The sequence below is a fragment of the Micropterus salmoides genome, unplaced genomic scaffold (assembly GCF_014851395.1).
Source record: "Micropterus salmoides isolate LMB-PRFRI ecotype aquatic unplaced genomic scaffold, ASM1485139v1 Ms_hic_scaffold_8, whole genome shotgun sequence".
Lineage (NCBI taxonomy): Eukaryota > Metazoa > Chordata > Actinopteri > Centrarchiformes > Centrarchidae > Micropterus > Micropterus salmoides.
The window spans coordinates 30,768,138-30,884,512 of NW_024044570.1; the positions used below are offsets into that span (position 1 = coordinate 30,768,138).

Below are 116,375 nucleotides of genomic sequence, written 5' to 3' on the forward strand. Positions count from 1 at the left end.
GATTTCACACGTCATCCTCTGGAGCCACACAAGACTTTATCCAACTTGATATGTGAAATCGGCAGAGTCACTGATGCTGCAACACCTCTGATGACAAATTATTCTTGGTGCTTTCCCTCAGATAGCCTCTTTTCCAAAGACAGTCCAAAAGTTACAAAATGTTAGAGGCTGATGGGAATGTTATTGGTTTGGTAGGCATTGGGTTGTAAACCGCAGTGCTGAATACATTAGAATGATGGCCTGATGATGGCACTAAATGAAAAGGCAGAGGATCATCTCAGTTATTTCAGTTTATCCTAAAATACATTACTGGATTCTCAGAACTGAATAATCTAATTTGTCCTAAAGTAAGAAGTCAAAATAATGTAATATCCTACAGCTCAGACCAAAATATGAAACTGTTATAGCGCCACTGTCTTGGGGATCTGTGCCACTTTGCTTCCAGCGCATAGAAGGAGAAGGAAAAAATTAAGAAGCCCAGCGCAGTACTGAGGTACAAAATACATCAGACAAAACCTTTCTTTAAAAGTTTTTTGAACAGCTGTGAAAGATAAAGAAGATGAGTACTCGGTACTGAAAAAAAACAACAACTTGCTTTTGCTTTGACTTCGTGAAGACCTGGGTGGCCACAGTTTGTTTGGTGTGTAGAAAAGCTGACATGTAGCTTGGAACCAGACCTATAGGGGCCATACTTAAAAAAACAAACAAAACATTTTATTGGTGTATTTCACATACATTTTAACCTCAACATTGAATTGTCTTACAATTGTGCATGTAGCATTGGAGTCATTAGGGAGTTAAGGTAATAGACACAGATTTGATATCTAAATAAAATAATAAATAGAAGAAAGAACTGTCTTAATAACTAAAACATAAAAAGACATAAGAAACTAAATAAAAATCCTGAGTTGACCAAAGGACCCCGCTAGTATCCAATACTTATGCATTTGTCTCATAACAGTTCAAAATAGCACTGTAGCAGCAAGAGAGAGGGTCAGTGACCTTTGGGGAGGTGTTCTATGGGAGAGCGGTGATTGGTGGTTATGTAGGTTGAAGGGACTGAACCCTTCTATAGAATTTGACCTCTAACCCCTTGTTTTGTTACCTCAAGATAGTACCGTACCCTTATATGGGTTTGAGCTTTTACTTTGCAGACTCAAACCCTTCTATGGTACCTAACAGATACCTAAGCTGTGTTTGATGTACAGAGAGACAGAGGGGTCATCGGGCTGGGTCACTCTCCAAGCTGCTGCAGAGCTTGTAATTGATGCTGAACTGTTTGATTTAATAAACTTTTATGATCAAGAACAGTGTCAAGCGGGTTTCCTCTCAACACATCATCGCAGCATTATTGTTCAGACACCACACCCCCTCCCCTTAAAACCTCTTGTCTTTATCTTCCCCCATTACTCTGACACTTACCTCTTATTCTCCCACCCTGCTCAAACTCTTTTGTTCAATTGGAGTATCCACAACCCCAGACCTGAGGCTACAGATGTCAGTCCAGAAAGATTGGACCTTGGGGCATAGAACAAAACTACGAATGAGGTTTGCCACTGAAGTTTGACATTTATCACACATAGGTGACACCTCTGGGTACATGTCATGCATCTTCTCCTCAGAGTAATGGACCCTATGTCTTAATTTTAAATTGGATGAGAAAATGTCTTGCATTATTCGAACAGGTATGTATATTTTTAAGCCTCTCTTCCTCTAGGTCATCTGGAATTGAATCCCCTAATTCATCTTCCTACTTGAACCTGCAAGTTTCCAAGGAACAGGAACTTGATTGAAATTGAATTGAAAATAGAGTATTGTAGATGTGGGATATGAACTTATTTTCCTGTGGTGACACTTTCAGACAGAATGTGCTTCTGTCTTAAACTCTTAAATGTCTCCTTATGTAATCCTTAATTTGAACATAGCAGAAGAAGTTGTTATTCTCCAGTCTATATTTCCCCTGTAGGTGTGTGAAGGAAGCTCTATATACACACAGTGGGTACGGAAAGTATTCAGACCCCTTTAAAGTTTTCACTCTTTGTTTCATTGCAGCCATTTTCCAAAAATCAAAAAAGTTCATTTTATTTCTCAGTAATGTACACTCAGCACCCCATCTTGACAGAAAAAAACAGAAATGTAGAAATTTTTGCAAATTTATTAAAAAAGAAAAACTGAAATATCACATGGTCATAAGTATTCAGACCCTTTGCTCAGTATTTAGTAGAAGCACCCTTTTGATCTAATACAGCCATGAGTCGTTTTGGGAAAGATGCAACAAGTTTTTCACATCTGGATTTGGGTATCCTCTGCCATTCCTCCTTGCAGATCCTCTCCAGTTCTGTCAGGTTGGATGGTAAACGTTGGTGGACAGCCATTTTCAGGTCTCTCCAGAGATGCTCAATTGGGTTTAAGTCAGGGCTCTGGCTGGGCCATTCAAGAACAGCCACGGAGTTGTTGTAAAGCCACTCCTTCGTTATTTTAGCGGTGTGCTTAGGGTCATTGTCTTGTTGGAAGGTAAACCTTCGGCCCAGTCTGAGGTCCAGAGCACTCTGGAAAAGGTTTTCGTCCAGGATATCCCTGTACTTGGCCGCATTCATCTTTCCCTCGATTGCAACCAGTCGTCCTGTCCCTGCAGCTGAAAAACACCCCCACAGCATGATGCTGCCACCACCATGCTTCACTGTTGAGACTGTATTGGACAGGTGATGAGCAGTGCCTGGTTTTCTCCACACATACCGCTTAGAATTAAGGCCAAAAAGTTCTATCTTGGTCTCATCAGACCAGAGGATCTTATTTATCACCATCTTGGAGTCCTTCAGGTGTTTTTTAGCAAACTCCATGCGGGCTTTCGTGTGTCTTGCACTGAGGAGAGGCTTCCGTCGGGCCACTCTGCCATAAAGCCCCGACTGGTGGATTGCTGCAGTGATGGTTGACTTACTACAACTTTCTCCCATCTCCCGACTGCATCTCTGGAGCTCAGCCACAGTGACCTTTGGGTTCTTCTTTACCTCTCTCACCAAGGCTCTTCTCCCCCGATAGCTCAGTTTGGCCGGACGGCCAGCTCTAGGAAGGGTTCTGGTCGTCCCAAACGTCTTCCATTTGAGGATTATGGAGGCCACTGTGCTCTTAGGAACCTTAAGTGCAGCAGAATTTTTTTGTAACCTTGGCCAGATCTGTGCCTTGCCACAATTCTGTCTCTGAGCTCTTCAGGCAGTTCCTTTGACCTCATGATTCTCATTTGCTCTGACATGCACTGTGAGCTGTAAGGTCTTATATAGACAGGTGTGTGGCTTTCCTAATCAAGTCCAATCAGTATAATCAAACACAGCTGGACTCAAATGAAGGTGTAGAACCATCTCAAGGATGATCAGAAGAAATAGACAGCACCTGAGTTAAATATGAGTGTCACGGCAAAGGGTCTGAATACTTATGACCATGTGATATTTCAGTTTTTCTTTTTTAATAAATTTGCAAAAATTTCTACATTTCTGTTTTTTTCTGTCAAGATGGGGTGCTGAGTGTACATTACTGAGAAATAAAATGAACTTTTTTGATTTTTGGAAAATGGCTGCAATGAAACAAAGAGTGAAAAATTTAAAGGGGTCTGAATACTTTCCGTACCCACTGTAAGTCTTCAATTCAATGCATGCTGCTCCACATAGACAAGACTCCATCCATGTAAGTGGGGGTAACGGTGTGTTTCTTGGTAATGGGTAGTACAAGGAATATGGGTTTAGGTTTAAAATGAGACTTGATTTGTTTCCCAGATTGAATCAGGCCACAGAAGAAGGTTGTTATTTTATAACAGCTGATTAGTCTTAGTAGGGGCTAGTAGGGTTGCACCTGTGGAGTATGGGTAACCGTTCTCCTGCTCCATCTTTAGCCAGTTAGGTGATGGTGCTGAGGTCACAGGCCATAAAATGAGTGTGTGAAATTGGACTAGATCACAACTAATTTGGGTAATTGGATTCTGGGATGTGTATTCAGTTCTCATTAAAACCTTGGCAGGAAAGTTACAAGCAGTGCAGTGTTTGTAATTCTCTTTAGTGGATAACTTGTCTGTGTAAGAGTGCTCAAGGTACGGCAGTGACTCAAAGCCTTTGTAAACAGAGTCATGATGAGAATGAAGGATAATTTTATCTTGTCTTCATGGCCGGTAACAAGCATTTCGGTTAGTCTGGGGCCAGTTCGCTGACATCCTCAAGGCAGCCATGGGTTTCTCTGTGTAACCGACAGATAAGGCTCAGTGATGTGGCTGTGAAGAGTTACCATGACAACAAATAATATAAACCAACATACTGCCCAAAAAGGTTGAAGGATGGAAGTGTGATGTGAAATCTGAACAGATTTTTAATGAACCATTTCTTTTTCTTCGCCACCTTTAAGAGTTTTGGGATGCCACATATTGTGTAAGCTCAATTGACGCCATTGCAGCAGGCTGTAATTCGTTATCTCTTCAGTCCGAGCAAAAACAACAAAAAAATCTAAGCTGTCATGTGGAGTAAAACCTAAATCTGGTTACGTTTCTCTTTTGCATCTCCTTATAGTCATTTTGTAGTTGTTTTGCGTCTCTTTGTAGTCAGTTTACGTCTCTTAATAGTTGTTTTACGTCTCTATGTTGTCGTTTTGCATTACTTTGTGCTGCTCTTATATTCACAGAGAAAGAAGACATGATATTTCCTTCAGTTTATTAACCTGAGTGTGGACATAGACACAATTTTATAAAATCAATAACACATTTAGTACAAAGATGCACAGCAATACACATAGTAGTAGTTTAAGTACACAATTCAGCACTGCATAAAAAGTACATTAAAAACATGTCAGAAACATGGGCTCATCAGAACATAAACAGTTTCATATAAATATACATTCGATATATATGCATATCAGAAACTCTTCTGCTTCCACTTGTTAACACTTAACCGCCTTCTCTGACACTTTCTGTGCCACGCAGCTTCCTTATATTTCCTCAGAATCTCTTTAAAATATTTACAAAATCTGATAAAGACATAATTTAAGAAAAAAAAAATCATGCATTTGTGATCACGGGCATCAGTTTGTAAACAGTGAGTAGATATAGGCAACATGCAGGATGAACCGATGTCATAAGAAATCAAAGCATTTTGCGAAAGCCAGCAAAATGGCCCCAGATATAACCCAATGAGTTCACACAGTATCCCACATCTATCCTGTGTTAGTGCTACAGCTGCCACTTTGGCCTCATCCTACTCAGATTCTGTCCTCTAGAATCAAATAAGCATAGCGGAACATTAAAACCTGCCTTGCAGATGACTGGCGATCAAACCTTCGAAATTAAATCCGCCCCCCGACGTCAGAGTTGATGCAATTGTGCTCTGTCCTGTCCACTACATGTGAGCACGCATTCAAAAACAGTCTTCATCTGATCTGCTACCTGAAAAGGATCCATACAACAACCGGAGGGGATTCAACCACTGATATACTTCAGCATAGAAAGGACTTTACACCAAGGAGTTGTACGTATCACACGGTATCAATCACAAGACACACACATGCAAAAAGCAAAAATACCTATATCCTAATGAATCAAGATATTTTTCATTTCTCTAAAAAAGAGGGGGGCAGTGTTTTACCTGCATATTCATATCATTTGGAGACACCCGCCATCACTGTAGACATGGAAGGTCCTTTACACATTATCAACACAGTTCTGTGAGCTGGAAAGCTTAGAGAATACCACTTCTGTTGGATTCATCCTGGATATTGACCAAACATTCATTAACCAGTAAAAGCATTGCAGATATAATGGCAGGAATGTCTTCAATGTTAAGATTTTTTTTGTCCACAAGTAGGTTTTTTTCACAGCTGATAGACACTTTCATTCTGTATTGTTTGCCGTTAACAAGAGAGAGGTTCTGTTGAGCTATTGTACAGCATGTTGGCTCTTCGGGGGTGTCTCACTCCGGTGCCTGGTTGCTGGGCGGTAGATTCCGCTGTTTAAAGTACTGGGTGACCTGCTGAGGCAGCTCGGCCAGGACTGACTTGGCGAGGGTCTCCTTGGGTGCCTGAGAGAAAAAGGAGCAAGAGAGCACATTAACAAAAGAAAAACACTGAAGAAAATGAAAGCTAAAAACGTTAGTACTGTAATACCAGTGAAAGTGGTCTCTTTGTTGTTTGTGTACTGTTGGTCTTTTTTTCTGGCCCCTAATATCCATTGAAGGGAACACATAAAGATGTACCATGATGATGTCTTGTACCAAAACAAAGATGCACCGCAAATATTAGTCAAAATAGTTCATTTTGATGCAATTAAGATTTGGGCATTTTATTTGGTATTATTTTAAAATACAGTTTTGATGAATTTTTGCCCATCCCTGCCTCGGGTGATAGGAACACATGTAGTGACATCATTGGTTGTTGATTCCAGTCGCAAATAATTAGAAAATATAAAATCAAATACAAATAAATAAAATCTAAAGACTTAACATTAGAACTGTTACATATCACACACTACATGACCGTGTCTGCTGACTGTAAGTGTCAATCGACCTAGCCCGGTTCAGCTTGGTCTGATCAGTCGCGCCCTATAGTGTACTTCCAACCCTGTGGCAGCAGTTTGTGTTTCCTTTTTCAACATGACAATGCTCCCGTGCACAAAGGCAAAGCCAGGTCCATTAAGATTTAGGTTTTCCCAATTTGGTGCGGAAGAATTTGACTGAGCTACACAGAGCCCTGACCCCAACCTCATCCAACTATTTTGGGATGAATTGTAATATAAACTGTGGCCAGCTCACTGGTCGACCTCAGCCTGCAGCCAGGACTCAGCCAGAAATCGGGTGTGAAGTTTGAAACCTGAGGAGCAGCATATTAATGCCCATGGCTTTGGAATGAGATGTTCAACAGTCACATAGGGGTGTAACGTTCAAGTGTCTACCTACTTTTGGCCATTCAGTGGCTTTCCCACATGCCAAGGCTAACACTGAACAAATCAAAACCAGGCAGAGTCTAGTTCATGAAAGAAAATATATCCTCATTTTCCACACTGCTACATCCTCTAAAGTGTCGACAGCATTGAATATTGACAACCTAGTAAATTGTTTCTGTGCAGCAGTGGTCTGGTTCTATTGTTTGACATGGATTTTATGGCCAGTCTGACAGTTTCCATTTTTTCACTAAAAAAAGTTGCAAACTCAATAGACTTTTTGAGAGATCGGAGGTCCAGGGCTAATTATGTTGGAGGACTTGTTAGCTTCTCACGAGTGGTAAATAAGGCATGAGAATTGTTGATATTCCTGTTGATGATGTTGGCTTTTCTGCCCTTACTTCTCTCAAAACTGTAAATACAAAACGTCTCGGGTTACGTATGTAACCCTGGTTCCCCGAGAAGGGGAACGAGAGACTGCGTCGGCCCGCCGCACCTCTCTCCCCGCCTGAAGCGCCTGCTTCATAGTTTAAGCTAATGATGAGTGTGTACAGGTGTGCTTTATACTCCTCCGGTTATTCCGTCACACCTTACCGTTCTAGCAACAAGCCAATAGGATTGGAGTGATTTCATTCACGTTCAGACCTGCTTCGCCTAGAGGCGTTCCCATAGTGTCGTAACCGACGCAGTCTCTCGTTCCCCTTCTCGGGGAACCAGGGTTACATACGTAACCCGAGACGTTCCCCTTCGAGGGAACTCGAACTGCGTCGGTTACGACACTATGGGAACGAGATACCCAGTAAACCGTGCCGAAAACCCCGCCTGCCCCTGTGTGCAATAAAGTGGCAAGACTAAGAGGAGAGCGCACGAGTGCCCGGTGCCGAAGGAAGGTCAAGACTGTAAAACCGAATGAATGTGTGCGGAGTGGCCCAGCCAGCCGCTAAACAACATCCTGCAAGAGGCCCCGGAAAGGAGGGCTCGAGAGGCCGCCTTGCCTCTGGTAGAATGAGCCCTCACAGCCACAGGTGAAGGCAAACCGCGCACCTGATAGGCCAGGGAAATAGTCTGAACAATCCAGTTGCTAATAGTATGTTTGGATGCAGGGAGCCCGGCCCTGGGAGACCCAAAACACACTAGCAGCTGGTCAGCCTTCCTCCAACGGGAGGACCTCAGAGTGTAAATACTCAGTGCTCTGACAGGGCAGAGCAGATGAAGTCTCCCGTCCTCCGCCGTCACATGAGGTGGAGGATGAAATGCCTGCAGCACTGTGGACCCTGCCGCACAAGAAGGCACTTTAGGGATGTATCCTGAACGAGGGTGCAGGATAGCCCTAATATTCCCCGGGGCAAACTCCAGGCTTTGCAGGGAACAGAAAGCGCTTGGAGATCCCCCACCCTCCTCAGAGAGGTGATATCAAGGAGAAAGGCCATCTTGAGGGTCAAGTGCTTAGCCTCAGCTGACTCCAGGGGTTTGAAGGGGGCCTCAGCCAACGCCCCAAGAACCACTGCCAGATCCCAAGTGGGAACCTTGGACCGAGTCGCAGGTCTCATCCTCCGGGCACCACGGAGGAAACGTACAACCAAGGGAAGTTTCCCCAAGGACCCCTCCCTCAGAGGGGTGTGGAAAATAGCTGCCACGTACACCTTGAGGGTGGAAGGGGAAAGACCAGCAGAGAACCGGTCCTGGAGGAACTCAAGTACCTGAACCACCGGGCAGGTAACAGGGTCCACCGACCGCTCCCTACACCAAGTGGAGAAAACACTCCACTTCAGGCCGTACATCCTCCGTGTGGATGGGGCCCTGGAGCTCAGGAGGGTCTCGACTGCTCCGGCTGTTAGACCCGCCTCTAGGTACTGTGCCCCCTCAGGGGCCAGACCCACAGTCGCCATATGGCGGGGCAAGGGTGAAGAACCCGGCCCTGCGCCTGGGACAGCAGGTCTCTCCTCAGAGGGGCCCGCCACGGCGGGCCGTCCAGGAGCGACATGATGTCCGAGAACCACACCCGGGTTGGCCAGAACGGGGCTACGAGCAGTAGGCCGACATTGTCCTGGCGGACCGCTCCAGAACCCCGGGAGCAGAGCGACTGGGGGAAAAGCGTACAGACGTAGTCTATGGGGCCGAACTCTTCGCACAAGAGCTCCACCACTTCGGGGTGAAGTCTCCATTCCCCGGGCCTCAGCCCCTGCCTCAACAGCAGGTCTGCTCCCTGATTCTGCGTCCCGGGGAGATACATCGTCCTGAGCGATAGTAACCTCTGCTGGGACCACAGGAGGATCTGACGCGCCAGTCTGTCCAGAGGGCGCGAGCGCAGACCGCCCTGGTGAATCAGATAGGCCACCACCGCTGTGTTGTTCTCCTCAGAACGAACCAGGACGTGGTGGCCTTGGAGATCGGGCAGGAAACTCCTTAGAGCCTGGAACACCGCCAACATCTCGAGACAGTTGATATGCCACTCGGATCGATGCACCTGCCAGGATCCCCTTGCAAAGCGGCCGTCCATGACCGCGCCCCAGCCCGTGAGGGAGGCGTCTGTCGAAATAACCAGCCGGCGACAAGACCCTCCCAGCACGGGCCCCTGGGACAGGAACCAAGTTTCCTTCCAAACTGATAGGGAACGAAGACACTTGCGCGTAACCCAAATCAGACGGAGAGGATTTCCCCTCGGGGAAAAACCCTTGTTCCTTAGCCACCACTGCAGGGGTCTCATGTGCAGCAGTCCAGATGGTATTACGCTGGACGCAGCCGCCAGGAGACCCAACACTCGTTGAAAGTGTTTCATAGTGATGGCGTGGCCTAACTTCACCCCTTTCACGGCAGCCAATATGGTGTCGACACGTGCCGGAGACAATTGTGCCCGCATCGTTGTCGAATCCCATGCAACCCCTAGGAACGTAGCCCGTTGGGTGGGCGCCAGCACGCTCTTCTTTGCGTTGAGCCTCAGCCCTAAACGCCGCAGACGAGCCAGAACGACATCTCAGTGCTGCATCCATACACTTGGTGAATGTGCAAGGGGAAAGTGCCAGGCCGAATGGAAGAACCCGATACTGGTAAGCCACACCCCCGAAGGCAAACCTCAGGAACTTCCTGTGAGAAGGACGGATGGAGACCTGGAAATAGGCGTCCTTTAGATCTATCGTGACGAACCAATCCTCAGATTGGATGTGCGTCACGATGGCGGGGATGATGAGCATCTTGAACCTGAATCTCCTCAGAGACCGGTTAGAACCCGCAGATCCAAAATAGGGCACGCAGCCCTCCGTCCTTCTTGGAGACTATGAAGTACCGGCTGTAGAACCGGTGTCTCTGTCTGGGGGGGAGACACGTTCCACGGCCCCTTTCCTCAGCAGAGTACGAACTTCCTGTCCCAACACCGGACCTTGCTCCGGGCGGACCACAGTCCAAACAACCCCCTCTCTTCTGTTGAATTTGGAGGGCGGGTTTTGAACTGTAGTCGATACCCATCTATGGCAGTGCGCAGGACCCACGGAGAAATGTTCGTCAGGCTCCGCCAAGCCTCTGCAAAGTCTGCCAACGGAACCAGCCCCTCGGGGCTGGTGGTCGGTGTCTCGTGTGATCTTCTGGTGGACCCCTGAAGCCCCAGAACGGCAGGGGAGAGCCGCCGAAGATCCACGGTGAGTGAGTCGGGATGCCGTCCGCCTGCAGACCCTCGGGGCAGGCAGTACGGCGCGGACTCGATGGTGGCAGGTGCGTCCTGAACGTGTAAACGGCGGGATAACATCACCTGTTGCCACGGCGGAGGGGACCTCGGTCGGCCTCCGGGGGGGGTGGGGGGGGTGCGGGAGGGGAGAAAGACTCCCCTACCCCGGTCTTCCCTGAGCTCCGTCGGGACTGGATGACGGTCCTCAGATCGCGTCTCTCAGACGGCTGAGGGTGAGAGCGCCGTCTCGCTGCCCCAGCTCCTCGGGGGGCCCCCGAGAAGCGACACTCTGCTTCCTCTCCTTTCCGTAGGAGCTCGTAGAGGGAAGGGACCTACGCCTGGCAGCCTCAGCTGCCTTGGGTCCAGACCGGCGAGGGAGGTACTGGTGGAACGCTTCGCACTGTGTCTAACGCTTCGTGGTTCTGCGAAGCTCCGCCAGATCTTCCTCGGAGGGACCCCCCCTCTGAACCATCTCCTGTAGCAGGTTGGCTTGGTAGGCTTGAAGCACCGTGGTGTGCATGCTCGCACCTGCCTGGCTCGCTGCCATGTACCCCTTCCCCACAAGCGTGGATGTGGTGCGACATGGTTTGGATGGTAACGCCGGCTTCTCCAGGGAGGACGCAAGTCGAGGGGAGAGATAGCTCGCAAGCTCATCCTCCACCCGAGGCATCCTCCCATAACCACGGTCCCTAACCCCCATCACATTACTGTAGTTCAGTGATCGGGGTGTGGAAAGCCATGTAGAGAAGGGTCTGCCCCATGATTTACTCAGTTCATCATGTAAATCAGGAAAGAATGGCAGAGACCGGCGTGGAGGTGGCGTGTGGTGCTTAAGAAACCTTTCATCAAGCTACCACTAGCCTTTGGTGTCTGCTCCTCCTGTGGCCAGTTGATGTTGAGCTTAGCCACGGCTCTAGTCACCACCTCCAGCAGCACGTCATAGTCGGGCGTTGCTAGATGACGCCGCCCCGACACCCGGAAGTCATGGTCCACTGCGCTGAGCACGTCCGCCTCCTCGGAGTCGGATTGCTGCAGCGTCTCCGGATCCAAACCGCGAGCGGGAGAAGCCGAGAACGGGCTCCCGAACGAGGAAAGGAAGCGTCGGAGCCAGCGGATGAAGGTCGGGAAAAAGCCTCAGCCGTCCCGAAATCCTCCGACAGATCACGCTGTGAACCCCATGAGTGAAGCCGCCGGGCCGCCTCAGCGGCCGCAGGGCCCGCACCACAGGGAGAACACATCCGGCCATCCTCGGAAAAGAGAGCCATGCTGTACCTCAGTACCCGCACGGAAAGGGCTTCCCAACGGGCGCAGGCAGCCCCCTCGAGAGCTGCCCGGGCGTGCTCCATCCCCAAACATGAGACACACATCTCATGAGAATCTCCATCCGTGATGTACCGAGGGCAAGAAAAAACACACCTTCTGTACATCTGGTTGCCGGACATGCTGGTAGACTTCTTCTTCAGGTAAGACACGCTGCTTGTAGGACTGGAGCTTTCTTCAAACAACATACAGAGCGCCTGCTGAATAAAAAAAAGCTAATGATGAGTGTGTACAGGTGTGCTTTATACTCCTCCGGTTATTCAGTCACACCTTACCGTTCTAGCAACAAGCCAATAGGATTGGAGTGATTTCATTCACGTTCAGACCTGCTTCGCCTAGAGGCGTTCCCATAGTGTCGTAACCGACGCAGTTCGAGTTCCCTCGAAGGGGAACCTCTCTTTAAAGATGTCGTAGTGAAACTGATTAGTTTTCCTCCATTTGCTCTCAGCTGAGATGTTCTCCATTCTGTTTTCTGCTTGCCAGAGATGCTTTTCTATCTTCTCGGGTGCAATAGCATCAATACCTTTCAGAGGTTCACAGTCGAAATGATCAAAAAGCAATTAAACATCTGACATCTGATGTTAAGCTTATTTACATAGACCTAGCTTCCTGGAAAAGACAGCTAGTATGCTCATTTAGATACTTTTTCTGACAGAAACTGATCTAGTTACGGTCTCAGGAGAAACTGACATCAAAAGAAAAACAGACATGGTCAGAAAGGCCTAAGTTTCTGTTGTGCAAATAAAAAATACAAATTAAACTTTGCCCAAAGTGCTTTTACACTGAAAAGACACAGCAGTGTCTCACTAATTTAATAATAAACCTGAGAGGAAGATAGTCTTCTTCATATTTTGTTTTTGACTGACATGTTTGCTCGACCCTCACAGTTCTTCTCTTCTTCCCTGTCAACAATCTGTCCATCGTGTACATTACATGGCATTTTGCTTTCTGATTAAAACATGGATCTAGATAGCCTTGCATTACAGCACTTTTGCTTTTTGTTTCATCGTGAATCAGATTAATTCAATTTTAGATGCATTCCATCACCTTGCAGTGTACATAATAATTAATTATGTACACTGCATGTTTTCAGTGTACATAATAATTAATTATTTACACTGCAGGGTTGTAACTTTTTTATTTATTTATTTTTCTACACGTGAGAAATGTTGTCAGTGCTGTCACTATATTGGCAGTATTTACATGTTCATATGTTGAAAACCCAAAATGTTATTGATGATTGAAATGGATTGTAATGGACTTTTAAGACGGTCCCTAACTCTGCCTATATAGTGGCAGGCGAGTTGGACAGACCTTCTGTTCTTTGCGCTCTCAACTGCATTATCATCTTTAGTGATTTTGAGTTGATCAAAACTGTGAAACGTCTGCCTAAAAAATCTTTGACATGGAGCTATTGAAGGTATCAGCCGCGAAAAAACGATGAATGTTAAATATTAACTGCACTAAGCTGCACTTCTCACTATCTTCCACATGTTCGATCCCCTGTACTTATGGTACTGTAGAAAAACGAGTACAGTCATGTTTTCAGAATTTTGGCATCACCACCGAAGTATCAGTTCTCGTGACATCCCTACTGTATACACAGATACTGATACTGTATATCTGGCATAAACTAATATCTGCTAATGTATTAGCCCAGCCAATTAATCAGTCGAGCTCTATTCTCTACTAAATATCTATTACCTTGGGGAAGACTCAACTCGCTGACCTGTGGAGTTCCTCACGGCTAAATCCTGGGACCTTTTTAATTCTTTACATTTGTGGAACCAGGTAAACCTTCAAATCTGGCAATTTTATTTAACTGTCTTAATTACATTAATGCCTTGATGTCTTTTGTAGGTGGATTCGACTAGGCACAGCTGTGTCGTGTTGCAGCTGCGATGCAGATATGTTCTGCCCTATGAGTAGCTTTATTTCCCACTGGAAGCGTTTCAGGAGTGGAGCGTTTAGCCTGCCTGACGTTGCTGACTTGCTGGGATTTAGCTGATTTGGTCATTTGTCCCTGATTGTTGTGCCTTTACTAAGGGTATGTATAGTTCAATTGTTTCTTTTTTTATCTGTTTACTACTGATTTACGATCAAGTGTTTTATATTGAAAATTGATAGATTCTCTATACTCCTGTGTCTTACTTCCTGCCCTGTTCTGCTCTGTGCAGCCTGACGCGGCTTCCGACAAAAATAGACTTGCTGCATTTTGGAATTGTGGAATCCAGCCTTTAGTTTCTTGCAGTTAAAAAGTCACAAAAGTTCTGGTCTTAGTACTAAATCAGATCTTCCAACAGTATTTCCCTGGTGCCTAACCCAAAGTTGTTCCAGAAAACTAGGGGTAATTTTTGATTCCCAGTATAACTTTGAGAAACATTTTAACATTTTACGTCAACTTTGCCAAATTTACCTTTCCAGCAGCTTGAAGCAAAGCTTCCATTGTTTTGTTTCCTCACATCTCGATTATTGTAAGGCATTATATTCGTGTTTAAGTAAATGCACTTTAGCACAATTACAATATGTTCAAAATTCTGAAGGCACTATTACTAAGAATTCACCTATATCAACCCAGTGCTCGCTTCATTATACTGCCTTCTTTAACAATTTTTTAAAAAGCTAATATATTCTATTACAACAATAGCTACCAACTTTCTAAGAGTATCTAATCTCCACCAACTATACCAACCTCAAGACAATAATTTGTAGTGAGCGTTAGCCTGCCAAACCTATCATTTGAAGTCACACTCATTGTTACTTTTCCTCTCTATCTCAGCTTCATTTCTCCCTCTTCCTCTTTATTATGTCTGTTGCTGTCTCTCACCCTCCCACTTAAAACTGTAATGAAACCAGCAAACATTGTGTTCCTCCCACTACAGAGGAAGTCAGTTCGCCCACCACCAGCCCACACACACACACAAAATATACAAAAAATACCAAAAATGCCTCCTGTGCACGGCATTCAAATGTGCACACACAAATTAGTCCATGTGGTCACTTACTTACAGCACACTTACATGCACAGTGACACTTATACAGTAGCCTACTGTGCAAATGTTGCATACATTTACAAAATGCTCAGTAAATGAACAAAAGAAAACTCAATCAACTCATTTGGTGAGACCCCTCTTTGCCTACAAAACAGCATCAATTCTTCTGGGTTCAGTTCCACAAAGTCAGGGGTTTTGTAGGCATATTGTCAGGATGGAAGACTTGCAGCCAAGAAGCCATACCTCCGAATTGGAAACAAGGCCAAGCAACTCAACTACGCCTGCATAGAGAAAGGAAACTGGGCTGCAGAAAAATGGCAGCAAGTGCACTGGACTAAGTCAAAATTTGAAATATTTGGCCACAGCAGAAGCCAGGTTGTTCGCCAAAGGGCTGGAGAGCAATGCAAGAATACGTGTCTGCAGGCAACAGTGAAGGTGGAGGTTCCTTGCAAGTTTGGGGCTGCATTTCTGCAAACAGAGTTGGGGATTAGGTCAGATTAATGGTCTCCCCAAAGCTGAAAAGTTCAGGGAGAACCTTATCCATCATGCAATACCAACGGGGATGCATCTGATTGGCAAGAACTACTGTATCTTCAGCGTGAAGAATAACAAGGAATCCTGGAAGTGATGGTGTGGCCCCCGACAGAGCCCTGACATCAACATCACAGAGTGTATCTGGGATTACATGAAGACAGAGAAGCAACTGGCTGCCTAGTGTACCTAGAATAATTGATGCTGTTTTGAAGGCAAAAGGTGGTCTCACCAAAAAATTATTTGATTTAGATTTTTCTTTTGTTCATTCACTTTGCATTTTGTTAATTGATATAATATAAAATATAATCTATTAACATGTCTATGTTTGAAGGCATTCTTACTTTACAGCATTTTTACACACCTGCCTAAAACTTTTGCACAGTACTGTATGCTGATCAACACAGCACATCACACACATCACATAGTGTCTGAAATAGTGTCTCACAGTGTGTCAGATGTCTGAGTAACCAGGCAGCGCTGCTCATTAGGCAGACCCTGTGTGTGTGAGCAGCTACAATCTGAGTAGCAACAGGCTGCCATTTGGTAACACACTCACACTCATACAGCATGACATCATGTCATTAGGTAAAGCCTCTACTGCTGAACTAAGATGGAGTCAAAGTGGCTGCAAATCACATCAGCAGGTCGAAACATTATCTTAAGCTGAAGGCATTTAGGCAAGCGGTGACTAAAAGACCTCAAACTTCACAGAGACCTGTTTAGTCAGTAAACTCTGTGGATGATTCACCTCTCTTCTATTTAAAGAGACGATTGTGTATTGTATTGTGAATATTTGTGTTTCTACACAGTTCCACTGAGTACATTTCACAACTATAAAGTAACAAAGTCCATTTACTCAAGAATTTTACAGAAGTCAGAGTTTTAAAGGGGCTATATGTCGTTCTTTCAATGAAATGAATCACTTTTTTGCCTGTGTGAAGGGGTTGTAACCTTACATAAAAACAATCCACTCTTTGTGTTTTTCTATTACCTCTGATGGCCAGTGTGCCTAATCCTACGTGAAGACTCCGGGTTGGATTTTCTGGGAAATCTATTGGCTGTGACTGCATGCAGCGCTCCAGAGCCTCTAGCCTTCTGAATCTGTACCATACACACAGCAACAACACCACAGTCTGCTAAAACCATAAAACAACCAGCTCCCAACACAACACAAACTCTAGTATGGATAAAAACCAATAACAAAGTTTTATCTGCTGGAGCCCGTCAGGACAAACAAGAATCAGATTGATGTCAGGTGAAAACACAATCAACAAGGCTTGAGTTACGGCGAGACGTCCATTTGTTTTGGGGCCGACAAAACTGACACAGAGTTGGCTTTCATCCTATTGGACAGGTAAACTAACATTACTGGAAAGCATGAGAAACATATTGTGATTTTATGCTTTAGTTGGCGTTAGTTATATGATTAGATAACGTTAGTGACGCTAATGTCGACCAGTTGCTAACGGTATCCGGTGCAAAATACTATATGTTAGTTGTATGGCTTTCCACATCATTTGTTTATACTAGCCTATGGTTATGTAAGGCAGGAGCAGCCAGCTAACTTTACCACTGATCTGCTTCTGTTTACTTTGTAGATTTCAATTTAGATTTATCGTCGTTTTACTGATACTCGGGTACATAGCTTCTCCACCTCTCAGTCGCTGTAACTAACATGACCCACATAATAAACAATTCTGCAACATAACGGTGCAGGACAACAACACAGAGGAAGACCCATCCACTACAGTAACATTACTTACTACAGTCTAACTGTTATAAAGTGTGGCAACAATCTCATAATAATAACAATATTCAGTCTAGCTCACTAACTGTTTTGTTATTATTCAATCCAGTTTTGCTGTGCTGACAGTGCTGTGCCTCTGGCGAAAGACAAATAGTTACTGGAAAGGTGCAGGGGAAAAATATTAGTTTAACTTTGCAGTGGGAGTTTCCAGCATGTTGTGTGAAGCTGTCTCCTGTATTTCGGTCTCTGTGTGTCCGATTTTGTTTGCTTGTGAGATCGAGCACGCATACGAGCACAGAACACGTTGTAATCTGAAAACCGCACTGCTAGTGACCACGAAGCAAAAAAGCTACAATGCTTTTATACACATCCAGCAGATATGGGCCATCATTATTTAGATATTAGATATTTAGAGTTGTGTATGTTCACTCTCTTTTATCTCTGTGTTGGTCTCCACCAACTCCTCAAAATCTGACTCTTTAGATGTTAAATGATACGTTCACCAGCTAGTCTCTATCTGTGTCTGTGGCTGAGTGCTGTGCAGGTAGCCTAAAGTGGGTTGTAGGGAGCGAACGGGAGTGCATGTACCAAGCAGTCAACCAAACAGAATCTGATAACATCTGTGTGGTTGTTTGCCAGGCTACTGTCAATTAAGTCTGATCAAATCACACAGGACTGGGTGGGTGTAGTAGCTTAAATATTAAACTTTCAGAGAAATGCAGTGCTGATCACCCATCGCACTGCAATATCTGAATGATGCAGACAGCTACAGCGACACCCATTTAAGATTTCAGGATAGCAACAAGGATACCTCTGACTAGAGTTTTTTATAATGTGTCTGTAGATGTATAGTACCGTATAGTATTTATGTTTTTGCTAAACTGGACTTTGCTATAGAGCACAGTGCAAGAAGTATTCAGAAGTCAAAGATCAACCAAATCTAAATTGTTTCTTGTCCTGTTATAGTAAACCACAACCATTTAGTACTGGAAGTAGTTCTATTTCTTTTTTTCTTTAGTTCAGGTTCCATGTCACCCTCCCGATCTTCACAGTCTGAGACCAATACTCACATTACGGAAATCCCTAAAAGGGACGAACTGCACAATGTCCCGAACAGCCTCCTCTCCTGTGTTGGACCTCAAAACGCTGGCGTCTCCATCTAAGAACTCCATGGCAGCAAAGTCTGCATTGCCCACGCCAATGATAATGATGGACATGGGTAACTTAGACGCCTGTACGATGGCGTGACGCGTCTCGTCCATATCGCTGATGACACCGTCTGTTATAATAAGGAGAGTGAAGTACTGCTGCAGTGGGGAAGAGGGATGGTGGAAGGGAAGAGATGGAGAGAGAAATTAGGCAAAGGAGAGCGAGGGGATACAAGGGGAAATTGGAAAATCCCATTTTCATGTAATGTCACTGCTAAATCTCAAATCTCTTCTAAAGTCAAAATGCATCAAGAGAAAAAGATAGGAAAAATCAGTTACAGTGAGTGAGAGTGACCTAGTGTTGCGGAGGCGAAGAAGGAAGGCTAGGACAAAGGCCAAGACATAGGAGAAATGAAAAAAGCAATTAAGGATATTTCAGAGAGCGTTAGGAGTGACAGTGCAGAGGAGACAGGAGCTGGACAACACTGCATGAGGGGGAGAAAAATAGAAAGCAGAATGAAAGCTTTTCTGCATTACAGCAAGTTAGGCTCCATTCATATGACAGAGCACACCATCTGTTCCTGGAAAAAAATTACGGACGAAAAAAAAAGTACACAAATGAATCCGGAGATGAAGAGGGCACGATGAAAAAAGAAAGGAACAATCTGAAGTGAACCAGGAGGAATAAGGACCAGGCTGCGGTATAAGACTCAAATATCCTGTAAACATGTTGTAATCATGATTTTTTTTTCTGTCTATATCTATATCTATCTATATTGTGATTATGAAAGTTTGTATAAACTGAAATAATATCACTATTTGATTGTATTCTGAAATAAATTAATTAAAAAATATATTTTCTTATCACAGAAAGGTAGCACCAAACTTGTTTAAAGGGGCAGCCAACCAACTAAACTAATACTGACTATGATCTTTTACAAGTGGGGAGTAGCAATGCTACTTCAGGTGAATCTTCATGGGTAGAATACCCCCCCCCCCCCACCACCACCACCAAAAATACTGTGTCTAATCCTTTTATAACACACCAGAGTGTTACTGGATTTTTTTTACATTCATGAACTTTTTTTGCAACGCAAGAAGCTATAAACACAACTTTGACATCACTTTAACACTTCTTAAGGTATCTAGAGCAGCATTATCATTAGTCCAGAGTCATGTTTCTGGCCACCTGAAAGTCCAGTATTCACTTTCCTGATTTGGCCTCCAACAGCCTGAGGTAAACATCAGACTCTTTAGCAGCTCCACTATGTTAACCAGCTAGTCGCTAACTGTGTCTATGTACAGACTGGTGTTGGACAGGTAGCATACAGTGAGTTTATCAGAGCAGTTTTGCTGGAAACAGGGTTGTTGACAGTGAACTAAATAGTAATGTTATGGGCTGTAAAATCAACAACAAACTGAAAGACACTAAAATCCTCTGTAGAGCTGAGGGAAGTTGCAGAGGCGGTTGATCACCTTTCACATTTCATGTAGTCTTTTGACATATTGTTAATAACAACATATTGATTAGTGCAGCTTTAAACCCCAGCACTGCACCTTTCGTGACAGAGTTTAGAACAGAAATTTCAAGCAGTATTCTCAAATGCAATGTTACAGTATGTTATAACTGTATTTAAGCAAAAATGCTGAAATGCAGTTACAAAGGGTATTAACATACCATTAGAGGTAAAGATGTAAACCACAACATCTCTGCCTTAGAAATATGTAAAAGACAATGTGTAGCCAGCTAGGCTGGATCACCCTAAAGGTGAAATTTGCAAATCATGGGCTAACTGTACATTCATGTTCATACAGAAGTGACACCCAAAATCAAACACCTACAGAACCGTCTCAAACAGCTGCTGTGAAGGACAATTTAGATCATTGGACATAAAAGATTTTAAATGAGGTTACATTTTGGTAAGCTAAAATAAATCAAATATTTTGTAATGTGTATAATAAACTTTTCTTTACCATCTTACTGCACACACCCATTAATTGATTAATTGTAAACACACACAGGTACAACAAGGATACAATGTGCGTCTAATGTGGAGTGGTACAGAGACTCCAGCAGAAACTACATCATTTCATGCCTGTCCTTTATTACTGGTATAATAAACCAAGATCAGAATCAGAATCAGAATCGGGTTTATTGCCAGGTACATTTTTACATACGAGGAATTTGCCTTGGTACAAATTGGTACTTACAGTACACATGAACATAAATAGAAATATAAATATATAGAAAAATTAAAAAGTAAGGAGATCCAAAAATGTACAAGGATACAAAAAATACAATAATACTATAGTATAATACTGACAAGTATGTGCAAAAGTTCACAACATGAGCATAAAGCACAGTTGAGCGTTGTAAAGTGTGGGGTCAGGAGTGTGTATGAGTGTGTGTGTGTGTTTGGGGAGGGGGGCATGAGAGTCAGTGACTGTGGGGACCTGGGCCATGTTGAGGTAGCCCACTGCCATCGGAAAAGAAACTGTTCTTGTGGCGAGAGGTTTTGGTCCTGATGGACCGCAGCCTCCTGCTAGAGGGGAGAGTCTGAAACAGTTTGTGTCCAGGGTGGGAGGGGTCAGCTGCAATCTTTCCTGCACGCCTCAGAGTCCTGGAGGCGTACAGGTCCTGAAGAGATGGAAGGAGACAACCAATCATCTTCTTTGAGCGCCTTGTGTTGTCCCACCTAAAATCCATCACTGACCCACTCCTGGACCCCTACAGTTTGCCTACAGAGCCAACAGATCTGTAGATGACACAGTAAACATGGCCTTTCATTACATCCTCCAGCACCTGGACTCCCCAGGATCCTGTTTGTGGATTTCAGCTCTGCTTTTAACACCATCATCCCGGCCCTGCTGCAGGACAAGCTCTCCCAGCTGAACGTGCCTGACTGCAGGTGGATCACAGACTTCCTGACGGACAGGAAGTGGCACGTGAAGCTGGGAAAACATCTCTCTGACTCCAGGACCCTCAGCACCAGTTCCCCTCAAGGCTGCGTTCTTTCCCCTCTGCTCTTCTCCTTTTATACCAACAGCTGCACCTCCAGTCACCAGTCCGTCAAGCTTGTGAAGTTTGCGGACGACACCACCCATCATTGGGCTCATCTCTGGTGGGGACGAGTCCGCCTACAGGTGGGAGATCGACCATCTGGTGACCTGGTGCGGCCAGAACAGTCTGGAGCTCAACGCTCTGAAGACAGTGGAGATGGTCGTGGACTAAAGAAAGAGCCCAGCCCCACCCTCTCCCATCATCCTACGTGACTCCCCAGTCGCCACTGTGGACTCCCTCCGCTTCCTGGGCACCATCATCTCCCAGGACCTCAAGTGGGAGCTAAAGCCCTGGATATACTTACTTTTTAACAAAGCGTAGGCATAGACAGACGTCGGCGACGCAAACAGCATTGTTCACATACTTGCCTACGTACTTTGCATGTACCTGGAGGATTAAACCTGAATACACTAGGGGGCAGGCCAGGACCGGATCTTCCCTCGCCGACACCGGATTATCTTCTTTGACAACCTCTGAATTTGCACATCGTAAACAAATCAAACATAGCAACACTCGAGGAGGTTGTGATTTTAATGACACATCATAACAATCTCGATAATTGCTATAGCTAATAGCTCCAGGAGTTTTATTGTAAACATCCCGCCATAAATGTAATTTTTGTAAAAGTCTTCTTCTTCTTTTGGGTTTAATGGTGGTTGGCAAACCAACTGCATACTGCCACCACCTGGGCTGGTGTGTGGAACAGTAGAGTGCTGCTGACCTGCCGGTCAGATCGACATGCTGCCCCCACATTCATGTGCTGAATTGCATCTCGCGGACACGTAGCGTTAATTCCTTGAGACGTGCACCACCTACGCTCCAAAGGAACACAGGATACGCGTGGCAGCCATCTTTCATACGCGAACGCATAGTTAAAAGCAAGTATATCCTTGGCTTAATCATCACCTCCCTCACCTAAAAGGCCCAGCAGAGGATGTACTTCCTGCCGCAGCTGAAGAAGTTCAACCTGCTAAAGACAATGATGGTGCACTTCTACTCCGTCATCATCGAGTCCATCCTCACCTCCTCCATCACCATCTGGTACGCTGCTGCCACTGCCAGGGACAAGGGCAGGCTGCAGCGCATCATTCGCTCTGTAGAGAAGGTGATTGGCAGCAATCTTCACTTAAGGAACTGTACGCCTCCAGGACTCTGAAGCAGGCAGGAAAGTTTGCCGCTGACTCCTCCCACCCTGGACACACTGTTTCAGACTCTACCCTCTGGCAAGAGGCAGCGGCCAATCAGGACCAAAACCTCTTGCCACAAAAACAGCTTCTTATCTGCAGCTAGCCTCATTAACAAGGCCCGGGTCCCTCGCTGACACTCCCCCCTTTCAAATAATACAAATGTCTCTGCACGTGTAAATATTATTTCATTTCATATCATGCACAAACCTGGCACATTGCACATATTTGCTGTCAATTGTTAATCATTGTTGTTTTATTTTAATTTTTTTATATTGTCAATTTATATATTTATGAACACAATATCCTCTTCCGTTGCAATACATCCGCACAACACAAACCGGAGTAATGCACATGAAAATATCTGCCACATTGTTCTTTCTCTGCAAATAGTTTTAAAAGTATTATTTTCTCTATTCTTTTATTATTCTTAGATAACTTACATCTGTTTATTCCATATTTTATATTTCTGCATTTATTTATGTCAACTGTATGTTTGTCTACGTGTAGCACCTTATCACCAAAGCAAATTCCTTGTATGTGTAAAACACTACTTGGCAATTCATAGTTTTCAGTCTTGTGACATGCGCAGTTACCTGGAGGACAAAATAACTGAGCAAAATAGCGGCTCACACTGGACTCCCCTGTAGAGACGCGGCAAAAGGCATTAAATTTTATTTGAATCACCTCTCAACTCAAGAAGACGACACAAACTGCAAGTGTTGGGCACTTGCGATCCATATACAGCATCCGCTGCCATATTTTCGCCGTTAAAAACCGCCAAGGTCCCTGCCAGCGCTTGACTGTGGTAATAATTACGTTTACCTTTTAGGGAATCCCTTACCTAACACAGCCCAGGCTTGTCTTTTCATCAATTTGTGCATCTGCAAGCACAACAACCATCCAGCATTTTGGCAATGCAAAAGTAACAAACAAAGTAACCGTGTATCACTTGCTTATTAGTTGGCGGGCAGCGGAAAATAACGTCTTTTTTCCCTCCAAGGGAGCATTTTCCTTGGAATGTGACGTCACATGAAACCTATGAATAAAGCTCCTTCTGATTCAGATTCTGGTATTAAACCTCAGTTACACACATGATACATCTATTTCTCTCAAGGTACACGATTTTTATTACCTGATGCCAGTACCAGAAAGTAAGATTAGGTATTTTGGGTTTAGCTCAGGTTTTCTGCTATCATGAAACAATGTGTTTTAACCAGGGTAAATCACCATGGTTACCCATGCTACACGGCATCAGAGGATCAGATCAGAACGTGTCAAAAGCCTGCAGTCATTTCTCAGGCAGGATTCTGACAGGAACAAAAGCATTGATTTTACAACAAAACCACAATTTAAAATGGCAGTAAAATTGCTTTTCAGTTAATTTACATAATATTTATAGAACACAAGTGTTGACTCTGGGTTTAAAATGTAACAGACAGAGATAGTTTACTACATTAGACAAGTTTGTATCCGAAATTAGTGCTTAGAGGTGATTAGGTAAACCAAATGGCAACCTCTGAAAAATTAAGCCCAAGTGGAAGTGCCTTAAACCTGCATTAAACCTTATTATTTCACCAGGGGACAACTCCACACAAAACAGAAGTCAGATTGCATTGCAGTCTAGCCTGAAATGATCCTTCTACTCACTTGATTTACTACCTCAGTATTGGGACCACGGGGCTTTGACAGATGAATTTGTGTCTCCTAAACCTTTGAGTAGGGATGAAACGATTACCATTAAAATTCTGGACAGTTATTATTACCGTACACATTTTAATCACCATGATACCCGGGTTCGTTTACCGTGCTATTATAAACTCATGGCAAATACTGTCCAGCATCAACCAAAGTTAGCGACAGTCTCCCAGAAGTATGCAACTTGGGTTTGTTTGGGTCAATGACAACACGGCGGAAGACAGTGCTGCGGAGATTTGTCAGTCACTCTGAAGTCTGGTTATATTCTAGTTTTTATGAGAGCGCTGAGGGAAACGTGATTGAAGAAAATTACCTTATATTGAACGCAGGGTGAGTTAACTTTTAGCTTTGGTTTGTCTGTCTGACTTGCTAACAGCTTGTAAACTGAAGCTCTCAGTGTTAGCTGCTCTTGTAAAAACGCTACATGTTTTTCTACTGCTATGTGCGTTGTGTGTCTGCAGACTCTAGTCATCCACTGCACATGATAACACGTTACGCAGTTTAGTCAACCAACCAGCATATCTTGTTCATTTTAAATCCAGCAGCTATCAAATTAGTTGTGTCAGAACAGGAGAAACTCTACAGTCTGCTCTGTATTTAAGTCAGTTGTTGGGCTCTCTGGAGTCGACCACTGAAGCTGGCGATAGCAGTAGCTGTTTTCTAGCATGCAGCAGAACTCTCTGATCTTACGGCAGTGATGCGAGTGCCTGCCTCAGCTCTTGCCTGCCTCAGCTCCTGCAACCAGGCTTAGTCCCTCAGTGGCTATGACACAACGTCTGCCAGCTAGCTTCACAAGCCAACAGAAACAACGAAGTAGCTTAGCGCCAAGCAGCTTAAATCTGAGGTGAACAGACAGAGTGGCCGTTTCCTCCATCTACACAATTGGAACATGACACAGCAAAAGCCTGCAACAGAAACACAATTCTTCCTCGTCTGGCCGATCCACAATGGACTTGCTAGCTAACAACTAGCCTACTAGCTATTGATGGCGATTCTGGTTATAGTTATTAATTTTATTATTATTATTAATCAGAGTTTCAATGTTCTCTTCTTTAAGAGTAGTGCCCCAAGGTGATTAGTAATTATTAAATAAAAGTAATAATAATAATTATTATATTATTAAATATAACTATTGATGCCATTTAAACCCTAAATCCCATCATAGAAATAAGCTCTGCTGTTTGAGGGAGCTCTCAATGAATGTAAATAGTGACGAAGAATCTGCTGAGAGAGCCAATCCATAAACACACAGGAACTTTAAATCTTAGTTAAATCAACAACATGAAATACTGATGAGCATAATCAGCAGTGTAAACAGTAATGCTGTCAGGTTATAATGCCTGCGTAATACACCTGCATGAATATGACTGGATGTTACTAGCTATGAGCCAGTCATTACAAAGCATTTATATAAAGCATTTATTAGATTATATATTATAAAACAAACAGCAGATGCCGATCAGCCAATCTAAGCACGACTTCAGAGTTCTGCCTGAACTAAGACTATGCTTAATTTCAGTAAGAGACCAAGAAATTGACCATTTATAGCAAATAGTTATACAGCATAAGGCACACACACACACAGAACATGCAAAATGTAGCGTATTAGAATGAAAATGTGTTATCCTATGATAAGTAGTATAATAACATGAAGACACACACTGACACAGAACAAAATCACACAGACACATACACACACAGGGTGGGCTCTGAAGCCTGTCTCTTTAATGTGCTAACAGCAGCGCTCATTAGAGAATCATTATCACACAGGCAGACAGGGTTGCTCACACACTGGGACACGCACAAACTGCACTGGCCTGCAGCCTTTGTGTGTGTGTGTTTGTGTGTCAGTGTCAGTGTGTTCATCTATAGTCACACGGTCTGCACTCGCAGGTTCTCTCATTATCTGAGAACCAGGAAGACTGAGGCAAAGCAGCAGCCGATTTGTGCAGCCTACAACTTTCCCGCCCACTTACCCCAACACACACACACACACACACACCAGTCTAACTACTACCCCAGTATGTGGTCCACACACACACTGTGGATGTCACATCTTATTGTCTGTTACTCCTTCCTATGTTCCACCCCTGTTTGAACTCACTGTAATATAACACAAGAAAAGGTTCTGCAATCATTCCTTACAGAAACAAAAGGATTCTGGCACACAACACACAGACGAGAACAATCCTTTGTGTATTTTGTATTTGTTCTACACAGGGTGACAGGGTACAATTAGGGACAAAAAGCACCGTGGGAGCATAATGATACCCAGCCACTGCACTCTTTTCAGATTTAGGCAGGAGACATGTCATTGGATACATACAAGAGGGGAAAATGTGCTATTTGTTGAAAGTTTGTAGCTAAAGCACACCTCAAGTCTTACACCAGCTTGATGTGATGTGTGTAGTGCAGGCACGGCCGAAATGAGGCTATGTTAAGACATGCAAAAGAGACCATTAATATAGAAAATACTGTCTCACAAATTGGAAAATTGAATGGTTCTTCAAGGAACCTTAAGGCTGAATTCAGAACAGCAATAACAGTGAATGAAAAAACACAGGCTCCTCGTTCATTTCAATGAGACCAGTGCGTTTGAACAGTTAAGGGTGCTGTGCAGAGGGCTATGGTAAAAAACAAAGTGGGGTTCTCCAGCAATTAATTTGATCCTGGGTTAACATTTGTCACAGCACAGTGCAATGTCACTTTGCCTAAAATACATAGTAGGAGAATGTAACATGTAGCATTGCATTAATTAATTCATTGAGTCAGATGAGCAAATAATTGCTTTCACATGTCAGTGTGAGTTCCAGCCTCAAAGAAGAATAAACTGATTTGGCATCTGATGAGCTTTCAAACTAGACTCATCGCTCTGTCTGGCAACACAACCACAACAGTTTTTGTTTATTGACATGGTGTCACTGTTAATCTAAACGCTGCCTAAAAGGAAGTTCCTATGAGCTCTACCTGAATGAGTCTCTACTGCAGCTCGATGAATAGATAACCTTCTTGGGTGTGAGAGAGAGCCTTAGGCTTGTTGTTAATTTTGATTTTATGTGCCTCAGATTCATATGTCGGAAATACTTTCTTGCTTATCATCATTGCCCTATAATATATAATAAGTTTAATAACCAGGTATATTGTTGGAAACCAGTTTGTTAGTCAAGCTGTGGACTTCATGGTGTCAATGGTATAGTCTAGACCAGTGGTTCCCAAACTTTTTCAGCTCAAGACCTAAAAGAGAAATCTGTAGAAAGCCACTAGGGCTTTGTGAGGTTGTAGTTAGGCAATGCTTTGAGCAAAATGCTAATGTCAACATGCTAACAGGCTCACAATTACAATGTTCACATGCTGATGTTAAGCAGATAATGTAGCCTAGCTGATCACCATCTTAGTTTAGCTGTTAGCTTGGTACAGTTGAGGCTAATGGGAATTTTCATTAGTTTTGCAGGTTTTTGGTCAGAACCCATGGTAGGCAGAAATAGCTTTATTGGCATTGATATATAATAATAATAATCTTTATTTATAGAGCACTTTTCAAAAACCTGTTACAAAGTGCTTTCACAAGTGTAAAAACAATAAAACACATAAAATTAATTACATGCTAAAAACAAGAAAACACTAGAATACACATTTAAAATAAATATAAAATATATTTAAAAATAAATAAAATAAATAAAATGGGGAAAGGCTCTCCTATAAAAGTATGTTTTAAGAAGGGACTTAAAAGAGTTCACTGACTCAGCCGACCTGATTTCCTCGGGCAGGCTGTTCCAGAGCCTCGGGGCCCTGACAGCAAACACTCTGTCCCCTTTAGTTTTCAGTCGAGACTCTGGAACAGACAACAGACCTCTGCCCGAGGACCTCAAGGTACGTGCTGGTGCGTATGGGACTAAAAGGTCAGAAATATAACAAGTTGAGAGGCCATGAGAGGCCATGAAGAGCTTTAAAAGTGATCAATAAAATTTTAAAGTCAATTCTAAAACATACTGTGAGCCAGTGTAATGAACTCAGACAAAACAGAAATCCTGGTCATCGGGTCCCAGCAGATGGCAAAAAAAATACTGCCATCTGCCATCTGCTGGTTCCCTAGTAAATCACATTAAGCCTGTTGCAAAGAACCTTGGTGTCTGGTTTGATAATAATTAAAATTTGCTGCCAGGCTTTTAACCAGAACAAAGAAATATGACCACATTACTTCTATTTTAGCTTCATTACACTGGCTCCCAGTATGTTTTAGAAATCAGGTCGGCTGAGTCAGTGAACTCTTTTAAGTCCCTTCTAAAAACATACTTTTATAGGAGAGCCTTTCCCGATCTTATTTGACTTTATTTTATCCTTTTTATTTTATTCTGTTTTACTTATTTATCTTAAACGTGTCTTTTCAATGTTTTCTTGCTTTTATCTTGTATTGTTTTTGTATTAGTGTCTTTACACTTTGTAACTTATTTTTGAAAAGTGCTCTACAAATATAGATTATAATTATTATTTGTGCATTACTCCCATGTTGTGCACACAAATTGCAACAGAAGAGGATATTGTGTACATGAATATATAAATTGACAAAATATAAAAATATAGAATACAGAACGATTAACAATTAACAAAAAATATGTGCAATATGCCAGGTTTGTGCATGATATGAAATGAAATAATATTTACACATGTAGACACAAAAGGCCAAAGATCATCAAAGTTATTAAAATTAATCCATGTGTCCCAAAAATTATGCCAATACAAAAGTTGTTGAGACATTTCTCTAAAAACCACAAGTGGTGACAGAGGTAAAGCCATCAAAAGTGGTGGCCTGATTGACTGATCTGTAGAGTTATGCTGCTAGCATGAAAGAGGGTGGAGAGGAGAGGAGGAAAACTACTGATAAAGTGACAGAAAAAGGAGAAAATTAGATGGAGGACGCTTCCCTATTATGCTGTTAAGCCCAAAAATGTGTGAAATGCCTGGCCAGTGTCTCTGAAAAGAGGTGTGAGATGGACAGAAGTTGTCACTCCAGTCTGTCACCCTCCTTCCTGACACTCTGGTCAACGTGCCAGGACACCGTGCCAACAGATGCACACACTTGTTTGTCCCGTCAGCTCTCAAGCTGTTAAACAGAGTAGAATTACAAACTGCCCTGACAGCCATTCACTACGGGCTACTCTTTTTTTTACTGGTGAGTAAATAATATTAGTTAGTGGTATGTTCCCTTTAGAAGGATAATGATAAGCAATTTGATCAAACATTTGTCCCAGTGGGAATGTGCACTAAACAGTGGCATATTACAGAGACAGTGAAAGGACATCTACAAAGGCAGGGAGGAAGAGGGGGTGGTGTCGAGTGGCTCAGAGGAAAAAGTATGAACATACAGTAGCTTTTACTTCATAACTGGTCATAACACAGAAACACAGGAGTCTGGACAGGATACTGCCATAGAGATAAGGAATGAAGAAACAAACCTTAAGGGAAAACCTAGAGCAGTTTGGAAGCACTGAGAGGGGTTAGGGAGTCTTGTGAAGAGATGAAATGAAAGAGGGTTGAGACACATTATAAGCTGTCATTGTTCACCAAGGAGAAGAGCAGTCGAACAGCAGGAAGTACAATATAACTTTGAAAAGAAACAGCAGCTAAGAGTTACTGTCATAAAATGTGAAAAGAATTTGGGGAATCATACAATTTTTATACTTATTTATAGTTAGCTAAACATCTTTCTTATACATCTGTGTGCACTTAAAAGTTGCATTAATTCATTTGGTTAGCGCCATTGCCCTGTGTCTCATCATTCTTATCTACATTATACAGGTTCAACTGGAGAATAATTATAAGACAGAAATAAAGATAAATAGGTAAGTTGTTGTCACTTACCGCTGCTTTCTCTTGTTGAAGTGCCTGGGCAGCAAAACGCGCTACGTGGTTGATGATTGGAGCAAAGTTTGTCGGGCCGTAGAAACGAATGTGAGGGAGACAGGCGGAGTAGGCCTGGGCAATACCCTCCACGCCTACACACAGAGAAAGACAGAGAGAAAGTATTCAAACACCAACACACCTTAAAGGTGGGTGATGGAGGAAGAGAGGTGTATGATATGGAGGCGGGGGGAGAGGGGGCGGTGGCAGAATATGAAAAAAAAGGACTTTTACTCAAATCTCCCAACTCAAATGAGACATTTTCAACTGAGAGCCAGAAGCTCATAAAACATATTATTTTTTTCCTAATGAGTATTGTTATTTTATACTCCAATCCAGCTTAAACAGGCAGACAATTGAACGTGTGCCCAAACTGGGTTCATTTGCCCAACACTAGCCTCCTATCTCAGCAACCTGCTTGTCTTTTTGTTTCTTTAAGGGAACTGGGAAGTCAACAATGCAACAAACATACATTGCTTACTTACTTACTTCATGTACAAATAAAGATTTAAAAATTCTACACAAATGTTATACATTATAAGATACAGTGGAAACCGTAGATGAGAAAAAACAACAATTTGGTAGATAGAATGCTAACCCCTTTTTAGGATGGTTACATTATTACACTTTATATAAAAAGGTTTTATATAGCAGTTACAGCAGCACTTTTTGACAGTCCTTCAAATGAGGTTTTTATTGTATGGCCTGAAACTTTTCATTTTAGAGTGCACTGGAGGCTGTATTGGCGGTTCCAAGAAAAGATGAGCTGCAATGCTCTCTTACGTAGTTTGTAGAGAAGCTACCTCTGCTAACCTTAAAAAGAAAGGGCATTTGTGGAGGCAGATGTTTTAATAACAGCAAGCTGTACTAATCTATTTTGAAGAAGCACACAAAACTCAATGTTTTGACACAGGTCTTCTTCAGCAGAGGGCTGCGTATAAATTCTCACCAGTTCAAAAGTTCTGATTTAGCATAATGTCCTGCTTCTGTCAAGCTAAAACATGTGTCACACAATTTCCTTCTAGGTCTCACAGTTGTGCTCTCAGCAGTTGGTGCTCAAGTCGTTTGCATTTGTCAATAAACACATTTGCATCCTACACATTTCAAATGCTAATGGTGCGTTGACAGAATGCACCATATTAAAAAGGAGTGCAGACTTTCTGGATCATTAAAACAAGGTGCAAGACACTGATGATTTACAAATATGTTTTTACTTTACTAAATATGAGATGAGGAAATGTGAGTTACAGCTTGTATATGCAAAAGTAACCTCTTCATCATGTTTAAACAAAAGTAAGAGTCTACAGCCATGCTAGTGACTCTGTGAGGCTGTACTTTGAGCTTAATGCAAACGCCAACATGCTTAACATCATCACAACAAGAAAGGAGGCATGCTGATGTTTAGCAGGTTTGATGTTTAGCATATTCACCATCTCAGTTTAGTGTGCCAACATTTGCTTATTAACTCTAAACACAAAACGCAGCTGAGCCTGATGGGAATGTCTTTACTTTTGCAGGTATTTGGTGATAAATCAAAGTATTGGACAAAGTACTGCACCTGATGACAGTGCTAGATGAAAAGTCAGGGGATCACCAAAATGTGTGAATGTGTGTGCCAAATTTCATAGCATTCAACAGTTGTTGAGTTATTTTAGTCCAAAGGCGGTGGATAGACCAACCAACTGACTGCTAGCATGGTTAAAAATACTTACTAAAAATAGCAATCTAATCAGTAGTGCATTGCTTGCATGCAGTATATTGAGCTAGCTTTATATTAGCCTGATACTACTTTAACTATTTAACTTTACAGTTTAAAATCTTGAACTCTTCATCTTCAACAGCCAAAATGTGCTAAATGCTCCGAGAGGGGGGCAATATCACCGTATCTTTGTAAAGATCAAGCTATCTGAAAAGGCTAAAACAAAGTAAATGATACTTGCTGTAGAATCTTAACGACATCGCCTAACATCCAAAAAGCATCTTCCCAATCAGTATATAAATGTGAATGCACTTATCTGGATCTTTGCCTGGTCTGAACTGTCAGGAGAAACTGCTTGGTGTCAGTGACATAGTGAGCACTGGCATTCATGCTGCCAGTTTAGACAAACGTCCTAAGTAGAAAGTGTAGGTGAAGTGTGAAGGTGTTATTTACTCAGACTCAGCAAGACGCTCAGAGAGGAGTGCAGCACCTGCTGCTGTCACGTGATTTGTAGATGGTATGTCTTTTTTTTTAGTGTATCCTGCATTCTTATTAAACTTAAGAATACTCCAGTTTCTATTGCAGTGATGTTGTGTTTTTTACCCTGTCACAGTGGCATTTCAGCCTCATGCCCGAATGCTTACAGAGAAAATGGGATTATATTCTACTGTCCTTTTAATTTAACTTTACTTCAGACTCTCAAGCAGTGGTGGAAACCCTTTGCTGTTGTAACACTATTTATTTTTAATACAGTAATAAGTGTAGACTTATATATAGTATAAGCGACAGTGTTTTCAGCGGATGCAATTATAAATAGAAGAGAGTTGTAAACAGAAAACAAGTCTGTATGGTTGTGAGGCAGGCAGAGCAAAGGTTCAGCGGGTTCTTGTTACTGGATATGTCATTTCTTTCAATATCACATAGAATTTCACAATGGGCTTTACAGGATCATGTTATCCAGAGTTTCCGCCCAAGCCCAAGTTGCTTTAAAGACAGATATACTGGACAGTAATAGCTTTTCTGTATCACATCGGCCAATGAATGAAAAGATATTCAGAAATGTTTGACGTAATTTATGATAAGAGACACCATTACATGTAAAATGTCCTGCTCACAACATTTTTTAGTCAAATGTGTGTTTGTTTATGTTATATGATTATATAAGAAAATTCTCTATTCTCATCAGATTTAGTTTTGTATTTGCCTCAAAAACCCACCATCGGTCAGGCCTCAAGAGGTCAGTCTGATAAAACAGAAACAAAATTGAAGAATGATGTAAAAAAAATCTGAGTTTGCAGCAGGGTCATGGATGGCGTCTGTAACTACTACACAGGAACTCACCTGAACAGAAGGGGTTGGTGGGGTTGAAGTTTATGGCAAATTCGTGCGACACCTGAGGAGACAAGAAACCCAGATAATAAACTTGAAATTCATCCTTCACTACACTGTAAAATATTGTTAAGAAATACTGTCCATTTCTCCCACACTCTCTCCCTCCCACCCTCTCTCTCTCTCTCTGTACCGCTCTCTCTCCTTTGTCCTTTTCATCAGCTCAGTGCCATGGCAACACAGATGGGTTGACAGTTGCGTAATCATGTGAATATGCATGTGTAATGCTTACAGTTTTATCTGTGTAAAATGCATGTATAAATTAGGCTTGCTTTAACTATAAATTGCATGTGACAACAACCCCCCTCTCTCTGTCACTCTCACACACACACACAACAATAACAACAACAACAATAACAAACACACACATACCTTCCAGTCTGGTGGGAGTTGGGCTCCAAATCCCAGAGCAGGAAACATTTTGTCGCTGAGGAGGAAACCATGACAACAGATTGGAACGTTAGTTAAACCTTTTTTTTTCATCCAAATTCAACAAGCTGGATTTAGACAGCAGTGGAAATCCTGTTACCTTTTTTACTAAGAAAAACATTCAAAGACATTTACAGAGAAACAAGGAGAGAGCTGCTAGAAAAATGAAGCAATATTGTAAGATGGCTTCCTACAAAGAGAAGAAACACCTCTTGTCTTCTTGACCTAGTGTTTAATTGTTGAGATTGAAGAATTATCATAAAATGCCACATAAATCTATGTATAATTGGCGGTCTTCAGTATGTTTCAGTATTACACAGGCCTTTACTCTAAAGAAGGAACACTATCAGCCCCCCAACCTCACTCAACTCTTAATATTATGTATAATCACCCCCTGTCCCCAAAAATGCAGATAATACTATTTGACATTTAAGAAGTCAACTATCTTTAAGATATCTTCAGTTCTAATTGATTAAAAACAATGCAACAACCAGGAAGGCTGCATTAGACACTCACGTATCATAGTCCTGTATGATTTGTCCCACAGCTAAAATGGCAGCGAGATACTCGTTGCTGCCCAGGGGGTTAATGTAGTGGAGGGAGGACGGCTCACGAGGGCTCCCGTTAGATGCTGTGAAGTCTATGCCGACCTGCGGACATACAGAGAAGTGACAGATTAGAGATCGTCTTAGAAATCTGCAGTGTTGATGATGATCTGTTTCCTTTATTTCATTCTATACTATTAAGTATTACAAAGCAGTATAACCTACAATAATGGAATGACAGGTGAAAACAGGCGACAGCAGCTTAAATATTCAGGAATGTTGGAATCTCTTTTGAAATAAAATTAAAATGTGGCAGGAGGAGACCAGTTGTGTTGTTTTCCTTCTGTGCAACAGTTTGCTTCGATAGGAATCCATAAGGCAAAATGATCAATCTGGCAACTTCACAAGCTGTGAGTTTTAATATGTTATTCAGTTCGAATCTATTGTGTATCATCTTAATTTAAGCACTCAATGTGACACATTCTGCTCTCATTAATGCCTCAGTCACTTAGCTGGAACCACTAATGATATAGGTTTGTTCCTCTGTTTAAATGTGCAGTAAAACTGTAGTAACCAGGATTATGTAAAACTACACAACTACATCTAACCGTCTCTTAGCATTAGGATTCACAAAGTGAGGCTGCAACAGAAGACCATACAGGTTTTCTGCATGTCAGGCAATTTGGTTGAAACAGTTGCTGCGTACTGGTTATATGGTCAATGTTCACAATTTCCATGGTAATTTAGAAAACATGGGGATCAGTATGAAACACAAACAAACCAACTGACTGAAAACTATTCATATTCCTATTCACTCCTGCAATTCAGTGGAGTTATACAATATGAAGTGAAGGTCTGAAGGAAAAAAAGATAAACTGCAGATGCTGGCAAGTTCTGAAAACATTGTCTGAGCATCTTTAAGTAAGAGAACATTGACAGTCCGATTTATTTTGAAAGAAAAGGCACCATTCACATACCTGATTTGAGAGCCAATTAATATGATTAAGTTCACAGAGCAAAGGAATTAATCTGTTTTTCTACATTCTCAGACACGTGAGGTTTTCATCTGAGGACAGACAAAATACAACACTGTAGCACAGCCGTGTCTAAAAAAGAAAGAACAGCCCTGAAACCACACAGAGGCATATTTTTAACACAGATGACCACAGGGCGACACTGCAGTGACATACAGTATACACAAATATGAACACACCGAAGCTTTGAATACATGTATCTAAAGTACAAAGGCAAAAATACACACACAGAGACACACAGTCTAACATATGAGATTAAGAGTGACAAGCTTTTCCTCAGGCGGTGAATAGCGGTTTGTGTGCTTACAAGAGCCAGACCCAGAAACTCCGCCTCCCTCCTATCAGCTTAAAGATAGTCTAAACCATTTCCTTCTTTGTCTCTTTGTTTGGAGTGTTATAAAACATCAATGTTCTGGTTCAATAGGGACTACGACCGAGGAAAGAGAAAACAGAGAAGCGGAAAGAGAAGCAAAGGTGGTAGATGTGTGAGTAAAAGAGAAAATTGGGAAAATGAGGTAAAGAAGGGGAGGAGAGAGAGAGAAAGGACAGAGCATAAAGAGCAGCAGGAGCAGCAGGAGTGACGGACACATAGATGCAGGGTGACAGAATTAGGATGCTGTTGTGTATTCTGTATCCGTGTGAGCATGTGTGTTGGCTGGAAAGACATATGTGTGAAAAAAGACCCATATAGTACACCACTCTTGGTTCAGGGTGAACAAATCATTTCACATGTAATGACATGTTAGTTTCTGGAAATGAAACAGATTAATAGCTGAAAGGGGTGATGAATATTTTGTGAGTTTATCAACTTCTATTGTAAACTCAAAAATTGCAATAACACACTGAAGTACAGCTTACAGAAATCTAGAAAGAAAGAAAATGAATCAGCATCTATTTTGATAATCAATAAATCATTTAACTCAGGTTCTCAAATGTGAGAATTTGCTGCTTTTCTAAGTCTTAAATTATCGTCAATTTCAGATTTTGGGGGTTTGGAATGCATTTAATGACGCCACCTTGTGCTCTATAATATTGTAATGTACTTCAGCTAAGGGAGACCATCCTTCTTTGAGCTCAGTGACACCAGAACAGAGACATTACAGACTGAAATCGTTTCAATTCAATGTAAACACTCCAAGTAAATTTGTGCAGTGCTCTTGCATTCAACTTGAGCAAATTTTGGCATGCAAATTCCAAAGCTGAGTAAAACCAGGCCGACACTGTGCACATTAAACTTGACTATAGCCCAAAATCGGTCACCCCCAACTACAATTAAGCAACAACTGCAGTCGGAGGGTCAGTCATGATGCCAGATTAATTGCCTGAACGAGCAACAATCTGGCTCTCGGATGATCGGTCAGACTTTTGGCAGGTCCCACATTTTTTTGCAGTCTGAGCAGTCCCTGTTCCCCTCATGGCTGCATTCAAAATATCCGTTATAAACTGCAGTGAGCTTGTATTAATATTACTGGACTAGCATTTCACATGTTGTGGCTAAAACTGTAGTCTTTAGGCTGCTGAGGTATAAATCTGCACAACAGACAGACCTGACTGCTTCTTCGAGACATCTTTCCGTTCATAGTAGAATGCACAAAGTAACACGGTCTTTCTCTCTCTCCTTCTGTCAACACTGTTGAGGACAAAGTTGTCTTAATTAAATAACCCATGTTGTGGCCAATCAAACTATCTTTACAGTGTGAGAAAAGTACGTCTCCAAACTTGATGGGTGAGCAGATGACCCTCGCTGTGCCAGTCTCTTGTGTGACCAGACAATTAACTCCAGGAGGACCCCAGAAGGGGTACAAGGGCCAAAGCCTGCTTCTGCATCCTATGCACCTTCTCCTAGAACGGTAGGGAGTACTCCAAACTGCCACAGTGTGTTCCTATCAAGATGCTTAGTACCATAGCTGTGACTATGTATCCTCTGAAGCTTCCTTTATGCAGAGACAGGTCATGTTGAATGAGACCCAGAATGCATTTTCAGATTTACTTTAATCACCCAGCCAACCGGCTCTCTGCTTTGAACAGCGCTCCCAGGCCTGAATTCAGAAGCAGGCTCTAGCACCCCTGTTCCACATATACATGTTTGTCATGGAGGTTACTGTATTAAACATTGCTGTTTACAATCCTGTCTTTACTATTTTGTCTGCTAAAGATGACACTGACGTTTTATAGTGTTTTATCAAAATTAAATGGGTTATTGCTTTTACCAAAGTAGTTAATGATTTTCTCATAAATGTCCACAGGTGACTCCTAAGCATGCTAAAAATCACTTGTCATACCTCTATGGAACGGAAGTAAATTTGTAGCTCTCTAAAGGCTTATATCTATATAAATATCCATCTATTTAAAAATGAATAGCTGCATAGCTCTGTATTTGGATTTAATTTGAATTTCCAAATGAACCACAAAACAAATTATACTAATGTTTTTATCCCTAAACCCTTGATCCATAACAGTGAACTGTGTGCATGCCTGCTAAAGGGGGGATAGAGTGGGAGATGGGGAAGTATGGCGTTAAATAAGCAAATTTTTATGTTTAAACTTTTATGTTTAATGTAAAGCACTTTGAATTACCTTGTTGTTGAAATGTGCAATAAAAATAAACTTGCATTGCTTATGTGCTAGCACACATGCATGGTTGTATACCCTGCTAAGGAGGAAAGGAGTGCAATTTTCATTTGTCGCTGTTGTGCATACGAGTGATATTCATTTTTCAGCCCAGGTATCTATTCATTTGGTCTACTATGAAAGTGAAAATACGTTTTCCTAAACTGACAGTCGATGGCACAAGATCATCGACAAAACTATTAGGCATTTTCCCTCCAGTGACATTTTTAGTTTGATGACAGTAGGAGATGACACCATTCTGTTTCCAACTTATTCCTCGCCCCAGGCTATTAGTAATTGCTAACACACAAGTAGACTAAACACAACATGACAAACACAGCTTCAACAAGCAAGTGCAGCATCTCATTACTGTATATTTCAGAGCAGCGATGTGGCAGAAAACGTCTGTGACAGCAATAAATTAGAGGGATTCCACTACTGCCAAATTACTGTCAAATAATTGACATACTGACATTCTCATTGGAGATTTCTCAGCTGTGCCTTGTTGAGTATCAGCCAGTTCTCACGCCAGGACCTCTCACACTCATTTGCAGTTAAACAAAGTTATTCAGTGTCTCACTCGGAGGTGTTCCCAGTGACAACCATGAGACTTTTATTGTGGGCACGTCTGTTTTTGGTCGATATTTGTTCCTGTGCATTAATATGTATTGTCTCCTTCATGACCACTTTCATGAAACACATAACAGCTGCTGTGTGTTTTTAAAACAAAACAATAAAATCCCATTTGTTAGTTCCGATCATTCATTGGTAGATGGCTCACAGTAGCTGTAGGGATGTGATATAAGGTATAACAATGAGAACATTGTTTATGCCGCCTTCAATGATATATCATAAATCCTCAAAAAGGGGTTTTTAATTACCTCAACTAGAGATGGAAAATTTATCTGAAACTGGGTTATACTGGAATCAAGCCTTTATTCCTAATTAAAGTAATTTTCAGAGCTGTGCCATTAGAAATCTTCAGCTTGTTCAGAACACAGCAGCTAGTAGTGTGACAAAAAGCAAAATATTTGACCATATAACACCCGTCCTGGCCTCTCTTCACTGGTTACCAGTGCAAGCTTGAGCTGATTTTAAGGTTTTCAACTTATACGGCCTTACCTATCTGAGATTTTTACACCATATCCATTCATTTAACAAAAAATCAGCTGGCTTCAGAGCATTTGCCTGCCGTGCTCCTTATCTCTGAAATGGCCTTCCATATGTCAAAGAAGCGCACTTAGTTGAAATCTTTAAATCTAGATTGAAAACCTACCTGTATTCACTTCATGCCGGCCTCTTCTAGAACTCTGTCGGGTCCAGCACCTTTTAATGGATGTTTTTAAATGTGATTGTATGATTTTATTTTTTTTTATCATTTCATCTGCTTGCTGTATGTATGTTTTGCCCTATATAGCCTACCCCAGGACTTAGTCAGGGCCATCGCATTTTTATTTTAACACTGAAATTTTAAGTATGACTGTTTCCTTCTAAATTGCATTAGTTTATTTGCTTACTGTATGTTTTGTCTTGTGTATTCTTTTTAATAGTTATATTGGCCCCAATAAAGTGTATTGGGGGCATGCTGCATGGTGATTATGCCCTTTAGATAAAACTGTTTGACTGATTGATCAAAATGTTACAGTATGTGCTTATATAAGAAAACCCATACTGGTTGATATATGTTTGTAAAATTTTCTTCTACTTTCCTGTTTTCCTTTATGTTTGTAATCTTCATGTTACAGATTTACATCTAAAGCCTAAACCAAGATAACTAGCCATCATGACCTCATAAGCCTTATTTTTTCAAACTTTGGAAAGCTTCCCCGGTGCTACAGAGGACACTATTCATCTGTTTTCACAGGCTGAGTAGCACTAACCATGACGAGTAAATTGAACTCCATGTGTAAAATTGGCGGTATAGCTTTTTATTTATTTTTGAATATACATTATTTGATCATTATTTGATTTAAGATTTATTCAGTATTCATAGACAATGATGCTATAATAAATAATATGCTGCGAAAACTTAATCAGAACCGACTTTAATCGAATAAAGGTGTCAGATGTACTCCCCAGAAATCCTTCAATGAAACATTACATTCATTTTAACACAAATTCAGTCAGGCTTTGGGAATTAAAAAACATATCATGTATGTAAAATAGTAAAGCCCGCAAATCTGTTGTGAGAATGACATATAATACAGTATGGAGCTGGCAGAAACAGAAATGTGTCTTGCCTGATTTTGTCTGTATCAACATCTTGTAGCTGTGAAGATGCTTGTCTGGGCTCTCATTCATTAAACGTTTGTTTTCTCCATGATTCCACAGGGACACCAGTACTATGCCCTACACAGCTCTGAATGATATCTAACACAAGATATAAATAATAGCGTAATTCAGTTGAACTGAGTGTTTTACAAACAGTCCATGAGCAGTAGCAGGCTGTCTCTTTGTGTCGGAGTGTGTAACAGAGAAACGTTGCTCTTGCCTCCAGCTCCCACAGCCCCGAGGAGAGACTTTCCCTTCCTGGAGATTAGGATTAGAGCCATACTAAGTCTGATTGAATACCGCAGAACAGCTCTTCCTGCATGTGTGTGTCTTTGTACACGACTGCTTCTCACTGTGTGTGTATGTAAAATCTGTGCATATAAGTGGCAGTGTGTATGTAAGAAGATGTCATCGGTGATTGAGCGTCTGCGTGAGGTCATGTGTGCTTGCGCATGTCGAAATCAGTCAGTGTGTGTAAGCAGGGGAGCGTATTGTTTGAACATATTGTATGTGTGTACGGCATACCGACAGTATAAGTCTTGTTCAGAGTGCAGAGGTATGTGAGATAAAATGTCTGTATAAAGATGCTGTGTTTGGATTTGTGTGTGCGGATGTCCCAAAGTCATGATTTGGGAGTTTGCATATAAATTGTTCGTAGTGTGTAAGCAGGAAAGAGTGTGACGAGGATATTGTATGTTTGTGCTCACGTGTGTGTATGTAAATGAGTTTGTAAGCAGGAGAGAGGAATCATCTGTGTTAAGACAGAATTAGTGTGTGTGTGTGTGTGTGTGTGTGTGTGTGTGTGTGTGTGTGTGTAAGAGAGAGCTGCAGGTCTGTGACAAAAGGCAAAAGATTAGGAGGGAGCAGCGAGGATTTAAAAGTTCCCATTCCGCCTTAAATTTGCTCATCTCACCACCACTAGAACAGGCAAATATTCCCATTGCACTGAAATTCTGCTCATTACAAACAAGCAATGCCCTCAGTGTGGAAATTATTAAAATGTTTACCTCACTCTGTTTGTCAATAACTATAAGCGCCCATTTTCAAATTGTGATGTTTCTATTTTAACACGATATGTTGGATGTTTGCCTTATTGGCAACATCCTGATTCACACTCAGCAGTTAGCAACCAGCAACCTTTTGCTGAGGCACTCCACTGCTGGCTTATAACTGAGTGGTGTGTTTCTCATTCACCTCAGTCAACCAAAAGAGAGCAGATTGGATGTCCTAACTGCCGTAAACTTCACAGTACGTGACTGGGTGCTCCCCACTTTTAACTAGTCATCCAAAGCTGACCAGAGCATAGACGAGAGGAATTACTACTACATCACACTTTCAGCAATTAACAGGGACCTACAGCATGTAGAGGGTAATGCTTATTGATTTTATATCACATCTAGATGCATCTTCAGTTGCTTTCCATTATAGTGTGGTTTAAAATGATAACAGGCCAGATTTACCACTTGCAATTCTTAGTAATGTTTAAAACAGTGGGTCAATGATGTTAAACTGAGCTAGACAAAAGCAGCTTCTCATTTCTTGCCAGCATAACGTCTGCCACTTGTTTTTACAATTTAATCAGTTGTAGAATTCTATCTAATTAAGCTAACATTAGCTCCAATACTTTGTTGGTAGAAGGTGACTTCATAATGTTTCCAGGTGACTCACTTTGAAACAAGTAACATGTTAAAGGGGACTTGACATTATCATTAACTCCAGGTCTTGTTCCTGGCCACCACATGTCCTGTGAATAAATGTATGTTCAATATTCACTCACTATTTTTTGGTCTCTATCAACTCTGGACTATGAGATGTGTCTGGCAAATGCAATGCTATCCCAGGTAACACTGGCTTGGGATACTGGGGTGTTAATGTTACTCTCCAGGAGCGGCTTCCATACAGTGAGGAAATGCTACACAGTGGATGTGTTAGTCATGAGTAGGTTTTATTTTTAACGTTGGCTGTAACCCCACGACCTAATGAAGCAAATTATTTTCCCCTGGCTTCATGTCATGATATCCAGCTTTCATTAGAAAAGATAAACACACAGTTTAAACTATCCCTTACACTTTTCCTCTTCTGTTTTTGGTTTTGAAATGGCTACAAAAAGGCACCAACCACAATGCTGTGTGTCGCTCTTACTACAGCACCATGTAGAATTTCAGTACTTCATGTGGTGAAATCTGTCCTGCCAGTTGCTATGCTATAATTTGACAATTACTGTTTGATTGGTCAGTTGTCACTAATTTGAACAATAATAACTGTAAATTTTGAAACAGTCAATTCACATAAAATGTTTTGTCAATGCAGAGATGTGTTTTGTCTTACTGAAAGTAAACCTACTTTAAATGGACATTACATAATGAGAACAGAATCCTCTTCAGTGAAAACAACAACACTGATGCACAGAAATACATTATATCATTCTGCCATAATGCTCCTTTTCACGCTCTTGAACGTATTTCTCTCCCTCATTCATCATGGTGCAGACACCATCATCAACTGCACAAAGCGTCACTATGGCAACACCACTATGCACTTTGCTTTATAGCCTAATTTCCAACAATAAGATAAGGTGAAAATAACAGGTTGGCAGAGAGAGAGAATTTAAAAGGCGATCAAGCAGCTATCTGCCCCCAGGAGACGCACATGACACATCCTCCTGACACTGACAGCACGTCTGCACAAGAACACGAGTGAAGTCACCTCTGCACAACAACTCTCTTGTACTTGACCGAGACCTTGAGCCAGAAATATACTACACACAATCCCAGCGTTACCTTCAACAAGAACAAGAGGTGAATTGTACAAGATGCTACAAAGGACACTTCTGTGGAGACATGTTGGTGCGGTTAAAATAGCTGGCCAAGGCTCCAGAAGGAAATACACTATTAATCTTTTCCATAAACAATGTTATGTGTTTAGCTTTTGAGAATTCCACCACTTGGATTGACTTAAAAATCATCAGTACAAACTGTGTAAAATGGTCATTGTTAGATGTTGGTCCGGCTGCCTCTGAATCCAGGGGCACTCTGTCCTGTGTCACAGCGAGAGGGACTGGGATCCTGGTGAGGCTCTCGCCGTGGAGAGCGAGCCCTATGCAGGTTAAGGATTTGGAAGGCAACGTATGGATTTGCATTGAATGTTGAATTGTTACCAACTGTTCAGTCCTTTTAAACAGTGCCTTGGAATATATTGTGATTGCTCCAGGATCAAAGGTACTCCTTCACCTGTACAGTCACATGACAGCACACTCAGCCAAGTATCAATGTAACACCTAAGAAGGGCATTTGGACTTATTTAAAAAAAAAACACCTTTACTTTACATTCGGAGGTGCACAGGTGTCTAATATCAGAACACACTTTAACGGAAATGCCACAAAATCAAGCATGTAACAAACTACTTTATCTGAACCCTGCTACATCTGGAGCCTGGTTCTAGCTCACAAAGCTGAAAAATTGTTGGAGAGGGGAAAAAATGACCCCTGTGTTTGTGCATATGTATTGCCATATGTGTTCTCTCATTGCATGTGTGTTATATGTGTGCATTTTCCTAGTGTGCATGTGGTTTTAGGATTTGTGTATATTTATGTGCATGCGTGTGTGATACAGTAACAGGGAGCCAGTCTGAATGTTGTATTTGTTGGACAAACATACCCTGGATAATAATAAAAACAACTCTATGAGTGTGTGTGTGAGTGTGTGAGATTAGCTATTATAAAACAGGACTTTCTCTCACTCAGTTACACACAAAAGTGTGACATCACCAGGGACACACAAGTGTTTCTCCTAACAAGAGACCAAAATAGACAATGACAATTCTCTGTCTCTCGTCCTCTGGTAATATCTCTCTATAGCTTTCATATAAACATCAACATATCTTAATTACACTTTCTATTTTAACCATTTCCAAATATCAGTTTATTGTAATCAAAAGAACCTACATTTCAGTGTTTCACAAAACCCCATTACTCTCCACTACTCCGCTCTCAGTACCTTCTCCCTGTCCCCTCACTCTTTTCCTTTCTGTATGTAAATGATTGTGATCCAAATATAAGCCCCAGAAGATGAAAAGAGAAAATCTAAATGCTTCCCATCTGTTCTTTGAGAGCAAAGTTGCAGAAACATGTATCTCATTACCACACCATTTGAGAGGCAGAAAAAACTACATACTAATATCTTACTCACTGTAAACATGAGCTGGCATCCTCCCAGTATGTAATCCAGAAATGTGTAGTCTCTCGTAATCTAGAGACACAAGAGTCACAGGACAAAGTAAGAAAACAATTAAGGAAAATAATTACAGCCAGCACAAGAAGAGGAGAGTATTGATCTGTTGAGAAATGGGGAGTCAGAATTTTAAACAAGGCATGTGATCAATTAAATTTGTCATTTAAAAACATTTTTTCTTGACTAATTGATTGTCAATGCTACTGAGTATATAGTAAACAACCTAACTAACGCAGCAGCAGTAAAAAATAAATAAATAAAGATTTACTCTTTTCACAAGCATAACCCTTTTCCCTAAGGTACCACCAATGGAGCAACAATTATTATCATGTTTGAACACAATTTCCACTCAAATTACAAAGAATATTTAGCATGGATTTTACCGTCATTAGTTTAATCCCTGCCGGCAGCCAACAAATATAATTACTGTATTAGCAGTTTTGTGCATGTGCTGGATGTGAATGTGTGCGCACATGTTTGTACAAAGGCTTGTTCATTATTGTGCGCATGAAAAGAGGAAGAAGGAAAAGAATCAATTATGAAAGCTTGTCATAATATGCACACAGCTTTAATGTCATTCCAATAGGCATCTAAAGACTCACTGTTCCAGCTTAATGTGTCCTCAGTGGGGCTCAAAGCTGCCGCACTAATTAGTTATTCAGAGGGAGTTATGAACGCCCTGTTAGAAGTGTGTCAGCTGATCAAAACCACAATGTTTCATTGAGCTGAAGGATATGTTTGAGTTATTTTTTAAAACCACAAGCAATTGGTATCTGGATTGCAAGCTCAGATATTAGCCAAGACAGTGCAACCGGCCCAGTACAAAATGGCAGAGAATTGAAGTAAATGAACAGCCAGAAAATCTAAGGATGGCAGAAACCCAATAAGGCCTACAATTAGTTATTGACTACCACATTCTTGTCAGAACTTTCCGGTTGTATATAAAAGATATTCTTAGTGATATATTTAGATATGCTGCAGAAAATGGATGAAAACGGATGGATTCGATTTTGCTCAAATTGACACTTTTTACACTTTGAGTCTATGAGCTTCCTGGTGACTAGCAGTAGCAAGCGTTCCTCCTTTTAAGGTAACTTAAATCCACGATGAAGATACCATGTGCCAGTAATCAAATGTTGTTTCTGAGAGTTTGTTTTGGAAATTTTCTGCTCTCTCGTGCTCAAAAATTACTTACCGCAGCTTTAAGATTGAAAGTTGAGGCTCATTTTCGTAAGATCGATGGAAGGCAATACAGCACGACAAAACCTCTAACTGTTTCTATATCACGGAAATTAGTTAGCATTTTAAGCCATAGGTTTCCAGCCAATTTTGCTGAGTTTTGTCATAAAGTCTTAGATTTATTCTGAATTGAGCTGTCAAGTCAGCTGTTTTCCTATTGTAAGCTTAAGAAAAAAGACAAAGGCAATTAGCAGTTTCAAGCGTTTCGTTTTACTTTAAAACCTCAATCGAGAGCAGGCAGAAGTGTGAGGAAACAACAGCTAATATTGGGTGGATCTACTGTTTTTATTTATCATAAATTACACATGAAATTGCTATACTAATTAAAATCAAACTGTAGGTTTCTGCAGTGGTATAATGTTAAATTTCAATTTCATTGTCTACTTAGTTTGTTTTTTCAAATTATCTTAAGGCAGATGCAGAAATGCCATTCCACAGGTCTGTGTGCCAGGCTAATTACAGCCTAACAGTGAGAACCCAACCATCATTATTATCAACACTATCTGCCCAAAACAGTAATACCAGTAGTTCAATAATAGTTTACACACAAGATATAAGATTGTATAGAAAACATGGGATACTGCTGAAAATTGCATGTTCCATCCATCCATCCTCACCTTACATGACTTGACAATGATAAATCCAGAGTTTTTATAATTCTTCTTCTTCTTCTGTTTCTTGGGGTTGATACAGTCAAACTCCACCTGAAGAGACACAAAGACAATTGCAGAGAAAAGAAAGACGACAGGTACCAGAGTCAGAAGAGGAGCTATCCAGAAACAAGTGGGGAGGTGGAAAATAATGGGAAAAGTAGAGATGACAGCAGAGTTGGAAAGAGTAGCTGGGGGGAAATGAACAGACGACTGACAGACAATGACTTGGATCAGCATGTGTTCCACACCGCCTACAGTAACTGCAACTTGACAGTCAAACTTGGAGAAGTATTATAGGTTAACTATATTCTAATGGTGTTGTATACAGTTTGTATGGAAACTTACATGTATACAGTAACTGAACCTGCAGTATACTGTTCCTTAAAATACTTTAGGAAGTATTTTATGTCTTGAACATTAAAGAAAAAAAGAAGCTTAGGGCTGTCTTTAATACTGCAAGTCACACCAACACACTTTTGATAGCAATGGGTTTGATAAAAAGAGACGTTTCAGACATGCACACCCACGTACACACCGCACAGACACAAGCTACAGAGACACACATGCCTGAAGTCACACATGCCTTAAGTCAGCTGGTGATTCATATGACATGTAGCTCTGAATGCCTTGTCGTGTTACTAGGACTCTGCTAAAGGCTGTTTAACACCTAAAAAGCACCTCTCACTTTCTCTCTCTCTCCATCCCCCATCTCTGTCCCCCCTACACACACACACACACACACACACACACATAACATTACCACACATGAAGAGACTCAGTGGGAGAACAAGTCATGAGGCTGCTTTGGCACATGCACGCACGCAGTTTCACAAATGAACACACACATTTGCTCACACACAGATGCACACAGAGCCGCAAATAAATGAATGGTGTTCTGATCCCTGCATCTCTACATCTTTAGTAGACGAGAAACACAAAAGTGAAAAGAATAAATCTAAATAGTATTTAGTCATTATTATTTTAACATCAGCCTGCCCAGGGACTACGGGTGAAAATTAGCTCTTGAGCTAAAACCCGGTACAATGCATCTTCCCCTTTGAGGTTAATGTTTATTGTACGTTGTCCCTGTTTCTCTAAATAAATAAATGAAAAAAACAAACAAACAAACAAAAAAAACAGCTCAGACTTACGACCCAACCGTTCCTCAGTGGCCATAATGTGTGAAAAAACACGGGAATGCAAATCTGTGCATGATTATTCCAGCTTCATTGTTGATAGATGCGACTGAATGCATTTAAACGGCAAATTAGACTGTACGGGGCAGAGATGTGGCCAATCCAGTACAGCTAAAAAATAAAATAAAACTGCTATCCATTGGTTGATAGTTCCTCAGAGATTTTGTGCGAGATCAGATAAATGCTAGTTTGTTAGTTTTTAGGAAATGATTTAGTGTTTCAAAATCAAACCAAAAGGATTCAGCAGTTAAGGTGTGGCATTACAAACTGGAAGATGTAGTGGTTTAAATCCAGATCATGACTGTCGCTATTCACCTTCCCTGTCTGTCTAAAATCCATCTTTTATGTCTGTTGTGCAATATAAACAAAAATAATAATGCTAAAACCCAAATTGCCCTAGATGGCTCTTCCATTGGTTTTTGAATGTGTGTGAATGTTGTTGTTTCTTATCTGAGCACTTAAGCTTCAGTGTATGAATGGGTGAATGTGATGCGGTGTAAAAGCGGTTTGAGTGGATTTGAGACTAGAAAGAAGCTATACAAGTACAGACTATTTACCATTTAATAAAGATATATGAAGTTACAGCTAAAATTCAGGAAGGAGTTCTGTCCTGAACTCAATTTTCTATTATTATTATTCTCTACACTCAGACTGCCTCATCTCCCATTGTTTTAAGCTGTAAAGTACAGTCTACTGTACTATCACACAGTTTTCCTTGAAGCTAAAGGCTAATGTTAGCATGCTAAGATGCTGACGCCACCTTCAAGCTAAGATACATGTTAATATACATGTAAACATATTAACATATATTTTAAACTATGTGAACATGCTGATGTTGAGCATGTAACATTAAGAATGTTAGCTTCCTAATGTGTGTAATCTTGCATGGTAGAGTAACTTATTAACGCTAAGCGTGTAATGTGCATCAAAAGTAGAGCTGAGGCTGATGGGAACTAGTTAATTATTTTTCTTTTGAAGCCTACTTGAAGTGGTCTCCCAAAGTGAGATACCTCACTGAGTTTTCAGAGAGGTGACCACATGTTGAACAGGTACTACTCATAAATTGGACAATTGGAGATGTTCAGCTCAAAGCTGTACATAAATATTAACTGAATGAGAGAACAGAGTTCAGAATAGTACAGATAACACTGGATTGAACTGACAAACACACACGTTATCAGACTAATATAAATTTTTTTTTACCTCCACTGAATTCTGGGCTTCACTCATCTTGGCAACCGTGGTTTGAAACTCCCCTATGAAGTCGTGGCCTCCATCATTATCATAGTCGTAACACAGGACCTGTCAAAGTGTAGAACACATCATTTCATACCAGGAAGTAGTTAGCTTGTGTAGCTGTCTTTTTGAGACTCAAGTGGTTATTTATCTGGTATTGTTGCCCTTTTTAGACTTCTTCATACATTTCACACTTGCATGTATGATCAGCCTAAAAACTATCAATCCTAAAGTCTTAACTTTTATGAAATGACAGTAACTTTTAACTTTTTTTTTTTTTTGACTTGGACTCGAACATACTGTTGCAAGTTCAGACTTTTATTATAACTCAGCATCTGGTGACAACAACAAGATCAAACTACTTGGATGCAATGCTAACCATGCATATACATACTAAGTCCTGTCCTTCCTTCCTTTGTCAATCTGCACTGCTAATATTTAATAAAGAAGTTCCATACCACACCAGTTTTGTAGCAGATGAAACTCTAACCACTAACCTTGATGTTTCTGTCCACATCTCCATTGCAGAGAGAAATCAGTGGCACGGTGAAGGGTTTCCATGCTGGATCTAAAGTGTTCTTTATGACCTGAAGACATAAACACAGAAATAGGCACATAATCATTGAATTACGTAGCAGCAGATATATAATGCATTTGTAGTCGCAGTAGGATTACCTTAAGGGGGGCTGTTGATTTCTACTCTTATTGTCAAAGTTACAGCGTATGACCTTCTGTGAGACCTGCTTTAGCTGACAATGACAGCTCACGGTTGACAATAATGACAGATGAAGGTGCATTTAATCCCCACCGTCGACTCACCTCTGTCCTGTGAACCAGCATCCATTTGCCGTCTTCTCCCTGTTTGTGAAACTCCAGGTAGGGGTCTGACTTCCCAAAGAAGTCCTGCACAGACAGATACAGTTTATTGTATTAAAGTCTTTTTGAGGATGATTCCTGTTTTATCCTAATTCCTCCTCTCCCCTTCCAGCTGACCTGCAACACATGTATCACAATTTGATCTGATGCTTACAGTAAATTAAATTGCAGTACACACAACCCCCACCATATTACATTGAGCTCCTGCAAATACTGTGCTTTGTGCGTATTGTGGTGGTTTAACCAGAGGGTGCACAGCAAGCACACATCAGCATTAGTTCAAATCACAATTCAAGCTGTGCTGTTTCTGACCCGCTGTCATTCTTCCCTTAACCATATACCAGCAGCTACTCCATAGGTCCAAGACTGAAAATAAACTCATTTAAATACTGCAAGGTTATTATTTCCAAATATCAGCGCATCATACAGCCTGTTAGTTGACGGATAAGGGTGAAGAGTATGAAAACATTTACTGTAAATGTTTCTGTGTGGGCTTTGCTTGTGTGTCCTAAAGTAGTATGTGTTGCTCTAATGCACTCTTAAGTGTGTGTGCTTGCATTTGCATCCAGCGTGGGTGGGTCTAACCACCTACCTTCTTGTCCAGTTTACGCCCACTCAAGGTCAAAGTGATGATTCTGTTGTCAGACAGCTCCTGAGCTGTTATCTAAAATAACATTGCAACACAACATTAGGTACTACAAAAATACTGCTATTAACTATTAACATTCATATCAGGAACAGCAGTCAATAGCAATAACAGCAGCAGCCTCAATAACACCTTCATCATCATTGCCATCATCAAAGATAGCAAACATGCCATTATAGTAAACAACAGCGACTGCATCCACATGGGCGACTACAGTAACCTCTGATGGTACGGTATAGTTTGTATGTGTGTGTCCCAGAGAGACAGAATGATAGAGAGTTTAAGATACAGAGAGAGAATACCTTTAAAAAATAGCACTGATTATTACCGTAATGGATCCTTTCCCAGCTGGCTTCCCATTGGCTAAGATCAGTGGTCTGTGAAGTTTCTTATTGGACACAATCTAGTGTACAATTAAAGAAAGGCACACAGGACAGGAATCATTTACAGTGTATAAGACAAAACATAAAACTATGACTAAGAAATATGGGTTTGACCCACTGAACACCTTTATTCTAGCCTATTCTACTCTAAAATATAGTCTAATCCCACTTACCTGAATCAGTTCACTCTAGTTTCATTTAGTAGTGGCCCAGTTCCTTCTTCAACAATTAACAACAAGTTTATTAGGTACACCTTGCTAGTATCTGGTTGGACCGCCTTTTGTTATGATTTGAAAGGGATGGACGTGGTCAGCAAAAACACTCAGGGAGGCTGTCGCATTTAAACGATGATCAATTGGTACTAAGGGACCCAATGTGTGCCAGGAAAATATCCCCCACACCATAACACCACCACCACCAGCATGAACCGTTGACACAGGATGGATCCATGCTTTCACGTTGTTTACAAACGCAAACTAGGCAATAAAAGTGTGTTTTAAGTTTAGAAACATTTTGATTCCCCCCTTCTTTTGCCTCACAGTGGTTTGGTCCACTGCCTGCTTTACCCCATGAGTCCAGTGGGAGAAACCAAGTTTGAATCCTTCAGTAGTTGTGGAACTCCAGTAATGTTAAGTAGGCTGGTAAGGCTATTATATGCACTTCAAACATCGGATGAACTGATTATTTTGTCTTTAATACAGATGATGCTGAGTCATTAATAATTCAATCATGACAAAAAATTATGATAACTGATTATCTTTCCATGAGCCCACTATTTTATTATAACATTACCTAGCTTGTTTAATTGCTTGTTGGATAGTAAGTCACCTTCTACAGCTAGATATGCGTGGATTGATCAGCTGGGGACTGATTGATCAGCTGCGGACTGATTGATCAGCTGCGGACTGATTGATCAGCTGGGGACGGTTTTCAGCTTAATCAGCTGTGACCTGTGACCGGGGCCGAGCAGTGTCAAATATCCAATTTTTGTCGGTCACATTGAATGTTACAAACACAACCACAAAACTCCTTTCAGTGACAATGCGAATGCTATTTAATAATCAATGTTTCATTATGACCCTGCAATTGAATGTACCCCAGTGAGAATAGTTAAAATTTATACTTGAGCAGATGGGGATCCTAATAAAAAAAGATGTTTTCGGAATCGGCAGCTCAGATCTTTAAAAAATCAGTATTTGGAATCAGCCAGGAAAAAATGTAATCTGTGCATCTCTTACTACAACTAACACAGCGATAAGCCTCTGTGTGAACTGATATTAGGTTAATACTGTAGCTCTACCATTGTGTCGGGTTTTCGCAAAACCGTTTTGCGCATTAGGCTTATGATGTTAAGTGGCAGATTAGTTGGCTTGCTGCAGATATCTAAGTAAGAGACATCCTCTGAAGCACTTTGAATTGCCTTGTTGTTGAATTGTGCTATACAAATAAACTTGCCTTGTCTTGCCTTGCCTCTGTCCCAAAAGAAACCTCTATGTAGAGGACGAAAGTTAATTAGGATAAAATGACCCTGTGGTGACCCTGGGACCCTAAGTTGTATTTGACCAGCTATTGCTTTGTGTTGTTGGCCACAAATAATGACAGAGAAAAGAAAAACAAGTAATTACAAAAAGTCATGGCAATTTAGTAACATCACGATCTAAGTGCTACACTAATAATAGTAGTAAGACTCCCCTATGTGTACATGTATCCTATCCAAGTATAATTTTGGCTGTATTATTTGTGTCCCCTTCAAAAATTGCTCTTGAGAAATTTATATTTATTGTCCCTCCAAACTGTTAGATGAAATTTACGCCCATGCCGGTCGGTTGAAGATGAACATTTAGTATGCTATAATAAAAGTTAAAAGTGAACTTTGCATAATAGCGTGTTGTTTTAGTTATGTTACTGGAAATAGTAATACTGCGCTCATCCCGTTGGCTCTCCCATGACCCCTACTCGGCTAAACCATTCCTGTGTTCTGCTTTGGACCTGCTCAGCCTCTCACACTCTAGACTCTCAGCTACGGTTCCCCCCTGCTCTGTACAGCAGCCACCAACCCGGTTCTGGAGCGTCTAGTCTTCCACTCTGTCTCGCTCTTCCCTGGCTCAATATCCGATCACTTCAATCCTGCAATAAATATTCCTCTTTTATCTAACTCCTCGCCTCTTTTAGTCCTGCGCTTGGGACTACTAGCCTGTCGTAACAAAGTTAATAACAAGGGTTTTTTTTTAGTTAGCCTTTGCTATGGGAATAAAGAAATGCAGCATTTTCTCTCTTTCTCACTTACACACAGGTAGACTGACTACATACTCATGACCATCATTATCTCTCTCCCATCCATCAGATGTCTAACAATCAGGGTGATTGAGTTTACTAACTACAGAATCGGAAATGGAACAAACAAATAAATGGGCAGGCCACACATGGCAACATATACTCCGTCACCCTATTTAATACAGTACCAACTCTGGACTGAAAAGGAGAAATCATTCCGTACCACTCCCAGTGTACAAATGAATTCTCCCAGGAAGTCATGTTCGTAGAGCTGCGTAGCACACTTGTCTTCATCGAACATGGCAAAGCGAAGCTTCTGGATCTCCTCGAAGTGGTAGTCCACCTGAAACTTCACTCCAAACACTGGGTTCAAGTTGTTCACAGCTGTTTCAGTGCGGCCAAGCTAAAAGGAAGGACACAAGGAGAGAAAGAGACTTTGGGAAAACTCATTTGAACAAATGCAAATTCAAGTGGAATGTGCATGTAGTGGAACAGTGAGGTTTTACTGAAAAGGGACTCTACTCTTGTCACCAGTAAGAGTAACTTTGAACCTTGAACATCAACCTGCCAGGCACTGTGGATAGAAACCATTTAACTAAATCTGGCAAGTATATATAAATTTTTTGGGTTTACATGCACACTACCAAAAAGCTGGGATCATATTCAAAATATTATGTTTACATAGAAAACAGAGTAACCTGGTTACATCATCCCATTATACTAACATTATGCAGGTTTCTGATTGTCAGTGCAGGCTTGTCTCTGCATCCTCCACATCAAGCCTTTCTCTGTCAATTCTGCACCGACTTGAGGATGAACCCACTTTAGTCTCCTGCTGTCTGGACTCTACTGCATTTACCACTCTGCTGGACTTGGCTTCTTCATCTTATCAGCAATGATGAAATACAAAAGCAATAAGTGATAAGTGATGTTTAAATAAATCTGTTTATTTTGCACTGCAAAACATTACGCAGTGCACCAATGCTATGCAAATTTTGGCCAGCATTACTGAAACAATGTCCAGTGATGCATCACAACTGTCTGTTGTGTGAAATGAATGCTAAATCCAAACCATATTAATATGAAAGAATTAATTCAGTATTTATAGGAATCTCATTGCCAAAACACAGCTGCTTGCCTGCACTCTCAGTGCTCCTCCCTGACTGACAAGTGTGGCAACAAACACATTTGACTTCAGTGCCTATTAGCAAAAGGCTTGCAGCTGTGTTTTAGCAATTTGTGTGCATAAATTAGTTTTCTTGCTCCATGAAAACTGCTGGACACTGTAGTTCTCCATCAAGGCCTGGGAAAGAGTCTATAGCCAATGCTAGCGGCTCTGTGAGGCTGTACTTTTTCTTCTGCATCCATGGTACTTGCGGTGAGTTTGATCCAGCACCTACAGAAGTTTTTGGATGTGTGTACACCCTGTTTGCAATTGATAATTTTGCCATTGGTGCTGGGTAGATTATGTTATGTTCATCAGAGTTTTTTAGATGAAAACAGGAAACAAGGTTTGGTGAAAGCACAGTGAGTGAAATATAGTAAGACTACCCCAAATAGTAAATGTACTGTTAAACCAAAACAAAGAGCTAGAAGAGGCCAAAAGAACCCACCTTTTTAGACTAGCTTTTAACACCAAATAATGTTATATGCACCTGCTGCTGTTTATTATTTTGTTATTTATATGGCCGCCCTTGCTCTTATGTATTTCCGCACCACATGTTTTTATCTACTGTTCATATATTTTATATTATGCTATTTATGTTTTTAATCTGTTTTAAATGTACATACCTTCTGCTTTACTGTAAAGTGTCTTTGAGTGTCTTGAAAAGCGCTATAGAAATAAAATGTATTATTATTATTATTATTATTATTATTATTATTATTGTTAAAAGGCTCAGTAAAGTTGCACAGTTGACCCTCAGACATGTGAATGACCCCTTTAGAAAAAAGGGTTATTATATATTGTTAATGTTTAATCACTAAATTAATTTTCCTCATTCTCTGCTGCTTTTCCCAGGTGGGTCCAGCTTTGTGGTATTACAAGTGGTGAGTTCTCATGATCCCACAAAATAGCCCAGAGAAGCACAAAGACAGATCAGAGTGTGTGGGTGCCTGTAAGAGCACTGTGAGAGGCATGCTATTTGCTCTGGGTCCTCTAAACCAGGTGTTTGGATGACTAACACTCACTGGCCGTGCTACTCTCCAGTCTGACTCACCCAGAACACACTGTGTTTATCCACCATTAGATGAGGTCAGTATACGTCTAGCCTGTCACCACTTCTGAATGAGAGTGAATATAAAAAGCATTTGAATGGTCATTTGGACTGATACACTGGAGATGGCTGCCATAAAATGTCAACACCATGGCATGGAATTAAATCTGTCCCGATGGTTCACAGGCTCCAAACAAAGCACTTTACTTTGTTTGTTGTCATATTTTATTACAGTGGTAATAAAATGTTACAGTGGTGATGTGATGTGTTGCTAAATTTCAGTGAGCTGATTTGAATTAGTTCACACCATAGACTATATATAAAAAGGTTCACACACACGATAAAGTGCAGCTTCTGTCACACAGAGGTACTACTGTCTGGCACAGAGTTGGTGATGACCCATTTGTCCTTTTTAGCCATGCTAGAGGTGTGGCACTAAGGATGGCAATGTTGGCCGGTTGGTCCACCATGTTAGTTCAGACCAAATTACTGGATGGACTGCCATTAAAGGCTCGTGCAGACTACACGACTTTCAGCGTTGGCCAATCGCCGTACTGTTCACACTACACAACTTGCCATCTTGTGACGGGAGTCTTGAAGTCGTTGTGGTGTTCACACTACGTGACTGATAGTTTACAGGGGGTCACACACTAAGCGAGCTGACAGTGGCTGTGTCTCCAGACGCTGGTCTCCAAACCACGTTATGTCAAGAAAACACACGTGAAACGGGAAATGATGGAACCTACACACAAAACGGCTTTTGTTTGTTATTATAAAGATAGCAATTATAAAGAAAAACAATATAGGTGAAAGAAAGGATTAGCACACGCAGGTAGCCGTAAGACTACGTAAGACCAGTAAGACCGGTCTTAATTTACTCCTGATCACAGCCTGACGGTCGCCAAGCTCAATGACTGGCAAATCTGACTTAAAAATGTAGTGTGAACTAGGCTTAAGGGTGCACCGATCGATCGGTCATCGATCGTAATCGGCCAATAATGGCTTTAACTAGTTTGATCGGTGGTCTCTAAAAAGGCCGATCAGAAAAGCTGATCAGATGATGCAATACTCACCAAACAAATTTTCTAGACTCTAAGACCGAGGGAGTGGAATTTATTGCTCATGTTTCCTGGCAATAAAATAAACAGTTGTCATTTAATGATACTTTATCATCTGTTAATTTTAATACTTAATAAATTGTTTTAGCACTAATTAAATAAATTACAATGCTCTAAAAGTTGCTCCGTGTATCATCAGCTTAAGATGGTCAACATGGTAAACATACTTGTTATACATCAGCATGTTAGCATGGTCATTGTGAGTATGTTGGGTACTGACATTAGCTCAAAGCATAACTGTCACTTAATTTAGCCTCACAGCGCTGTAGAGTCTTTTAGTCTGCTTTTCCAAGCTCTAAGGCTTTAATGTTTTCTAACTTTTATGGAAGGCACTTGCGAAAGGTTTAGCAATATAATGTAGATAATATTCATGACCCACTCAGTGGACACTAGTTTTGTCACAAACATTGCAGTGTAGAGTTACACTGTCCAACCAGAAGTTGGTTTTGCTGCTTACAATGTAGCTGCTGTCCTTTTCACCTTCGTTTTTTCATGCATTTTCTTTTAATATTCTTCTATTGTGCAGCTAGACTGTTTGCACTGGGTCACAATGGAAATATAATTCATTTTGTCCTGAGAAATCTACACCAAGGCAGCTGGAAATTTCTCTCTTTTTTTGTATAGTGGCAAATAACTGTATGACATAAGGTGCCTCTATAAAATGGACCTTTTACATGCCATAATGAATGCTTTTACCCAAAATATCTAATGACTGTAGTCATTATTACTAAAGAACTGAGAACAGACTGCAGACCTACTTGGGAGGGAAAGGGCTTTAACTTCACCCTGCTAACGGTGTTTAGAGCACTTATCCATCTGTCTGACGCAGGGGAAGAGAACAGAGGACAATGGCAGCACACTGAGGCTTAAAAACTGATATTACCAGTGCATCATGGTGACCCGGCAGGTTGAAGTGGATGTCTTACATTTGTACCACTGTGGATTTGAACCTGGCTCACTTGTATATGGAAATGAATCAGATTGTTGCATCCTCTCTCTGCCCTATTTTTTATTTCTCCATCTTTACTGTCAGATAAGAAACTGAAACAGGCATTTTCATCTGAGATACAAATGGTGCAATGATAACAATATGAACAGCTGGATGCAACAATACCTTCCTAAAGGGTGGTGATAACAAGAATGTCTTGAGACTGCAGTCAAACTTGCTAGCTTCAATAACATCATCAATAACATATCTGTGGTAAATGTGTGTGTGGCTTAGAACCAAGTGTGCAGTTTGGGATCGTCTCGGGTTACGTATGTAACCCTGGTTCCCCGAGAAGGGGAACGAGAGACTGCGTCGGTTACGACACTATGGGAACGCCTCTAGGCGAAGCAGGTCTGAACGTGAATGAAATCGCTCCAATCCTATTGGCCTGTTGCTAGAACGGTAAGGTGTGACGGAATAACCGGAGGAGTATAAAGCACACCTGTACACACTCATCATTAGCTTAAACTATGAAGCAGGCGCTTCAGGCGGGGAGAGAGGTGCAGCGGGCCGACGCAGTCTCTCGTTCCCCTTCTCGGGGAACCAGGGTTACATACGTAACCCGAGACGTTCCCCTTCGAGGGAACTCGAACTGCGTCGGTTACGACACTATGGGAACGAGATACCCACTAAACCGTGCCGAAAACCCCGCCTGCCCCTGTGTGCAATAAAGTGGCAAGACTAAGAGGAGAGCGCACGAGTGCCCGGTGCCGAAGGAAGGTCAAGACTGTAAAACCGAATGAATGTGTGCGGAGTGGCCCAGCCAGCCGCTAAACAACATCCTGCAAGAGGCCCCGAAAAGGAGGGCTCGAGAGGCCGCCTTGCCTCTGGTAGAATGAGCCCTCACAGCCACAGGTGAAGGCAAACCGCGCACCTGATAGGCCAGGGAAATAGTCTGAACAATCCAGTTGCTAATAGTATGTTTGGATGCAGGGAGCCCGGCCCTGGGAGACCCAAAACACACTAGCAGCTGGTCAGCCTTCCTCCAACGGGAGGACCTCAGAGTGTAAATACTCAGTGCTCTGACAGGGCAGAGCAGATGAAGTCTCCCGTCCTCCGCCGTCACATGAGGTGGAGGATGAAATGCCTGCAGCACTGTGGACCCTGCCGCACAAGAAGGCACTTTAGGGATGTATCCTGAACGAGGGTGCAGGATAGCCCTAATATTCCCCGGGGCAAACTCTAGGCTTTGAGGGGAAACCGAAAGCGCTTGGAGCTCCCCCACCCTCCTCAGAGAGGTGATAGCAAGGAGAAAGGCCATCTTGAGGGTCAAGTGCTTAGCCTCAGCTGACTCCAGGGGTTTGAAGGGGGCCTCAGCCAACGCCCCAAGAACCACTGCCAGATCCCAAGTGGGAACCTTGGACCGAGTCGCAGGTCTCATCCTCCGGGCACCACGGAGGAAACGTACAGCCAAGGGAAGTTTCCCCAAGAACCCCTCCCTCAGAGGGGTGTGGAAAGATGAAATAGCTGCCACGTACACCTTGAGGGTGGAAGGGGAAAGACCAGCAGAGAACCGGTCCTGGAGGAACTCAAGTACCTGAACCACCGGGCAGGTAACAGGGTCCACCGACCGCTCCCTACACCAAGTGGAGAAAACACTCCACTTCAGGCCGTACATCCTCCGTGTGGATGGGGCCCTGGAGCTCAGGAGGGTCTCGACTGCTCCAGCTGTTAGGCCCGCCTCTAGGTACTGTGCCCCCTCAGGGGCCAGACCCACAGTCGCCATATGGCGGGGCAAGGGTGAAGAACCCGGCCCTGCGCCTGGGACAGCAGGTCTCTCCTCAGAGGGACCCGCCACGGCGGGCCGTCCAGGAGCGACATGATGTCCGAGAACCACACCCGGGTTGGCCAGAACGGGGCTACGAGCAGTAGGCCGACATTGTCCTGGCGGACCCGCTCCAGAACCCCGGGAGCAGAGCGACTGGGGGAAAAGCGTACAGACGTAGCCTCGGGGAGGAACGAGAGAAACCATAGCAGGCAGTGCGTAGTCTCTTGAGACGCAAACAGATCCACGTCTATGGGGCCGAACTCTTCGTACAAGAGCTCCACCACTTCGGGGGGGGAAATCTCCATTCCCCGGGCCTCAGCCCCTGCCTCAACAGCAGGTCTGCTCCCTGATTCTGCGTCCCCAGGAGATACATCGCCCTGAGCGATAGTAACCTCTGCTGGGACCACAGGAGGATCTGACGCACCAGTCTGTCCAGAGGGCGCGAGCGCAGACCGCCCTGGTGATTCAGATAGGCCACCACCGCTGTGTTGTTCTCCTCGGAACGAACCAGGACGTGGTGGCCTTGGAGATCGGGCAGGAAACTCCTTAGAGCCTGGAACACCGCCAACATCTCGAGACAGTTGATATGCCACTCGGATCGATGCACCTGCCAGGATCCCCTTGCAAAGCGGCCGTCCATGACCGCGCCCCAGCCCGTGTGGGAGGCGTCTGTCGAAATAACCAGCCGGCGACAAGACCCTCCCAGCACGGGCCCCTGGGACAGGAACCAAGTTTCCTTCCAAACTGATAGGGAACGAAGACACTTGCGCGTAACCCAAACCAGACGGAGAGGATTCCCCTCGGGGAAAAACCCTTGTTCCTTAGCCACCACTGCAGGGGTCTCATGTGCAGCAGTCCAGATGGTATTACGCTGGACGCAGCTGCCAGGAGACCCAACACTCGTTGAAAGTGTTTCATAGTGATGGCGTGGCCTAACTTCACCCCTTTCACGGCAGCCAATATGGTGTCGACACGTGCCGGAGACAATTGTGCCCAATTGTCGAATCCCATGCAACCCCTAGGAACGTAGCCCGTAGGGTGGGCGCCAGCACGCTCTTCTTTGCGTTGAGCCTCAGCCCTAAACGTCGCAGACGAGCCAAAACTCGATGCCGAACCGCCAACTCTCGAGACTGGGCTAGGATGAGCCAGTCGTCGATGAAGTTGAAATCCGGATGCCCCGGAGCCTCAGCGGGGCCAGTGCTGCATCCATACACTTGGTGAATGTGCGAGGGGAAAGTGCCAGGCCGAATGGAAGAACCCGATACTGGTAAGCCACACCCCCGAAGGCAAACCTTAGGAACTTCCTGTGAGAAGGACGGATGGAGACCTGGAAATAGGCGTCCTTTAGATCTATCGTGACGAACCAATCCTCAGATTGGATGTGCGTCACGGTGGCGGGGATGATGAGCATCTTTAACCTGAATCTCCTCAGAGACCGGTTAGAACCCACAGATCCAAAATAAGGCACGCAGCCCTCCGTCCTTCTTGGGGACTATGAAGTACCGGCTGTAGAACCGGCGTCTCTGTCTGGGGGGGAGACACGTTCCACGGCCCCTTTCCTCAGCAGAGTACAAACTTCCTGTCCCAACACCGGACCTTGCTCCGGGCGGGCCACAGTCCAAACCACCCCCTCTCTTCTGTTGAATTTGGAGGGCGGGTTTTGAACTGTAGTCGATACCCATCTATGGCAGTGCGCAGGACCCGCGGAGAAATGTTCGTCAGGCTCCGCCAAGCGTCTGCAAAGTCTGCCAACGGAACCAGCCCCTTGGGGCTGGTGGTCGGTGTCTCGTGCGATCTTCTGGTGGACCCCTGAAGCCCCAGAACGGCAGGGGGGAGCCGCCGAAGATCCACTGTGAGTGAGTCGGGATGCCGTCCGCCTGCAGACCCTCGGGGCAGGCAGTACGGCGCGGACTCGATGGTGGCAGGTGCGTCCTGAACGTGTAAACGGCGGGATAACATCACCTGTTGCCACGGCGGAGGGGACCTCGGTCGGCCTCCGGGGGGGGGGGGGGGGGGGCGGGAGGGGAGAAAGACTCCCCTACCCCGGTCTTCCCTGAGCTCCGTCGGGACTGGATGACGGTCCTCAGGTCGCGTCTCTCAGACGGCTGAGGGTGAGTGCGCCGTCTCGCTGCCCCAGCTCCTCGGGGGGGCCCCCGAGAAGCGACACTCTGCTTCCTCTCCTCTCCGTAGGAGCTCGTAGAGGGAAGGGACCTACGCCTGGCAGCCTCAGCTGCCTTGGGTCCAGACCGGTGAGGGAGGTACTGGCGGAACGCTTCGCACTGCGTCTAACGCTTCGTGGTTCTGCGAAGCTCCGCCAGATCTTCCTTGGAGGGACCCCCCCTCTGAACCATCTCCTGTAGCAGGTTGGCTTGGTAGGCTTGAAGCACCGTGGTGTGCAAGCTCGCACCTGCCTGGCCCGCTGCCATGTACGCCTTCCCCACGAGCGTGGATGTGGTGCGACATGGTTTGGATGGTAACGCCGGCTTCTCCAGGGAGGACGCAAGTCGAGGGGAGAGATAGCTCGCAAGCTCATCCTCCACCCGAGGCATCCTCCCATAACCACGGTCCCTAACCCCCATCACATTACTGTAGTTCAGTGATCGGGGTGTGGAAAGCCATGTAGAGAAGGCTCTGCCCCATGATTACTCAGTTCATCATGTACTTTCTTTTCAGGAAAGAATGGCAGAGACCGGCGTGGAGGTGGCGTGTGGTGCTTAAGAAACCTTTCATCAAGCTACCACTAGCCTGTGGTGTCTGCTCCTCCCGTGGCCAGTTGATGTTGAGCTTAGCCACGGCTCTAGTCACCACCTCCAGCAGCACGTCATAGTCGGGCGCGGCCAGATGACGCCGCCCCGACACCCGGAAGTCATCGTCCACTGCGCTGAGCACGTCCGCCTCCTCAGAGTCGGATTGCTGCAGCGTCTCCGGATCCAAAACCGCGAGCGGGAGAAGCCGAGAACGGGCTCCCGAACGAGGAAAGGAAGCGTCGGAGCCAGCGGATGAAGGTCGGGAAAAAGCCTCAGCCGTCCCGAAATCCTCCGACAGATCACGCTGTGAACCCATGAGTGAAGCCGCCGGGCTGCCTCAGCGGCCGCAGGGCCCGCGCCACGGGGAAAACACATCCGGCCATCCTCGGAAAAGAGAGCCATGCTGTACCTCAGTACCCGCACGGAAAGGGCTTCGCAACGGGCGCAGGCAGCCCCCTCGAGAGCTGCCCGTGCGTGCTCCATCCCCAAACATGAGACACACATCTCATGAGAATCCGTGATGTACCGAGGGCAAGAAAAAAACACACCTTCTGTACATCTGGTTGCCGGACATGCTGGTAGACTTCTTCTTCAGGTAAGACATACTGCTTGTAGGACTGGAGCTTTCTTCAAACAACATACAGAGCGCCTGCTGAATAAAAAAAAGCTAATGATGAGTGTGTACAGGTGTGCTTTATACTCCTCCGGTTATTCCGTCACACCTTACCGTTCTAGCAACAGGCCAATAGGATTGGAGTGATTTCATTCACGTTCAGACCTGCTTCGCCTAGAGGCGTTCCCATAGTGTCGTAACCGACGCAGTTCGAGTTCCCTCGAAGGGGAACTATAAAATTGTTAATGACTGGTATGAATTTAATAAGGCTGAGTATAGTTTATAGGTTCTTTCTGGTGTTCAATAGACATGATAGACAAGCAGATAGGAAGCAACATCAGAATCACTTTATTGGCCAGGGATGTGTACACATACAATTTGACTCCGAGCTAACATTGCTCTCATTGTGCATACACAGAACGTGCATAAACAAACAGGACAACAAGCTCAACAAAAACAGACTTAAACTACCATGTACAGATACACACATACACATCAACATGAACAAAAAAAACCAACAGTTGTTTTTGTAGCTTAACAACAGTGTAACAGAGCAGAGTGCAAAGGATGCTGGAATAAATATTTTTGCACAGGTGTTTTTATGTACCTGAGGTAGGCGGATGTGTATAAACAGTATATACAATATGAACAGCATGCATAGATGTGTTTTGAGTGACAATATTTATGTTTTTAAAGAATTTCCTGAATTTCAACGATAAAAAATAATAAATCATTTACAGGTAAAGTAGATAACAGGCTTATTTTGGAGTCCTGTTTGTGTCAACCCTCTCATTTTAGCTCTGGTTTGTTTTTTCTGAAGGAAATACTGAGCAGGTAGCGAACGGGTTTATCATGGATTTTTTAAATAAAACTAGCTGCCTGCTGCTATTGAAAATCAGGTTAATGAGGGCAGTGGGAGTAAACAGCAAAGTTGCAAACCGTAAAACCAAGACAGTGAGCTGAAAGATGCTAAAAAGCACCCCAGAGATGAAGGGAACAACAAGTCGAGTATTTATCTAGATAATCATCTGTTGGTTGGTCACTATGAGAGTCACCTTTCACATTACATATAGTTATCTGAACCACTGTTAAGATAAAAATATTGATTAGAGCAGTTTTAATAATCCAATCTCCTATTTGTGGATATTTGAATTGATTTGTTAAATCTAACAAACCTACAAATGAGACAAACACTGTCTTCGGTTGACAGAAGGTCCTCATCATTCAACTCATTAAATGCTCCATTTAAATGTGTATAATAAAGCTGAAATTTCATTAAAAACATCACGTTGGATGTGAGTTATCACTTGTTGAGATTAATATGAAGATTTGGACAAAAAATCCTAGGAATATAGAAAACAGCTAAGTAGTAACTGGCGCCATGTCATTTACATAGATCCATAGTTCTGCAGGCCTGTCATGTTCTCTAAAGCTTCTCTAATACCAGTCTTAGCTGCCATCATATTTTTTGCATCATGGTTTCCTTCATTCACCACTTCTGTTCAGTCTCACTTCTTTTCTGTTTATCACTCATCTCACATTCACATCTTTCTCTTCTCCATCTCGGTCCTCTCTTCTATTCTTGCTAATTTTCCCCTCAGCCTCACTTTCCCTCCACCCATTTCTCATCTCCCTCTCTCACACCTCTTCACTCTCACACTTTAACCCTCTCTCTCTCTCTTTTCCCCCCTGATGGACCCAGCTGCTTCTCACACCTCTATCTCACAAGACAGACCGGTAGACCGACAGTGAGACGGAGAGAGACAGGGAGGGGAAGGCTGGTGACAGAATAATTGAAGACAATCGGAGGAGAGAGAAAACAAAGCTAACAGGAGGGGATCAGAGAAAGTGAGAAAGCCGGGGTGTGAGAGAAACAGTGAGCTGTGGATAATATCCGAGAAAAGGTTTGGGCCTCATTTCGCCTCCTCCATCGTTCCCTCATTCCAGGAGCACTAAGCTTTTGTTTCTCTTCCCGTTGCCATAGTAATCGTTGGCAATTTCACACAGGAGCCACATGCCCTGCTGACCGAGAGCTAGCTACAACCCGAGGCACTCGCCTACACACACACACACAAAAGCCAGCTTGCCCTGTTGACCAGCTGTTTGCAAAACAAAAAGCCTTGAGGCAGCAGCCTACACACACCAAAACTTCGTCACCACGTTCCTCTTCATCATCTTCAACTTACGTCCATGTTTTTCTTTTTCTATACCATGGAAATACTGTACATCATACATTCACATGACATATTGTTTATAGAATTAGAGCAAAGCATAAGGCTCCCCAAACCAGCAGCAGAACAGAAAGTACAACGTGCCCGGACTCTTATATGCTGGTTTATGCAGGACCACTAAGGTTATACGAATAAATTCTATAGTCAAGTATCATTTAAATATAATCAAGTCTTCCTCTATTCCAGTGTAAAGCTTAAAAACGAAACACACCCACACAGGTGTTTTCACCTATCGTAGTTGGTAAGACCTCTGCTCTGGTTGAAGGTGGGCAATAAGAATGATAAAGGTGTAATTTATCCTGTCCTAACAGGAGAGTCATCATTTGGTCCACCATGTTAATACCAGTTTCTGACTTAATACCGTCCATGCCAACATCCATAAGGCTTTTTTAAATCTCTAAAAACATTTTTTTCAAAATTAATAAATAAATAAAAGATTGTAAAAAAAAAATAAACATAAATATCAAGACACAGATAACTGTGTTTAAAAAAACAACCTTTCCTGTATTGTCATGTTTACTACACTGCTCAAAAAAATAAAGGGAACACTTAAACAACACAATGTAACTCCAAGTCAATCACACTCCTGTGAAATCAAACTGTCCACTTAGGAAGCAACACTGACTGACAATCAATTTCACATTCTGTTGTGCAAATGGAATAGACAACAGGTGGAAATTATAGGCAGTTAGCAAGACACCCCCAATAAAGGAGTGGTTCTGCAGGTGGTGACCACTTCTCAGTTCCTATGCTTCCTGGCTGATGTTTTGGTCACTTTTGAATGCTGGCAATGCTTTCACTCTAGTGGTAGCATGAGACGGAGTCTACAACCCACACAAGTGGCTCAGGTAGTGCAGCTCATCCAGGATGGCACATCAATGCGAGCTGTGGCAAGAAGGTTTGCTGTCAGCATAGTGTCCAGAGCATGGAGGCGCTACCAGGAGACAGGCCAGTACATCAGGAGACATGGAGGAGGCCGTAGGAGGGCAACAACCCAGCAGCAGGACCGCTACCTCTGCCTTTGTGCAAAGAGGAGCAGGAGGAGCACTGCCAGAGCCCTGCAAAATGACCTCCAGCAGGCCACAAATGTGCATGTGTCTGCTCAAACAGTCAGAAACAGATACCATGATGGTGGTATGAGTGCCCGACGTCCACAGTTGGGGGTTGTGCTTACAGCCCAACACCGTGCAGAATGTTTGGCATTTGCCAGAGAACACCAAGATTGGCAAATTCGCCACTGGCGCCCTGTGCTCTTCACAGATGAAAGCAGGTTGACACTGAGCACATGTGACAGACATGACAGAGTCTGGAGACGCCGTGGAGAACGTTCTGCTGCCTGCAACATCCTCCAGCATGACCGGTTTGGCGGTGGGTCAGTAATGGTGTGGGGTGGCTTTTCTTTGGGGGGCCGCACAGCCCTCCATGTGCTCGCCAGAGGTAGCCTGACTGCCATTAGATACCGAGATGAGATCCTCAGACCCCTTGTGAGACCATATGCTGGTGCGGTTGGCCCTGGGTTCCTCCTAATGCAAGACAATGCTAGACCTCATGTGGCTAGTGTGTGTCAGCAGTTCCTGCGAGAGGAAGGCATTGATGCTATGGACTGGCCCGCCCGTTCCCCAGACCTGAATCCAACTGAGCACATCTGGGACATCATGTCTCGCTCCATCCACCAACGCCACGTTGCACCACAGACTGTCCAGGAGTTGGCGGATGCTTTAGTCCAGGTTTGGGAGGAGACCATGCGCCACCTCATCAGGAGCATGCCCAGGCGTTGTAGGGAGGTCATACAGGCACGTGGAGGCCACAAACACTACTGAGCCTCATTTTGACTTGTTTTAAGGACATTACATCAAAGTTGGATTGGCCTGTAGTGTGGTTTTCCACTGATTTTGAGTGTGACTCCAAATCCAGACCTCCATGGGTTGATAAATTTGATTTCCATTGATAATTTTTGTGCGATTTTGTTGTCAGCACATTCAACTATGTAAAGAAAGGAGTATTTAATGAGATTATTTCATTCATTCAGATCTAGGATGTGGTATTTTAGTGTTCCCTTTATTTTTTTGAGCAGTGTACTTACTGTGTTGGTAGCAATTACATAACTTACATAGAGTGAAATAGTACTTGGAGCTTAAAATATCCATACACATTGTGTAGTATTCAGCAGTATACATTCAAATAAACAATAATGAACAAATTAACAATGTTTAACTGTGCTACTAAACTAAAGACAAAATTATGTACTAAATGTATTTTCAAATAACCAGTCCCCTCACTAGTACTGGATTTTCATTTTCAGGTTTCCACTTCCACTCCATCCAAACTTTTCTTTTGCTCAATCAGAGGTTGAATGTAATGAGACATAGTGGAAGTACCGGATATTTCAACTACAGTCCAACAAATTTTGTTGGCAAAGGCAGATACTGACGTCGATATTTGAGAGTTTAGAAAATCTGATGACGATGTCTTGGTTGATGGTTTACGTTTTTTAAAACATAACAAGTAATATAAATAAACAATGTTGATGCAGATCCCATAGTCCCTTAGATATGTTTTTTTCCCAACTAATGAATTGTGATCACACTAGTTCTAATTTTAGTGTCATCAGTAATAACAGTAGGCCTACAGGGGAACTTGTGTTATTAACTAGAAAGCCCTAATAGTCCTTAATTAACCAAGTTTGCAGAGCACAGACCAACATTGGACGAACGATCACAAATGTTCCTTCATCCTACTGGGCTCAGCACACTGGGGCTCATGCCAGATGGTCAAGACATCATGAGTTTGGATCTGGCTCACGACATATACTGTCTGCAAAGTAACATCAACAGACAAAATCCTCTGGCTTTTCCTTTGCTGAAAGCGCCAGCATGGTGGACGTGACCTTGAAAGCACTCATAACACTTCAAATCAATTCAAATCTTCCACCCTCGCTTCAATCTTCTTTTTATTTCTGCCTCACTTTTATCCTCTTCTCACCACATCCCTGGAGTTGAAACGCACAGCATGGAGAGGCACCAGAAATGGGTTTGACTCCTTATGATCCGAACACTAATATATTATCTCGCTGTTCAGCCTTTTCTCCTCAATCTGCCATTTTCACCCACCACTGATTTCTCTCCATTTTCCACCTGTTTTATGAAGCCAAACATGCCTCTTCTACACTCCCGTCCCTTTCTCTGATATTTCCTCCTCCACCTCGCTCTCCATCTATCATGGTTTTCTCCTACCTCATCATCCTTCCATCCTTACCTCCACCCAGTTTCCATCCACTTCATGGAAGAGAACACAGAACGGGTCCGATTTGGAGGCTACATCTCGGTCCAGCAGGTTGGCGGCGGTGACGGACAGCTCCACCCGGGTGACGCAGTGCTGAGGTGCGACACTGCGCGTCTGGCCCTCAGTGGTTGAGCCTAGAGTGTAGGCCATTGTCTGAGGTCGCAACTAATCACCCTAGAGGACAGAAAACAGAGAAATAAGCAGAATATAGTTCAGTCCCATCCCACAGTGGCTGTTTCTTGGCTGACCATGGGTGATTCTTGATATCTTCAAAAGTAAGGCTAGAGATTTTTAACATTTGGACTACTTCTTTGTAGTGGTGGCTGAAAGTAAACTGTGGAATAGATAAAACTTGCTAAAAAAAAAAAGATATAGGTTTGTTAATTAATTAACAATTCGCTCTTCTTTGCTGTGAATGTGATCAATATACAAATGCAGATATTTGAAAAAAAAGAGAAAGAAGCTGCAGCTCTGTGAGGGTCTATTTGGCACAGTGGCGCTTTGACCTACATGCATAATTATGCATGTAGGTCATTATGCTAACATGTTGCTATATGTTTAGCAGGTGCAATGTTCATTATGTTAGTTAGCATAACTAAACTACGTCACATTACTTTGGTTGGTCACAAACCAAAGTAATGGACTATGGCTGAAACAAACGATTATTTTCTGATGTTTTCTTGATGAATTGTTTTGTCTAAAAAACAGTGAAAAATACCCATCACAATGTCCTGGAACACAAGGTGACTTAATCTATTGTCTTAATTTGTGTTATTGATTTTCAAAATAGGTGGCAATTCATTTTCTTTGATTAACTGATCAATTAATCCACTAATCGTTGCAGCTCAATATTGAACGTGTTAAAAATTTGACCTGATGATGGCATTAGGTCAGACCAGGTTATTGCAATTCATCCTTTAGAAAAAGCCAACCCGACTTAAACCCTCGGTCACTGCTTCCTATTTCACTAGCAGGTAAGCAGTTCCATCAAGATGACACTTCTACGTGGATTTCTGTTTCAAACTGGGCCTGTGTTTATTCCAAAATTTGTAAGAGTTTAGATAAATGGGCTGCTTCCTTTATTTGGAGCAAAAACATTCAGAGGATTAGAAAATAATTTCTAGAGACACAAAAAGAAGTGGGGGGGCTGACAATACCACATTTTTTGCATTAATATTGGGCTTCCAACATTCACAAAGTCTACTGGGAACCAGATTTCGATCACGGCATTGGATCATTATGGGCTGAGGTTTGTTTGTAATCCAGTGTCCATCCCATCAATGCTTTGTGCACCACTACCTCTCAGCAATAATAAGCCAGACCATGATAAATGGATCAGTGATATGGTCCCAGTTTAGGTCACACTTAATCATGAGCTCTTGTTATCTATTGTGTCCAGTGGGCTATTTCCAACTTCATTAGTAGAGTTCTGTTTTCCAGTTATGGTTCAGGAGGGAGCTACGGAGCCGAAGGCATCTTTTACAAAACAATTACTTTATTTGTTTTGAACAAATGACCTTCTTCAGGTATGTACAGTACAAGTGCGTATATAATTTTCTTTCTATTCCAATTTTAAATGTTTGGATGTTCTGTTTGTATGTATGTATGTAACAACTTCCATTTCATTGTGCAACCCTGTGTAAAATGACAAATAAATTAACCTTGCTGTAATAATAATAATTTAAAGATGAAAGGTTCCCATAACACGATCACTGTGGAACGAACAGTTGTGTAGGTTGTTGTTACATACACCATGATGGCAGGCGTCCAGGACAACATGTCGTTTCTCGTTAGGGGTCTTTAGGTAACTCAAACACTTTACAGGAGCAAGTGTGTGTCACGCGTGTCTTACACTGATGGCCGACACAATATTCAATTTCTGGAAACACCACTGCAGAGAGAAAATAAGATGCTACAGTGGTAACACACTGGGTGTCCGTATCTGTTGCCAGGCAGTGCGTGCAGTTCCCTACAGAAAATAGTGGCTTACAGAGGTAGATTATCACAAAACAATGCTGCAAAATAGTTTGCAATTTGTTGAATTTAGGTAACATTTTAATACTGATTTAAGTGCAAATGTGTATAACAAAAAAGAAGCAGAAAGCACACAAGTGGGTACTTAAATATAAAATATCACCTATGGTTTTACAGCCCTAAAGACTTCAGATTAATTAGACTACCGGTAATCATACTGTTTAGATAGAAATACCCACTGAGGAAGAATTAAACAGAGGTGTAAACACACACGGAGAATCTGACGCAGGATGACCCAAGTGTGGGTCATGGCTGCCCTCAGGAAACCCCAAAGATACTCAGTATTACACACACACCCACACACACACACACACACACACTGCCCTGAGCCCAGATCCAAACCATCACAGAAACCCCAAAATGGAGAAGCCTCAGGCAAGGAGTGGGTAAAAAAGACAAAGAGAAAACACACACACATACACATACATGTATTTTGAAACACTTCCTGAGTGCAACAGAAACGGAACATGTTGTTAACATGTTGCTCTGCTGAGTAATAACGTGCGTCATTTTTTAAATGATTTCCTAGAGGCTTTAAGGACAAACAAAACCCAGCAAAGCACCTTGTGTCCATAAAAGTGGTTTTGTTCTCAGCGCGGCAAGCTAAAAGGATGCTGTCTGTTGCTAAGATACTAATGTGTCATAACCAGCGTGCTCCTGCCGCTCCTGCTCCCGTGATGTCACACTGGTAGTGGTGATGTACTGATAATACCAGTGTAAGATTTTCATTCATAGGTGGGGACCGGCTGGAATACTTTTACTCATTGATTCATCGTTCATGGATGACCAACAGATGCAATAAGAAGTGCTCATAAAAATTAACCAAATATCTGATAGCCTCTACCATTAACAGACACACTAAAACGATTCATACATGCTGTTACAATGCACTAGGGCAGGTGTTTAAGTAAAAACAAATGTGCCTATAATCGTCAGGGCTGATATCAGCAGAGAAAAACTATATTTCCACTGCTCAGATGTTCTGTGCTATAATTTCATTCTGGCAAAGTGTGGCATGTATTTTTCCAGCATGTGTTTTTTAGTTTGATCGGCTAGCAACAAAAACAAAGGGAAGCTACCTAACTTTCAAGGCTTCACGAAGGAAAAACACTTTTAATATCTTCCAATGGAAGCTGCTGACACCATAACCTGCTGTACCGTCTCCACTGGAAATTATTTACTGCAGCTGTAAACACCCTGGACCTGCTATTAAGACCATATCACCTCCCTTTTAGTGTGCCATTATGTTATACAAAGACCTTGCACTTGGTGTGTAGGAGAGTGGAGCAGCTCTATAGGCTATTGAATGAGTGCTTTCCAGGTATGCGTGGACTATATGGCAGGATGACACAAAAAACAAGCATGGCAGCCTTGTCCTGATCTCCTGAACCTGCTGAAGATGTTCACACCCAGTCACACTGCACAGCCACACTACTGGGCAGGAGGGCAGAGCCCAAAAAAAGACCCTGACAGAGAGGGCAAGTTAAGTGTGACTAACTGACTGAGTAAATCAGCATGGAAGCTGTTTCATACTTGTAAATAGCAGTGTGAGCTCTGCACACAGTCATTTAGTCTAATGACATGTACTGTCTGCCATGTTCATGACAGAGGTGACCAATAGGTTGTAAACAGTAATCATTTAGAGTTGTGTTCATTTAAATTGGACATGAGCTAAAAAATAAAATAAAATAAAATAAAAAAACAGCAACCCGCGCGCACAAACGCACTTCTGTGTGTTTCCTCTGATGTTAACCCTGCATAAGGTGCTCAGCAATATGCCACATCCTTCCTTTTCCCCTCATTTAACCTCTCTAAGCAGCAGACTGACCGCGCGTTTCAGCTGTAGTGTCATTTGGGCAACTGAGCAGCCCCTCAGTATCCTTCTAACACCAAACACCACACAGCAGCTAACTGTTAAATCTCTAATAATGAATATCAAAGCGAAACAAAATGTGAAAACTGATGTCACACTCACCTCAGTAAATGACGTCCAACTTCTTCGCCGCTTTTCAGTTGATAATTTCTTTAATTACTGCGCACAGTGAGGAGAAATAAAATCCCCCAAAGCTTGTTTTTTTCTACCAAAGAGTGAAACTTAAAGTTGCTGTTGCCATTTTTATCCACAGTATCCTGCAAGGCGCAACAGTGTGTGGCCGTAAATCATCCTCGTAGCCACCTGGACAGTGTCCTCGCTGCCCAGCGCCACTGATGGAGCGGAATCAAGCTGACGGGAATAGCTTACGACCGGAAGTCCTGCGAGTTCACGTACAAAATAAAACCGTCACTGTCAAGCAGACACAAGCGCTTCCGTTTGAAATGCACAAATGTCCAGAGGTCCAGATGTCCACATGCATGGTACAGATAAACATTGTTTCTGTAACACTGGTAAACGCTCATATTGTATTTTCGATTCCGAGCATATTCTAAATAACTATAGGCCTACTCTGTCGTTTCTGTAATAGGGATATTGATATAGTTTTCTAAAAATCTAATACAGAAAATGCATCGTTCCTCTGGCACTCTCTTGTGGTTAATACAGATATCACGATCCACGTTTGTTCATCAGTTCATACGGTGCAGTTACATTACTAGTGATGAAAGAAGTAAGACATTTTACTTAAGAAAATGTAGCTTGTTTTTAACATCAGAATGTACTTAAAGTAACGCAAGTACTCATTGTGCAGCAAAATAGTAGTATTATTAAATTACTACTGATGGATTACTGTTCATGTTTCATGTTGGAGGTGGTGGCAGACGAAACTACTTTATACACTGTAGTTTTATCCTTAACAGTGGATTAAAAACTGATCACATGTTGAATGTAAAAGAAGAAAAGTGGAAGAAAAACTGCAATATTTCCTGTGGAAATGTAGTGGAATAGAAGTAGAAATACTCAAGCAGAGTGCAAGTACCTCTAAACTGTATAGTACTTAAGTAGATGTTACATTCCACCACTGCACAGTACCCACAACAAACAATGATTATTCATATGGAAATGAGGGGAAACAACTATAATAGTGCTGATGGATGAGCATAGACCAGTGCTTGTGAACTATTCTCTAAAGACAACAACAACAACAGTATGGATGAAGCCTAAGATTCAGTCATGAAACTTCTTGTTCTTCTTGTTAAGTGCTTCTGTAAATCCTTAATACATGAAAGGAGAAGCAACTGCACCACCAGGTTTAACCACAAGAGAGTGCCACATGAAAGGGAATCATGCGATTGTGTTCGGCCAAAATTCACCACTGGCAAGGACAACTGTTATTTCAGCTGCTCTTGTTGGCAGTAGTCAGACTGAAATAAGAGTGTATTAAAAAGCACGCTTTGTGCAAGGAGTAGGGGAAAAGGTGACTTATCTGCTCCAGAAGATAGAAATTATATTGACATGCTATCTTAACTAAACAGTGAGATCCATAATAAGTATTACATTTTGAGTGTAGATTGTGAGCATGATTTATCTGTTACTATCAAAACAAACACACATGAGTAAAATCTATCCAATGAAGTTAAAGTCAAGGGAAACTGGACTCCTCTGTTCAATGACGGCTTCTCGACCCGGGTGTAGATGGCTTCCTTGACACCTCTTTCAAACATCCATCTTCTCTGTCTAAAATGTGCACCTGGTGGTCCTCAAACGAGTGTCCTCTGTCCTTCAGATGTAAGTAGACTGCAGAGTCTTGACCTGAGGAGTTGGCCACCCTGTGTTGAGCCATGCGTTTGTGTAGTGGTTGTTTGGTCTCCCCAATATACAGGTCTGTGCATTACTCACTGCATTGGACCGCATACACTAGATTGCTTTTCTTGTGTTTGGGTGTGCGGTCTTTGGGGTGGACCAGCATCTGTCTTAGTGTGTTCTTGGGTTTAAAAAACACAGGGATGTTGTGTTTGTTGAAAATCCTCCTGAGTTTCTCTGATACTCCAGGCATGTATGGAATCACAATGTCGTTGCGTTTGACCTTGTTTTCCTCCTCCCCTGTAGTTTTGTTCTTCTTGGATCTTGTGGCTGTTTTCACAAAGGTCCATTTAGGGTATCCACAGGCTGTAAGTGCCCCCTTCAGGTGGTTCTGTTCCTTCTCTCTGGCTTGGGCGCTTGTTGGTATGTTTTCCGCTCTGTGGTGCAGTGTTCTCATGACCCCTAGCTTGTGCTCCAGTGGGTGGTGTGAATCGAAGAGTAGGTATTGGTCTGTGTGTGTGGGTTTTCTGTAAACACCAATCTGCAGGCTCCTGTCCTCTTCAATGTGTACAGCGCAGTCCAGGAAGGCCAAACTGTTGTTGTGAACATCTTCTCGTGTGAACTTGATGTTACTGTCCACAGAGTTGATGTGTTCTGTGAAGGCTTGCACTTCCTGGCTTTTAATTTTGACCCAGGTGTCGTCCACATATCTGTACCAGTGGCTCGGTGCTGTTCCTCTGAAGGAGTTGAGGGCTTTATTCTCCACTTCTTCCATGTAGATGTTTGCCACAATCGGGGATACCGGTGAGCCCATGGCACAGCCATGCTTCTGTCTGTAGAATCACCGTTGTACTGGAAGTAGGTGGTGTTTAGACAGAGGTCGAGTAATTTACAGATCTGGTCAGGGCTGAGGCTAGTTCTGTTGTCCAGGGTGTTGTCTTGTGTTAGCCGTTTCCTAACGGTTTCTACTGCCTCTATGGTGGGGATGCAGGTGAACAAAGAAGTCACGTCATAGGATACCATGGTTTCATCTGGATCTAGTTTTCGTCCTCAAACTTTGTTTACAAAGTCAATACAGTTTTGGATGTGGTGAGGCGTGTTTCCCACCAAAGGAGCTAAGATGGTAGAAATGTGTTTGGCAATGTTGTAGGTGACCAAGTTAATGCTGCTGATCACTCCATCACTCCAGTTCTGAGGTCTTTACATTGGCTTCCTGTATGTCAAAGAATTGATTTCAAAATCCTGCTGTTAGTTTATAAAGCACTAAACTAAAAGACCTCTCAGGTCGTCTGGGGCAGGTCTGCTTTCTGTCCCCAGAGTCAAAACTAAACAAGGAGAAGCAGCTTTCAGCTATTATGCTCCGTATATTTGGAACAAACTCCCAGATAAGTGCTGGTCTGCTCAAACAGTCAGTTCTTTTAAATTAAAGTGAAGACTTTTCTTTTTACCATTGCTTTTAATTAAATATTTAAGATTTTCTTTTTACTGATAACTTACACTGCAGTGTAACTTTTACTGTCCTGTTTTCTTTTTCTTTGTTTTTAGCTTTGTATTATTTTCCATTTAACTCTTTTAACCCTGATTGTAACTTTAACTTTATTATATTTTATGTTGCTTTTAAACTTTTACATATTTCCCAGTTGCTTTTATGTTTTATGTAAAGCACTTTGAATTACCTTGTTGTTAAATTGTGCTATACAAATAAACTTGCCTTGCCTTGCCTTGATAATCGGCCTGAGTGGGGCTCTTTCTTTGTGTATCTTGGGTGGCCCATAAATGCATGGAATGGCTTCTCCAGGATACAAACGGTAATATTGTTCACAGGTGATGGTGTTGTCCTTCTGTAGCTGTTGTAGACATTCTATGGCCTTTTTCTTGTATCTGCTGGTTGGGTCTTGTCTCAGTGTCTCATATCTGTTTGTGTCCATTAGTAGGTCTACGCCACCACTTATCCCCCACTTACAATGCTGTCCTTTCATCACTTCCCAGGAAACTCAACAAACGTAACCTATTGGCCTCAGCTGAAGATACCAACGATGGTGGTTCAGTCTTGGCCACAGGTAGTCTTAACGACTGTAACGACTGTCGTTACAGCAACCAGGAACACTAACGAACCAGCGGTATCGATGACCCTGGCAAACGACCCCACTGAGGTTAAATAGCTGAGTTTCCCTGCCAGTCAGTCAGAACTGAAGAAGTCCTTTGGATGAGGGACGAAACGTCTTCCAGTATCTTCAACCAAGTCCAGCTGCCCTTGATTTTAACCTTCGTTGGATAACTATGACCTGGATGACTGAGAATCTTCATAGACATGAGTAAAATCTGTTTACTAAACAGTTTCAGTAGATTGTGTGTGTGTGGTCTGTTAAAAGAATATGTGTGAATAATATGTGGAAATGTTGTGTTTGTATTCTGATAACATATTATCTCTGAAATAATAAGACGAAAGGAATTAAAAGCAAGTTTAATGGCAAGTTGTGAAGAAAAAAAAAGAAATAATGAAAGTCATACAGTAAACTAATTGTGTAAAGGGTAAAAAAAGGCCAAAACTCCAGCTAGTCTTTTTTTAAATTTTCAATCGACATTTCAGTGCAAGTCAGAATGAATGAATATCAAGAATAAAGACAATTTGACATGAGAGACCTCAAACCTCAACTTGAACACAAACTTGTTAACAATAAAATGCAACAAAAAATACAAAACTACTTTCAACAGATGAGTAACACAGTACATCGGTGTTTATAAAAATCAAATGTCTTGGATGTGATTATAATGAAACTGAATGAAGTGGAAAAGCTAGACAACAATACATGAGTATAACATTATCAGTAATCGAAGAACCTTGTGGCAGTGCTGAGACTCATATCAGTAGCTGACACAGTGTGTGCTTCTTCTGAGTTTCCGCCATGAAACATACACAATTCCAATTAGCATCATCTATAATTTACTTATGTAAAACATTACAAAGTCAATTACAATTACAGCTAAATAAATAACTTCTTTCTTAAATTTCTTTCCAAAAACAGCAGAAATAAATACGCAAATTGGATAGAGGCCACAACCAAAAATGAACAAATGGCAGAGAGGGGGGGGGTCCTCCCTCTCAACTGTTCGTTACTGTGAGTTAATGATTCATTGTGTTTTCACTATGTGGCCTCTAATTATTGTAAACACATTACAGTGCAAAGTGACCCAGTGTAACCTGTTTACATAGAGTTATTATCTATAGGATGACTTTTGGGAAACCAAGGAATACTTTACATCATGGCCTCTAGGTTCACTGTGTGGTGGGTTGGCAGAACAAGCAGGGACAGTATGTGCAAAGAGTGGTCCCTCTACCAGCTATCTCAGGTGCTGATATCATTAATCAATTATCACAGTTTCACAGAACTTTGAGAAGTTTCAGTTCACTACAAAGCTCCATTAGCCTAAATCATATTTATCTACAGCTCCCAACAGAAACACAGCACAACATCTTAAAAATAAGGAAACATGTCTCATACAACCACAAATTAGCGCTTTGTTTTTAAGTGGCTTATTTAACCAAATCCAGTCCCATGTGAATACTCAGCCATTTGTGTGTTGAGTTAGAAGCAAGCATAAAGCTACTTCGATATATTAACAAATATTATATTCATTAAATATTTTAAATAGTTAATTTCCAGAGCACCAGTTCACTTATTTGATCATTTTAAGCCCTGCAAAATATTCCGATAATATCCTTATTGGGACCTTTAGGTTTACTGACCGGATTTTATTTTAAGTGCCATCAAAAAAAGTATGTTGTCATTGTCGAGTCAGTCCGAGCGAAGGAACTGTCAGCTGATTACGCCAGTTTACCATGGTGAAACTAGAGGCCATTAAGTCATAATAACAATTCATAGTCATAGATTCGAGTATGTCTTTAAAAACAGATGTTTTCTCAAAAATAACACATTCAACTTTATACCTGTACTTCCCAGTGTTCCCTCAAGCAGCTTAAGATAAAAAAATAAACTGAAAAACATTCTATATATATATATATTTACACACAACACAGATCACATTAGGTGGATGAGAAATTCAGCCTCCTGTCCCTCAGACTGAGCATCTGGGCATCACTGGAAGAGACATGGTTTCTCCACAGCCTGAAAAGCACAGCGGCAGACAATTCAATATTCACGTTTAAATATGTTTTTAAAATCCAAATATAGCTGATTGGAAATATACAACAGGCATTAACAGCACATTATAAACTGTAGTCAAAAAGCAGTGACACAACATAAATGTTCAATTTGCCATGAGCAGACAGTGAAAGTGATTAAATCTACATCAGGGCCCAGTTGTTCAAAAAAGTTTATTCTGGATAAGAAATCCCATGTTTTGCTATCCAGGATCAAGTAATCCGTCTTGCTTTTGTGCCGGTTTTTCAAAGCAACATTGGATTGAATCACCGTGATCCAGATATAAACTTTTCAAGATTACCAAATCCGTATTACCAGTGCTCTAAATGGGGCTACATGTCACAATGTAGTCTGTTAGCGATATAAAGAACAACAGGTAGATTTGCCAGCGTGGAGTTACTGACCGGATTACTTTACACCACAGAAAACAGCACAATTAAAACAACGCAAACATTTCCTTCCATTTTAAATGAAATTAAATGAAACAGTCAGACTCCTCATCTGACCACAACAAACAAATAAAAACAAACAAATAGGCTATACGTTTTTTCATCAGAAAAAGGCTAAATGTCCACTGGTTAACAAAATTAAAAACATTCAGAGTTCTTAATTTGTGAAGAGACCAGCTTTTTGAAGCCTTGCTTTTAGGAGGCTGATCTCAGAGGGAGGGACTGACTGGACATGTAATAAGGGATGCCATTGTTAGAAACCCCTTTGGACTGGTTCACCTCTGATGATTTTGTCAGTAAGTTAAAATTAAATATATTCTTTTTGTTTGATATTGACAGCTGTTTGGGTTTGGGTTTATTTTTTATTTTACTGCACTGAAAGGCTTTATAGGTAATGTCTACTTTATCTATTTTATCACTGTAAAGTTTGAACAAATCAAGTGCAAGATATAAATAAATGTATATATAGGCTACTACATGATAAAAATGTTATATTATTTGACCAGTTTTAATACCCCAAACTGAAGTTTTGATCCAGATCAAAACCAGGATTGGATGAGGTGATCTAATACTTAAGAATCCTTTTTTTTTTTAACAACCCAAGATTTGATCCAATCAAATAGCTGAAATTCGATCGGATTAAACTTTTTGAACAACTGGGCCCAGGTGCCTGGGCACTGTGACAGCAACTTTACCTGATGAGCTTCAGAGCAGGACACGACTGTAAGGCTCTAACCAGGGCCTCAGCACCAACAACACTCACAGCGTTTGACTCCAGGCTGGGGAATAGAAACACATACACACATATCGCTATCATCTCTAATGGTGCTTTCAGACCAAAAGCGAAGTGAGCGTTTTGGGCGGTGAGTTTACATACAAAGTCAATTCAAAGATGCGTAGAGCCGCGATTTCCTGCCGGGCGGCGCAAAGGGGGCGGAAGGAATTCGCATGAATTGAAAAGTTTCAACTCAAGCGAGAAAGTCACATGACGCTGACTCACGATAGCCTATCAGTGTTGAGCTTGTCCGTACATCACCAACGGTTACAGAGCGTTGTGTGGAGAGGGCAGTGAAGAGCGGGAGATTGATAATCTGCTGGCCAGGTGAGAGCTGCTAAACTTGGGGGAGAGGAGCAGGGAGCAGCGCTGCAACCTTTGGACAAATAAACACCTGTAGTCGGTCTGGACTGTGCTCTGACAACTACGCCGTTTACTCGTGGGAGGAGCTCGGAGTAAACTGCTTTTATTAAATTAGCTTTTTACTTTAGTTTTTGGGATTACAACATCGATTTATCTTCACTGGAGCTTCTCAGCAGCTAGCTTCAGTGCACATCCGGTTCCAGTGTTGTTGTTAGCGCTGTTAGCTCTGTCAGACTACGACTTCATATTTATATAAAAACCGGACAAAACTGGACATTACTTGGAGAAAAGAAAGCGAAGAGATTGAACTACCTGGTGGGTTCAGAAAACATGTGTCTGTAACTTTATATACATTACATACATTATACTTTACTGTGACCAAGTTAGCATAGAAAAGCCCTGATCGATCCAAACTCCATTCAGAAAACAAACATTTCAAGTTTTTGTCCTGCTGTCTTGCTGACAGACCTGACAAAGCATGAGTTCATATGTTTAACAAATCTGCATTATATTGTAGTTATTTCGGCATCAGTTTGATCCGTTTATTGCTATTTAATCACAGCAAAATGTTTAATTTGGGCTCATACAGCTTTAGTAATGGCGAGTTGCGTTTATTTGGGGGGAAGAAAATGATAAAGCTTTAGGCATGAATCTTAAAACTGTTTCCTAATATTGAAATAGAACATGAAAATAACTACTACTGGTTTGTGTGTGTGTGTGTGTGTGTGTGTGCTCACAAACTTACTCTATGCTGGTCAGCTTCTGACAGAGAGGCATAACCCTGGACAACGTCACTGCCACTTTATCGCCACAATTATTCCACCCCAGACTAGAGACAGAGTGATACACAGTCATGTAGCATTTTTGAAACAAACAATCCCTCTTAAAATTTACAGTAGATCAGGGCTGACAAACCTCACATTACAGATCAGAATCAATCACAGGGGGCTAAAAGCTGCTTTGCAATTGTTTATTTTCCCTGTATTCAACCATCCTTTTATATCACATTAGTTAGAGAATAAATTCACTGTAATATAATCAAGAACTGTGTGTGTTGCCTATTTCTACGTCCCTGCCAAGAGAATTGACCCTTTAGATATGAGACTGACTGACTGATTTAAGATATAAGAATTACGGCAATAGGATTAAAAATTTTTGTATAGGCCTATATCATTTTTGTGCACTTTTGGAGTGTTTGTTTTGCATCTGCATTTCCTCAGAGCTCTGACTTGATTTATGTTTATCATCATGAAGCTCTGCAGTAGCTCTGAGTAACTGGAGATATGAATTGAGTATATTGGTATTTATTTTCCAGATTATTCCCCTATAAACGTATCTTCTGCTTTCATACAAGGCATGACAACTTTTTATTAAAACACTGAATCATCTCTGGAAAGGTAGTTGTGATATGACGATATGAAGGGCAGCCCTGCTAGCAGTCTATGTTTTGTTTTTTAAACACCAGCGTGTTTCTTAATCATGAATATTTTACAGCATTTAATCTCCACAACTTCTTCTTGTTTACAGTGTTGTTCGTCAGACAATATGCTTCACTAATGGACCAATGAGCAAACACTATGCACAGGTAGTACTCATGGGAGTACACACACACACACATATATAATAAGTTATTTTAATATTTATTTTAAACAATAAGATAAAAAAAGATCACCTTGCTTGTCCGTAACAACAATACAAATAATAATACCAACCAACTACTATGTCTTCAACACAGTAACCAGGGCCTTGGCTCCATACTTCATTTTTTCGCAAGGTATTTAATGACATACTCTATTGGGATCGGTATCACTGGTTTTGGTACTGGTATCATACAATACCCAACCCCATTACCCCAGACAAGCCTATCAGACCCCATCACCCTTTATATTCATTCAACCTTCCTCTATCATCTATACATTCAGAATTTTGATTAAACCTTTAAATAACATTTTGTTGTGGTGTGGTCCTTGCTGGTGAACACACAGTTAAACCATCTGATGATCTTACATCTTGACGGCTCTAGACAGCTGAGCACACCACAGGTCTTTTGCATTGCAATGTTTGGCCAGTGAAGTTGTGCCCTTGTAATGTTTGTTTTTAACATTATTTACTGACAATGTGTTGTATGATCATTTTTAATCTTACCCCACATCCTGTATGAGGGGGCAGTGGGTCAGACTGGCAGCTACAGCACACAGCTTTGAAGTCCCGACAGAGGTCAGACTGAAAGACCATGCAAGGAAAAGAAATAAGTTATTTAATATAAGATGAATAAGCAGTAAATCTAGTCATCCATCATAACTGAAGAGCCTTACTGAATCCTGGTGAGGTTCTTCATGCACATTATTGCTTTGGACAGACTCACTGACCCTTCATCTCCAATACAGTTTTCTGAAATACTAGAACATAAGAACATAAAATCTTGAGAAAAGTCTGACAAATGTAATAAATGGCAATGAGAAATTTGAACTTGTGCGTGACTCACTCCAACACAGTGATGTGTGTCAGTGACGGTAGGACAAGGACCATCCTGGCAGCTGTGAGATTGCCCAGACTGTTACTAGCCAGACTGTAAGACAGCCCCAACAGACGTTATAAATTCTGTATTCTTCTCCTTAACCAAAATACACGATACAAATAATACAGTAATACATTTTATAAAAAAACAGCTGAAAGGTTTATATGCAAAAACTGCACTTTAAAATATCACAAGAAGACGAAGAAGAAGAAGTGTTTACATGTGGACCAAAATGTTATAGAGCTTAAAACAGGGTTCTCCACGCATCTTCCACCAGTATGCAGCTGAGTCAGGTGCTTCTCTGTTCGAGGACGGCAAACTTCCAAGGAAAAAAAGGAACTGGGGCACATGAATGTACAGATTACAGCCTTCAATAGTGCCAACACACAACAGGTGGAGACATTATCAACACTGCTCCGCAGAGAGGCACATCCTGTTCACACAGGCGAGCCTAAATGAAGAACAGAATGCGTTGCGTTTCCTCTAATTATTAAACTTGATGGATGCAGTACTTGTACTTCTTGTACTTTCTATCTTACAATCTTTAACATATATCTGTGTTCGTTTCTGATGTGATGACAGTGCATGATTATTTGAAATCCTCCAGTCCCTTTTTTGCCTTGAATGATAATGATGATACAGCTTCTTTTGTACAAGCAGTGCAAAGGGGAATTAATATATGATAGAATTTTACATGTCACCTCTTACAAGGTGTTTTCATTGATTTTCCAAAAGAGCATTTTCAGGATTGAGTCACATATAAAATATGTCATCGTGTCCTTACTGGAGCTCCTCCAGGCAACTACAGCTGTTCAAAGCCTCCAGTAGCTTGTCTCCTGATTGGTCGCTGATACGGTTCTTTGATAGACTGGAAGACACACACACAAACACACATCATTAAATGTAAATAAAGTAGTTTTTCAATTAGTTGTCTGAGCATGCTTAGCCGTCTGCCACAGTGTCTTTTTTATAATACCACTGGGTGGCACTAAAGGCAGAGTTGTTTAAATTCCACACATAGTGATCGGGAGCCATAAAGCCATAAAGCCATTTCACCTAATGAAGGCCACACTCCTGAGCCAAAAGACTGTGGCTGTCAGTCTAGACCACCAAGAAGGTGATGACAGCTCAATTAAATGGGCGGTGTGTTTTGGTTGATTGTCACCTCACATAAGTACAATCAAGCACTGGACAAGGCTGATGATCTTCAGGTACGGCTTGACTGTACGCTTGAGCTTAGCCAAAAGTGCAATCAGTTAAAACTTATAGAAAAGGAAGGAGAAATTGATTGGTTTCTAGTAGATAACTGCTGCATGAACAGTTCACACCAGATACTAAGGCTGCTCGATGATGGCAAATTGAAAAATTATTCTTCATTACCCCAAAATCCCTAATAGCCCATGAAATAAGAATGAAGACGAAACGAGTGTCACAGCAATTGTTTTATCTCAATTACCTTGTTTTTATAATCGTTGGAGGCCAAAACTGTAACTTGACATAAGTTTGATAAGACTTGATATATATGTATACTATATATAAAATAGTAAGATCACATAACCTGGTAATAATGGCTTGAAAATGCAGGTATTTGGCGGTAAATAACACTTATTTTACAATAAATATAAATAAATATTATTATAATATTTCATTTGAATAAATAATTTCAGAACATGCACGGAGACATACGAGACAGACAACATAGGTATCCAAATGTTTTTTTAAACAAGACACACAATAATAATAATAATAATAATAATAATAATAATAATAACCTATTAATAAAAGACCAGGAAATACTTTAAATGCCTATAATCGGGTTTATCTTTTTTTTTAACAGTAAGATCTTCATTCTACCTGATCCTCCTGAGCTTTGTCCAAACAGGAAGCAGTCTGGTCATCTGTTCTATTCCTCTGTCAGCCATCCTCCAGCCCTCCAACCTTAATCAACAAGAGAAAGACTGCGTTCAGCATCACTGATCATTCATACTGACATACTAAAATGAGGGCAATCACATCAGTTTATGTACAGCATACTTTATGCTTGAGTCAACTCACTCTATCTCCTCCAATCGGGTGAGGCCCTCCATAGCAGCGAGGAGCTCTAGCACATTGTTTGATGTTCCAGTTTCTGTGGCAATCCTATTTAGCCTGTCACACACACATTGCACAAACAAAGAGTTAAATTTCATGTGTTCACCTCTGCAATCTTTCCCTGAAATTGTTATATTGGTTCCAAGCTAGGAGTGGATATCCCATGGGTTCTTTCCACATAAAACAAGTTAAATGTTAAAAAACGAATTGATATCTCATTTGATTTATGTCCATTTAAGTATGATATGTATTAACATCAAATACAAACAACATTGACATTTGCTGCCTAAGTTCTGACCTGGCAGCTCATCAGTGAGCAACACTTTACAGCCTAGCACTATGAGAGGACAGGGTGTTCTAAATATCTCCTGGGGAGGTGGATTGTGGCTTCAGACCCTACTCATTTAACGATGAGCTTCATGTGGAGCCGATGACATGCTGGCATGACAAAATGCAGCAGTGGCTGCAATGTGAGCAGCGAAGCAGCACTTTTGGCAGCAACTTTGTCAGCAATTCATGACATCATAAATAGGCCGAATTATTAGAGTGGCGCTGGATATGTGTGTGAGTAAAGCCTGTCAGTGTGACTGTAGCAGTAAATTAAGAAGTAAAACACATCTGCCTGACATAGCTTTGCAGGCATAAATCCATTGATTAAATAAACACTTACGACTTCATAATGAGTAGCTATAAACGGGCCACATTATACCTGGTAAGCTTTCAAAATCACTTGGAAAGGTCAGATTTTGGATCATGAATCCATTTTTGTAAAAATGAAGTTCCCTAAGAGTAAAATCGTTACACTCTTCTGTTCTAACTTACGCCAGTTAGTCTTAAATAGGGTTGGGTGCATCAAGTTCTAACGGCTATACAGTAGGCCAGATTGTGTTTCTTACTTGAGACTGCATATAGAGTTGACATTCCTCAGTGCTTGTGCCAGACACACCCTGCTCTCCTCATTCAGCTGCAAGGAGTCCATACTAGGGATGTACACAAACACACACACACACACACACACACACTTGGAACTTCAAGACATTATGGAAGCCACGCTATCTGTATTATATTACAGACATTTTAGTACACATGTTCACACATATGCATATGTGTGTGCGGGTCTTACCAAAGGCCTTCCAGACTGACACACTCTCGCAGTGCTTTAACGACCTGCAGTGCTCCAGCTGCCAACCATACACAATGGGAAAGACTAGAGAAGACAAGTCAAATGGACACATTGTTTGTTGATCATATACTCTATGAGATGGTTGAATCACTGTAAACAAGTTCCACATTATAAACACATGGTGGCGATTGATCATGAGCATAACCACCTGTGAAAACAGTTGACACCTCTACAGAGATACCATTGTGCTGAATGAAACACTTACCTGAGTGATCGTAGACGGGGCAACATTCTGGTCATAATCTGAGCTGCTATGTCACTAATCACATAACCTGATAGACTGGGGAAGAGAAAGAGGAAGATCTCATTTTAATTCATGGACATAACACAAAACTGAAATTTCACTTTAAGAGTTATTTTCATGCATGTCGAGACACAGAAAAGAGCGGTGAAATGTTGGAATTATCTGAACTGGAAAGTAGCAATAAGTCTGTACAGTCAATGCAAGTATTTCATGCTTGGCCATAATTAAAGAGACAACAGTTTGAAACGGTGTTGGATTTCTGTTTTCTTTGTAGCTCAGCTTTCTTGCGACTAAAAAAAAATTACAGTAATGTACACCCAAAGCTTTTTAAACAGGCAGAACCTGCTTGGACATGTTCTTGGTGTCAATGTTACCAAGCCTCCTGAACTGCCTATTATGCACTATGCACAAAACACTACATTACAGTGATAGCGATTGAGCGGAGGAGGGCTATTAAATCAAACTATGAATGAAGACAATGACTGGAAATCAAATGAAAACGCTCCAGACAATTAATAAAATGTGTTTGTGTTGCTCACCTTAAGCACTGAATGGCTGTAGCCTGCTGCACAGCCTCTGAGATCTTCTCAAACACAGTCACACACCCATCTTTGGAACCAAGACTGCAAAAGGTCAAAGTAGATGCTTATCGTGCTCTGTCTGAGACATGAACAAAAGTGTGAAATGTAGAAAAAAACCTAACCTGAGAGAAGTGAGATTTGGCAGCGAGGGCAGGACAGAACAGAGAAACTCAGCTCCCTCTTTACCCAGGCTGTTGTGGGAAAAACTGTGAATAGCGACAACAAACAGAATGCCTTTTTTGCTTTGCTTTCTCACATTTTTAACAAATACGTCTCCCTTGCATACTGACTTGTGCATATTAAATACATAAACAAAACAGAGAGTACTAACTGCAGCTCTGTCAGTAAAGGACACTTCTGGATGATGCTCATCATAGATGCAAGCTGGTACCCCTCTACTGCACAGTCCACAAGGCTGAAGAGGAGGTGAGGGGAGAGAAGAGGATAGGTTAATGCCTACTCCCTGCAGCACCTGTTATCAGCTAAAGAATATAATAGATATTTTTGCAAGGCAAGCAAACATGAAGAAGAATGTTTTAAGCTATATGATAAAGTTATTATATAGTGCAGTCTAAACCACTTTTGTTTATACCGCTCTACTGGCTACTAGTGAGTAGAAACACTATACATATGTTTTTAAGGTTTAAAAGTTACTCTCTCTGCATGATGAGTCTTTGCTCCAAGCAGTGACAATGATTTATTCTCTTTGTGAGCATTCTTTTGATGTAAATAAATAAGAACCCAAGTGTTAGGCAGTAACACCAGGCATGTTTGTGTGTGCTCCTCTCTGTATCTGACTGCCTGGGCTCAACAGAAAGACCTGTGCGTATGTAAGCACATGTGTGTGCTGTCGGGCAGAGGTAGAGGAGGACACACGGCAGAGTGAGGGAGCACAGTAAGGCAGTGCACAGGAAGGATGCCCCGTCTCTAGCACACAGCACAGAAGACACCAGTTCACCAGGCCTTTCCACAAAGCCAGGTGTGGCTGAGATGTCACGCTCAGCAATAAGCATGCCAAGGCCACAGAGTGGTAGAGCAGTGTACAGTCAGGGAGATGTCTCTGTTGACTAGCAGCATGGTGAGTCCATGACAGTCCCTTAAATATTTGGGAATTTACACAGAACCAGGTGCAGCAGGAAAGAGAGCCAAAAGAAGTTGAAAATCAGTTGTTACATGCCATAAAGTCAACTCTGGTCTCTGTTCTTGTGACAGAATGGGATTTTGAATCGATTTCTGATCTTCTCTGGTGAAACTTTTGCACTCTAATTCAAGTTTTTTTTATGTCTAAGTCTAAGACAGTTGAACAGTGTGACTGTGTGTGTTGAGCAATGCCTTGTGTATTTAAAGGAAAAGGGTACCCTATTTTCTCTGTGGCCATTGATGGAGTCGCATCTACAGAATCATCAGTGAAAACACAAGAGCCCTAAACTTAATACAATGTTTATCGTTTATGGGTATTTCAGTGGCACAGATAAGATAAATAAAGATATAATTTTAAGACATATAATAATAATCTGCTTTGAATAATAATTTGTCTGATAGTTTTTTTTCAACAACAAAAATAAATTACCTTGTAAAAAAAGGCTTTAAATAACATCTACTCCTCCATTTTTGAAAAATCCATAACCTATAAATATGCAAACATATTTTTAACAGCTGGACACACATCTCGTGTGTGTCTCCACTGAAAAAAGTCCATTCTTAGTGTGCACTGGAGGTTTCCACTCCACACGACTCCTGCTCATACTGTACATGCCTTAACCTCAGAGAAACTGAAGGTCAAACAACAAAGTCAAGGAACTATTAGCACAACACATAAATTTTAACATGCAACCTGAAATGTGTTACCTGACTGAAGTCAGTTCAGTGGCCGGCATCAAAGACATGTGTATAGTGGTGTTGTGAACCCTGCAGAGTAAATGTGCATAGTACTGTTACACATAACAACAAACATATGGTTTGATATTCTACAGTGAGTTTGAATGTTTGAATACATGTTTCACTACAAGATGTGTATACTCTTCCATCGAGTGTCTTTATGTTTACTTGCATGCACTTGAGTATCTCACCTGATGGCGTGTATATTGCTGCTGAGGTCCAGACAGCGACACACCAATTGAAGAGCCTCTTCAGATCTGATCCAAGACTCCTCAATACTGACAAGGAAGATAGAGTGTAATACTGCTCACTATTTCAACAATATTATTCAGCAGTTCATTCAGCTATTAGGACAGAAACACACAGATGTGTTTAGCCATGCCAAAAAAAAAAATCCGGACTCCATGCTGAGCAAAAGTAATCAAAGCTCCACCTGTCACTACAAGATTACAGAAGGAATACTGATGCAACTTCCTCTCCGGATAATAAGTCAGTACTGTTAAAAAGGAAGAAACAAGCTTCAGCAAAATGTTCCAACATCTGTTGTGACAAAAGCTGGTTGACACTTCCCTTTAGGAGCAAATGGCCCATGCTACATCAACTGTAATCTTTCTCACCTGACACTGAATCCTCTCTGAATTCTGTTCAGCAGTATCACAAAGTCTTCAATCCAATCTGATTTCAGCAAATTGTTCTTGAACCTGTGAACCAACCACAGAGTAATATTGATTTTCACCTGACACATGTAGTGTCAGTCAGTCACGTCTTTATTCAGTAGATGCCCTGCTGATAAATTTCTATAAGCACCGTCCTTACATAAAATATACCTTGAAGCAAAAATAAACACTGCCTTCAGTCAGCTGAAAATCTTGTTTTTAAATGATAATTCTTCAGGAAAAGAAGATATACTCAAGATATATAACTTTATTTTATATTCACCTATGCATTTTTACATGTATCTACTAGTTATTGAGAGGGTTTCATAAGAAAAAGAAATTTCCTTCTTATATTTCACAGTATGTTCCCTATAAACAAGTTATCCTTCAACAGAAGTTGAGTTATGAAAGTCACCAAAGCTGGAATTACAAGATATTTTATCAACATCCAAATAATAATATGTGCATTATAGTTATAGAGAAGCTTTTCATATGATGAGAGCTACAGTACTGAATGTTCTGAACATGGAGGTGCACTTACTCTAGTTTGGTTGGACGTGGACAGGCAGACACAATTTCTGCTAATCTGACCAAATGGTCACGTTCCAAACTACTCTCTCTGACACTGGCAGAAAAGGTGGGAAGGGAGAGAGCAAACAAAGAGTAACTCAACACAAGAGGAATATTCAAAGGGATATGCTGTCTAAATCATGAATGCAATACGCACTGAAACCTTTTAACCACCTTACCTGACAACAAACTGTCTGCAAAGAATGCTAACAATCAGTGCTCTAACCTATTCTGGCATTAATTGTGCCACCATGTGATGATAACATATTGGGAAATTGTGTGCTTGTTTTGGCTGACACTGAACTTTGCCACTTTTCCACATCTGTTTTCCATCTGTCAATGATTGGTCAACGTTTAGAGATTTAAACAGTGTGGAAAGTTATTGTAAGTTCTGGCATATGGGGTACAAGATGAGGAACAACTCATATACCATGTTCCATACATCAAAGGGGCATAGTGGTATTGTGGTTATCACCCACGTGCGTGGTTATCACCAAGTGCTTATAATGTTGTGGTACTAGATTCTCGCCCTACCTCAGAGATTTTTCACAACCTCCATCTTGTGTAAACCAGATGAGACACCTCTCCTCTTCTCCCAAACTACCAGCACACATCGGAAGTGGAGTCCATGGACAAAGAGACAGACAAGAATGAGTGCTTCATTCAAGTTTTTTAATGCTTTCAACAACTGATTTAATTGCTTTTATTTGGTTCCTTTGTTCACTCATTTGCACAATGCACAGACTCACCCGACTTCTATACCAGAGATGTTATCACAGGTATTCAGCACACTGGCCACATCCAACAGCCCTTGCTGTGTCAGGCTATTGTTACTCAAACTGTGGATGAACACACAAGACATTAAAGACCAGAAAAGTGTTACTAAACGTCACTATAAGTTAAATCATTATACATATAAAAAACTATAAATCACATAACAAACAAAACATTAAAAAATCAACCAAAGGAATTTGAGAAATGTAAGGCCTAAAAATCCTGTAGGCATGGCTGAAAAGACTGAAAATATGTCCAGGTTGTAATTAGCAGAAAATTGACTAAATGCTTAAATTTTATAAATATTCGAAATAAAATAGGGATCAACCACATTTCCCATCTACTCTATTGTTAACAAGCACCTTCATTAAAAAAAGTATTTTTTACTGTTTCTTTTGTTCTATACAGGGGCTAAAAATTAACACAGAACTGAAAAAGGGGCACATCAGCGTTTCATAACACGTATCTTACTTGACATAGCTGGTGATTTTGAGCGTTGGTAGAGAATCCACAACAACCTTCACTCCTGCATCGCTCAGTTGGTTACTTGATAAACTGCAGTCAAAAGAAAGAATATCTCAGCATCCATACCAATGGTGTGTAACTAAGGACTGCTAAGTACTGGTATATGCACATGGGTGTGCAATTATGTATAAGTGAGTGTGTGAGTGAGTGAGTGAGTGAGTGAGTGAGTGAGTGAGTGTGTGTGGCACATACTCCAAGTCAGACAGCTGGGGACCTTGCTGTAGGATCTCGAGCAGTTGGTCCAAGTTGTCTCCGTTCAGGCTAAAATGATTTAACCTGTGTGCATGCAGTCAGTCAGACAGACAGGGAGACACTACATACATTAGGGCATTAGGTTAGATAGTCACAGCCAGCTCTGATCAGTACTGTTTGCTGATTGCAAAAAACAGGTCACTCATAATAAGGTAATCAATTACTTCTAGTTTTTCTTCAGGCCATTTTTCTCTCTTCTATGATTGATCATAAACTGCATAAATAATGTGCAATAGGATCTAGTTTTGACTTTTGGTGACTTTCAATGACTGACAGTAAAATGTAAAGTTGACAGCAAACACTAAAATAAAAACACAAAAGGAGAATGTTATTGGCTTTTTACTGTTTGAGAAATTGCAAATTTGCTGCCAAGTTCCGTCTACGGTTGTGGCAGAAGGCACTTTCCCCCAGGGCTGGCAGAGTTTTAAGATACTTGTCATACTGAATGACTTACACTGGCAGTCAGACTGAAAGAGAAACTAGAAGAAGCAAGATCTGATATGATGCAAGTAATGCTTGACAAGTGGCAAACTGAGCAGTCTGAAAAACAAACGCCCCAAAAGTTTCTTTCGGTATACCAGTAGACAGTGCTGATGGCACTGTCAATGGCTGATCACAAACCTGCAGCTGGCTTGTTCTGATTTCACATGGTCAAAATGGATGAAGGATTCAGTCTGAGACCTGAAGAAGAGTTCAATCAGTATTTAGGAAAAACATTATCAGTAACAGAGAACAACAAATGACAGAATTAGTTCCCTGATTATAATTACTCCTAATTGCAGACAGAAAAAAAGGTCAAACTTTGACTTTCAACTTTCCTGTGTTGCATCTATTAAGATGTATCCTGTACCTGAGCTCCACTGAGGTGACTCGCTGACTGGCGGTCAAACAACTGACCAGCATCAGTGCTCCGGTGGTGGATGTGCTGCTGTAGCTGACACTGTGGAAGAAGAGGGTAGGGTTGGTTCAAATGAGAAGATAATCTTATTACAGTAGTTATTGATAAAAAAACAACAAACAAATATCTTTAAGGGTCGTGTTTCTAATTTAACTGTATAGTAACTTTTTGTGATATTTCTTTTATGCATGACAGCGACTTTTTGTGTGGTGACGCTGGCAACAGAATAAAGTATTTTCCGTCAAATCCTTGACACCCCAGAGGTAGTAGCTCAAACTAGGCCGCCGCTTTTGGATCTCAAAGGTAAAGGTGTTTTTTATTTACTTTACATTAAAGCGTCATGCTTTGTTAAAATACCACACGATGTTTGCAGTTTCACACTGGTGTCAAGGGTTTCAGCTGCAAATCATCCAACTTGAAATTGTCTATCTCCGATCACTATTATTTTGCTACCCAAGATGCTCAATATTATACATCAGATGAAACAAAATAAGACTGTGTCCACAGACAACTGATACCCTGTACAGATTTTTGAACTAATAATGAAACAAAATAAACTGCATTATTCATTCTCACACGCTAATCAGTTCATGCATGTGTACTTACTTGAGTCTCAGCAGCGACGTCATCTTTGGCAGGGCTTTCAGCAGATTCTCGACAGCCTCATCTATCAATGAGCTGTGAGACAAACTGACACAAACATAAACGTATATTCATGTCTACCTGTTGGGTTATAATCTTGAAATGATAATGTGCGGACACACAGCAAGTAAACTTACTCTAACTCAAAATCGTAGCAACACTTCACCAATGTTCTACATAGTGTGGTTATACAAGACGGCAGGAGTCTGCTGTTGTTTATCCTACAGCACAAAAGAAGATCATTTATATGTATTTTAACATCAAAGTAATGACTTGTGGTAAACTGTCAGTTAGTTGGAAGCATCTTTTTCAGCTTACAGTACCTGAACATCTTCAGCTGCTGTTTGTCCTCACTAAAAAAGAGCACAGAATTATTTTATTAACCGACAAATGAAGATGCAGACAGTGGCATCCAGATGTGCGGAGGTTTTCGCAGATGCAGCTTTTCTACCTTTTGTCAGGGCAGAACTTCAGGATCACCTGCTCTCTGCCTTCATCACTGTAAAACCAACAGGACAATGTCAGTTTAACAGTGTGCACAATTTAACACCAATTTACAGTTAACTAGACCACTGTCCCACCAATTAATTAATTTCTATGGCATATATACCGTAAGTGTGTTTTAACACATAAATGAGCTGTTGAGCACCATTTGTCAGCTGTCGCAGTTCTAACTGGCATCTCGCCACGTTGGCAAAACAGGTGCTCACTCTGTTGCTGCTCTAATGAAATCATTGAATGCCGAACATGTACAACAAAGAGTACCTGATGTGAATTTGTGTTAGGCTGTCATGGGAGCACAAAGCACGGGCCAGCATCACCACTCCTTCCATGCTGATCCCATTGTTACTGGCACTGAAAAAAACACACATAAAACAATGAGGGGAAGGACTTAATTTAGCTCTAAATAAGCCATTTATACTGAATAATGCCCCGGGGTAAACACAGTAGCTGCTAGCATTGACACATTACGTTTGGAAGCTTTTGGTGAGAATATAACTACCCTACTTTTGCCAGTGAACCAAGATTAGATCAGCTCTGTCTAACACGGTACAGAGTCTTATCTTTTCTTTAAAACGCTTCCTCCTATCTCAAGAAAGAAACCAAGACTGATAATTCCGCGGCCAAGATCACTCATTCTCATGAAATGTACATTATGTAACCTTACAGTATATTAGGGGTTTGCTATAAACATCACAAGTAAAGTATAAGATTTTTAAAATAGTTTTGAATTTTGGTCTTTAGTCATTTTGTCATAATTTTGTCTTACTTGATCTCCTGGATGCTACTCAGACAAGGCAGGACCTCCAACACTTTCCTCAGACCTTTGTTGCCTAAAGAGTTACTGGAAATGCTGACAGACAAGAACGAGGGGTTAAAGAAAGAGTCCAACATGGGTAGAAACAGAAGAGATGCACAAAACATAAACACAGGGCAAAATATCACAAATATAACATTGCATTGTAACTGATGGCCACATCATACTCTGGCGATTGAATGGAATTGCGTAACATGAAAGGTCAGTAGAGAATGATGTCCCAGCAGTCACCGGATTTCAACACAAATTTGCAAATGTAGAAGGACCAGACACAGACACTGGAGAACACACAGTATGTCAGTGTTCATTTTAGCTTGGCAGTTATCTGGACACAAACAGTACACAGCAGTATGGAGTACAGTATATCTATGCTTCAGGTTACTGTTACAGGCTGGTAAATGCTTAACCCCTTGACGCCAATTGACGCAAATTTGCATCATACCTCTTCCTTGCAGACTGCAAGCCAAAATAGCACATGGATTCCCACAATGCCTGTTGGTGCATATTCAATACGAACCTAGGAACCTTTTGCAAGCCCTGGTTTCTCATTTATGCCTTTTGTCGCTAATTTGCATCATACCTACACATACCTGAATTTATATCTTTTCTATGTTCTAAAGACAAATTAACAATCTTCACTCAATTTAACATCAGCTTGAAAGCAAATGAAAACACAAATCTTTTTTTTTTTATTGATCGTAAAAAAAATTCAGGCGTTAAGGGGTTAAATGCTTGGTTTTTCGATGGTGTTTTTGTGTATCTTACTCCAGCAAAGTGAGATCAGAGGAGGTTCCCAAACTCCTCCACACTTTCTCCAGATCAGCAGGCAGCAGACCACAGCACCTGAGACTAACAGAGGCAACAGCTCCACGATTACCACCATCATCACCAGTTATACCAATATTCAGTCACATAAAGACATAATATAAAGCCCGCCCTCCTCAAAAATGTGTTTCGCTTATAGTTGCTTTGCTTGTAATTTGAGCTTCGCTGTGCAGAATGAAGGATGTGCAGAGTTTGACACTGGAAGGCTGTTTTCACATGCATCTGCAAGTGGGAAAGTTTCTCTGCACTTAACACAGAGCTTACAGTTTAACACCTTTTAGGTACAATTGTTGTACAGCATGCAACTTAAAAAAGTGTGATGTGGAAACTGGTTTTTACCTCCAGTTGACACATGCTGAGAATGGACTTGGACGGCATCATGTTTCTAGTAGCTAAACTTTTGAAATTAATCATGTTTGCATTTAACTAAAAAGGAGTAGATGCCAAAAAGATATTTTTTATATATCTAGAGGGGAACATTCGTATTATCGATATCAATGTCATCTCTCTTAACTCGATCTGTACTTGAATTACAAACACACATGAACAATCCTCCCCGTTTAACAAATAAAACAGCTTTTTTCTTAGTTAACACTTTTGAATGATCACTCTCTCTCTCTCTCCAAATTAAATATTATTAATTGCACCAGGATGCTCTCAAAATACTGTTTCATCATATGTTATACAAATAAAAAAAAAGAAATAACGTAATACATACCAGAGTGTTTTAGATATTTCATTTGCAGGTTTTTCTCTGCCTCCAGGAAACACGACAGACACCTGCACAGGGCTCTGTAGTCTGAAGGAACAGCAGTGGTTAAACAACTATTTAAGAATTAAGTGAAGTAATGGGGCTTTTAATTTCTAAACATGTTTCATAACAAAGCAGAAAGCAGTGAAATGATGAAAAATTGTGGCAAACTGACTGTTGCTGACTGTTTTACACATTGACACAAGTGTTGCAGAAGAATTGGACGACTGTCCTGCCTGATGTAAGTAATGATAAGTATGCATTTGTTAGTCCAGTATATTTAAAGGTGAATGTATGTGTGCATTTATAGTATGCGATGCACATTAGAGGTGTGTTTCTACCTGATATGAAGTTCTGTCACAGCGGGACAATCACACAGCAGAGCAGTGAGAATCACCAAACCCTCCACTGAAGAGCAGCTGTCATTCACACTGAAAAGAGACGTCAACAAACTGCTGCTGATCAATTCTTACAGATGCTGAACACCGTTTTATGCACTTGCCTAATCCTTAATAACTAAAAAGTAAATGGTGTATTTGATGTCTTTGTGATATTTTTTAGATAGCGAGGTAAAATAGAGAATAGCAAAATGACATATTGTGTAGCAAAAGTAGTGTAGTAAAAATCTATCATATGCAGGATACACGCAGCTTTATGTCGTTTTTATATGATGTCCTTTGTGATAGATAGTTTGGTATGAATCCAGTCTTACATGATCTTTTTGGTGACTTCGATCTTTGGCAAAACCTGAGTGAGTGTCCTCAGTGTTTCCACATCCCACTGGCCTCCAGACAGACTAGAGTGTACACACACACACACGCACACACACACACACACACACAGATATTTTTTTTATTTACAGTTGATTTGAATAAATAGGTACTATCAGTGGAACTAGAGTTCACTGTCTGATGCTCTGGTGACAAAAACAAGGAAGTGACGGATGCTCGCAATGTGTCACTTTGGATAAAATAATAATCAGAATCAGCGTTTATTTTATACTTTTATTGCATATAAGTCTGTTTCGGCGTGTTGTATCATTGGTAGAGGGTTCTATAAATCTGAATAGGTGTATTTAGGGTTACGTACTCCAGGTCAGACAAGGCTGGGCAACGTGCCAGTGCCTCTGTAAGTTTTTGCATCTCAGGCTCGCTCCATTTCTGGTTCAACAAGCTGCAGAACAAATGGCACAACGAGATTACATCTTAGTAACATTAAAAAAGTTTGAATCTAATGCAAATCAATCGGCACATGAGCTAAACTGACTTAATTAGTACAGCAATGGTTCTGTATTCATATATTCAGAGGCCGTTTCTGGTCAAGATGTACTTTTTAAAAAAAGGCAAGGTAAACGCAGCTTGAAGCAAAATTCTTCAAGGAAACTAGTTAGCAAGAGAAGTAAGATCTGGAAAGTGGTCAACATTTGATAAGAGGTGTTATTGTCTTACCTGATTGTTGGTTCAGATTTAGTTTTATGGCTGCAGAGGGGAATAAAGAATGACAATGCCCCAACAATGTTATTCAAAGACACACTTCAGGGTTAATAACTGGTTTGGATTTACTCATTGTGTTTATTTAACCATTAAACTCACCCCTTCAAATCAGAGTTTTGGAAGAATGTTACTGTCACGTCCTTCGTGCCACTGCAAAAAGAAAAAACAACAAGTTGAAAAGCAAATAACAGTTTTGTTTGTTACAGTTTTTTTTACCTTTATTTGATTCCTCTGGGGTCTATAAAGTAAAGTAAGTTTGGAAGTGACCAGTCTGAGGTGTACAGTCACTAAGATCCCATGATGGAGAGTCTGAACGGTCTCTGTGTCAAATCACGGGAAAATAACGATGCCTGTAACATAGTTGGCACTGTGTATGTGTGTGGTCATACTCGGCGTAAACGTGCTGGATGTTGAAACATGAAGACATCTTCCCAATGAGATAGTCCAACGCTTCCAGAGAGCTGTTATTTCGACCCAGCCTGCAAGGCACACACACAGACACACATATTACTCCTGTGCTCTGAATCAGCAAAAAGCCAACAACATCTCGAGACATTGTGGTTATTCAAAAATAGCATCTCGTGTACTTACACTACTGAGACCAGTCTTGGTAGCTTGGGAAAAACATCGGCTATGTGTTTGATCCCTTCGTCTTTCAGGTTGTTGTCACTCAGACTGTGACAGGGGGGAAAAAAGAGCTTGGTGTCAAATCCAAAACATATATTAGGTACCGGGGCTCAGCAGCCATATTTAGCCAGAAACGCAACAAAAATTATGCTGCAGCAAATGTACTTGATTTCAGTGATGTCTGGACAGTTCTGTAGAGCAGAGGCCAAACTAGCGGCTCCTGTGGCAGTCAGACTGGCGCCACAAAACCTTGAGGAGACAAAGGCAAAAATCAGCAAAGAACATTTAAAGTACACATCTCTGTAGAAGCTAGATATGAAATTAAGAGAGATTCAAAAGACAGACTGTGGGGTGGGGGAGTAAGAAAAATAAAAGCAACAATTTGAATCTTACTCTAGTTTTCTCAGGGTTGTGAGTTTTGGCAAAACGGAGGACAACTTCTCTGCGAACTTGTCGCCATACTTGCGGCTGCGAAAACTGAAGGCACACAAGCAGTTAAAAACAACACGCATCATTCATAATGAAACCTGCCTTAATGTTTCATTAGAATCAGAGACTCCAAGAAATATGTCAGATTTATTAGACAGAAAAAAGGAAATGTCACGGATATTAAAAAAGAAGAATTCATCTGCTGGTTACTAACTTCTATACATTTCATTTGGGTGAGAATATATTCATGTGCAGTAAGCATGGTATAACTAACTTCCTGTTGTTGTCAGAGAGAGTCTGCTTTCTTATTTTTGCAGCTCAGTCTGTGTCCTGGCAAGGTTTCGTTTTAGGCACCTTCTGGCGTTACTGTTTATTGTTTTATGTTTGAGGCATCAGTTTTCATCTCTTTGCACTTGAGTCCAGGCTACTGTATGTCTACTTGCTCTGCCAACCACAGGGACACAGCCGGATACAGAGTGCTGCAGTCAGTTTCACAACAGGTGGCCAATTAGCAGAGGAATGTCAAAGGCAAAGCAGCAGCTCTTTACGCATTCACTGACGCTGTTCAACTGCTCTCTCAGCGTCCACAAGCTAAACACCTGTTTTCGGATTCTTGACAAATCAACACTATTCGCCCCACCACACACCACGCCGCTGGTCATAGGGGTGGTTCTTAGCCTCACGTGTCATTTTGCACATTGTATTTTGCACCCGCACTTCACATGACTGATGGCCTCCCATGCAGTCTACCTCAAGATAGACAGGTGTGTATGTAGGTGTTGTTTTGACTTACCAGAGGTTGTGAATGTACTGACACCTGGGCAGGACATCTAAACACTCAAGCTCCATTGAGCATGCTCCAAAGTCCAATCCGATGCCATTATCACCTACTGAGTTTACTACAAAAGCCAGAGCATCAATATCATTAGGTAACAGCCGGATGTTGCGCAGCTCCAGCGTTGGCCTCGTACCCACCACCTGCTTAGCCAGTTGGTGGTCCTGGCTCTCTTGGACACAGTGGCAAAGCTCCAATATCTGGGAAGACGCAAGGAGAAACGATCAGTGAGGAAAGAAACACAGAGAATGGTTAAAAAATAATATACATTCTGTACAGTTAAATTATACATGCAGGATTCACTTCAGTTCATAGTCTACCTTTGGTCCAGTTAGCGTGTTGCTGTGACAGAGCTTTTTAAGCAGTTTTAGTACAAGGGCTTGCCGTTTTTGGACCCAACTTTGGCCTGTTCCACCAGAGGTCCTGGCTAATTGTACTAAGGCTGGAGTGCAGTGTGGGGAAGCCAGACCACATACATACAGGTGCAGGGAGTCAGTAAAGACTGTCCTTTGGTCTGACTTGGTCGTCCAGCGGGTTTTCAGGCTGAATCTGAGAGAGCAATGGGGAGGAGGATAGAGCAAAGATTTGGTAAAAACAAGACCCTTTTTATAATAAAGAAACCCTGACAAGTGGAATAGTCTTGTTGACTTGTCTTTAAAATTGGGGTTTAACATCTTTTTAGCCCCTAGTTGATTAGTAAAGTAGCAGCAAAAAAACTCCCTCTGCAAAGAAAACATTAGTAAGAGCAGAAAATAAAACAAACTGATAATATAATTTATAATGTGGCTATACATACAGATTGAGTGACCCTGCCACCCCAACCCCCCAACCACATCTGCGTAGGGGCCTCCACAGCTGTGGACTTTACGGTTTGCATCAGCATACTGTATTTCTGTCCGCCTTCTGGGGAGGAAGGTCAGACATATTTCCGTGTGTTCAACTTACATGGCTCCTCTTGCGTCCATGGAAAGGTTATTCCTGGCATTGAGTGTGACTCCTCAGCACACTAATGACTTAGGTGAGGTATGGAAATTCAGTTTAGATAGTTTTTTAATATGATGGAATGTAACTACGTAACAAATTTCATGTACTTGTGCTTTACTCGATTATTCTACCTCATACTTCTACTCTATTTCTACACACTTCAGAGGGATATATTGTATTTTTTACAGGTACAACATTCATTTGACAGCTTTAGCACTTTAAAAACTTTACTTTAAAAATTAAGATTTTTGCAAACAAAACATATGAAGAGCTTTTAAAATATGATGCTTTGTTATAAATGAAACTACTGTACAAAACAATATATGCATGTGCAGCAACACGATTTCACTGTTTAACCAACTACAACAATAAAATTCAGCTTTCATTAATGCATAAATAATAATTTAATAATGATAAATCTGTATAATAACATAACAGTCACAGGAGACATTTTTCTGCACTCAGTACTTACTTTGATACTTTAAGTAATTTTTTCTGATTATACATACATACTTTTAAATCTTTTCTGTCTATAAAATTTCCACTCCCCTTTTCTTGTAATGTCGTGTTTTTACAGTGTGGTATATGCACAAGGATCTGAATACTACTGTATCGCTGATTTGATCTTTCATCTTGACTTGGTTACAGGCCTCTATTTTAGTAGGAGTGCACACACTGCTAGTGTTAACTTGACCTGAAAAGAGTCCTTCCTGTCTCTTTGGTAGTAGAACAGACCGTACAGTACATATGTGGTTGAACAGGTGCAAACAGATGGAGTTTCATTTAAATGAGACAGTGCAAAGCTGTTGGGTCATATAGTACATGCTGCACCGTAAATATGTGTATTTTTCCATTAGGTCACTCAGCTGGTAAGTAGGTAATGTTGTGTAATGTAAAAAAAGAGCTGTAGTTAATTGTAATTATAAATGACTGCATGCTCAGGGCTGAGCACAGTGCGCTTGTTACTGTGAGGGGCATGAACTTTATTTGGCTTCTAATGGGGGTGGGGGGGTTCTCAGAAAAAATCTGAGAAGACTGTAGTCACCTTGACAAATACAACAGTGTTCCTTCTGAAGTGACTTCTGTGAAGTTTCCTACCTGTTCTTGAGCTGCGTGTCACTCACATCCTTACTGGTCATGATTCGGAGTGCAGCTAAAAACTCCTGTACTGTCAGATGAATGAAGCTATAGGAGTTGACAAGTGCCCCATCCTCACGTCTGTGCTCGACCTACCAAGAAGATATGGATGAATGTGTTATTCATTATGTCAATTCATTATGTCAATAGCGAGACCGACTCTTAACATCAACATTGTCCAGAGGGTGATGTCAGAGTAACATACAGTATATGAAAAGTTTTATCATTTTATGAGCATGAAAGTGTTAAGAGATTTAGCATAGCATACCTACATGTTTTTTTTGTGTGTGAGGATGTGCAAGCAGAAAGGGGAATATACCACACCACCTGTAAGTTTTTATGATATCACCAAAGTTTTTACAGTTTGTTCTCTGGGGACCATGAATGTCATTGTTGCCATAACATATGAATCATAACAAAAAATCTTTGTTTTGAGATCAGTGAAGGAGAAAGTAGCCATTTCCTTTCCAGTTATTTATAAAAATGTGCAAAGGTTCATTTGAAGGAGCCAGGCCACATAATAAATGGAGTAGCCACTTGCTAATCTCAATCTATTTTTGACAACCAGTTCACTAATCCCCATTACCAATCAGACAGCATAACTCCTTCCACTCCTACATTGCTGTTCTTACCTAACAATTTGTGGGCATGCTTCAAAGTCAAATCGGACGCCATTATAACGCCCACCCCCGACCCCACATAAAAAAAAAACAATAAAGCTTGCACACCCAGATATGTGAAGAACATTCACACAACCATCTCTGACCTTTGAGAGGAGGCCTGTCCTGATTGAAAACTCCAAAACGTCCGGAGAAATGTCTTCTTCCATGAACAGGATCTTACTGCCCTCTAAGCCTTTCCATGCCACCTGAGTCAGCTCACACAACTCAGATTGCCTGAGAGTGGTCAGCTCACACAGAGCGCTGCACAATAAGACAGAAAACAAATTAATTAATTTGCATCGGATCGCAATTTAACTTGCAGCAGCATTTGCTGCAATGGTACATAATATACTCGAAGATCATGTAAAAGTGAAAACTGAATTGAAACAGAAAACACACTAAGACTATCATTTAAATAAAGACAGTGGGGGTTGGGTTTTTTAAATAACCGTTTTCTGATTTCTTAAAATAATATTTCTAGAGGTTTTCATGGATCACTTCTCTCTTTGTGTAACATACTGAAATGTATTTAATAGCAAGGAATCATGCGTTCCTCTACATTCACCTTTGTAAATCGAATGTATTGAATATTTATTGTATGTACTACATGTTGTGTCTGTGTTGTGGTGTTAATATGTTTAGTACTCTACTCAGCCTTCACCTATGTGGAGATCTCGTGGTCTGTGGCACGTCAGTTCTTCCACTTTTATCAGGGTCACGGCTCAGAAATGCACCAAGAAGAGTGAGGTAGACCTGGGTCAGGGTGGAGGGTATGTGGGGTTGTGTGGGAGGTAGCTGGGCCCTACAATTTGTTACATCTATCATTATGTCTTCACTCCCTCTTCTTCTTCCTCCTGGATCTCCTCTTTGGGCACGACTCCTTCCTCTACCGCCCTCTTCTCCTCTTCCTCCTTCTCCCAGTGTCTGTGTGCTGCCTGCGTCTCTCCCTTCCAGCAGCAAATGCTCCAGGCAGATGCAGCAGATGTTGCAGAGGGCAGGGAGGGATGACATGGCGAGGAGGTGTTGAGAGGAAAGGAGGAGTTCCGCTGCATACACCCCAAGAGCTCTGTTTGCTGGGTGAGTTGCAGATGAGACGTAAAAATTTGTTTAAGCCCATAGAAATTTAAGGCAAAACCCAAAGAGGCCAGTTCGATTAACTGACTGACTGTCATGTTAGTTTTGTTGCACTTGTCATGAATCTTATATGAAGTTTAGCAAATTTGTGATACACAGCGTAGCTCAGCCTGACTTCAAAATGAGCAGAGGTCAGCTATAATAACTTAAATACTTGACTGTAGGTGTGCAACATCATTTTTAAAATCCACTTTCCATAATGCAACTCAATTAGTGGTCTCCAAAATTTAGAAAGCAACAGAGTACATTTAAAACCATTGTCACAGACTAGTACTCCCGGTAATGAAGTAAAAGTGGTGAAATTCCCTTTTGTACAAATATACTGTAAAACTTTGATTAATAGCCTGGGCTTTTATTTGCTAAAATCACTGAATTGACTCTGCATAGATTAGGGACAGGCCTTGAATTCCTCTCACACAAAACTTAAATAGGCTACTATGAAACAGTTTATTTCGAACAGAATATTACATGTATGCACACTAAAGGAATATACAGTGGTGTGACAAGTGTTTGCCCCCTTCCTTATTTCTTATGTTTTGCATGTTTGTCACACTGAAATGTTTCAGATTAAACAAATTGAAATATTAGAGATAACACAAGTAAACACAAAATGCAGTTTTTAAATGGTTATTCACTAGCAAGGACCACAATCAACAGGTATGATTAAATGATTTATTGATTAACAAACAGAAGATGTATGAAGCTTGCAGTAACTGAATAGACATTAGAAAGCGTTGTGGGGAAGCTACGATAGGGAAATCCACCGTAGCACCTGGGCATGACAGACCCCCTATAAACCTATGGAGAGGAGGAAAGAGATCAGGAGAACAGAGAAAGGGGCGGGAGGGAGGGATGCAGGATACGAGGGTGAAGGGGAGGACTTAGGACGTGTGGGTATTTATGGAAGTGCTGGCGATGACGTGCTTGATGTGTGGTCCTGCTCATGAAACTCTGCTAATTAGCACCACTTATGAGGGGGAAAAATCCAAACCTACATGGCCCTGTGAAAAAGTGATTGCCCCCTAAAACTAATAACTGGTTGGGCCACCCTTAGCAGCAACAACAACTGCAATCAAGCATTTGCGATAATTGGCAGTGAGTCTTTTACAGTGCTATGGAGGAATTTTGGCCCATTCATCTTTGCAGAATTGTTGTAATTCAGCCACACTGGAGGGTTTGAGCCTTATCCACCTTTTTAAGGTCATGCCACAACAACTCCATTGGATTCAGGTTGACTAAGCCACTCCAAAGTCTTCATTTTGTTTTTCTTAAGCCATTCAGAGGTGGACTTGCTGGTGTGTTTTCGATCATTGTCCTGCTGCAGAACCCAAGTGCACTTCAGCTGGGAGTTACGAACAGATGACGGACATTCTCCTTCAGGATTTTTTGGTAGACAGCAGAATTCAAGGTTCCATTTACCGCAGCAAGTCTTCCAGGTCCTGAAGCAGCAAAACAGCCCCAGAACATCACCTTCCAAAAAGTTAAACCTTTGTATCGTCAGTCCTCGGAGTATTTTTCCAAAAGTCTTAGGGATCATCAAGATGTTTTCTGGCAAAACTGAGACAAGCCTTTGTTCTTTTTGCTCAACAGTGGTTTTCTTCTTGGAACTCTGCCATGCAGGCCATTTTTGCCCAGTCTTTTTCTTATGGTGGAGTCATGAACACTGACCTTAACTGAGGCAAGTGAGGCCTGCAGTTCTTTGGCTGATGTTGTGGGTTTTTCTGTGACCTCTTGGATGAGTCGTCGCTGCGCTCTTGGGGTAATTTTGGTCGGCCGGCCACTCCTCGGAAGGTTCACCGCTGTTCCATGTTTTCGCCATTTGTGGATTATGGCTCTCACTGTGGTTCGCTGGAGTCCCAAAGCCTTAGAAATGGCTTTATAACCTTTTCCAGACTGATAAATCTCAATTATTCTGTTTCTCATTTGCTCCTGAATTTCTTTGGATCACAGATCGATGTCTAGCTTTTGAGGATCTTTTGGTCTACTTCACTTTGTCAGGCAGGTCCTATTTAAGTGATTTCTTGATTGAGAACAGGTGTGGCAGTAACCAGGCCTGGGTGTGGCTAGAGAAATTAAACTCAGCATTCCAAAGATGTGATAAACCACAGTTGATTTATGTTTTAACAGGGGGGGCAATCACTTTTCCCCCTTAATAATAAAAACCTTCATTTAAAAACTGCATTATGCGTTTACTTGTGTTACCTTTGTTTAATATTTCAATTGTGTGACAAACATGCAAAAAAATGAGAAATCAGGAGGGGGCTTTTTCACACCACTGTAAATAATCAAGGAACGGACACATTCGGACTTAACAAGCGTTTCAAAGGTAACGGGAGCCGGCACTTTCTTTTTTTTTTCATCTCTTGTACCATGCTGGTTACACCAGTAAATCTATAAGAATTAGACTTTGGGGCTTGCTGTTTCCGTTAAATGAACTGAACGATTTAATTGAGGATAATCTAACCGATTTAACGATGTGTAGACCTAGCAAGTACATACTGACATATTGATTGAAGTTTTAAGATGAATATTTGTATTAAAGATCTAAACAGCTTAGAAACAGTAACAGCGAGCGACCCGGCGGGGATTAAGAGGTTGTATACATCCAAACAACTTAAAAAACAGACCAGGCGTTTTTTGTCAAAATGTGTTCCCACACCAGGCCAGGAAACGGGGGTAGGTTAATATAAAGGCTTGGATGTTGTCACCTTTTACTCCAAAGAAGTTGTGCACATAATCCCTGATGGCATGGCAGTCCCAACCCAGCAGCTGCCCCACTTTGTCTGACACGCCCTCCAAATCAATGACATCACGGACACGACAGGTGACCACCACAGTGCAACCTGGAAGAAGCTGCCGATTTAACAGCCCTGAAATGAGGTCTGCAACAGGCAGAGGGTTTTCAGGGTCCAACAGTTCTCCCCGCACCTCTTGTCTGCCGAGTTTGCTGTGAAACTCGTCATAACCATCCAGAACCCAACAGCTTTGCTCTGGATTGGAAAGGAGGTAATCCACAACGGCTCTCTGCTCAGAACACAGAATATATGTCGAATGTAAGAATAAAATATGTATTAGCTCACCTCGTTGAACCTAAGACATACATTATTGATTATGATTTGTTTGTTACAATAGCTTTAAAACATTTGTGGTTTTCTAGTAATACCAAGAAATGCCTTTTCATTAATATTTAGAAATGGTTGCTCTTGTTGATTTATTTTTGTGAGATCTCACCGAACCTAATTTCTATTCACTATGCTGAAATAGCAATAAAGCACTGAATGAATGTTCTGGTATCGCTACCTTCGTACCTTTTCATATTCACCCCCATTTGGAGGGAGGTAGTGTCGGAATAGCAGCTCAGACAGAGAGAGAGGGCGGGACAGTAAGTTGAGCTGACGAAACTCTAGCAGGACAAACAGGTAGGATGAAGGGATAGGGCCCTGGATGATAAGAAACAGAGAGAGAGGGAGAAAATCAAATAAAGGCAAAATAAGAGAATGAACCAAGCACAGATGGATAAGTAAAAGGGGAACTCCAGAGGTCTGGTCGTTCAGCCCCAACCAATTTTGTGCATAAAAGGCTATTTAAATATATTGAGTGGTACTCCCCAAGACCTGTTCTAGGCTCTGATGTGTCAAATTCTCCTTTAAATGAAATTGGTTGCTGGCCTGCTATGTATGAATATGCTGCTCCACAGTTCAGTTATGAAATAGTTTCCAGGTGACAAAAGAGAGTTAGATTACACAAATAAAAACATGTTCAAAGCGTATTTACTGTTGTTATTTTCAGGGCTCGACATTAACATCTGCCAACCAAATGCGGCTGGATTTCAGCCGTGTCGGGTAAACCAGTCACTCCCACTAGCCACTTTGGCATGTTGAAAAATTGTAGTCTTGTCAAAATGCATCAGAAATAACAAACAAATTGCAATGTGACACTGCGACACACTCATTCATGGTGGTTCCGTGAGTACTACCTGAGCATAGTGTTTGCTCATTGGTTTACTAATGAAGCATATTGTTGTGCGCGCTAGTGACCAACAACACTGTAAACAAGAAGAACTTGTGGAGATTAAACTAGATAACTGGCCATCTGTAGCACCCCGAGATTTCCTGATGGGATGAGGGCTGTTTTGGCCTGCCTTTAATTATCAACTTAACCAGTGGCAGCAATGACAAAGCAAGCTTTTTTAATAGCAGAAGAATCCACACAACAGGTGCGTCTCTCTCCTGCAGTGCCGCTGCGCGAGGGTGCGCGCCAAATATGACCATCCAGACTTTTGTCAAACAAGAATATAAAAGTTGAATCTGTCACAGGTCAACCACAGTCCCATAGACCTGTATGCCCCCGTTGATGCCGTTAATAATCAACTGATGGTATGATGCCTGTCATCACATATCTGGTCACATGCTCACACACATCAACATAGCGTTCAGTGTGTGAGTGTGTGTGGCCGACCAGTGTGGAGAAAAATGCACAGGTGAACGAAGGAAAGAGAAAAGGCAGAGCTGAGATGGAGAAAAGGCAGGAGGAAAGTGCTGTTAAATGCTGTAAAATTACAGATATCTTCATGATTAAGGGACATGGTGGTGTTTAAAAAAGATTTTAAAAAACATAGACTGAGGGCTGAGGCTGCCCTCTTCTCACATCACATCATATCGTTATATCACAACTAACTTTCCAGAGTTGATTCTGTTTTTTAATAAACGTATCATGCCATGTATGAAAGCAGGAGATGCGTTTATATGGGAATAATCTGGAAAATAAAGACCTGTATACTCGTTTCAGGTGGACGCAAATCCAGGCAGAGCTCTGAGGAAATGCAGATGCAAAACCAACATGTCTTTTTTAGACAAAAATAATTTGCTTTTCTTTGCTTTTTCTGTCTAATGCATATCATGTTTCTACTCTGTATTACAGTATTTAATGCTGTTTTAAATAAATAAGGCAAATGATATTAGTAAAATTTAGCACACTATGGTCAACTTTAATCATATAAAACGTAATTTCCCTACAACAAAAATGTGGCTAGTGAAAATGCTGTGTGGCTAGTACCTTAGGAAAACCACTAGCCACATTGGCTAATGAGCAAAAAAAGTTGATGTCAAGCCCTGGTTACATTAACCAAAGATGAGAAAATGCTTTATAGAAAGTTTGGCACCACTTGTAGAATCACCCTCCATTGTTTCTGCTGATTCAGTCCAGCAGATTGGCACAGAACATCCCTGTCATTGCAAACATTTATTTAAAATAAATACTGAATGATGTGATGATGAAATGTAAACCTACTAGTCCACGCGCCCACTGCTGTCCTAAATGAGACACCAGCAGAGTTTTTCCTGATCCAGACTGGCCAACGAGAACTGTCATCTTCCCTGCACATCCCTGGAGGAAGGTCTCCAATGTCACTCGGGACTCCATAGACCCATAATCCCCATCAGGCTCTGAGTTTGGTGACAAAAATGTTTACTTAAGAGTACAGCAGAATATAATTATAAAGTCTGAAAGTTTTATGTCTGTATGACAAAGCCAAACCATAGAAGAAGCATATGTAATAATTTAATTTGGCCTTGAATTGCACATGAAAAAGTGTGTTTTGCGGGAGTGGGTTCGGCGGAGGCCTGAAGGGAAAGGGGTGGGATCTTTTTTTGGGTTGGATACTACTGGAACATAGCTGTCTCTTGCTAATTTCTCCAATGTTGCCTCACCCCAGCATTTATTTCCACTGATTTACCACATGAAATCTTCTGATCTTCTGATTCTTGGTGTGCAATAAGAGGTAGAGGAAGTCATGCCAACCTGGTGTTCTGCTCCCTCTGTCTGCTGACCCAGGGGTTTGATCAGGTCTGTCCCTGCCTCTGTTTGCCACCCTGAGACTGACCCACACATTCTCCAGCTGGATCTCAATCACCAGGTGCTCACTGAGTCGCTTCCACCTCCTCCCCAGTAAATTCATCACTGCATCAATGTACTGCACCCAGTGGTCTGTGGGTAGAATAGATTTTAAAACATTACAACACCTTTGTGTGCAAACTGCATCCCTATCTTTAATTTCACTAATCACAATTTCTATCATTTGCTACTGCAAACTGCAGTTTCAACATTTTCCTGTTACACAATTATAGTTATTTTGAAAACTCAACTTTCAAGACATAAGGTGAATATTGAGTAACCAGCCATATTGTTGTAGTGGTACTGGATGAATGTGCTGGCATTTATATGTTAACGTGTGCTTTTAGATGTATCTGTGTACCTGGTAGGGACTGCAGATGGAAATGAGCTAAAAGCTAGAGCTGGCATAAATCATCTCTTCACATTTTGAGATTAATTTTTTTTGTGCGTGGTTCTTGTTTAATAAAGACTAATGACAATGACATTTAGAAATGTCACCACACAAGAAACAGGATTATTTGGTTTGAAAAAATGTGTGTATGTGAGTCTACCGAATAAAAATCATTGACAGAATCCAAAACACTATTAAATGCTAAATCAAGGACTGGGCATTTACAGTTAATGCACAGGGAGTTGGGTCTTAATTAAGCTTGTAAGCTTGTTTTGGTTCAGCACTAAAAATGAGAAGCGGGTTAACCCTGGTAATGTAATACTCTTGCATGCATGACTAACATGCCTGGTTTAGTCCCACAATTAACACATCACATGGGAATGATCATTTTACTTGTGGTTTTTCCTGTCTGCAGTTTTATGGTTATGTCTTGGTGAGTTGTTCACCGAGCCTACACACTACAAATATTTTTACTATTTCTGTTTTTTCTACTACACAAATGTGATTTAATGTCTCTTCCTCTGAACATGCTAGCCCAACCTATTGACTTAACATTGAAATATCAAACAAAAAAAAAGTAACTAATTACCTTGTGTGCTTTTAGACAATGTCCTGTTAGCAGTTTTACAGCTACAGTGAGAGCTTTTCTTTGCAGAAAATGCTTTTTTGGGTGTAGGAAATTTTTGTACCGCAATTACCAGCATGGCAAACTGGCAGCAAGGCTGATTATGCCACACTGTATCCAGGTTTCTTAATAAATCCATGAACTTTAACCAGTGAATGGCCATTTGCCAGCTTTGTTTGCGCATGTGAATGTAACTGTAATGTAAGAAGGTTGAAGTGTTGTGTGTATGATCTACCAATCCGTCGGCGTTTGAAACACTTCTGCTCTGAGGGCGGCGATAACGACTTCTCGTTCGTTTCACTGGGACTGGAATTTTCACAAGCTTCTACAGTGGTGAAAGACACATACAATAAAAACTAGAAAACATCCAAAAAGACTAATGCTGTCAAGTCCAACTGCAAGAATCTTGCATATCCGGCATAGTATTCTTAAGCCCTCATTTAAATCATCTAGAGATAAAAATAACAGACTCAAAGGAAACGTTGGGGATTCCCAAAGTGAAACAAAAGAGAAAGGTTTACAGAATATTTGCCGATCGTAAGTAAACAAACTGCTGCCTCGCCCCACAGCTGCCTTTCATTTTCACTTTTACACTCTAGTTTGTCAATAAGGCTATATCTGCTGTGGGGCACTTTACTATAAATCAAATAAAGATAATAAAACAAATCCCAAGTAAAGAAACACATCACCTAAAAACAGACCACTGGATCACATGTCATACATTGTTTTTAATTTGTGTAATCTTCCAGGTGAGCCACATTTTACTTTGGGATCTGCTTTGGGCGTGCTCCCCATGCAAATACACTCCAGCAGCACAAAGTCAACCATAACTTACTCTGTGGTGGAAAAGTAGGAAGCAGAAAGTTTAGTGAACTGAAGAAATGTTGCCTGCTAGCAAGATGTGCATGCAAGTAAATAAAATCCCAAATCAATGGCAAAATGCCGGCCAGTGCAGCCAGGCCCACAGAAAATATATGTTCATCTTTAAACACACACACAATACACATCATGGTACATACATCATATATTACACTCACACAGACATTAACAAACAAACAATCACTACCTGTGTTTCTCAGGCACACTGGTTTTGTGGCTGGAGTCTGTATGGCATCCGCTGAACAGTCAAACAAAGAGTCATACTGTTAGCCAGCTCGGCACAAAGAAAGAGATTTTTACTAGTGTAAGTATCACTTATTACTCATTATTTCACTCAAACAGAACAAAAAGCCGAGCATTTATGGCTTTATGACAAATGGCATGTGAGTAAGGACCGGAAATGTGAGGAAGACCTGGAAAGGTTGCATGTACTATAATCTGCAGTGCAAGAAACTGAAAACAAGTATGATGATGTAGCCTGCCATGCTTCTTACAAAAAACGTAATGCAAAAAAATATTGTATAGCCATAATCAAGGGGTGATTCGACTCTGGAAATGAATAGAGAACAGAAGGCGTTTTCATTTCATTGATTACCAACAAGTATTGACATGACAATTCAGTAAAAAGATTGTTTAAGCTGACATGGTGACATGCTCGCCAGTGAGACAATGGCACTCTGACAGATAAGTCCAGCATATACTGTGCGTGCCAGATTCAGCAATCACCCATTTCTGGTTTAGTACCTGTGCTGAAGTCACAGTTTAAACAGAGCACGCTACTACTACAGATATAAAGTAGGTTAGTCACCAGTGGTAACCACAATGCTTTAAAAAAGCATAGAACCAGTTATATATATAAAATATATATAATATAATATATATATTCTGTTCAAATTGGTTACAAAAACAAATGCTGTCTGGGCTCTTATTTTGTTAAGTGTGGAATGAAGTCTCCTTGTCAATGCAGCACTGGTGGATTATTTAGGTATGTAAGCTGCTACAGCACTGTTCACTGTGGGGTTGCACATCTGGCCACCCCACAATCACTGCAATATTGTAATAGGAGGTGCTTTCCATAAGCTTTCTAAGATAAAAAAAAAACCCACTTCCGTTTGAGAGATATATTTGTAGTGCATGCCCTGTGTGGTTTCTGAAAAAAGAGTCCTACACTGGCAAATCCACTGTGTTATTTTGATCTACTGCTCTTCTTCACTTTTTTGTTAAATTACCCTTCACAGCGCATACACATAGAATTTATTTTACACCATTAAAGCCTTGTATAGAATGTCCTTACCCCACTGAGCTATCCTTTCTCCTAAACCACGACATGTGTGTATGAGACTAAACACTGTTAAAATGACCATTCTTTTTGTGTTTTACGGTCTGTTCTGGGCTGCCCGTAGGCTACTCTAGGTCACCCGAACATTGAAGAGAGTTTTGGACTGTAGGTGACTGAGGATGCTCTCACAGAGCAAACTAAACCTTCTAGCCATAGACTAGCATCACTTGTCAACGTTTATAGCATCATTTCATACTCACTGTCTGAACATCCAGCCACTGACATGAGCCTCGCCTCCAGGCGCATGGGGATGTTCTCACACAACATGCACATGGTCTGAAGGAAGTTGTGGCAGTCTGCAGTATCAGCCACCTTGAAGTACTCCAACATGGCTTCTATGTGTTCTTTTCCTGCTGCTGCAGAAGAGGCCAGAGGGTTGATGTTCTGCCGAGCATCACTGGGCATCATTTGGCACAGCTGCATTATGACTGCAGCTGACTGACTGCTAAGGATGTGGAACAGTTCTGAAGATTCTTGAGCCAAGACGGAGTTGACATTTTCGTTGTCAGTGTCAACCTCCTCATTCATGGTCAGACTCCATCAGCTGAGACAGAAACAAGGAAACATGAACACAAGCACACATAGACTCGCACACAATCTCACACCTCAAAGACAGCTTTAACTGGGGAAATGAGGAGCAACCTATAATGCTTATTGTTCCAAAAAATGGAAACATTCAAACACTTCACACACGCGCGCACACCCACACACACACACACACACACCAGAGGGAACCTGATGAGCTCTAACACCACCGTCACACACAGAAAGCCACAGTTTGCCAAGTGGTTACAGGGAAGCAAACTAGTGAATTTCATATGCAGGAGCTATACACTGAGCTCAGCTTTCATCTATGTTGCTCAGTTTTTTATGGAACCTCGTTTTTTCGGGCTTCTTCAACGAGTTCCTGGACATGTTTTTTTTAACACACGCGTTAGTTGGCTCTCTAACGACATTTTAAATATAGGCTTGTTTTAACCACTAATTAATGATTAATTTTAATTAAATACTAAGGTAAATTAAGTGGATTCCTGATGAGGAACATACAACTGAGATAGCTTTTCTAACGTCGAAACTAGTGGACAACTGTATTATCTCCGACATCAGACAAGGCGCGCGTGAGTCTGCGCACCACTTTTTATATGTGTTTTGTTTGTGTAAAGCCCAGATAGCTCGTGCGCACGGGGTTACTACCTCATTGCCTTTCTTTTGTACGGCCATTAAACTGTTGTTGCCTTAAATGTAAACGTATTGTCCCAGGTAGAATCAGTTAGGGTAGAAAGCATGTTTCTCTCCTCATACCCGCCAGTATGACGGCCGAGGTCATTTAAGGTAACGAGCATCGCTTTGTGCTGTGTCTTCTGTCTGCAACCAAACAGTAACAGCTTTTAGGCTGCACTAAACGGTGCCGTTCCTGGTTGTAATAGAGAACCGGGGTTACCCGTAACCTAAAGCTATATAGTATTGACAAATAAAATAAGCACTCACCAACAAATGCTGCCATAGACTGCATCTCTCTGCAGCCAGGGTGTCTATATTTCAAAAACGAAACCAAGGGCAGGGAATAAAGTTTTGGTTTCGTTTTTCCCCAGCAACTGCGATTCATGTAATTGCAGCTAGACAGTTGTTATGGACAGACAGATCCGGTGGATAAATAGACGTCCAGTATACTTATTAAAATCAGTTTAATTCGGTAATAGATGGCTTTAATGAGAATGTGGGGTCCTGGTGGGGAACGACATTTCGTCAGAAGACCTGTTCATTTTACAAATGATAAGCGCAGCTCTTACTGGGTGAGACAGAGGTACAACATGATTACACGAAACAAAGCTGCGCAGCTGCCATACACACAGTGTGGCTAATGTTTTACAGAGGACAAAACAAATCAACTTGGCTCAGACATTGTTTGATTCTGTGTGTTACTTTTTGAATTGAATACTGTATCGTTACTATTAAATTCATTCATTACAGATGGGTGCAAAAAGATAGTTCTTTCTGTAAAAGCTGCATATCTCTCTGAGAGCAAGAAGGCACGTGTTCATGTTCAAGGACTGACTGGCAGTCTGCTGAGGTGCAGTCCCTGCAGGATCCACTGCAGGAAGTTTAGGAGCCATGGCTTAAAGTGTATAGCTATGCAGTCTACCCATACATATTCGTGACTCTATTCTGATTTCAAACAGTCTGAGACTCTCAAAGAAGATGACCAGTTATTATTATGATTCATTAATTTGCCATGATCCAAATGTATATGTATGTATGGTCAATGTCAAGTAGGCTATTTGAATTTATGTGAGAAGCTGATCTGCAGAAGAAAAATGGATCACCATCACTGAAGTCAAATCCTCAAAGATGATTAGCAGTCCCTTTTATCCAGTTTTTTTAAAGGCAGAAATAGATTCTACCATTATTGGTCAACGCGGTTTGATTGTATGATCTCACTTTGGCAAGCAATCAGCGGAATGGCTTTTTACAGAAGCTTCAACATCAGCCGGGTGCCTGATAACGCCCATCCTCACCACACTACAACACCCGACCTCTGACTTGCAGCCCCTCTCAGTACTCTCACACATATCTCATTACATTGAGCTGGTGTAATTAGATAGATACAGCACACATGTGTTACAAGCGCCTTCAAGAAAACATGTAATGAAAAGATGTCAACACATGTTTATTACATTGTTGAATGATTCATGGGTTTGCACTCAACGCAGACAGACTGTTGTGCAAAATGAGTAATGTCCACCTCTTTCCCCCGAGTGGGGAACCGCTGGGGGGTTGATTTAGGAACTCAAATCAAATTAACACTGATTTAATCAGTAAAGACTGGGTTTCAAAAGTTAACTTCTTTTCGAATTCAGGCAAAGTAATCATCATTATAGTCGATGCTCGTGAGTCCACCAGCTGCGGCCGCAGTGCGTCACAGAAGCGACTCTCCGCTCCGCAGAGAACAGGTAGCAGGTCTATTTTTGCCGCTAGCCGCGTCGAGCAGCACAGAGCAGATCGAACCAGGCAGGAAGTCAGACACAGAACGGCAGAGAGAATCCGGTAAATTTTCAAAATAAAACACCATGTGGACACTCCCGATCGTAAAACAACAACAAACACGGTTAAAACGGACACAAAAGGAAGTCATTTAACTACGTAGCCTACTTAATCATAGTAGAACACGGATTACCAAATCAACAAAATCTAAATGTCTGTAAAAGCAGGCAGGCAAAATGCTCCGATTCTGAAATGCTCCTTGAGGGAAATGCAGCCTGAAGTTTACGGTGTCATGCAGAAAAGTGATCGTCTGCCGAAACCTGCTCTGCTGGAGCTGTATTGCCCAGTCTCTTCAATTACTTTCTGGCAAGTGCAATAGCCTACTGCATTTTGTGGGTTGTATTGGCCATTTAAAGGGTATTTTTAAGAGGTAAAAAAGTACTAGGTGAGCTATAATCTGTCAAATATAACTCTTCTGAATGAAATCAACAAATTTCAGGGCAGAAATAACCTTTCAGCCAATAACAAAAGGCTTCAATCATTTTCTGGCAAGTGAAATACTGCATTTTAAGAGTTGTATTGGCCATTTAAAGGTATTATAACAGGTAAAAAAAGAGTGGATTGGTTGGTAGGCCTACACAGCAAGTAAAATAATGCAGAGTCATAAGGATAATTGCTACAGGTTTTCCAAATATAAACAAAGATATTACACATAGGCCTACCAAACATCAGTTTTCTGCAGACGATCACGAAACGGGTCACGTAGAGCTATGCAGAAGGCAGTAGAAGCACGACAATGACAAATTAAGAACAAGTCAATAACGTGGGGCAGGCTGCACGCCGGTGTTGTGCTGAATTCTGCCTGCCTGCCGAGAACTGCATGCACCTCGCGGCTGGTAACGCTCATTTAAGATGAGAAAAGAGGTGGGTGCAAATCTCGGCAGGTAGCCTACAACATCTGTCCTGCCGAATTATGCATCCATGTCGTCCTTTTCAGACACTTTGCTGTGCTCATAGATCAAACGCGGTAATCACGACATCTTCTCAATGAATGCTACTTCTACTAAGTGTAGTAAAATATTAACGACTCTAAACGTTGAAAAAATATATACTTCGAATCATTTATCACAACTGATGAACCCCACGAAGGATATTACAGCGTTTAAAAGCAGTGTTTGGAGGTGCATGCAATTCTCGGCAGGCAGGCAGAATTCAGCATAACACCCGGCTATAGACGCATCAAAACCGTGGCGCAGCCGTAACATCCCGTAGCCGGAGTCAGTGGATTTCCAGCGTTATACTTTTCAAAGTAGCCTAAATAGTATATCTCTAACATCTGACCAAGTGTGGGAAACCCTGGAGTGGGAGGGCTTTGCTTTGAGGCATCAGTCAGCTGCATGCTCACAGCGACTGCATGGACGGGCAAACGTCACCTGAACATCAAATCTTCTTGGACAGAATTTGTTAAGAAAAAGGACTAAGTCTTGTGCAAAAGATGCATTTTAGGAGCTTATATCCCTTTATCATGCCTGCTTTACTTATGCAGTTAGCTTAAAGATTATATATACCATCAATCCATCCATCGTCAACCGCTTATCCTGCGTACAGGGTCGCAGGGAGATGATAGTTTTAAATATATTTTCATCTCAATTTTTTGAATGAAGCAATTTCAGCATCATGCTTTAATTATAAAGAATGAAATTGCAGCTTGTAGACATCTAAACCACATATGTATTCAAGTTAGCGCTCCACTGTCTGTCTGCAGCTTGTACAGTGATAGTGACATCCTCCCACTCTACTCACTTTCACTTCCATACAGCAGATGACTCTGATTACATGATAGAGTATATGAGGGGCCCCTAAAAATGCAGCTCAGGGAGACATACTGTAACATATGTTCGTCATTGCTGACAACTGGCACATGCTGACCACTAAATTAAACTCACTCTTTACTGTATACTGAATCTTTAAGAAGGCATCAC

The 116,375-nt window shown here is 41.6% G+C and overlaps 2 protein-coding genes across 3 annotated transcripts; both read right to left on the minus strand.

Moving 5' to 3' along the window:
* Window positions 1-4,654: 4,654 nt before the first annotated feature.
* Window positions 4,655-72,077, minus strand: cpne2 (copine II). Its single transcript, XM_038707166.1, has 16 exons — window positions 71,828-72,077; window positions 67,792-67,992; window positions 53,079-53,258; window positions 50,527-50,601; window positions 50,145-50,216; window positions 49,496-49,579; window positions 49,174-49,263; window positions 48,644-48,742; window positions 46,209-46,295; window positions 44,311-44,370; window positions 34,179-34,312; window positions 33,606-33,660; window positions 33,186-33,237; window positions 30,107-30,240; window positions 18,227-18,463; window positions 4,655-6,047 (listed from the first exon to the last, which is right to left on the minus strand). Exons 2-16 carry the CDS (start codon window positions 67,966-67,968, stop codon window positions 5,940-5,942), a joined length of 1,644 nt encoding a protein of 547 aa, XP_038563094.1. The 5' UTR covers window positions 67,969-67,992; window positions 71,828-72,077; the 3' UTR covers window positions 4,655-5,939.
* A 3,899-nt stretch (window positions 72,078-75,976) lies between these two features.
* Window positions 75,977-114,588, minus strand: nlrc5 (NLR family, CARD domain containing 5). 2 transcript variants are annotated; one of them, XM_038705344.1, is made up of 55 exons: window positions 112,900-114,588; window positions 111,612-111,955; window positions 110,260-110,310; window positions 109,429-109,518; window positions 108,085-108,270; window positions 107,575-107,729; window positions 105,594-105,725; window positions 104,994-105,309; window positions 101,813-102,224; window positions 101,256-101,412; window positions 100,451-100,581; window positions 98,689-98,917; window positions 98,327-98,568; window positions 97,498-97,581; window positions 97,270-97,353; window positions 97,069-97,152; window positions 96,867-96,956; window positions 96,577-96,627; window positions 96,433-96,462; window positions 96,074-96,157; window positions 95,697-95,780; window positions 95,326-95,415; window positions 94,952-95,032; window positions 94,174-94,257; window positions 93,361-93,444; window positions 92,856-92,945; window positions 92,542-92,589; window positions 92,414-92,443; window positions 92,228-92,311; window positions 92,055-92,138; window positions 91,401-91,490; window positions 91,172-91,231; window positions 90,491-90,574; window positions 90,245-90,328; window positions 89,749-89,838; window positions 89,534-89,599; window positions 88,971-89,054; window positions 88,391-88,474; window positions 87,965-88,051; window positions 87,744-87,803; window positions 86,227-86,310; window positions 86,018-86,101; window positions 85,854-85,937; window positions 85,276-85,350; window positions 85,011-85,094; window positions 84,784-84,867; window positions 83,852-83,944; window positions 83,651-83,734; window positions 82,581-82,664; window positions 81,764-81,847; window positions 81,594-81,677; window positions 81,424-81,501; window positions 80,024-80,107; window positions 78,836-78,919; window positions 75,977-77,655 (listed from the first exon to the last, which is right to left on the minus strand). In XM_038705344.1, the coding sequence occupies exons 2-55, from the start codon at window positions 111,937-111,939 to the stop codon at window positions 77,574-77,576; spliced, it is 5,736 nt and encodes a 1,911-aa protein (XP_038561272.1). In that variant the 5' UTR covers window positions 111,940-111,955; window positions 112,900-114,588; the 3' UTR covers window positions 75,977-77,573. The 2 variants fall into 2 exon arrangements, with proteins under 2 accessions (XP_038561272.1, XP_038561273.1); XM_038705345.1 differs by lacking the exon at window positions 110,260-110,310.
* Window positions 114,589-116,375: the final 1,787 nt, after the last annotated feature.

Excerpts from the sequence above, each read along its gene's own strand:
- cpne2 (XM_038707166.1), bottom strand. The coding sequence starts at position 67,968 with ATGGCCTACACTCTAGGCTCAACCACTGAGGGCCAGACGCGCAGTGTC. Across the intron at positions 50,602-53,078 it reads TCATTTGTACACTGGGAGTG|ATTGTGTCCAATAAGAAACT; the intron begins GTACGGAATGAT and ends ATTGTACACTAG. Across the intron at positions 49,264-49,495 it reads TGCTGGTTCACAGGACAGAG|GTCATAAAGAACACTTTAGA; the intron begins GTGAGTCGACGG and ends TTATGTCTTCAG.
- nlrc5 (XM_038705344.1), bottom strand. The coding sequence starts at position 111,939 with ATGAATGAGGAGGTTGACACTGACAACGAAAATGTCAACTCCGTCTTG. Across the intron at positions 100,582-101,255 it reads GGACAGGCCTCCTCTCAAAG|GTCGAGCACAGACGTGAGGA; the intron begins GTCAGAGATGGT and ends TCTTCTTGGTAG. Across the intron at positions 93,445-94,173 it reads TCTGATCTCACTTTGCTGGA|CATTTCCAGTAACTCTTTAG; the intron begins GTAAGATACACA and ends CTTGTCTGTCAG.